General features: G+C 44.2%; 2 protein-coding genes across 8 annotated transcripts in view; one reads left to right on the forward strand and one right to left on the reverse strand.

The window, feature by feature from the left end:
- The window catches only part of TARDBP (TAR DNA binding protein), a 21,346-nt gene extending 5,236 nt beyond the window's left edge, over nucleotides 1-16,110 (forward strand). For all 3 annotated transcript variants that reach the window (XM_029578621.1, XM_029578620.1, XM_029578622.1), the window contains 3 exons: nucleotides 2,832-2,972; nucleotides 12,608-12,778; nucleotides 14,270-16,110. In XM_029578621.1, the coding sequence (XP_029434481.1) occupies nucleotides 2,832-2,972; nucleotides 12,608-12,778; nucleotides 14,270-14,797 (840 nt within the window). In that variant the 3' untranslated portion in view covers nucleotides 14,798-16,110. The remainder of the gene's footprint in view (nucleotides 1-2,831; nucleotides 2,973-12,607; nucleotides 12,779-14,269) is intronic.
- A 34,233-nt stretch (nucleotides 16,111-50,343) lies between these two features.
- MASP2 (mannan binding lectin serine peptidase 2) lies at nucleotides 50,344-120,344 on the reverse strand. Of its 5 annotated transcripts, none has more exons than XM_029577999.1 (11): nucleotides 120,270-120,344; nucleotides 119,437-119,656; nucleotides 118,847-119,024; nucleotides 118,460-118,591; nucleotides 113,975-114,171; nucleotides 111,490-111,637; nucleotides 104,596-104,714; nucleotides 90,791-90,869; nucleotides 78,085-78,219; nucleotides 70,764-70,838; nucleotides 50,344-51,732 (listed from the first exon to the last, which is right to left on the reverse strand). In XM_029577999.1, exons 1-11 carry the CDS (start codon nucleotides 120,272-120,274, stop codon nucleotides 50,960-50,962), a joined length of 2,061 nt encoding a protein of 686 aa, XP_029433859.1. In that variant the 5' UTR covers nucleotides 120,275-120,344; the 3' UTR covers nucleotides 50,344-50,959. The 5 variants fall into 5 exon arrangements, 4 of the variants coding, with proteins under 4 accessions (XP_029433859.1, XP_029433861.1, XP_029433860.1 ...); XM_029578001.1 differs by having other exon boundaries at nucleotides 51,599-51,732; nucleotides 70,777-70,838; XM_029578000.1 differs by lacking the exon at nucleotides 50,344-51,732 and adding an exon at nucleotides 52,597-53,021.
- Nucleotides 120,345-121,896: the final 1,552 nt, after the last annotated feature.

Genomic DNA, 121,896 nt, shown 5'->3' on the forward strand with positions numbered 1-121,896 from the left:
TTACTGAATCGCGTGGGAATAACTAATAGGGCCATGCGGGCACTATTAGTTTCGGGGGGGTGGTTGGCCGCGTGTATTTGACACGCTATTACCCCTTACTAAATAAGCAGCTGGGTGCGATACCGGGGAGCCTGGCTCACTCCACCTGAAGGGACCACTGCTGGGCAAGTTTTATAATTTAAAAAAAAAATGTTTACTTTCGTTTTCTCCTGCGTCGTCTCTCTCTCTCTCAGTGCGATGTTTGCTTTTTGTTTTTTGCTATTTCTTCACAATTTTTGTCGCAATTTCTTGTATTTAATTTTTTCTGTCATAACTCGATGCCGTGTTTGTCGGTTTGCTGTGCGTGTGTGTCGGCCCGTGGACGACTCTCTGGGGGAGGATCTCTGCTCTGATTGTATCCCGGGCGGGTAGGGGTCGTCGGGAGCAGGAAAAAATGTTAATTCTGCAAAACTAGCAAAAGCAAAGTCTGCCCGGGTCCCAATGGGGACCTCTGCTGCAATTCACTCTAAAGCTGATCTGTTCCCTTTCAGTGCGGGAATGGGGGCTCTTTTTCAGTCTTTCAGGGTTGTGACTAGTGCAGCGCTGGGGGAAGGGATTTTACCTCCTTCTTTTTCTCCCCAGCAAGGGGTTCCAACGGACAGGGAACCTTCATACCCTATTTCCCCTGCCATGGAGGATAGCCCCGAGGGGGCCTCTGACTCCTCTTCCTCCTCACAATTTGTGTTGTTGCTCCATAAAGCTTACAAGGCGAGGAAGTTAGGGAAGCTGCAATCTGGCAAAAAGGTCGTTTCTCAGAGTTCTAAGTCCTCTGCTAAGAAAAGGTCTACCCCTAAGGGAGGTGTGGAGCCTACTTATCCATTGGTCAGGGGTTTCCCAGATTACTCCAGATACTTCTAGTCAGGACACTGATCCAGATGACCCAGACCTCCAGCCCAAACCCCCGCAGGGGGTGGACGTAGACTCTGATTTACAGCACCATTGCGCAATTCGTGGGACGCATGCTGCGGAGGGGGATGACCCAAAGGTGGTGCACCTTTTTAGAAAGGAGGAGTTTGCTCCCCATATTCCTGCTATTTTAGCTGAACTGGGCATTGAATATCCCCCTGAGGAATTTAAATTGGATGCTATGGATCCTGTGTTGCTGGGTCTGAGAGGCCCTGCTTCTTTTCCTTTTCATTTCTCGGCTGCAGATTTGCTTTTCCGAGAATGGGATACCCTGGATATGGGTTTGAAAGTAAGGCCATGGACAAGCTATATCCTCTGCCAGAGGATGCTTTAGAGCTGCTTCAAGTAACCAAGGTAGTTGTGGCAGTGTCCGCTGTTACCAAGAAGACCACATTTACGGTCACTGGAGCTACAGCATTCAAGGACTTGTAAGACAGGAAATTGGAAGTGCAACTTAAAAGGATTTTTTTGGGAGTGCGTGCGGCTATTTGCAGCAATTTCGCCTTACGAGCGGGTCTCTGCTGGGTTCAGCAATTGCAAGTTCCCTGTACGTACCAGGATCCGTCCAGGCGGTGGGTTATGTCCCCCCCCGTCCAGCAGGTGGAGTCAGACCAAAACTTCAGAGGTAGGTGCCACCTAAGCCCGCACCCCCTCTATGTCCCTTCAGTAGAGTTCTGACTCCAGCAGAGTGGAGCAGGGGAACATCAGTTCCCCAGTATTTTGGTTTAATTTGCCATTCTAGCTCTTAGGTCTTTTCCTGACTTAATTGTGCTTGTGAGGGATCAAGTTTGCTATTGAAGAAAAAAAAAAAGATTCCTACAGTTTGCTTCGGGGCAAGTGCGGACAGGTCTGTGCTGACTTTCCTGCTCTGTCTTCCTTTCCTATCTATTTTCTACCGTCGCTTTCTCGCCAGGGTGGTAAGTGCCTGCCTGTGTTTATTCTTTTTCTCCTCACAGATTGCTGTTTGCGCTGTTTCAGAACCGGTCTGAAAGACAGACGACCTGTTTGTCCTTCACGGTGGAAGGAAGCAGGGCGAACTAGCTTCGTGGACTACCTTAGCTTGCTGGATTAAGGAGGGGTCACAGGAGCGTATTTAGAGGCAGGAAAGCCATTACTCCAGCAGGTTAAAGCTCATTCTACTAGGGCTCTGACAGTCTCATGGGTGGAAGCTAGACTGCTGTCTCCAGTGGACATCTGTCGAGCGGTGACGTGGTCCTCTTTGCACACCTCTAGGTTCTATCGCTTGGGCATTCAGGTCCGAGAAGACGCAGCCTTTGCAAGGGTGGCGTTAATCGGGCAGCCTTCTGCCCCAATCGGGAGTAGCTTTTGTACATCCTATTGGTCCTGAGTCCATCTGGCTGCACGCTAGGAAATGGAGATGTTACCTGATAATTTTGTTTTCCTTAGTGTAGACAGAGGACTCTGCATCCCACCCTCAGCTGCCTAAGAATGGTGCCAAGGATTCGTCCGTGGAGTGGATATCTATTCCAAGAGATTACGAGTAAGCTGTCATCCAGTCCCTAGATCAGGGCATCTATAATCTTACTGGGGTTCAGTGTTTAGTTTCGTGCAGTTATGGTTATCCGTTTTTAATCAAGTTTTTTCAATAGTAAGTCCACAGTGACTTTTGAAGAGAATACTGAAGGGCTGAGGTCACTGCAGGGGGGTAAGTAGGGTGATGTCACCTTTTGAAACCTGTCTCCATCTCCTGGCAGGGGAGCATAAATCCACTGGTCCTGAGTCCATCTGACTACATTAAGGAAAACTAAATCAAGTAAGTAATTTCTCCATTTTTGTGTTGGAAAAAATTGTTGGGGTGTATATATAACATTGCTAAAACTTTGCAATTTTTACTCCACATATAACTCATTTTTTTCTCTCTTCAGGTTAAGAAAGATGTTAAAACTGGCCACTCAAAAGGTTTTGGTTTTGTTCGCTTTACGGAGTATGAAACTCAAGTGAAAGTGATGTCACAACGACACATGATTGATGGAAGATGGTGTGACTGTAAGCTTCCTAATTCTAAGGTATTGACTATTTTATTACATAAATGGATAATTGATCTTTAGTACCTTGATATCTTTCAATGGTCACAGCTAAGATAATTATATGGTGCATATAAGTGTGTACCTAGTTATGTGCTTGTATACGGTCACAGGGGCTAGTACAATAAGGTGCGTGCAAGAGAACATGCAGTTCCTGTTCGTACCTCAGATCATGCCAGATGAATGGGTTTATGTATCCCTACCAGCAGATGGAGGCAGAGAACAAAACTTTGAGGCACTGCCACATAACAGTGAGTGCCACTTGCAGTCCCTCAGTATTTCTCTGCCTCCAACAGATGGTAGAGGTGCAAACCTGCAGTCTGGAGGTGCTCACCGAGGTGTTAGGTTTCTTCATGGGCCATCCCTTGGATGGAGCAGGGCAAGCAGGATGGTGGCAATTCCTGTCAGGACTCAAGCCCTTTTTGGCATGAGGGATAGATAGCCAGGGGTCCTGGTTCTCTCTCCTCCTCTGAGCCCTTATCTTCCTTGATGGCTTCACTCCTCACTACAGATGCCAGTCTATCCAGCTGGGGGGCAGTTTGTCTCAACAAGTCTGTACAGGGCCAACGGTCTCCGGAGGAATCTCATTGGTCCATCAATCGTTTAGAGACCAGAGCGGTGAGACTAGCTTTACAGGCTTTTCTACCACTTCTTCGGGGGAAGTCAGTCAGTCAGTTCTTTCTGACAATGCGACAGTGGCATATATCAAACCACTAGGGGGGAACCAGGAGCCAACCGGTGGCAATCGAGGCTCAGCTGTTGATAGCATGGGTGGAACAACATCTCGTTCGCATTGCAGCATCTCATTCTGCTTTGTTTCCTCCCTGGCCTCTCAAAAGCAAGGTTCTTCGGTGCATAGAAACTCATCCGTCGGAGGTGATTCTGGTAGCTCCGGAATGGCTGAGAATTCCATGGTTTACAGACCTTGTCAACCTCATAGTGGACGGTCCGCTTCGTTTTTGGGACCTTCTGAATCTTCTCCGCCAAGGTCCCGTTTGTTTGGAAGAGGTAGATCGCTTCTCTCTAGTGGCCTGGCTTTTGAAAGGCATCAATTGAAGGATAAGGGTTATTCTGATGCTGTAGTCTCTACTCTTCTTAGGTCAAGCAAAACCTCTACTTCCCTGGCTTATGTCAGGGTTTGTGGAATTTTCGAATCTTGTGTGTAGGGAATTCCTACTCAGGCTTTGATTCCTGACATTTTGTCATTTTTGCAGGCTGGTCTGGCTAAGGGCTTATCCTGCAGTTCTCTTAGGGTACAGGTAGCGGCTCTAGGTTGCTTCCATGGGAAGATAAAAGGAGTCACCTTGGCTTCTCATCCTGATGTAGCTCATTTTCTTCGGGGAGCAAAACATTCATGATGTCCTTTCAAAAATCCTTGTCCTTCATGGAATTTAAATTTGGTTCTTAAAGCTCTTTGTGCGGCACCCTTTGAGCCTCTGAGTAGGGCTACTCTTAAAGATCTTACGTTAAAGGTGATTTTTCTGGTGGCTATTTCCTTGGCTGTAGGGTTTCCGAGCTTCAGGCTTTATCCTGTAGGGAACCAAAATGATAAGGGGAATGGAACAGCTCCCCTATGAGGAAAGACTAAAGAGGTTAGGACTTTTCAGCTTGGAGAAGAGACGGCTGAGGGGGGATATGAAAGAGGTGTTTAAAATCATGAGAGGTCTAGAACGGGTAGATGTGAATCGGTTATTTACTCTTTCGGATAATAGAAAGACTAGGGGGCACTCCATGAAGTTAGCATGTGGCACATTTAAAACTAATCGGAGAAAGTTCTTTTTTACTCAACGCACAATTAAACTCTGGAATTTGTTGCCAGAGGATGTGGTTAGTGCAGTTAGTATAGCTGTGTTTAAAAAAGGATTGGATAAGTTCTTGGAGGAGAAGTCCATTACCTGCTATTAATTAAGTTGACTTAGAAAATAGCCACTGCTATTACTAGCTCCATGGTGAGACCGCACCTTGAATACTGTGTACAATTCTGGTCACCGCATCTCAAAAAAGATATAATTGCGATGGAGAAGGTACAGAGAAGGGCTACCAAAATGATAAGGGGAATGGAACAACTCCCCTATGAGGAAAGACTAAAGAGGTGTTAGGACTCTTCAGCTTGGAGAAGAGACGACTGAGGGGGGATATGATAGAGGTGTTTAAAATCATGAGAGGTCTAGAACGGGTAGATGTGAATCGGTTATTTACTCTTTTGGATAGTAGAAAGACTAGGGGGCATTCCATGAAGTTAGCATGTGGCACATTTAAAACTAATCGGAGAAAGTTCTTTTTTACTCAACGCACAATTAAACTCTGGAATTTGTTGCCAGAGGATGTGGTTAGTGCAGTTAGTGTAGCTGTGTTTAAAAAAGGATTGGATAAATTCTTGGAGGAGAAGTCCATTACCTGCTATTAAGTTCACTTAGAGAATAGCCACTGCCATTAGCAATGGTAACATGGAATAGACTTAGTTTTTGGGTACTTGCCACAGGTTCTTATGGCCTGGATTGGCCACGGTTGGAAACAGGATGCTGGGCTTGATGGACCCTTGGTCTGACCCAGTATGGCATGTTCTTATGTTCTTAACCATTTTTAAGAATTACAGATACTGGAGTTTCTTTGAGGACTGTTCCGTCTCTTCTTCTGAAAGCGGTTGTTTCTTTTCACTTGAATCAGTCTGTTGACCTGCCATCTTTTCCTGATTCACAGTCTTCAGATCCTCAGTCAAGAGATTTGAGAAAGCTAGATGTTCTTAGTCTGTTGCATTACCTCGAGGTCACAAATAGTTTCCGCATGTCGGACCATCTTTTTGTGCTCTGGAGCAGCCCCAAGAGGGGGCACAAGGCATCTAGGGCTACTATAGCCCGATGGCTAAAAGAAGCTATTGGTTCAGCATACTTACTTCATGGTCTGTCGCTTCCATCCGGTCTTCGTGCTCATTCTACTCGGTCTCAAGCAACTTCCCGGGCAGAGTGTCAGCAAGTTTCACCGCAAGAGATTTGTAGGGCGGCGACTTAGAAATCTTTTCACTTTTGCTAGACATTATCTCCTGGATGTTCATGCCCCAGGATCTGGGGGCTTCGGTGAAGCTGTGATCCGAGCGAGACTCTCAGGGTCCCACCCTGTGTAAAAAAGCTCAGGTACATCCCAGGAATCTGGACTGATCCAGGTACGTACAGGGAAAGGAAAATTGGTTCTTACCTGCTAATTTTCATTCCTGTAGTACGACGGATCAGTCCAGAGTCCCGCCCATATCAGTTTGGGGATAACGGAGAGCTCGCTCGTTTAGTTTTTGTTGGTTATTTGCTTTGCAGATAAGTATTTTTCAAATAAAATGTTTGTTCTATGTTAGGTGCTCTGATGCCGTTTGGGTCACTGAGTCTGGTTCTTATGGAATGTTCTCCCAGTTTTAGCGGTTAGCTACTTAGTTGGGTTTTTCAGTTCTTCTGCTTTGATACATCTAAATACTAACGTACTGTAAGTGCACCTCACGGAAGGGGCGGAGTCAGTTGGAACTTTCTCTACCTCCATCTGCTGGTGAGTGGACAGAACCCAGGAGTCTGGACTGATCTGTGGTACTACAGGAACGAAAATTAGCAGATAAGAACCAATTTTCCTTTAGTGCCCTGGGAGATCCGAGGCAGAACCTGGACCCAGATCCACTGGATGTTTTGGGGGATCCCATGCAGGAGCTGGATGCGGTTCTGGTCGTGGAATGAGAGAACCTGCAGGTGTTCTGTCTGTTCTGGAGAGGGGAACTGGGTCCTTTGGTTCCCCAGGTTCTGGAGGAGCTCGGCATTAAAGCTGTACAGGAAGACTCTGACAAGGAAGGAGTGAACCCACTCCTGGAGGAATTGCGGGGACCCCCTACCACTTTTCCATTACCAAATCAGGTGAAGAAGTTGGGGGATTGGAAGTTGTAATCTCCTGAGGCGGGTCTGAAGATCACGGGAGCTATGGGGAAATTATATCCCTTGCCGGAACAGACCTTAGAGTCATGGAGAATTCCCAAGGTAAATGCAGTCATGTCGGCGGTTATTAAGAAGACTACCATCCCGATGATGGGAGCAGTGGCTCTCAAGGATCTCTAGGATCGGAAGCTGGAGAATCCTGCTCAAGCAGCTTTTTGAAGCCTTAGCTTTGACCCTTCGCACAATGGTGTGCAGACGTCTGATGCAGAGAGTCTGTTTGTCCTGGGTGAAAAGGGCGCATGACAAGCGTTCAAGAATGGCATCTGAAGTGGTTCAGGTGGCCTGTTCAGAGGTGGGGGTGGCCTATGTGGCCATTGCTCTGTATGACATGATCTGGACTTCTGCCAGGAGTATGGTCTCTCTGGTGGCACAAAGGCTCTTGTGCCTTTGAAATTGTTTGGTGGACGTGTAGTCTAAGGCCCAGCCGTTGAACCTCCCCTTCAGGGGGAAGCTTGTTAAGCATTTGGGAGAGTCGAAAGGCAATGTTACCTGAAGACAGGAAGGGTCCTAGGAAGTCCTTTCTGCCGTGAGTAAGTTTTCAAGAGGCTAAGAGATTTCGAGTGAGCAGAGCCCCTGCACTGGCATTGCAGAAATAGCGTTCAGGAAGACAGCAGCCCTTTCAGAACTAGCACAGATCCCCCTAAGGATGGTGAGTCCCGGGGGGGGGGGAGGAGCGGAAGTAAGGTTGAAAAGTGAAGGTGTGGTGGTCCACTCCTCTCTGGAAGCTATCGCAGGGAGACTCTTTTACGAGGCATGGACCAGAATAACATCGGACCAGTGGTCCTAGAGGTGATAAGAGATGGTTACGCCTTAGAATTTTCTCGACCGCTCAGGGGGACGCCTTTGTAGTCTCCCGCTGCATCTGCCAGAGCAAGCAGGAGGCGGTGTGGGACACACTTCAGCGCTTGCAACTTATACACGCCATTGTTCTGGTGCCGCCTTAGGAGAGGGGACAGGGCAGGTATTCCATGTACTTCGTTGTGCCAAAGAAGGAAGGGATCTTACGGCCCATTTTCAATCTGCAGAAGGTAAATGCTGCCTTTTGGGAGCCGTGTTTCTGGATAAAGATGTGCACAGTGATGGTGGTGCACAAAGAGGTGTTTCTAGCATCCTTGGACCTATCAGAGGCCTATCTTCATATCACCATTGGACCCGAACATCAGCGGTTTCTGAGGTTCATAGTTCTGGGAGAACATTTCCAGTTTTGAGCTCTTCCCTTTAGGTTGGCGACAGCGCCATGCACTTTCACAAAGGTGATGTAGGTAGTGGTGGCAGCACTCAGGAAGTAGGGTGTCGTGGTCCACCCGTACCTGGACAATTGGCTGATATGAGCGAAGTCCAGCAGGTACTTCAGCTTCTGGGGGCGTTGGGCTGGGCGACAAACCTCGCAAAGAGTCATCTGAAGTCGACTCAGTCTTTGGAGTATCTGGGCGCGCGCTTTGGTACCTGGCTGGGAAGGTGCTCCTGACTTTGGAGAGAGTCCTCAAGCTGCAGTCAGGTTCTTCAGTTGATGAGCCTGTTGATGCCTGAGGTCTGGTTTTTCCTGCAGGTCCTGGGGTTCATGGCTTCTATGTTGGATTTAGTGCCATGGATCTTGGATTACATGCATCCTTTACAAGGGGCTCTGTTATCCCGGTAGAATCCACTGTCTGAGGAATTTCAGCTTTTTACCATTGCCAGAGGATGCCAGGTCCAGTCTTTCGTGGTGGCTGTCGTGGCACAATCTGGAGAAGGAAATGCATCTGGAAATATCCAACTAGGTACTGATAACCAATGATGCCAGCCTCTCTGGATGGGGTGGGGGGGCGCAATTTGTCAAGGGAAATTGGCCCAGGGTCAGTGGTCGCCAGAGGAGGTGGCTTGGTCGATCAATCGACTGGAAACCAGGGTGGTGCACAAAGCCTTGTTGGCGTTTCTTCTGCTCATTCGGAACAAGTCGGACAATGCAACAACGGTAGCATACATCAATCATCAAGGCGAAACGAAGAGTCTTGTGGTGCTAGAGGCCCAGGAGCTGTTCGTGTGGGTGGAGAAACATCTGGTGAGACTAGCTGCTTCTCATGTGGCCGGAATGGACAACATGCAGGCGGACTTCCTCAGCCGACAGCAACTGGATCCGGGGGAGTGGGAGTTGTTGGCGGAAGCCTTCACCTTGCTGCAAGCAAGGTGGGGCACTGATAGACCTTATGACAACTCCAGCAAATGTGAAAATGGATCGCTTTTTCAGTCACAGACGGGAGATTGGATCGGAGGGCATAAGCATTCCCATGCAACTGTGGCCAACACACCTCTTGCTGTACATGTTTCCTCTGTGGCCATTCGTAGTACTGGTGCTGCAGCACATCGAAATTCATTCGGGCAGAGTGATTCTAGTGGCACCTGAGTGGCCACGTCGGCTGTCATTTGTGGACCTTCTGCATCTGGCAGTAGATGGGTCCGTTCGTTTGGCTCATCTCTCAGGGTTACTTCGACAGGGACCCATGTTTTCATAACAGAATGGTCACTTCTGTCTAGTGGCTTGGCTTTTGAGAGGCAGCGGCTCTGTTTCTCTGTTTGAAGGGATTTTTGGAGCCAATGATTGCAACTTTGCTTCAGGCGAGGAGACTTTCCATTGCAATGGCTTATGTCCGGGTGTGGAGAGTTTTCAAATCCTGGTGTTTGCTGAATATATCGCAGCCCTAACTGTGAACATCCCCACGCATCTTGGCCTTCCTGCAGAATGGGTTGTCTAAGGGGCTAGCATATAATTCCCTTCTGGTCCAGGTAGCTTTTGGTTTCCTGCATAGTAGGATTCAAGGAAGACCGCTGGCATCTCATCCGGATGTGGCTAGTTTCCTGAAAGGGGCAAAGCATCTGCATCCTCTGGTGCGGAAGATCTGTTTGGCATAGAATTTGAATTTGGTTCTTCAGTGCTGTGTGCCCACCCCCCCTTTTTTTTTGCCAATGCGGAGAGCGTCATTGAAAGATTTAACCCCGAAGACTCTCTTCCTGGTGGCCATCTGTTCGTCTAGACAAATTTCTGAGCTGCAAGCGTTGTTGTGAAGGGACCCTTTTCTGCATCTTTTGGACAATGGGGTTTCTTTACGCATTGTTCCTTCCCTTTTGCCGAAGATAGTATCCTCTCCACCTTAATCAGGTGGTTGAGCTTCTGGCTTCTCAGAACTTGACAACCGATTCTTTGGCTAGGTAACTTCACTTATTGGATGTGCGTCATATCCTTTTGCTATATCTCAAGGTGACGATTCCCTTTTGGAGATTGGATCGTTTGTTTGTCCTGTTCAGTGGAGCAAAGAAGGGAAATAAGGCTTCCAAGGGCACTATTGATCGCTGGTTAAAAGAGACAATAGATTCGGCTTACATCTGTAAGGGTCGGCCGGTGCCGAAGGGGTTGCGAGCGCATTCCACTAGGACACAGGCGACACTCCGCCCACAAGGTCAACTGCTTTCTCTGCTGGAGATCTGTTGTGCGGCGACGTGATCTTCTCTTCACGCTTTTACCAAACATTGCCACTTACATGAGTGGGCTCCAGAGGAAGCAACGTTTGGGAAGAGTGTATTGCGCACAGGTCTTTCGGGTTCCTGCTCAGAATAGAGGGGCTTGGATACATCCCACTTAATCTGGACTGATCTGGGGTACGAACAGGGAAGGAACATTGGTTTTTACCTGCTAATTTTTGTTTCTGAACTACCACAGATCAGTCCAGAGACCTATCCTTTTGTCGAAAGACTTCCTCACTTCTGGATATGGCTAAGCTGATTGAGCTGGCATTTGATATGATCAGAGTAATGAAAACTACATAGTTTGGTCTATGTTTGTGTTAAGGGGGCATAGTTTGCAGGGGTTCTAACTTTAAGTCTCTGTTCCCCGAAGGTTTATTGGGGTTTAAGGTGGGCATCTTGGCTTGGGTACAGGGGCAATACTGAGGGACTGTAGGTGGCACTCTTGGTTATGTGGCAGTGCCTCAAAAGTTTGTTCTGTCTCTATCTGCTGGTATGGATGCATAAACCCACTCATCTGGACTGATCCATGGTACTTCAGGAACAAGAATTAGCAGGTAAGAACCAATTTTCCTTTTTACCTTCAGTTGCCACACAATTTTTGTGTGCAAATGTTACTTCCTATGCAGCAAGGAGTTCTGTGTACAAAAAAGTGCGTGCAAAACTGTGCTTCCTGTTTAGCGCTCTTGCATGGAAATCTTATGTAAATTAAGGCATGAACTATTGCCTGCCCTTCCTTCCCTCCCCAATACAGAGAGGGGCGCTGGCTTAACTCAGGTTTTATTAGTGCTGGTTAAAGGTTGAGTAAGGTTTCCAGCACTTCTTAGTCTGTGGGCAGAAGCTGAAATTCAGACACTGGACCCATAAACAGATTTTATGTACTTGCCAGGTACTTTGTATTCTGGATTGGCCACTATTGGAAACAGGATGCCTGGCTTCATGGCTCCTCAATCTAACCCAGGATGGCATATCTTATGTACACACAATGTTTCTGCACAGAAATCAGGGCTGAGAGACTTCCCTACTCCCCTGGGTTTAAAATGTGCATTTAGCCTGTGCTGCTTGCACATTTTAATTCGTTAATATGCACACTTCCCCCTCGGCACACTTTTGTAACTCCTGATGCAATAATGTACAATTAGTTCACTGTATCAGGAGTTTAACAACCAATAGGCTAATTTTTTTTTTTTTAAACCATGCTGAATTTCAGCATATTGTTTTATCCCACACTTAATTGGATTGATTATACAGTAAGTGGAAAAATGAATATAACAAACTTGGGAGTCTTTCACTAAGGGGTAGATTTTATAAAACAGCGCGAGCGCGTACTTTTGTTGGCGCACCAGGCGCCAACAAAAGTACGCTGAATTTTAGTAGATACGCGCGTAGCCGCTAAAATCCTGGATCGGCGCGCGCAAGGCTGCCGATTTTGGGCAGCCGGCGTGCGCCGAGCCGCGCAGCCTGTCTCCGTTCCCTCCGAGGCCCATTCCGAAATCGGAGCGGCCTCGGAGTGAACTCCCTTTCGCCCTCCCCTCACCTTCCCCTCCCTTCCTCTACCTAACCCACCCCCCCTACCTTTATCCCTGGATTTACGCCTCCCGGAGGGAGACATAAATCCACGCGCGCCAGCGGGCTGCTGGCGCGCGGAGACGCAATCCGGGGGCGGTTCCGGAGGGCGTGGCCATGCCCCCGGGCCCGCCCCCGAAACGCCGCGACATGCCCCCCTCGAAAAACCCCGGGACTTACGCGAGTCCCGGGGCTCTGCGCACGCCCCCGGGCCTATGGAAAATAGGCCCGCCGGCGTGCAAGGCCCTGCTCGCGTAAATCCGGGCGGATTTACGCGAGCAGGGCTTTTAAAATCCGCCCCTTAGGCTTCTTTCCTTTTCTGTCTCTCTATGGGGGCGATGGAAAGCTTAGTTAACTCAGGCCCTTTATTATCTGGCACACAAGTTAAAACAAATATGCACATTGAATGCATAAGAAATGAAATATCCAGTGTTAATTTAATGTAAGAATGCTCAGAAATATGAACTACTGTTCTTGGCAACTTTCTCCTAATTAAGCAATGTGCCAACTGTGACTAGATTATGCAATACTAGGAGATCTAATGCATAGTACTGCCTTTCTCATCTATTTTTTGTACATTTTTTTTATTAGCAAAGTCCAGATGAGCCATTGCGTAGTCGAAAGGTGTTTGTGGGTCGCTGCACAGATGACATGAGTGCTGACGAGCTCCGCCAGTTCTTTACTCAATATGGGGAAGTTGTAGATGTCTTCATTCCTAAGCCCTTTAGGGCATTTGCTTTCGTCACATTTGCAGATGATCAGGTACTGCATCTAATTTAAAACTGCATTTAAGGAAACTTGTTTTATATATTCTGAACATTTGCCTTGCTGTGAACTGACTCTCATAAAGTCTGTCTTTTTATTAAAGGAAAGGTCTCAAAATTGAAGCGCAGAAAAAAAAATGTTCACCCTCTTCTAAGCAGCTCATATTTTTAATCTGGTGTCTTGATTGATATTTAATCCGGAGAAGGAGCAGCAAGATAGTGTTTTGTAACTCATTTAAATATGCAGCTTCACAAGCTGACTTTTTTTCACAGCCTTAATATAATTTTAGTGGTGGACTTCGAAGTGGGTATTTTGTGGTGGTAGAGTTTTGAGAACTACTGGTTAAATTGCCATCTATCAGAAAGCTTAAGAGAATGGTGCTGAACCACAACGTGAAGGTGGACTAGATTTCCATAACAAGCTCAGATTCGATAGTTACGAGGAGATGAAAACTGCAGCTCAACTTAAGACTAATCGGAGAAAATTCTTTTTCACTCAACGCACAATTAAACTCTGGAATTTGTTGCCAGAGGAGGTGGTTAGTGCAGTTAGTGTAGCTGAGTTCAAAAAAGGTTTGGATAAGTTCTCTGAGGAGAAGTCCATTAATGGCTATTAATCAATTATACTTAGGGAATAGCCACTGCTATTAATTGCATCAGTAGCATGGGATCTTCTTAGTGTTTGGGTAATTGCCAGGTTCTTGAGGCCTGGTTTGACCTCTGTTGGAAACAGGATGCTGGGCTTGATGGACCCTTGGTCTGACCCAGCGTGGCAATTTCTTATGTTCTTATGGAAACTTGAGGGACTTTAATGCTGCACTGGAGACCTTTCCTTTAGTTCCCCTTAATATTTGAGGTTTTCAAAACTACAATCTATTTCAACTGGTACATTTTCTTATCTGGTCTAGCATGAGAAAAGTTACAGTAGTTTTAAGTGGGTCACATTGGCTGTTCCTATTGGTTGTGGTTTAAATTCAGTCACAGTTCAGCTCTGGGTATATATTAGTTCATATGAGAATAGGCTAGCCATGCTTGCCTGACTTTGTGGAATCTTTTCTCACAGCCTGTGCTTTGATAGATCCTTGCATCTCTCAGCCAGACCCTAGGAATTGGGGGAGGTTTGCCTCCATCCATTTCAAAACGAATAGCCTGGTCAGTAGGAGAGTGACACAAATTATTTTATATCAGTTGTCACCCATCTGCGGTGTGTAACTAGTATATCTAGAAAAGCGTCACCTGGTCTGATGCATGACAGATTTTTGATACAAAAACATTAAGCCCATATAGATTTAACCTTTTATAGATGCTTTGTAATACAGTAGGTGTTAATTATTGGACAGTATGCATGGTAAGTGTCCTGCATCAGTGTAATGATGTAAAGCTAAAGAACTACATGAAGTAAAAGAATTATAGCTTATTTTTCTGTATATGAAATGTTTTAGGAATTTATTCTATTTAAATGAGTTCTTTGCATTTTTTTTTTTTATAGGTTGCCCAGTCTCTTTGTGGCGAGGACTTGATCATTAAAGGAGTCAGTGTTCATATATCCAATGCTGAACCTAAGCACAATAGCAACAGACAGTTAGAAAGAGGTGGAAGATTTGGTGGTGGTCCAGGTGGTTTTGGCAATCAGGGTGGATTTGGTAACAATAGAGGAGGTGGTGGTGGTGGTGGGTTGGGTAACAACCAGGGAGGGAACATGGGTGGTGGAGGGATGAACTTTAGTGCTTTTAGCATTAACCCTGCTATGATGGCAGCAGCTCAGGCAGCACTGCAGAGTAGTTGGGGAATGATGGGTATGTTAGCTAGTCAGCAGAACCAGTCCGGGCCTTCAGGAAATAATCAACCCCAAGGTAATATGCAGCGGGAGCAGAACTTCAGCTCGGCAAATAACTCCTATGGTTCTAACTCTGGTCCAATAGGTTGGGGCTCAGGATCCAATGCAGGGTCAAGTGGTGGGTTTAATGGAGGCTTTGGTTCCAGCATGGAATCTAAATCGTCGGGCTGGGGCATGTAAATAGAGACAACTGTTGTGTTCTAAGGTGGGAATACAAATATTTCTAAGTTCATGGTAAGTATAATGTAAAATACATATACTGAATTTTTCCAAAATGGTTCTTAATGTGCAGCACATTCAACAGTATTTTCGACATTCTTTTTTCTTTGTAAAAGAAATGCAGATAGAATTTTTAGTTTCATGTGAGGGGTTGACCATGAACCAGTGAAGAGGAAAACTATAGCACCACACTGGTGATAGCAATTAATCTCTTGCAGTGTTTTATCACTCTTCTTATCTGACCTTTTTTTTGCATGTTTAAAATAGAAATCATCGGTCAGAAAATAGCTTTTTTTTCCCCTAATTTTATTTTGGTTCCCACCATTGCTTTTCTCCGTGATCTGTTTGGAAAGTGTCACAGAATTGGGTTGCTTTTTTTTTTTAATTTATTTTTTTTAACTCCGTCTTCTCCCCCCATATTAAAGTGTGCACTGTGAAAGCTTCAGTTAATCTCTGCAGTTCATCTCATTTCCAATGTTTCTGGAAGGAGTTTTACTGTAAATATCTGCCCTGGAAAACTTTTGTCTACCATTTCCCATTCAAGAATACGTCGTCATTCTGCACGTGCTGCCTCTTAAGACGGTGGGTTTTCCATTTTTATCCACTACTCTTTATTTGATGGAGTCATACCAGCACTAGAAACGCAAGGCTGTGAGATGGAACCCGAAGGCTGTTTGAACACTGTGGGATTGATGGTGGTGCCAAGGAATGAGAGGCTGGTATGAACGAGAAAAAGCAGAGCGCGTGCAGAGACTTGGTGGTGCATTATGGAATTTCTTTTTGAAACTGCGAGATGTGTCTCTCCATCCTGTGGATATGGTGAGAGTGTGCAGAGAGCTATGGGAGCAAGTAACGTACGAATGTTCCTTGCATTCAAAGGACATCATATCTGTTGGAAGACATAACAGGTTTAGAATACCTGACTAACCAATTTAGTTGAATGTGTTAAGTGAAACGAATTTGTATTTTTTTTCCCCATGTCTACCGCTATGAATGCTGTATGGTGTGTGTTCTCTTCTGTTAATGATTTGTAAGCGTGGCACTGTGAAATGAAGAAGATGGGTTTGGTGATGAGAACACTGACCAAGCTGGTGATGTGCTTTGTAGCAGTTTCCCCAGATTTGTCATTGTCTCGCAGGAGGGTGGAAGTTTCAATGTCTGTAAGAAATCCATAAGAATGTTGTTTGCTGCAGTCATGTGTTCTGTGTTTGAATGCTTTTTACAAGATTTGTCAATGTAGGAAATTCTTAAATAAAACTGGTTTAAGTAATGTGTGTCTCTGTCTTGCAGCCATGAATTTAGTCTTCATAGTTTTTTTTTCTACCTGCTGAGTTATATTTAGCATTTGCTTAAAAGAATTGAACATTCTGACAAGTTCAGTTCTAATTATCAGCAGGAGATTTAAGTCAGATTTTTATCATTTGGGTATGGTTATGTCTCCTGGTGCATCTACTGTGGATGGCAAATGACATGCCTTCACTTAAGTGATCAGTGCAGTTTCTCTGACTAGAAAGCTTCTCTGTGACATTCTTACGAATGGTTGGTTGGAGGTAAGGTATTCACACCCAGATAATGTTCTTACTGTGCTCACAAAAGCTGACCTACAAAAAAAGATTTGACACAGGTGGGTGACAGAATAGAAAAATTCTTCTCTGTTTATATCTTGAGATACCTGTTATGTAAATTTATTACAAATTCAAGTTCATCTTAGCTATTGAAATTTTAGTCATACCTAAAATAACTACTGCAAAGAATGTGCTAGGCCACAAGAAAATATCTATTAGTTATTTCCTTAGGTGACAAGCTCCTATTTTACAAATGAAAATTCTAACATTTGCGCTGTGTACTTTCACCTATATATTACTCTCTATATTCAGAAATTGGCTGCAGAATACTTAGTTTTTTAAGATTTTGCCCCATTTAAAGTGGATATTGATAAATTTAATCCTACTTTGTAGTGTGGAATCTACTTAGGAGCTGTTGGATTATTACATTTTCTGTTTGTAGAAATGTGAAGGTGTTCCCTGTACATACCCAGATCAGTCCAGACTCCTGGGTTTTGCCTCCCTGCCAGCAGATGTACATAACTCAATGTGCCACCTGCAGTCCCTTAGTATTTCTCTGTATCCATGCAGTCTGGAGAAAAAAAATTAAAAAACATTTCTGGATCCTGTCATGGGGTTGTGAGGTTCTGGTAGGGCCGCCCCCCTCCCCGGTTTGAGGTGAATGAGCAGGGGGTTAGTAACCATTGTGATAGCTCAGTCTGGAGGTTGTGGGGTGGACATCTGGTGGTCCAGATTCCTCAACCCCCAAGAGAGAGCGGTGGAATATGCTGGCAGTTCTGCACTGCAAGCCAATGGAGCAGGGAAGTGTCCCTTTTTATGTGGTTTGTCCTGGGCTGGCTCGCTAAACTTTGGCAAAAGACGGATATAGCCAGTGGTCTGGCTCTTTGCTGATCTGCCATGCAGCCTGTGCTCCTAGAACCTGAACCTCTGCACCAAAATATTGGTTTCTATGTATCTTTATTTGTTCTCAGAGAGTAAAAAAAAAAAAAAAAAAAAGGAAACAACGAACTAGATAGACCAATCTGTGCAGCATTGGGGTTACGGGGGAAACTGCTTAGCAATGAGGTTTTTCAGCAGCTTCTCTGTGGAGGAGACCGGGTTTTGGCTCCATGGAGTTGAGGGAGTATTCCCCTGCTTGCCGTTGAGGTGCTGGTGGTGTTGCGGGTTTGGGGAGGAACAGTGTATGCAAGCGACATGGCATTCAGGCATCTGCGGTGAGCATGACCGCATTGTTAGAACAAGCCTTGCGTGTGACCTGTCAGAACGGAAACTGTGGCCATTTTGAATTTCCTGGCAGGGTTGATGGGAGAGGTAGGGGAATCCCTCCTTGTCTGTCGCTGGTGGTTCCCTGTCCCACAAAGGTGTGCAGAGAGGCACTTGCATTGAGGAGAAGTCTCTGGTTCTGGTAGAGGTATTCTGCCAGTTTTAATTTGCTTATGCGCATAGCATGTTTAGCGGGATACTTGCTCTTGGCCCCAGTCTCCATGGATTCTCTGCCAGTCAAGAGGTCTAAGCTGTTGAGAAGCTCTTTAGGCCAATGTTTTTAGTGCCAGATATTAAATGGATCTGGGCCTAAAAGCGCTGAAGTTGCAGGCAGGCTTTGCTTAGCTGTGTGGTAGTCCACGGCACCGGTTCTTTTCCTGTGTGCATAGGCATGTGTGCACATTCTCGCCACATGGTGGTTGCATGCACAGGAACCTGTGTGCATAAGGCAGTGGCCTAGATATAAGCGCATAGATATGCAAAGTAGACTTGCACGCATGTTTGCGCAGGTACTTGTGTGCATAAGACTGCAACCTAAACTTGAGCGTGTATTTGCACAGGTACTTGTGTGTACAACCGCAACCTAGGCCTGAGTGCGTATTTGCGCGCATCTTGGAGGGGTATGCGTGTACGCACAGGAGGCCTAGAGCCCGGAGCTCAGGAGAGCTAGGCGCAGGGGACAAATAGGTCCAAGCGCCTTGCTATCTGTGAGGCTTGCCATCTGATAGTAAATTCGGTCCTCATTTTGTTTCCGTTTGTGTCAGCACTGTTTTAGAAGCTCAAAGTGATTTGACTACTACAGCTTTTGCCCATGTTGGGACAACCCCTTGGCCTGTGGTGTCTCTGGAGGGGGAGGGGAGTGGAGTGGAAGGCGAGGTAATAGTTCTCCTCCCTTGTTCTTTGGAGAGAGAAAGTTTGGAACTCTGAGCTCCGGTGTAGATCCATCCTTCTCCTGGGTGGAATGTTTCCATGGCCTGCAGACCTTTCTGCAGGGGTGCCCAGTAAAGCAACCTGCTACATAGGGATTGCATGCTCAGGCCTCATTTTTGTCAGTCATGGTGGGCAAATGCCGTAGGGAGGTTGTCCCTTGTAATGTTCAAGGGGGTGTGGATCATGAGACATTGGAGGATTCTGATGGGGAATTGGCTTTCTCGGCTCTAGAAGAAGAAATTGCATATGATTAACTGCTTCAGACTCTGCTCATTTTTTCTTTTTTCACAGATGTCTTGCTGAGTTTGTTGGCTCAGATCCTGAACACGCTTAGATTGGCTGAGGTCATTTTAAGTTGGACATCCTGTTTCCCTGTACGTACCCTGATCAGTCCATACCGTGGGTTGAGCCTCCTGTCCAGCAAATGGAGACAGACCAAAACTGAAAGGGTATCCTATATCAGGACAGAGCCTACCCTGCAGCCCTTCAGTATTTGTCTGTCTCCAGCAGATGCCGGCAGCTCACCCTGCAGTTCCCTGGCTTAATTCCTTAGCCTTTTGCCCTGTTGGGTTTCTTTTATTTTATTTCTGTCAGATCAAGTAAGTATTTTTATTCTCTTTAAATAAAAAAAAAAATAATAATAAAAAAGGTGACAGTTTTGTTAGACTGAACAGGCTCTGTCTCTCTCAGGAGACATCGCTGTCTCCTCGCTCTTGGGGGACCTAGGGGGGGGTTTTAACCCCTTGTTCCCTGTACGTACCTGGATCAGTCCAGACAGTGGGTTATATCCTCCGACCAGCAGATGGAGTCAGAACAGAGTTTGAGAGCGTCAGCATATAGAGTAGTGCACCCTCTGCTGGAGCTCAGTATTCTTCTGACTCCAGCAGATGTGAGCAGGGGGATCCACTAGCTCCCCCAGATTGACAGGGTTTCTTCATTTTTGGTATTTCTTTCTTTTTCTCCACAGTATTTCCCTGTCTTATGTTTCTCTTCATTTTGGATCCTTAAAATTAAAAAAAAAAAGTTTTCAATTTTTGAGGCGGCGTGTGTCTGTGGCTCTGCCTTCTCTATTCTGTACTCCTTTCCTCTTCCGTTGGGGTAAGTGGAAGTTTTTTGAGTTTCTTTCTCCACAGGTTTGCTTCTTTTTGGTGGTGCCCCGTGGATGCCGGTGGTTCCGGCCGCTCCACGCGTCGTTTGTGGGTCCCGCGGTTCGCAAGCTCCGCCCGTGGGTGTGTGCTCAACTGAAACGGGGGTTTTCCCCCGCAGTTCCTGGACCCCTTCGGCGGGTTGTTAGGGCCATTCAAGGCCCCCCCCCGCGGCACTAGCTCGTTTTTGGGGGCCCCCCCCCCCCGAGGCTTTTTTCCCGGTGCTGACATGCCGCGGTCCTCGAGGTGTGAGGCCTGCGGTGAACCGGGGAATCAATTTCTGAGGGAGGGGCTTTGTGAGCGGTGCTTCCCCAACGGGGAAGGCACCCTGCAGTCCTCCGGTGCGATTTCGGACCTGCCTCCTCCTCAGCCTGGGCGGCGCGGGCTGGCCACGATGCCGCCTTTGGCGGGAACGGCGGCCATTTTAGGGGGACAGCGTGAGACGGACTCGCTCCCAGATGCAGACAGGATTGGTTGCACTGGCTCTCAACAGGCTTTGCCCCCGGCGGGGGGTTTGCCCGACCGGGGCTCCCAGGACGGTCCCCCCCCCAGGGATTCCAATCAGCTCCCCGTTTTTCTCACCTGATTTTATTCTGGCAATGCACATGGCTTATTTGCAGGGTATGGGAGCGCAGGCGCCGAATCCCCTGGGGGCCCCTCCCCCCAAGGTTCCTAAACTTGCTGTTGGTCTCACCGCCTCACCCGTTACGCCTGGATCCCTGCCGGGTCCCTCTCCCGTGCCACCCCGGCATACCACGGGGGCGGCTTCGCCGGTGAGAGACAACTCCCCGGAACCCCCGGAGGCGCATCCGGATGGACATACGGAGGGGGGCGACCCTCGAGCCCTATGGATTTTTCAAAAAGAAGAGCTGGATGAACTCATCCACCATATTATTCAGGAGCTGGACCTCGATCCACCTCCAGATCCGCCGATCCCTGTGGCTCCTTCCGTCGCCACCTCTTCTCGCAAAGGGGATCCAGTACTTGCCGCCCTCCGTCCTAGGGCAAGGGCTTTCCCTATCCATGAGTCCTTCCTACAGCTTCTCACCAGGGAGTGGGACACTCCCGAGGCATCCTTGAAAGTCACACATGCCATGGAAAAGCTATACCCGCTCCCTGAGGATTTTTTGGATCTTATCAAGGTGCCCAAGGTGGATTCAGCGGTGTCGGCAGTGACCAAGAGGACGACAATCCCGGTCACGGGTGGAACAGCCCTGCGGGATACGCAGGACCGTAAACTAGAAACCTTCCTCAAGAGGGTCTTCGAAGTCTCCGCCCTAGGTATGCGGGCCATGATGTGCAGTTTGCTCGCGCAAAGGGCCAGCTTACTCTGGATACAGCAGCTTTTCACCTCTCAGGAGTTGCCCCCTGAAGAGGCCGCCCAGGCGGACCGTCTGGAATCTGCCATAGCATACGGGGCGGACGCCTTGTATGATCTCTTTCGCGTAATGGCGCGGTCCATGGTTTCGGTTGTAGCAGCCCGACGGCTCTTGTGGCTTCGCAACTGGGCGGCGGATGCTTCCTCCAAGTCGAGCCTTGGCTCCCTCCCCTTTCGGGGGAAGTTTTTATTTGGAGAGGACCTGGATCAGATCATCAAGTCACTGGGGGAAAATTCGGTGCATCGGCTGCCGGAGGATAGACAGCGTTCCTTCAGGTCATTTTGTTCCGGTAGAGCCAGGGCACAGCGACGTTATAGGTCTTACCGGCAGTCCGGTTCCCGGATACAGCCGACAAGATCCCAGCCTTGGTCTTGTTCCTTTTGTGGGCGGAGGCCCGCGAGAGAGGGTCCAGGACAGGGAAATCCGCCCACAAAGTCATCCCAATGATGCCAAAGGAGCCCACTTCTCACCTCCCCGGATCGGAGGCCGCCTCATGGACTTCTACGAGGAGTGGGCAGTTATCTCCACGGACCAGTGGGTGCTGGATACCATAAGAGACGGTTACGCCTTGGAGTTTGTCTGCCCCCCGAGGGACCGGTTCATCTTCTCCCCCTGCGGTTCGGATCTCAAGAGGATAGCGGTTCAACAAACACTAGACCGACTGCAGGAAATAGGGGCCATCGTTCCCGTCCCCTTCGAGGTGGGCTTGGACCACTATTCCATTTACTTCATCGTTCCCAAAAAGGACGGTTCCTTTCGGCCCATCCTGGACTTGGAGGTAAACAAGGCCCTCAGGGTCAGCCGGTTCCGCATGGAGACTCTTCGATCAGTGATTGCCGCAGTGCACAAGGGAGAATTCCTCGCTTCACTGGATCTCTTGGAAGCATACTTGCACATTCCCATCCTGCCGGCTCACCAGCGGTATCTTCGCTTCAAGATTCTCGGTCAACACTTTCAGTTCAAGGCGCTTCCCTTCGGTTTGGCGACCGCACCGCGGACCTTCACAAAGATCATGGTAGTGGTGGCGGCGGCCCTCCGCAAGGAGGGTATCCTAGTACATCCGTACCTAGACGACTGGCTGATTCGAGCGAAGTCCTTCTCACATGGTCAGACCTCAGTGGCCAGAGTAGTACAATTCCTACGTTCTCTGGGCTGGGTGGTGAACTTTCCAAAGAGTTCCCTTGTGCCCTCGCAACACCTGGATTTCTTAGGAGCGAGCTTCGATACCCGGCGGGGTATGGTGTTCCTGCGCCCAGGACAAAGGCGCAAGCCCTGAGGGAGCACATGTCTCGGTTTTCGGCTTTGGAAGAACCAACCGCCTGGAATTATCTGCAGCTCCTGGGAGTAATGGCCTCCACCATCGACATGGTACCCTGGGCGTTTGCACACCTGCGTCCACTGCAAGCGTCCCTGCTATTCCGTTGGAAACCAGTCTCCCAGGAGTATCAGGTGATCCTGCCGCTTCCACCATTAGCCAGGAAAAGCCTGGATTGGTGGCTTGTCCCCTCGCATCTGGCTCGGGGAGTCTCGCTCGAGGTTCCCAATTGGGTGGTGGTGACCACCGATGTCAGCCTCGCGGGATGGGGCGCCGTCTGCGAAAGAAGCGCCACGCAGGGGACTTGGACGCCAGAGGAGGCAAAGTGGCCGATCAATCGCCTGGAAACGAGAGCCGTGCGTTTCGCTCCTCAGGGTTTTCTTCCCCTGGTGCGACACAGAGAGGTGAGGATCCTCTCGGACAACGCCACCACCGTGGCCTACATCAATCGTCAAGGGGGGACAAGAAGCAAGCATGTCTCCCTCGAGTCAACTCCCCTGATGGAGTGGGCGGAGATTAATCTCGTCCGGATAGCGGCCTCTCACATCGCCGGGGTGGACAACGTTCAGGCGGACTTCCTGAGTCGTCAATAGCTAGACCCAGGCGAGTGGGCTCTCTCCGACGAGGCAATGCATCTCATCGTCCGTCGTTGGGGGACTCCACGCCTCGATCTCATGGCGACCTTTCTCAACGCCAAGGCTCCACGCTTCTTCAGCCGCAGAAGAGAGCGCGGCGCGAAGGGGGTGGATGCCCTCGCCCTTCCGTGGCCGTCGGATCAACTGCTCTATGTGTTTCCTCCTTGGCCTCTGGTCGGCAAGGTTCTCCGCAGGTTGGAACATCATCGAGGGACTGTAATTCTCGTAGCCCCAGAATGGCCCCGTCGGCCATGGTTCGGAGATCTACTTCAGATGACAGTGGACGGCCCACTTCGCCTGTCCCATCTTCCTCATCTTCTGCGTCAGGGGCCGGTATTTTTCGAGCAGGCAGAACTCTTCTGTCTTGCGGCCTGGCTTTGAACGGCGCCGTCTCCGCCACAGAGGCTACCCGGAGACAGTGATCTCAACGATGCTTCGTTCCCGCAAGCCTTCGACCTCCGTCGCTTACGTTCGAGTTTGGAAGGTCTTCGAAGCCTGGTGCTCCGACCGCGGGGTCCAAACCATGGAGGCGACTGTCCCGCTGATCCTTCATTTCCTACAGGATGGTCTGGATAAGGGTCTCGCCTATAATTCGCTCCGGGTTCAGGTGGTGGCCTTGAATGTCTTGGTACAGAAGGACTGCTCTCTACCCCTTCAGCCGGATATCGCACGTTTTCTGAAGGGTGCCAAACACCTACGGCCACCGGTCAGGGATCCTTTCCCTTCTTGGAGCCTCAACTTGGTGCTGCGAACGCTATCGGGCCCTCCTTTTGAACCCCTGAGGGGGTCCTCCCTCAAGGACCTGACTCTCAAGACTGTTTTCCTGGTAGCCATCTCTTCTGCTCGCCGGATCTCAGAGCTCCAAGCCTTGTCCTGCCGGGACCCTTATCTGCGTTTCTCCGACTCCGGGGTTTCCCTTCGTACGGTGCCATCCTTCCTACCAAAGGTGGTCTCGGCCTTCCACGTCAATCAAACGGTGGAGCTTCCAGCGTTCGCTCCAGAGGAACCCCGGTCTCTCCGGCTCCTGGACGTCAAGCGTGTGCTGCTCCGTTACCTGGAGGTTACCAATGACTTCCGGGTATCCGATCATTTGTTTGTCCTCTGGTCAGGACCGAGGAGAGGTTCTCAGGCATCCAAGACGACTATTGCGCGCTGGATAAAGGAAGCCATCTCATCGGCTTACATTGCGGTGGGGCGGGTGCCGCCTTGCAGTGTGTCGGCTCATTCCACGCGATCCCAAGCGGCGTCCTGGGCGGAATCTCGCTCCGTTTCCTCCCAGGAAATCTGCCGTGCGGCGACGTGGAAGTTGTTGCACATTTTTCCAGACATTACAGACTACACCTGGCGCCTCAGTACACGGGTTCTTTTGGCGATCAAGTTCTCCGAGCAGGTCTCTCAGGACCCCACCCGGTTTAGGGAAGCTTGGGTACATCCCACTGTCTGGACTGATCCAGGTACGTATAGGGAAAAGAAAATTATTCCTTACCTGCTAATTTTCGTTCCTGTAGTACCATGGATCAGTCCAGACGCCCGCCACTAGGGGTTTCATTAGGTCCTGCTCGGATTCTTCTAGGTAACTTTCATTCTGTTTGTCTCTGATTATTGTTACTGTTCACAGCTCCTCACAAGTTGACTGTTGGTGGTCCTGTTGACCGTTTGTTTACTTATATCTTTCTCTGTTCCTTTTTGGGGACGGATCTGGATCCAAAATGTTGTGTTTTGCTTTTGGGCTTTGCTATGCGTAATACTGAGCTCCAGCAGAGGGTGCACTACTCTATATGCTGACGCTCTCAAACTCTGTTCTGACTCCAACTGCTGGTCGGGGGATATAACCCACTGTCTGGACTGATCCATGGTACTACAGGAACGAAAATTAGCAGGTAAGGAATAATTTTCTTTTTTATGCAGCCTAGGCTCCCTTCCCGGTGAACCTTCTGTTGGGGTGATACTGGTGATCCAATCCCTCCCCCTATTTAGCTGCCATTTGCCTCACTATCTCCCGTGACACTCAATTCCCCAGCTGTGCCAGCAGGGAAGCTCATTCCCCTGCATTTTTAAAGTAAAAAAAAAAGAGGATTGGGGCACTTCAGCTTAAGGGCTGACTGTTTTCACTCGGCAGCTTTTGTTATTTAACTAGGGAGCGAGCAGGGTTCATTCTCCTGCACCCGCTCCTCAGCACCGGACAGCTCAGCTATTTTTAGCTCTCCTCGTGGCTTTTTTTCTCTGCAGTCATGCCGCATTCTAATCAGTGCCTGGCCTGCGGGGAGCCTGCTTTGTGGCTCTCCCGCGAAGGGCTTTGCTCGGGGTGCCTGCCGGGTGGGGAGGGCCCCTCCCCAGCAGCGATCTAGCCGACGACCCGGGGGAGGTCCTCTCACCGCATGGCCAGGCGGTTCCCGAGTCGGTAAACCGCGGGAACAGCGGCCATCTTGGGGATCTCTGCAGCTCCCGATTTGGAGGTGCAGGAGACAGAGGAGCCTGATTTTCAGTTTTCTCCACCCAATTTGAGCCCTGTGCGGGCTCAGGACAAGACCCCCGCCCCCCCCCCCTTTCCAGGAAATCCAGGCCACATTTTTCTTCGGAATTTGTGCTATTAATGCACAAATCTTATTTGACTAGTTTACAAGAGGAACAGGAACCTTCTTCGGGTTCTGCCCCCTGCTAAAATTCCACGGATGCTCTCTCCGCTTGCTCCCGCAGCACAGGGGTCTGTTCGGGTTCGAGTGGTACTGGGGGTTCCTCCACCCCCGGCTCCACCTGTGGCACCAGTTCAGGATGCGGATTTGGAGCTGGGAATTGAGATTCCTACAGAGGATATGATCACGGCCTCGATGCCGTGGACCCGCACTTTCCCCTTCCATCCTATGCACAAGCCGCTGCTCCTCCGGGAATGGGAAGCTCCCGAGAAGGGCCTGCAAGTGGGGAGAGCTATGGACAAGCTCTATCCCCTCCCTGAGGATTGCCTGGAAATGCTTAAAATTCCCAAGGTGGATTCTTCTGTGTCTGCGGTCACCAAGCACACCACTATTCCGGTGGTGGGAGCCACTGCTTTGAAAGACATGCAGGACCGCAAGCTCGAATTCTATCTCAAGCGTATCTTTGAAGTCTTGGCCTTAGGAGTTTGGGCGACGATATGCAGTGGGCAAGCCTTAGGTGGGTTCAGCAATTGCTCAGCACCCAGGATCTCCCGTCTGCAGAGGCGGAGCAGGCTGAACCGTTGGAAGGCGCTGTGGTGTATGGGGGCGGATACTCCTTTACGACTTACTTCGCTTACAGGCCAAGGTGATGGTTTCGGTGGTGTCGGCCAGAAGTCTCCTTTTGGCTACCAATTGGTCGGCGGATTCTTCCTCCAAGTCTCAGTTGGGCACACTTCTTTTCAAGGGAAAGTTGCTTTTTGGCAAGGACCTGCAACGGCTTATTAAGTCCTTGGGGGGGGGGGGGGGGGGGAGAACAAGGTCCATAAGCTGCAGAGGACCGCCCGAAACCCTCGAGGTCCTTTTTCCTTACCCGTTCCCATTTCCGGGGTCAGCAAAGGTATAATAATCAGCGCATGGTGCCTTCTCCAGAGGAAATTCCTCCAGGTCCCAGTCCTGGTCTCACTCCTTTTGGGGTTGTCATGCCTTCCGAGATGGTAATCCACAGCACTCCACCGCAAAGCCCGTCCATTCCTCCGTTCCAAACTTAGGTGGTCGTCTCTCATTGTTCTTAGAGGAATGGGCCAAAATCGCGTCGGACCAGTGGGTTCTCGAAATAATAGAGAGAGGTTACGCATTGGAGTTTGCTCGAGACCTGCCGGATCTGTACCTAGTCTCTCCTTGTTGCCACCGAAAGTGTTCTGCCATATGTCAGACTCTTGCCAGGCTTCAGGAGCTGGGGACCATAGTCCCAGTCCCGGTGGAGGAACAAGGTGCGGGCCAGTATTCAATCTACTTCGTGGTGCCAAAAAAGGACAGTTCCTTCCATCCAATCTTGGACCTCAAGAGTCAACCGGGCCCTCAAGGTACCACACTTTCAAATGGAGACCCTGAGGGTGGTAATAGCGGCTGTTCGCTCCGGCGAATATCTGGCCTCTCTCGACTTGACGGAGGCTTACTTACACATACCGATTCAACGTGAGCATCAGAAGTATCTCCGATTCAACATCCTAGGCCAGCATTTTCAGTTCCGGGCTCTGCCCTTCGGTCTAGCCACTGCGCCGCGCACTTTTACCAAGGTCATGGTGGTGGTGGCGGCCGCTCTCCGGTGAGGAGGAGTCCTAGTCCATCCTTACCTGGACGATTTGGCTCATGCGGGCCAAGTCGGAGACCATCTGCAGGTTGGCAGACGACCAGGTCCTTGCTCTCCTCACCTCTCTCGGGTGGATAGTCAATTTTCCCAAGAGCAATCTGCAGCCTTCCCAGATCTTGGAATTTCTGGGGGCGCACTTCGATACCTGAGTAGGCATGGTATTCCTGCCGGACACTCGGACGTTCAAACTGATGGACCAAGTGCGAAATCTCCTCTCGCTTCCGCTTCCTACGGCGTGGAACTACCTTCAAGTGCTGGAAACCATGGCTTCCACCATATAGACCTGGTCCCCTGGGCTTTTGCACATATGCGACCCTTATAGAAAGCTTTGCTATCCCGCTGGAAGCCGGTGTCGGAAAAATTTCGGACAATCCTCCCACTCTGACTCTACCATTGCCGACATACAATGGTGGCTATTGCTGACACACCTCCTGAGGGGGATGTCCCTACAGACTCCGCAGTGGATTGTAGTCACGACAGATGCCAGTCTCTCAAGGTGGGGAGCAGTCTGCCATTCTCAAGCTATGCAGGGATACTGGTCCCCAGTCAAATCCCGCTGGCACATCAATCGCCTGGAGGCCCGGGCGGTCCACCTGACTCTCCAGTTTTCTGCCTCTGATTCGCCGCAAGGTGGTGCGAGTACTCTTGGACAACTCTACCACGGTGGCCTATATCAATCGACAGGGTCTCGCCTGATGGCCTGGAAGCCAGAAAGCTCTTTGCCTGGGCGGAGCGTCACTTAGAGCGCCTAGCAGCCTCCCAAATAGTGGGCAAGGAGAATGTATAAGCCGATTTCCTGAGTCAACGTCTCAATCCAGGCGAGTGGGAGTTATCAGACGGAGCGATGGATCTGATCGTCAACAGGTGGGATCCGCCTCACCTGGACCTGATGGCTACCTTGAGCAATGCCAAAGCTCCCAGGTTCTTCAGCCGCTGAAGGGAGCACTGTTCGGAAGGAGTGGATGCTCTAGTCCTTCCCTGGCCCCACGACGTCCTTCTATATGTGTTTCCTCCTTGGCCTCTAGTGGGAAAGGTCCTACGAAGAATAGAAATTCATCCTTGTGGTTCCCGAATGGCCCCGCAGACCGTGGTTCGCTGATCTGGTAAACCTGGCGACGGACAGTCCTCTTCACCTCGGCCTTCTGCCTTGCCTGCTCCAGCAGGGTCCCGTATTTTTCAACCAGGCAGATCGCTTCTGTCTAGCGGCCTGGCTTTTGAACGGCGAAGATTAAGAAAGAAGGGATATAAAGAGGAAGTTATATCCACTCTACTTCGAGCCCTTAAGCCAGAGCTTTCCAAACTTTTCATGTTGGTGACACACTTTTTAGACAAACATAATTTCACAACACAGTAATTCAATCTACTAGCAAACCAGAGGGTAAAGGTTAAACGAACGAAATGTATTTTGACAATTTATGTATGTTTCCTTAAATATATACATAAATAAAATGTTTTATGACACAACCTATCTCATGAAAACCTTTCATTTATATAAAAAATATATAATATTCCAAGATTAATGTTATTGTTATAATTTGAGTAACAATAATAAAACAAATTGTCTGTCCCCCACACACTCATCTCTCTCCTCAAGCACACAGTCCCCCACACACTCATTTCTCCCCCCCCCCCCCCCAAGCACGTCTGGCCCCCACACACTCATCTCTCTCCCCCCAAGCACATGTCTGGCCCCCACACACTCATCTCTTTCCCCCCCCCCCCCCCCCCCCCCAAGCATAATGTCTGTCCCCCACACACTCATCTCTCTCCCCAAGCACACAGTCCCCCACACACTCATTTCTTTCCCCCCCAAGCACATGTCTCACCCACACACTCATCTCTCTCCCCCCCAAGCACGTCTGGCCCCCACACACTCATCTCTCCCTCCCCCCCCCCCCCCCCCCCCCCCAAGCACGTCTGGCCCCCACATTCATGTACCTCTTCTTTTTGATTGTTGCCACTGTTCATGAAAAAACAAGCACTATTTAAAAAAAAAAAAAAAAAAGCCCAAGCACATGTCTGTCCCCACATACTCATCTCTCTCCCCCCAAGCACACGTCTGGCCCCCACACTCATGTACCTCTTCTTTTTTATTGTTGCCAGTGTTTCATGAAAAAACAAGCACTATTTTCCAAAAAAACAAGCCCAAGCAGATGTCTGTCCCCCACACACTCATCTTTCTCTACCCCCAACCACATGTCTGGCTCCCACACACTCATCTCTTCCCCCCCCCCCCAGCACATGTCTGGCCCCCCACACTCATGTACCCTTTCTTTTTGATTGTTGCCAGTTAAGTGCTTCACTCCCTTCTGGGTTCAAGCCTGCTGGGGTGCAAAACACCTTCCATGATCACCAAACACTGTTGCTTACAGTCAGTTCTCCGCGTGGCCAGGCCTCAGCAGCAGCCAATGACAGGGACAGCTGGGCTCAAGTCCCACCCACAAAGCCCCAAAAAAACATGATTGACAGCAAAAATCGCCCAATAATAAGCAACTCACGAACTGAAAAAAAATAAGTGACTCGCTGGAGGGGAGCGGCTATGTGGCCCGGGCTTGCGCGACACACCTGCACACTGCAGGCGACACACTAACGTGTCCCGACACACAGTTTGGAAAGCTCTGCCTTAAGCAGTCTACTTCGCTCGCTTACGTCCGCATTTGGAAAGTTTTTCAATATGTCTGCGCGGAATCGGGTGTCTCAGCTCGTTCACCTCTGGTTTCTATGATTCTTTCCTTCCTTCAGAAGGGCCTCTCCAAGGGTCTTTCCTTCAGCTCGTTGCGCGTCCAAGCGTCCGCTCTCGGCTCCCTCTTAGGCACCATTGAGGGCCACGTGGTAGCGTCTCACCCGGATGTTGTCTGTTTCCTCAAGGGTGCCAAGCATGCCCGTCTGGGCCACTTGTCCTTCGTGGAGTCTTAATTTAGTCCGTCGGGCTCTTTGTGAAGCACCTTTTGAACCTCTCTGTTGGGCTACCCTCAAAGATTTGACGCTCAAGACATTCTTCCTGGTTTCTATCTGCTCCGCCAGAAGGGTATCTGAGATTCAAGCGTTGTCCTGGTGGGAGCCTTTTCTGCGGTTTTCTGATTCGGGAGTTTCTCTCAAGACCATACCTTCTTTCTTGCCGAAGGTTGTTTCTTCCATTCATGTCAATCAGTCGGTGGAGCTTCCCATGTTCTCTCCTGAGGATATAGCGGGCCCAGTTGGGAGTGATCTTCACCGCCTTGATGTAAAACGCGTTTTACTGTTACCTTCAGGTTACCAATGACTTCCGGGTCTCAGATCGTCTTTTTGTTCTGTGGAGTGGTCCAAATAGAGGCAACCAAGCTTCTAAGACTACGATCGCTCGGTGGTTGAAGGAGACTATTTCCTCGGCCTATATCTGCCAAGGCCGGGCAGTTCCGGAGGGCCTAAAGGCTCATTCCTTGCGTTCTCAGGCTACTTCTTGGGCAGAGAGTCAATCTAATCTGTCTGTCTCTCCGCAGGAAATATGCAGGGCCGCTACATGGAAATCCCTGCATACCTTTGCTCGACATTACCGCCTTGACGTACAGGCGCCAGTGTTTGGTTCCTTCGGTCGGCAGGTGCTTCGAGTGGGACTGTCTCGGTCCCACCCTTTGTAGGGAAGCTTTGGTACATCCCATGGTCTGGACTTATCCAGGTACGTACAGGGAAAGGAAAATTAGTTCTTACCTGTTCATTTTCGTTCCTGTAGTACCAAGATCAGTCCAGACACTCTCCCCTGGTTTTTCTGTCATCCACTTGAAGCTCTTTTTGCAGGTTACTAGATGTTTTTCATCGGTGATACTCTTTAAAGGCACCGGAAGCATCTGTTATTGATGACAATGGATATGCAAGAGCATTCATATACAGAATCCATTCAATATTGTTGCATTTGTTTAGGTTTTGTGAGTTCTCTGGTTACTTGCTTGATCTCTTACTGTTGTCTTTATTCTTATCTGCTTTGACAATGGTTATACTGAAGGGCTGCAGGGTAGGCTCTGTCCTGATATAGGATACCCTTTCATTTTTGGTCTGTCTCCATCTGCTGGACAGGAGGCTCAACCCACGGTCTGGACTGATCCGTGGTACTACAGGAACGAAAATGAACAGGTAAGAACTCATTTTCCTTTTCCTAGCGTTTAGCCAGATGGACTCAGGACCAATGGGTATTGTGCTCTTCTGCTAGCAGATGGGAGACGGAGTCAGATTTCAAAGCTGACATCACTCTAGATATACCCCTGCAGTAACCTCAGCTCTTCAGTATCTCCGTCTCCTAGCAGATGCGAACACTACCCCACACACTAGAATAGTGTTAAGAATTACAGCAAAGAAGAAACAAAATTTACCTTAAGGAAGATCGAGCCCCGCTCTCCTGCAGTGATACCTAAGGGTCCCTCCCCCAGTCGAGAATTCCTGAGGTTGATCTCAGATATCCCTCAGAGGTGTGCCTTGGTCCGGTAGCCGCTTCCCGGTGTGGACTTAGCGCCCCCAGTATGGCTGAAAGGCAACAGGTGCAGAAACAAGCGCGGCGGTGAAGATAATTCCCTCTCCTCCCCCCCCCCCCCCGCAGCTGGAAACAGTCCAACACTCGATCGGTAAACGCTGAGACCAGGTAAGAAGAAAAAAATTCTCAGATTGCCGTTTCACATCTGTCCCGATGAGACTAGAAGGGAGCACCGATCGGGTTGAGCAGCCTTGGGTGGGCTAGGCCCCGATCCGGTGCATTTGTCCACACACGTGAAAACCTCGGGGGGTGCCATCTTACATGCGGGGGTGGTCTGCGCCGTCTTCCCTTCTCGACCGGTGGGGCAGGCCGGGCGGCCAGTGCACCTAACTTGCACACGTCCAATAAAGATGCACGCACAACTGAGCACACCTGGGCTCATATCTACTCGTACAGCTGCGTTTACAACTGCACATGCGCAAACACATAGAGACAATGGCACTGGCACCCAAGAATGCCAGAAGGTACTCTCTCTGTACAGCCTGCCACATAAGAGCCTCGCAGCCTGAATTGGAGTCCTGCCTGTGTCAACATTGCGAAGAAGCCCAGGGGGAACCAAAGCCTGGCCCCTTACTGCTGGGAGATGGTTCCGGAACTACTGACGATAGCTCCCCGGACCTATGCGTCTCCGAGATGGCTTCTCTACAGGAGGGCACCTCCGGGGCCCCTACTCACTCCCCCTGGGGTTAACATGGACCGAGGGACTTTCTCCTGGTCAAAATTTTTCCAAGGGCTGCAAGCTTTCGTTCAGGCGCAATCAGCTCCAGCTGCGCCCCAGGCTCAACCCCTGCCGGAAGCACAAGATCGGCCCGGCTCGGATGCCTCAAGACATCTCGCCTAACCAAGAACTTCCCTAACAGGACCCAGACACGTCAGACAATGATAGACTTCCTGGAAGAAGGAGAAATCCCTCCAGAAATGGAACCATACTGAGCCATGCTTCGCTTCTTCCACAAGGACGAATTACCAGCCCTTGTTTCCCAGACTCTGGACGCTGGGTATTCCTGGCATGGATCCTATGGCGGAACCAAAGAGGAACCCCATCTTGGAGTCCCTTTGTAAGGCCTCATGCTACTTTCCAATGATAGAAGCCATCCAGGAACTGATTGACCTGGAATGGGATGCCCCGGAGGCCAGCATCAAAGGGGGTCGGGCCTTGGAAGGCCCTATACCTTCTAGAACCAGCGACCAAGGAACACCTGCATTTCCCGAAAGTGGATGCTATGATCTGTGCCATCTCAAAGCAAACAACGATTCCCGTTGAGGGAGGGACGGCATTGAAGGACACTCAGGACAGACGATTGGAATCCATCCTTAAGCAGGCCTTCGCAACAGCAATGACACTGCAGATTGCTTCCTGCTGCGCACTGTTGGCACATTCCTGGTTGCTCCTCTCGAGCACATTCCTGGTTGCTCCTCTCAAGAGAGGCAAACAACTCAGGAACGTATATCAATGAGATGATGGAACCTGCAGCAGCCTTCCTCATGGTCGCAAGCTCAGACCTGGTGCGCACCTCAGCCAGGAGCATTGCCTCGGTAGTGGCAGCCAGAAGACAACTGTGGCTACAAAAGTGGTCTGCGGACGCGACATCTAAAGTGAATCTCCAAGAATGCCTTTTAAAGGATCTCTCTTGTTCGGAAGCGAATTGGAGAAGTTAGCCAGCAAATGGGGAGAATCCCCAGTGCCTCGTTTATTGGAAGGTAGTAAAAGAACTCAGCGTCCCTCACCCAAAAGAACCAAGAGCAGAGGATAACAGCGCTTTAGACCCTACAAGAACTCGCAGTTCCAGGCACCTCATCCTTCTGGAAGGTCCCAGCCCTTTCGGAACAGACAGACCAAGAGGGGAGCAGGCCTGGGGGCAGGCTCCAGCCGGACTCCACGATGAGAATGGGCCAACCCATCCACAGGAAGAGGATATAGGAGGTCGACTTGCCCTACCAAAGATGGGTCGAGATAATGTCGGACAAATGGGTTCTAAACATCATTCGAGAAGGTTATTCTCTGGAGTTCCGCAGCATCCCTTGAGACAAATTTATGATGTCACCTTGCCACTCCCATTCCAAGAGACTGGCAGTAGAAACCACTCTAACAAGACTACTCAGTCTGAAGGCAATAACTCCGGTTCCCACACCCCAACAAAATATGGGGCGCTATTCCATCTATTTTTATCGTTCCCAAGAAGGAAGGATCTTTCCAGCCCATCTTGGACTTCAAGAACGTCAACCGTCATCTGTGGGTTCTACACTTCTGCATGGAAACTCTTTGCTCCGTAACAATGGCAGTACAACTGGGAGAGTTTCTAACCTCCCTGGACCTTTCCGAAGCCTACCTTTACATTCCAGTCCATCAGGATCACCAGCGCTTCCTGCGCTTTGAGATACTGGATCACCATTACCAGTTCTGAGCACTACCCTTCGGCCTAGCACCTGCCCCCAGAACCTTCACCAAAATCATGGTGGTCGTGGTGGCAACACTGAGGAAGGAAGGCATCTTGGGTACACCCTTACCTGGACGATTGGCTAATCAGGGCAAAGTCTTCGGAAGAGAGCCAGCAGGTGACCAGCAGAGTCAAGAGCCTACTGCAGGAACTCGGTTGGGTCATGAACATGGACAAGAGCAGTCTGCAGCCCTCTCAATCACTAGAGTACCTGGGGGCCCGTTTCGACACCAAACAGAACAAAGTCTTCCTCCCTCCCCCAAGGAGAAGGAAACTGATGGAACAATTACGACGATTGATGACCAATGCACGCACCAAGGTATGGGACTATCTTCAAGTCCTTGGCCTCATGGCATCAACCCTGGAAGTCATCCCTTGGGCAAGGGCCCATATGCGAGCGCTCCTTACTGTCACGATGGAACCCACTGTCCCAGGACTACTCAATTCGCCTTCAACTACCAGCAGAGGTACATTCTCAGCTCCGGTGGTGGCTACAGGAAGACCACCTAAGCAGAGGAGTAAGTCTTTTCCCCACTGAACTGGATCTTGCTCACTACGATGCGAGCCTGCGAGGGTGGGGAGCCCACTGTTGGGAACTGATGGCCCAGGGACAATGGAACAAGGAAGAGGCGGAATGGAGTATAAACCTCCTGGAAGTTTGGGCAGTCAGACTAGCATGCCTGCAATTCAGCCACAGACTCCGAGGCAAAGCATTTCGAGTAATGTCAGACAACACGACAACAGTTGCTTACATCATCCGCCAGAGAGGAACCAAGAGCCAGCAGGTGTCTCTGGAGATAGACCCTCTCATGGCATGGGTGGAGATAAACCTACAAGGGATCTCGGCCTCCCACATCACAGGAAAAGACAATGTCTCAGCAGACTTCCTCAGCAGAGAGAGCCTGGACCCGGGTGAATGGACTCTGTCAACCACAGCCTTCCAACTGATAGTAAATCACTGGGGCTTCCCAGCCATGGACCTACTTGGCCACCTGTCTCAGTTCCCAAGTCCCCAGGTTCTTCAGCTGCAGACGAGAGCCGCAATCCCAAGGAATCGATGCTCTCGTCCAGACATGGCCAGAGGAAGACTAACTGTACGCTTCCCTCCCCCTCTCCCCCCCCCCCCATGGCCACTGCTGGGCAGGGTCATCCACAAGATAGAACATCACAGGGGACTAGTTCTATTAGTGGCCCTGGATTGGCCACGATGACCATGGTACGCAGACATGCAAAGACTCCTTGTGGGGAAACCTCTCTACATACATCCACACAGGGATCTTCTCCGGCAGGGCCCGATTCTCCAGAAGATCCGTCTCTATTCTCTCTTATGGTCTGGCCCTTGAGAGGACTCGCCTGAAGAAACACTGTTACTCAAAGGCTGTGATTGACATCCTGCTCCGAGCGCTCAAGTTTTCCACATCCCTGTCATTTATTTATTTGTTTGTTTTTATATACCGAAGTTCGTAGAACAACTATCTAAATTAGAAGGTAGACAGGCCCCTGAGGTTTGGACATTGGTTGACTCTTTTTTTCCACTATGGCCAAATATTTTTGGGGGTAAGACAGCTCACTTCTGACTCATGGCTTTGCTTCTGAGAGAAGTTTGAAATGGAGTGGATATTCCGAAGCTGTTATTTCCACCTTATTGCAAGCTAGGCAATCTTCTACATCCTTGATGTATGTGTGAATTTGGAGGATCTTCGAGTCCTGGACAGCTGTTGGAGTGTAGCCTCAGTCTGTTCAGGCTATGGTGTTGAATGTTTTGGCTTTTCTACAGAAAAGGTTCTGATCAAGGGACTGGCCTTTAACCCTCTGAGAGTCCAGGTAGCGACATTGGGTTGTTTCCAAAGTAAGGTGCAAGGGTATCCTCTGTCCGCATATCCGGATTTTATATGGTTCCTTCAGGGAGCTAAACTTATGTCCTCAGGTGCGGAACATTTGTCCATCTTGGAATCTGAATCTAGTCCTTAGAGGATTGTGTGAAGCTCTGTTTGAACCACTAAAGAGAGCTATGGCTAAGGACTTGACTCTTAAAGTAGTTTGCTTGGCAGCAGTTTGTTCAGCCAGGAGAATTTCAGGGTGCTGGGCACTGTTGTGTTGAGATCCCCTTCCTACAGATGTCTGATTCGGGGGTATCTTTATGCATGGTGCCTTCTTTTCTGCCTGGTGTAATCTTGGTGTTCTACTGTCTAACTAAGATGGAACTTCCAGCTTTTATGGATTTGGATCCCTTTACGCCTCACACGGGGGATTGTAGGCATTCATTATTGAGGTATCTCAAAGTCACTTACGATTTCCGTAGATCGTATTACCTCTTTATAGATCGGATCACCTCTTTGTACTGTGGAGTAGTCCAAAGAAGGGAAATAAGTCTAAAGCTACAATTGTGCGGTGGCCGAAGGAAGCGATTGAGTTAACTTATAGAAATGACGGCAGAAGAAGACCAAACGGCCCATCCAGTCTGCCCAGCAAGCTTCACACATTTTTTCTCTCATACTTATCTGTTTCTCTTAGCTCTTGGTTCTATTTCCCTTCCACCCCCACCATTAACGTAGAGAGCAGTGATGGAGCTGCATCCAAGTGAAATATCTAGCTTGATTAGTTAGGGGTAGTAGGGGTAGTAACCACCGCAATAAGCAAGCTACACCCATGCTTGTTTTACCCAGACTGTTATACAGCCCTTATTGGTTGTTTTTCTTCTCCCCTGCCGTTGAAGCAGGGAGCTATGCTGGATATGCGTGAAGTATCAGGTTGTTTTTTTTTCTCCCCTGCCATTGAAGCAGAGAGCTATGCTGGATATGCGTGAAGAATCACGCATTTCTAAAGGGCACCCACTGCCGAGTGGTTTAGTGGCACACTTGATGCATTCTCAGGTGACTTCCTAGGCTGAGTCATAGCAGGTATCTCTGCATGAAATTTGCTGGGCAACAACTGGGAAGTCATTGCCCACTTTTGCTAGGCATTATTGCTTGAATGTAGGGGCTCCGGCTTCCATGTGAGAGTGTTCTACGAGCGGAACTCTCCAGGTCCCATCTGAGTTAAAGGGAGCTTAGGTACAGCCCAGGAGACTGGACTGATCTGGGTATGTACAGGGAAAGGAAAATTGTTACCTGCTAATTTCCATTCCTGTAATATCACAGATCAGTCCAGAGACCCACCCATTTACTGGGAGGGGGAGTCCACTGCTTGTACTGTTACTTTGTATATAGTGTGAGTTGGAGGTTTTTCAATGCTGATTGCTTATGTTAAATTTGGGAAACGAGTTTTCTATTGTCTTTTTGGGCATAAGAAAATGCCATACTGAGTCAGACCAAGGGTCCATCAAGCCCAGCATCCTGTTTCCAACAGTGGCCAATCCAGGCCATAAGAACCTGGCAAGTACCTAAAAACTAAGTCTATTCCATGTTACCATTGCTAATGGCAGTGGCTATTCTCTAAGTGAACTTAATAGTAGGTAATGGACTTCTCCAAGAACTTATCCAATCCTTTTTTAAACACAGCTATACTAACTGCACTAACCACATCCTCTGGCAACAAATTCCAGAGTTTAATTGTGTGTTGAGTAAAAAAGAACTTTCTCCGATTAGTTTTAAATGTGCCCCATGCTAACTTCATGGAGTGCCCCCTAGTCTTTCTACTATCCGAAAGAGTAAATAACCGATTCACATCTACCCGTTCTAGACCTCTCATGATTTTAAACATCTCTATCATATCCCCCCTCAGTCGTCTCTTCTCCAAGCTGAAAAGTCCTAACCTCTTTAGTCTTTCCTCATAGGGGAGTTGTTCCATTCCCCTTATCATTTTGGTAGCCCTTCTCTGTACCTTCTCCATCACAATTATATCTTTTTTGAGATGCGGCGACCAGAATTGTTCACAGTATTTAAGGTGCGGTCTCACAATGGAGCGATACAGAGGCATTATGACATTTTCCGTTTTATTCACCATTCCCTTTCTAATAATTCCCAACATTGTTTGCTTTTTTGACTGCCGTAGCACACTGAACCGATTTCAATGTGTTATCCACTATGATGCCTAGATCTCTTTCTTGGGTTGTAGCACCTAATATGGAACCCAACATTGTGTAATTATAGCATGGGTTATTTTTCCCTATATGCATCACTTTGCACTTATCCACATTAAATTTCATCTGCCATTTGGATGCCCAATTTTCCAGTCTCACAAGGGCAACTTCACCTTGGAAGGGATTGAGTGATTTTACTTAGAGGTTTGCTGAGAAATTGAAGGTTGTTGCTGTCCTCTAGGCTTTGGGTACTGAGTCAATACTGAGGGACTGCAGGTGGCACACTGGGTTATATACAGTGTGGGTGAAACTTTCTCTGTCTCAATCTGCTGACAAGGAGACAAAACCCAGGAGTCTGGACTGATTGGTGGTACTACAGGAACGATAATTAGGTAAGAACCAATTTTCCTATTTTATAACTTCTTGAAATCCTATTTGATCTTCTGTTTACTAACTCTTTTTGCTACTAAATGAGCATTTTTCTCCCAGTTTGTTTGCACATCAGCTATTATAATAATAATCTTTAGTAGCAAGATAATTTTATGGAACCTGCAAAAATCCAGTTGTCACCCCTGCAAGGACATATACCGGTAAGTTCATTTGCTTGGAATCTGTTAGTATTCAAGGCCAGGCTTGGGTCCTTGAAGATTTGCACATGATTGAGAATGAAAGCCTATATGATTGTATTATTGCTAATTTGAGTCCTCTGTGTTGTACATTGATTTTCAGTTCCATTGAGTCCCATACACTCCAACTGTGTTAATTTTTAACTTGCATTAGACTGTAGGAGAGAGGTTCCTGGCTTTCCTTTAAAGCAGTTGTACTTATCAGTTTTGATAAGTTTGAAAAAGGGGGGGGGTTTCCATGTTCTTTTCTACCTAAATAATCTAGTTCTTCGATTCATTCCTTGGCATTCTTTCAATAATTGAATAAAAGTGTCAGTTTTAGCCATGCCTTTATATCATTCATGAAATAAGTTACTATTTGCAGAGCAGCAACATTGAATAGTAGTCCAGGGTATTTAATTAGCCCAAATCAGAAACAGGGAAGTTGTAGCACCCACCAGACCTTAACAGAACTGATGAGGGAAACATGCTTTAAAATTAAAAAATAGAAAAAATACTGAAATGAATTGGGGTGAGGAAAGATTTTAAATATGTATGTAGGAGGGTCTCCTGCTTTAAAGTAAATTAATTCTGTAATTTAAAAAAAAAAGATGCATCATTTCATGATCCCAAACAGTGCTTCAGTTTTAATAGAAAGCAACAACCTGAAAACCAGGAACCTTTAAGGATTTTCACAGTCTTGTTACTCTGTGTGTTGACTGAAAAAAGAGTTAACATATACTTGGCTAAGCATGTTTTTTTTTTTCAGTTTGACAACAGTATTCTATAAAGTGTACTAGTTAATCAAATTTGTATATGTAAAGCACTTTAATCTAGTTTCCTGAACATTTCCCAGATCAGTCCAGACCCGTGGGTTATGCATCCCTTCCAGCAGATAATCTGAGAACAAAATTTTGAGGCACTACTACTTAACCGAGAGTGCTACCTGCAGACCCTCAGTGCTCTGACTCCAGCAGATGGTAGAGATGCACACCTGCAGGCTGATAGCCATTTTAAAAAAAAAAAAAATCAATGATAGGTAGTTTGTGTTCCTGGACATACCCAGATCAGTCCAGACCAGTTGGTTATGAACTCCCACCAGCAGGTGGAGGAAGAGAAACAAAACCTTGAGGTACTGCTTTATACCAAGTGTGCCACCTACAGCTCCTCAGTATTTCTCTGTCTCCAGCAGATGGTAGTGGTTGGATTTGGATTTGGGAGTTTTGGATTTGCTCCCCGAAGTGCCAGATTCCGTTTTTGGGCCATCCCTCGAGTTGAGCTGGGCGAACGGGGGGGTTGGATTACCCCCTGGCAGTGATAGCCCGAGTGTCCCGGGGCCTCCGATTAGCGAGGGGACTGGGAACCGAAGCCTCCCTCCTGGTTGCTGCTGGCTCAAGGAAGTATCCCCTTTGGGGAATGTTTTATTTTGCTCTTGGCCTGGTTTAAGTTTAAAAAAAAAAATCTAGAAAGGCATTGAGAGCTCAGAGGCACTACCGGGTGAATGTCTGCTCGCCAGTGCTGGGACTGGCAGACCCTGAAGGTACAGGGGTGTGGTACAGGAGGGGAGGACAAGCAGGTATTGTGGCAGGGTCTGATCTGTGGTATTTCAGGAATGAAAGTTAGGTAAGAACCAATGTTCCTATATTTCCCTTAGGGTTGCACGGTAGAAAGATGAGAGCAGGTTTTTTTAGTAAATGATGTAAAGAAGGAAAAACAAACGAGTTGCGTTTTGCTTGACTCTGAAATTGGGGTTAGGCAGGATGGAGAGATGGGAGTCATGATATTAGAATGAGAGAAAATTTATCAGAATTGACTAGATTTGAAGAATTAGGCGTCAGTAGATGCCAAGTAGTTTGAGACAGACCTCTGACAATTGTTTCAGGGTAAAAATCATAACTTAGCGTTTGGGCAGGTCACTCCCAACGAGTAGGTTATGCACCTCTGCCAGCAGTGGAGACGGAGGAAAAGCTGACGTCGCAGCCATATAATCCTGCCCCACCTTCAGCCTACCAGTATTCTCTGTCTCCAGCAGATAGTGGACATGCATTTCCCTTCGGAGGATTGCCTGTGAATAAAAAGAAAAAAGTTGGAAAGGAAATAGAACAAAAGGTCTTTATAGTATCGCTTGCCTCCTGAGGTGATACTGTGTAGTCCCGCCCTCAGAATGCCTCAGTCCTGTAGCCTTGAGTGGTGTGGAGGCTCGGAGGTGAAGGCTTTAACCCTCTCCCCCTGTAGCTGGGACCCGTTCTTCAAAAAAAAAAAAAAAGCACAGAGAAGAATGTAAGCAGGAAAAAGGGGTCTGTAACCTTGGCACTTGGCTGTCCCGCTCACGTCTCTGGGGAGGTCCGTGAGGTGAGGTAGTGCAGGCAAGGCGGGTTGAGTAGCCGTTTTGCTAGGCTCCGCTCTCAAGCTTCTCCCTTTATGGGTGCGAGGTGTGTCTTGTGCTGTGGCTGTTGGTGCGCCATTTGTGCGTCCATTCTTGCCTGTGCGCCCAAGTTGGATGTTCTTTTCTACGCACGTTTTTTGCGTCCTACTTAAGGATCTTTTTTGGTATCCGTATTGGGCGCACAGTATGGGCTCCTAGTTGGAGGTGCAGCTTAAGCACGCATACTTTCGCGCACATTTTTTTTGTGCATCTATTTTTGGATGCAGGTTTTAGGGGCAAAGTGGTAGTCTGGGGTTTTTTGTTGGTTACTAGTACTAACCTTCATTCTTTAGTTCTGTTAACATGGGCTTGGGTACAGGACAATACTGAGGGACTGCAGGTGGCAGTCTTGTATATATGGCAGTGCCCAAAGTTTTTGCTCTCTGACTCCATCTGCTGGTAGGGATACACAACCCACTTCTCTGGACTGATCTGTGGTATTACAGGAATGAAAATCAGCAGGTAAGAACCAATTTTCATTTCCTTGTGGCAATTTGTTCTGCAAGTAGGGTTTCTGAACTGCAGGCCTTGTCTTGCCGGGAGCCATTTCCCAGGTGACTTTAGAGGCCGGGGTACAGCTGCGTACTGTTCCTTCCTTTTTAATGAATGTGTTCACTGATTTTTACTTGAATCAGACCATCTCCCTGCCATCTCTGGACAGAGAGAGAGAGATGTAGAGGAGTATAGTCTGTTGCGACCCTTGGATGTCAAGAGACACAGAGTCAGGTATCTAGAGGTTACTTAGCCTTTGGAAGTAGGATCGCCTGTTTGTCCTTCACAACGGTACTAGATAGGGAGACCCAGCCTTGCGGGCTACAATAGCTCACTGGATTAAGGAGGTAGTCATGGCTGCATACGTGGATACTGGGAAGCCATTATCTAGTCAGGTTAGAGCTCCTTCTACTAGGCTCAGGCAGTGTCAAGGGCAGGTTAGATTGTTGTCTCCCGTCGACATTTGCTGAGCTGTGACGTTTTCCTTATACACCTTTTCCAGGTATTATCGTCTGGATGTTCAGGCCCAGGAGGATGGTGGCCTTTGCACGTGAGGTTTTGAATGGCCCACGGGCAGCCTCCTGCCCTACTTGAGTGTAGCTCGGGTACCTCATATCTTGATGTTTTTCATTGATTTGCTTTTAACAGATTCTGTGTGTGTTATAATTTATTATGGGTGTCTTGTAACCCGCTCCGAACATTGATGGGTGTGGGATATAAATCCCTCTTAAATAAATGCATCCCACTTGTTCTGGATTCATATGATTGCTAAGAAATGAGAAATTACTACTTACCTGATTTCCTTTTCTTTAGGACAGTCAGATGAATCCAGCTTCCTTCCCTTGGCTGCCGAATGATTGCATAATGATCCTCTTGTTTACCTACATGTTACTGGGATTACTGGTTAGTGTCACTCCAGTCCCTAGACTAGTGTTATATTCTTGTCTGAGCTCAGTGTTGGCTGAGTATTGAAATGGTTATCTGTTTTCAATCAAGTTTTTTGCTAGTCTGTCCACAGTTTATTTTGAAGAGAATACTGGCGGGCTGATGTCGTTGCAGGGGTATATATAATGTGACGTCAGTTTGCTCAGTCTCTATCTGCTGGTAGAGATGCATAACCCACTTGTTCTGGATTCATCTGACTGTCCTAAAGAAAAGGAAATTATCAGGTAAGTAGTAATTTCTCAATTGATATTTTGTTCTACCTTTCCATAGGCAGTTTGCTCAGAGCGGAGCATAGAACTTCTTACAATAAACAAAACATCAAAATTATAAATAAGAGACACACAACTTAATTCTCAAAAATAGAATACAGAATAAGAAGAAACCATAAAAATAACTCAAGATCAAGCAAGAAAAACAGCATCTAGAGGCGAATTATACATGTGTAAATGTTTGAATAAAAACCAAGTCTTTAGTTTCCTCCTGAAGATTAACTGGAGCTGAGAGAGAGTGCCTGTTTTATTGGCTGTTAGAAAATGCTTTGGTTCTGAATTTGAAAAAAACAATCATTTGGTTCTCCAGTAAACCATGGCCAGAGGGACTGCCTAGTATTTCTATTGGTGGTGTAACGTCGAACAAATTCGGAACTTAGTCTGTCTTGACCCTTCATTGACTTGGCGGAAGCAACTAAATGGTTCTTTCATCAGGTTATCTTTTATTGATAAATTCAAATTCCGCACTCTGGTTTAGGCATTTGTTCTGACAACTTCTGATTATGGTAACTTTGTATTATGGGATTCCTAAAAATAGTTTTACAGCTTTTGCAAAATTCGGCTGCTAGGTTTGTTTTGAATGCTGCCAGACAAGATCATGTGACCCCTCTGTCTCGGCTTCCCTGGTTGCCTGTAGAACTAAGGGTTAAGTTGAAATTTTAACCCTCATGTTCAAATTGAATCATGGTATGGCTCCTTCATACTTATCAACTAGTTCAAAGAGTATACCCTCAGTAGAGAGTTGCGGACAGTTGATGATAAATTCCTTGAATTGCCTCAGGTACAAAAACTTAGATTGTAAGCCCTCTGGGGATAGAGAAATACCTACAGTACCTGAATGTAAACCGGTGTGATATCTCAATTGAGATGAATGTCGGTATATAAAAAATAATAAATAAATAAATAAAATGTCCATTTTCAGGATACAAGATTAAGAGCTCTCTATTGGGGGCACGGTCCTGTGGAATAGTCAGGATATTAGAGCTTTCTGATTTTAAACTGTTTCAGAAGACTGAAGGTAGCTTTGTTTAGAGAGGCGCTTATGTAATTTTTATGTAATCTTTTTTTGCTTATTTGTTTTATAACATTTTTTTTTTGTAATCTGCTTAGCATGACGTTATAGGCAGAATAGAAATTTTTAAAATAAAATTCTTTCCAGACAAATCTCAAAAGGAAATGTATGAAAGCTTGAGTTGCAAAATAAAAACTGTAAATTTGTTAAATTTCCTCCTGAAGGTTAAATAATCCTTTTCCAGATGAATCTCAGGGGAAATAAATTCCACAGATGCTGTCCACAAGAATGCCCTATTCTGAGACAAACATGACTGCAGAGAAAGACCGTATGGTGCATAGAGTCCACCCATCTATCCAATTAATTTAGCAATATAATTCTCATTGGCAATTCTCAACAGATTGGTAAGACTTGAGCACTGGCACAATTGGATCACCTTAAATTACAGATCTGAAGTCTCCACAAGGAAAACCACAGACCGGTTAGCCTGACCAGTGCCAGGAAAAACAGTGGAAAGTGTTCTAAACATCAAAATCACAGAACATATAGAAAGACATGGTTTAATGGAACAAAGTCAGCATGGCTTTACCCAAGGCATGTCTTTGCCTCACAAATCTTCACTTTTTTGAAGGAGTTAAACGTGGATAAAGGTGAACCTGTAGATGTAGTGTACTTGGATTTTCAGAAGGCATTTGGCAAAGTTCCTCATGAGAGGCTTCTAGGAAAAGTAAAAAGTCATGGGATAGGTGGCGATGTCCTTTCGTGGATTACAAACTGGCTAAAAGACAGGAAACAGAGTAGGATTAAATGGACAATTTTCTCAGTGGAAGGGTGCGGGCAGTGGAGTGCCTCAGGTATCTGTATTGGGACCCTTACTTTTCAATATGTTTATAAATGCTCTGGAAAGAAATACGACAAGTGAGATAATCAAATTTGCAGACGACACAAAATTGTTCAGAGTAGTTAAATCACAAGCAGATTGTGATAAATTGCAGGAAGACCTTGTGAGGCTGGAAAATTGGGCATCAAAATGGCAGATGTAATTTAATGTGGACAAGTGCAAGGTGATGCATATAGGGAAAAATAACCCATGCTATAGTTACACAATGTTAGGTTCCATATTAGGTTCTACTACCCAAGAAAGAGATCTAGGCATCATAGTGGATAACACATTGAAATCGTCAGTTCAGTGTGCTGCGGCAGTCAAAAAAGCAAACAATGTTGGGAATTATTAGAAAGGGAATGGTGAATAAAACGGAAAATGTCGTCATACCTCTGTATCGCTCCATGGTGAAACCGCACCTTGAATACTGTGTACAATTCTGGTCGCCGCATCTCAAAAAAGATATAATTGCGATGGAGAAGGTACGGAGAAGGGTGACCAAAATGATAAAGGGAATGGAACAGCTCCCCTAGGAGGAAAGACTAAAGAGGTTAGGACTTTTCAGCTTGGAGAAGAGACGGCTGAGGGGGGGATATGTTAGAGGTGTTTAAAATCGTGAGAGGTCTAGAACGGGTAGATGTGAAGCGGTTATTTACTCTTTCGGATAGTAGAAAGACTAGGGGGCACTCCATGAAGTTAGCATGTGGCACATTTAAAACTAATCGGAGAAAGTTCTTTTTCACTCAACGCACAATTAAACTCTGGAATTTGTTGCCAGAGGATGTGGTTAGTGCAGTTAGTGTAGCTGTGTTTAAAAAAGGATTGGATAAGTTCTTGGAGGAGAAGTCCATTACCTGCTATTAATTAAGTTGACTTAGATAATAACCGCCGCTATTACTAGCAACGGTAACATGGAATAGACTTAGTTTTTGGGTACTTGCCAGGTTCATATGGCCTGGCTTGGCCTCTGTTGGAAGCAGGATGCTGGGCTTGATGGACCCTTGGTCTGACCCAGTATGGTATGTTCTTATGTTCTTAATAGAGTTGCAAAAAACCAAATAGTCCAGGTCACTACATTGAATAAGCAGGCAACATATAAGTGAATGAATAAATACATAACTTTTAAATTTGAACTTGTCAAATAGGAAGTCAGTGTAGCTTATTTAAAATGGGTGTGATGTGTTTAAAAGTACAAACCATATTGGTCGTCTGCATTTTTAATCAACTGCAGTTTATACATTGATTTCTTTGGTAGATCCATATACAATGAATAAATCAGTAAGAGATAAAATTAAAGCATATGTAATTTTTTTTATCTTTATTAAGCTTTACAAGTTATAAACAAAGTAGTACTTTGAAGAAGTAATAGAGTACAAATTAAGGAAATACAATCCATAGTGAAATAATTTACAAAAAAGACAACATATCAATCACTCATCCATCATAGAGGAAAATGGGGAGGGGGAGTAAAAGAGAACAAAAGTAACATATTAGCAAAAGACATCAAATGCTGGGTAAGAGACCCCATCAATTACAACAGGATCCATAGATATTGTAGCTCTAACATTCAAAAACTCCCGCAGCTGCTCTGGCCTGAAAAAAATTTAGATATTATCCCGCAACTTAATTTATACATTTACAGGGATAAGGCAAGAGGAAACTTGCACCTAACGAAAGAACTTCAGGACACATATTCAAAAAGGCTTTTCGACGTTGCTGAGTAACCCTTGCAAGGTTGGGATATACCCGAACTATATCACCCACTTTGGCATTGGTGTTTTCTAGGTATTCAGTCAAATAAGAAACATTTCCCACATTATTAGACTGTGATGAACTTAGTCTCTGTGGAAGAGACATTATTTTCTTTATTGGAGGAAATCTTTAAGGCTTCAGCCATATATCTTTTAAAGGTAATCAAAGGTAGCTCACCAAGAACCTTAGGGAAATTTAATAAACATAAGTTGAAATGTCTTAGAAAATTTTCCATAGTTTCCAGCCTTCTGGGGGAGGACATATGCTCCCGAATGATTGCAGCATTCGAGGCCTATTTATTTATTTTTATTTATTTAACGCTTTTTATATACCGGCATTCGTAGGACACATCATGTCGGTTCACAAATAACTGAGAAAGGAAATTACAGTGAACGAGGATGGAGGGCTAACTGGGAAATAATTGGATAATATACAAACTGTATAACATATGAAGTACAGGAGAGAGAGTCAACGAGCAGGGATACAACATTGTTGAACGACATGGAAATTACTTATCCATGTTGAAATTAAATGTGCATAAGCAACGATTAAATATGCATAAGCAATGTTAAGGAGACATATGTGTGCACTTATAAACTTAGTATATGAACTTATTTACAGTATAAAGGAGGCCTATACATTTTTAACATCATTCCTCAGTGCCTGAATAGTAGTGGAATGATCTTGAATTTGCTGGTGGTCCCGTGCAACTAAATCCAATTTTTGTGAAAGTTTCCAATCGCCGTGTTTGTTCATTGAAGGAAGAGGACATACCTGCTATTAAGTCCCACAGGGACAAGTGACCACTGCTGGTTTCAAAATCTCCAGCTGAACAACCCTCTCTCCAATTTCTGCAGTGCAAACACTCCTCTCTGATGTAACTGGGGAGGCGGCTCCGCTAACCACACCTCCTGACGCGGAGTCTCCAAACTGCTGGACAGGAGAGGAAGTCTGCACCCAATGAGGCAAACCACAGACAACTCTATCCAACCAAAGAACCCCCAAAGGATCACTTCTCGGTGCCCCAGGACTGTCTGGTGCTTGAGGGAGAGGCCAACAGCAGTGGTCGAGGATCGGGAGTGCTCAATATCTCTCCATGTGCAAGAGCTCCTCTCTCTGCCTCACCAGTGGGGCACAAGGCCCTCGATTTCAAAGTGGGGATTGCATACTCATGAATAAATCGCTGGTCCGTGGGAAAACGGTACAGATGGAAAAACCCTAACTTTCCCCTTCCTCTTAAATGGCATAGTAAAGAGGAAAAAAATTGTTAGAAAATCGTGGAGCAGTGCAGAGTAGCATCCTCTCACATGGGCATCTTGGTTCCACACCCAGAATACATAATTTTTAAATCAGATGCTTCCAGAAATGTATGGAGCAGATTAACTGTCCTAATTTTTGCAAAAGCACATTTTGTTAGTAAGGAAACAGGAGCATTCATATTTAGTTTGCTTGAATTCCATAACTCTGTTCTTAAAGGGAGAGCATATCCTGCTGTTAGGGGCAGTTCTGCTAACCCAGAAGCCTCTGTCTTATTTGAATTTATACTTGGCTTATAACAAAATGGATAAGTATGCATCCTGTATGAGGTGGAATATGGAATTAAACTATTTTTATTTATTTATTTATTTATAACTCTTCTATACCGAAGTTCAAATAACAGAGTTACTTATCACTACGGTTTACATTTCAACCATAAAATAGACTAACAAATAATTGTCTTACAATGAAACAAGGAGGAAATAAACTTGGGTAACTTAAGCAAGGGGAAAAAACAAAGTAACAAAACTAGAAAGAACAGGATTATTGAGGTAGTGGGCCAACTGGGAAAGGGAGGTTGAAAAGTGGGGGTGGGGGGGGGGAGTGAGGGAAGGAAGTTACTGGTGCTTTATAGGAAGACAAATGCATGAATTAAAAGCCTAGGCAGTGAAAAATATGCTTAGGAAAAATATATTTAGGAGGAAAAGCTGGGGAAGAGATGGTCCATGGCGATTGTGGCGGGGACGCGTAGCTTATGGGAAAGCTCTTTATGTGCTCTTAAGTAACTATATATGTTAGTTTAATTATTACATCATCTGTCTCCATAGTTTAGTTAATGCCACAGGCTCAGAGTACATTTATTATCACTTTAAGAATGCACGGAAATAAATTCAACTAAAACAAATGAATATGTGATGTTTTTATTAGACTAAATACATTTCTTGTCTAGTTTTCAAAAGCTAATACTTTCTTCAGGTCAGATTTTAAAATGAGCAAAAGACATCAAAAAGTATAAAATAGTGTGGCTGCAGTAAGTGACTCATAAAAGTCCTAATGATGGCATAAAGGGGAAAGGTTGAGGGAGGTTTGGGTGATCAGAAGGTGACGGGTAATATAATTTTATGATTCATAAAGTGATAGGAAACCTAGGAGTTCTTTGTTGTTTCAACATGTCCATTTTGACTTTAAGTGTTTTGTGTTCCTCTGTTTTTCTTTTGATTATCTTGATCATAAGGTCATTGATATAGTCGTCTGGTTGCAAAAAGTGCTTCCCCACAGTGGTGTTAGCCTAGTCTTCCCTATGGTGTTTGATCTTGTGTTGGTGTGAATTGACTCTTGCCTTTAATATCTGGCATGTTTCATCGATGTAGCATATAGCCAAAACTCTTCAAGAACTGAAAGGCTTTTAAAAAAGGTCATTTATTTTAGCCTATATTCTGAAGGCAAACAGCTGATTCCATGATCTATGTGCTCCCTCCCTTTCTCCACCTTTATTTTGGGATGCGGCAGAAATGTTTTTCAGACCCACATATGCAGCGTCTTGCTTCTCAGCTTGTTTTACATGTTATGTATTCACTCATTTTCCAACAACTCATTGTCAACCACTACTACTAATACTCTCCCTAACAAAGCATTCTTTTTTCCTTTACTTAAAATGTTTGATCTTTTCTTTTAAACAGCATGTGGGTCATCTGGGAATCTTTGTATTCGAGCCATTAGGTTATCAGTGTTGAGGAAAGTAGATTCCTCCTATGTAGCAGGCTGAGTTGGTACTTAATAGGAAGCGTTAACTTTCCATTTCTCCTTTACTGGGTAATGAGTGCTTCAATAAATATAAATCTGTTGTGAATAGCCAAGCTGTGCTTTTAGCTTGATACAGTGTTAGGCATAGGAAGTGGGCCAGAGGTCAGTAATTGTGCAATGTAGAGACTAGCAATTAGTAGCTTGTTGGAAATATCACAGCTATGCAGAAAGGTTTTAATATTAAATATCTGGTAAAGGATAACAGGACGACTATAAGTCATTAGATGTAAATACATGATAAAAGGTGCATCTGCACTAACAGGCCGATACAGTACAGTGCACTCTGGAGCGCACTGTTAACCTGCCATTGGACGCGCGTTTTCCCTTACCCTTATTCAGTAAGGGGCGAAAAGCGCGCGTCCAACCCGCCGAACCTAATAGTGCCCTCAACATGCAAATGCACGTTGATGGCCCTATTAGGTATTTGCGCGCAATTCAGAAAGTAAAATGTGCAGCCAAGCCGCACATTTTACTTTCAGAAATTAGCGCCTACCCAAAGAAAGGCGCTAATTTCTTCCGGCACCGGGAAAGTGCACAGAGAAGCAGTAAAAACTGCTAGTGTCCCTAGCGCCTCCTTTTGCCCGTTTCTACCGCCGGGCCTCATTTAAATACTGTATTGCGCGCACAGGCGAGTGGCCTGTGCGGGCGTTCGCCCACTCTCCCGTGGACTTTACTGAATCGGCCTGTTTTTAAATTCTTGAGGTAGACTTTACATGCCATTTCTGTCTGTTTTATAATTCATTTTTGATAAACAAATACCCAATGATTTTGTGTTTTTATAATTCCATTTTTGTAAATTATTAAAAGGTGTAAATGTGAATTGCGAACTCGGGGGGGGGGGGGGGGGCTATTTTAGAACACTTGTGAGGCTGGTTCATGGGAGAAATTCTCTTGATGTGCACATATCAATAAAGCAGTGATACTTATTGCAATTAACTTGGGTGTAATTTTTATTTTATCTAAGTTAGAAGACCTGGGACCTAGAGGAACCTAACACTCTTTACAGTTCCTGATACAATTTCTTCACTAGATATGCAAGAATTTCACACTGGTGGTAAAGGCAGAGTCTGCTGCACATGTTACAGTTTTATAGGCCTGTGTATGTATCCGTCCAAGCTTGTTTTTTTGAGTCAGAAGTTACCAGCTGTTAATTTATAAAGAGAAGTATTTCAAATCATGAGTTTACTAGAGGTCAGTTTGGCAACTAAGAATTTTTGGAAATGATGTTTTCAATCCAGGAAATGTAGTTTGTTACTCTTGTATAAACACCGTATTGGCCTGCAACACCACATTCCAGTCCCCAGGAGACTATTCCTCCAACAAACCACTTCTTGTGTTTGTTGTGAAAAACCAAAGGTCCACCACTATCCCCAGTACAGGAATCCTTTCCTCCTTCACCACCAGCACATAGCATATTCTTAGTTAGAATAAGTGATTTTCCACTTGCTGATTGCTTGTTCAGATATGAAGCTTTACATTTTTCTTGGTTTGTAACTTCCACCTCCACATACATTAGAGCTTCAGCAGTAGTGTTGTGTTCTGTTGTTCCCCAGCCAGATACAATCCCTATGTCCTCAGCCATCACCTGAAATGTGTTGTCTTTTCCTGGCAAGCAAATTGCCATTATCTTTGTACTTATTGGGACTTTAGCCTTCAGTTTTATTAGTGCAATGTCATTGTTAAAATTGATACCATCATGTATGTATCCCTCATGAATAAAAATTTCTTCTGGCAAGGCTTGAATATAGTTAGTGGCATGTTGCCTCAGTAGACCCATTTTCAGGGTTAGAGAAGAAAGGTCTTGAAAGTCATATATGACATGAGCAGCTGTTAAAACCCAGCTGTCGTATAGAAGAGCACCTCCCCCTAACAAATGTCCACTAATTGTAAGCATAACTTGCCAGGGGAAATCTCCAGGGCTGGCCCTTCTTCCTCCATGGATGCGCTGTATTGGTGTCTTAGTCTTTATGCCGCATTCTAAGGAAATAATTGCAGCAATAAATACAGTTCAGCCAAGTGCAAAAAGTCTGAGTCCAAAAGCATAATAGATTTTCTATCTGTAAAAAGTTGACATTTAAGGAACATTTTTTTGTTCAGACAAGCATTTGATATGTAACGGACTACAGTGCAGAATTATATGGAAATCTATGCCAGTAGTCAGAAAATTTTGAATGTTTGGGGTGTGGTTTTTTTTTGGTCTGCTGGCTCAGAGGTAGTTCAACTGTACCTTTATTTTTACAAATGTAATATTGTACTCTGCTTTGAACATTGGACTAATGCAGGTTATATACTTTTAAAATAAAAATCCTAAAATGATGCTTATATAAAAAGAGAGGATTGTCTCGAATACAAAAATTAACAGGTTAGACAACTGGTAAACTAGCTGTGAACTCTGTTCACTAGCTGCCTTGATTGTTAAAAACAAATCATGCATCAACTGCTACATCCATCCAGTAAGCCTTCATTTGCAGTAGTAAATTGTCTTCTTTTTTCATTTGTATACTGTTCTGTTTTCAATCACAGTGGTTTACTGCACGGTTAAACATAGCTTTCAATAGCTTATATAACATAAAATGCAAAATTAATAAAAGACAATACATATCAAAACATGATTTTTTTTTATGATTCTTTCTCCTTTAGTTACTTAGTTGATTCACTCTCAAATGCTTGGATGAAAAGCCATGTTTGTAGATGGTTTGTTTTTTTTTGTTTTTGTTTTTTTTAATTTAAATTCCTTTTGGACCCAGTTCTATAGGCATGGTGTTACACAGTCTTGGACCTCTTATTGATAATGCTGTCTCTTACCTCAAATGAGTGCTATGCAGTGAGGATAACTCAAACCTTTATTTGCAAACTCACAAGTTGCATTGTGGGACATGAAAGTGCAATGTAGCACTCAGCCAATCTATTTCTTTGGTTCATGATTTTGTAAATTATACATACTTCATAATGGATGTGAAATTTTATTGGTAACCAGTGTAGAGATTTTAGAACTGGGGTAATATGATCATATTCTTTACTTCCTGTGAGTACCCTTGCTGTGGCTTTCTGCAACATCTGCAAGGATCTCATGGTAGAAACAGGAAGTCCTAATAAGAGAATTACAGAAATCCAGGTTTGAGAATATTAACGTTTGTAATGTAGTACAAAAATCCCCTCTGGACAGTAAAGGTTTTAAATGTCTTAACAGCCGTAGTTTATTATAACCATGTATGATCTCATGTTTTCTTTCATTGTTAGGTGCTTCTTCTAAACTTTACAGTTCTCTGTAATGTACAAGTTCAAGCATAAGTGATTTGGGATCTCTTGAAAAGGCACAAGTGAATATTTTTTGCTAAATATTCATTCTTTTCAATTTTTCAGATTACAATTTAAAAAAAATTAAATTATATTCAAGTCTTGTCTTATTGTACTAATTATCTATGCTTAAATCCAAGGGGAAGAGTTGGCAAAGAACTTTTTGCTCAGTTTTTCTCCTGCTTTGGGCCTTAGCTTAATTGGAACTGCTCTCTGGTGGACTCACTGTACTATAAACCTTCATTTGCAACTATTCAGAGTTTATCTATTTTATAATGTATCCCTACCTTCCTCCTCCTATGGTGTAGCCCAGCCCTTACAGTAACATTCAAGACTCTGGTCTTAGGTGCAAAGGTACAATCCACACTTAGTCTGGCCACAAGGTGGTGCTGCTGCCTATACACAATATATGCTCCCTTCAAAACTGGCCTTTGGTAAAGGATCCAGTTCGCTTTCATAAAAGTATACAGCACTATCAGTAAGCTTGGCCCTTTGGAAAATAATATTGAGTGCATTTTCCTCACTGGAATTGATCAATTTGAAATAAAAATAAAATTATGTAAATAGATCACAATAGAATAATTTCCCATTGAAAAGCAGGCTCAATTAGCCATTACTTGTGGGTAACACCATCCAGTAGTACCAAACAGACTCGTTTCTCCAAGCTAGTAAAGCTTTGAACATGAGGGAGTTTCTACATAAGTGTTGCCTCTAGAGTCTCCCAACAAGCACAGCAAAGACACAAGCTCTATTTTCTTTAAAAATTCTAAACTATTTTATTTGATATTTGTATTTGTTTCTTCTAAAGTGCTACAGAAAAAAAAAAGCTTCTAAACAATGAAGTGTGGCCTTCTACCATATCCCGGCAGCAGAAGAAGAAACCACAGTGAGCGATTTTAAGAGTTGTATCTGTGGGAGGATTGTCCCTCATCAATGGCCATGAATTTGTTGATTCCTTAGGCAGGATCATGACCAGAAGAACTGCAGTGCTTGCAGATGGATGGCCTGAGGCTCGCAGAGATCCAAAGCGCTTTAAAATTGAGGAACTGTGCAAATGTTTTCAGTAGTAGGTCTTCATACCGCAGTGCTGTCTAACTGGAAAAGAATTTGAGCAGGAGTTCATCTGACTCCCCCCCCCCCCCCCCCCCCCCCCTGCAAGGTCAAGTTCCGCCAGCAGCCTGGAAGGCGAAGCAGCATCAATTGCTGGAATCATCACAGCCTGTGTCAAAGAATTATAAGCATTCTAAGTATGCACAGTTGATGCAGCCATAATCAATGCCAACTGTTTCTGTGGCGCATTGAGTCACCCAGTGCAATTTCCACAGATGCCAGCAGTGCAATGAGGCTCTCAATGCACAAAATTCTGCACCTATGCATGCAAGCCAGTGGCCTTCAAAAATGATCCTGTGATGCACGGTGCAAGAACCAAAGGTGCAATTCTGATGCTTTGCATTTTGTCTGCCTGTGCCAAACTCCTCGATGCAAGTCCCTAAAGATCCATCTAAGCATGCCAAGGCCCCCAAACATTCTACCCCATTGATGCATCCACCTCAGACTTAGATTTATCAAGCTGCTTTGCCAGCCTTTATACAGGCCATCCTAGATTGGCAGGGGGGGGGGGGTCTGGTTGCCCCTATCACCACCAATAACCAGTGGTGAATGGATTTTAGCTGGAGACTGCAGACCTAGTGACCTCTGTGGTACCACTCACCTACAGGCCGTGCCTACTCATGAAGAAGCATATCCTGTTTTCAGAAAAGGATGTTTCTGCCACTTACACCAGGCCAGCAGACACACAGTGCTGAACCCATTTACCACAGATTCAACTGGAAGTCCAATTGCTTTTCCAACTAGCGATAGAACCAGTTCTACAGTCTTAACATGCCTTGGGGTTCTATTCCCGATACATCCTTATCCCCAAGAAAACTCCCTCAGCACAATCTTACCTTATGTACTGAAGGACAAATGGATGTGTGTCTTTGATCCGAAGGGTGCTCACATACTCGTTTACCCTTTGCATTGGCATTGCCTACGCTTTTAATTGAAAAGTGAATTCTTCCCACTACCAATAGAGTATTCCTGTTTGGCTTCTCATCATCCCTGAGGGTCTTCCCAAAATGTCTCACGGTAGTGGCAGCTCATCTCCATCACCAGGGAATACAAGTCTTCCCATACTTGGAAAACTGGCTCATCAGAGTGAACTCAAGGGACAAAGTATTATATTCTCTGAGCTCAGCTTTAGCTGTGCTACAACACTTAAGTTTTCTGAAACTGTGAAGCCTTCTCAGGCTTAAATTCATTGGGCCTTGCATAAACTCAATTCAGGACAGAACATTCCTGCCTCCTGACTGAGTGAATGCCATGATATTGCTCATCCGCAACATGCTGTCTTCTCACTCGTCTGCAAGGTGGCTTCTAGTAGTTCTTGGATATATAACAGTGGCCATCCATGTGGTTCTGCTGACCCGTCTTCACATCTACCTCCAATGGGGTATATGTTCCCAATGGGATTAGCTAACACAACCTCAATCTCCAGTGCACATCACAACTACAAAATGAGTTGCATTGATTGCTCTTACAAAATAGTTCTTGAGAGATGTCTCCACCAAGGCATAGGGAGTAAATAAACTCTTCAAACACAAGGCTTCTGGACTCTTCAAGATAACTTTAGAAAATTGATCTGATAGAGATATCTGATTACTCAGCTGCTTTCAGCCTTTGCACATCTTCTGGGCAAGAGCATCTTGATTCAAACAGACAACCAAGTTGCCATGCTTTTTGTCACCCAGCAAAGAGGAACAGGACCCATGGCCCTTAAAATCTGGTATTGGATGGAGACAAATTGAGGTGCTTTTCAGGCTATTTATCTGCTGAGCATCTCCCGTACACTGGTAGATCTACTCGGCAAAGTTTTTCAACCGCACAAGTTATTTCTACAGCAGTCAATGGCTAACAAACTGCTCAGCTTAGGTCCACCAATTGTAGATTCCATATTTGCCTAACAGCAAAACACCAAACCTAAATTTTGCTCATTTCTACAAGTGATCATAGGATGGCTCAAGATGTTTTCCTCCTTAACTGGGGACAAAGCCTCATATGCCTTTCCTCCATTACTGCTTTTTGCCAGGACAGTGTAGAGAGTTCTTCAGAACCATATTCTGTTTAATTCTTATAGCCCCTGGCATGGCAAAGGGACAATTGGTATGCATATCTCATAACTTTCCAGCAGTCTTCACATACATATGGGAATTGACCCTGATCTGTTAACACAGGAAGATAGTATATTGTGCCATCCTAACCTTTAGGTCTCAAATTCACAGTTTGGAAGTTGAGCACTCAGTGATAGAGGATCTTCACTTACCTATAGAAATTGTGGACACACTTTCCCTCTTTAGATAACCTTCCACTAAAAGTAATTCCTTCAAATGGCACAAGTATCCCAAATGGTGTCAAAACCCCATGGACCCATTTTCCTGGAGCCTACGCATCTCCTGAAATACCTGCTCCACCTTGCTGGTTTGGGCCTCCCCACCTCATCTGTATGGGTTTAGCTATAGCGGCTTACCATACTCAAGTAGATAGCAAATCAATCTCTACTCATCCATTCTCTTGTCATAAAAGACCTATGGTATGTCACACCCTCAGTACAAAAGCCACCTATTCTGTGGGACTTGAATGTAGTCCTTTTCCAACTAATGAAGCCTTCTTTTTTAACCATTAGAGTCAGTTTTCTAAAATACTTGATATGGAAGTTTAATTCTATTTGCAGTGACTTCAGCTAGAAGTTAGTAAACTCCAAGCTCTCATCTCATCCACTATCATCTGAAATTTCTCCTAAAGATTCTTGGCTCTTCATATCAATCAATCCATCATATTACCTACCTTCTTGCCTAGGCTTCATGGTCTTGAGGGGTAAAAAAAAGCCTTGCATATTCTGGATTGCAAAAGGACCTTAAAGTATTACCAGAAACAAACTCTGCCACATCAGGAAAACTTCCCAACTGTTCATCTCATATGATCCTAATCAACTAAGAATAGTAATTGCCAAACATATATGTTGTCTGGCTGGCTGAGTACATTCATCACTGCTACACCTTAGCAGGACTGCAAATCACAAACTCAGTGAAGGCTCAAATGAGAGCCAGATCTGCTTCTGTTGTGCGTCTTTGGGAATTACCTATTGAAAATATCTGGAAATCTGTAACTTAGTCTTCAGTTCATAACTTTACATCACATCCTGTCATGATAATATCTGACAGTACAGTTGGACAAGCAGTTTTGCAAACTCTGGTCTTGCAGTAGTCCACTCTCCATGATGAAGGCTGGGTTGCTTACTTTAATTCTACACTGCAAATGTGACTTTCCATATGTAATGGCTAATTCAGCTTGCTTATTGATGGAAAAGCAAGGTTATTTATCGTAAATGGTATTTTCCATAGATAGGATGAATTAGGTGTGAAATACCCGCGCGCCTCCCTAGAGAGTAGACTATATAGCTAGATTAACTCTGGTGTGGACTGAGGAGACTCGTGAGGCATCTCCCGCATATGCTGTCAAAGCTCTGTTAGCTTGGAGAGATGAGTACATTCGGTGCCATTGGCTGTCACTCAAATGTAATGGCTAATTCATCCTGCTATCTACAGAAAACAGTTTATGGTGAGCAAACTTGCTATTTTGTCCAGAAAAACATAATAATTATTTATAGGTATGTGATATTCTGCCTTTTCTTAACTTGTGTGGTTATTGGTCTCTTCTGTAACATTTGGAATTTTGCAAAACATTCTTGACAGGAGTAAATTTTAGGGATGTGAATCGGATCCGATATCGGATCCGATTCACATCCGATATCGGATCCGATTCACATCTATAGAGATGTGAATCGGAACCAGAATCGGATCCGATATCGGATCCGATTCACATCCCTAGTAAATTTCTCTATGGTAGTGGTGAAAGCAAAATATCTATTTTGCAGCATGAGAAAATGCTGTGGGCTACATATTTTGTCATTTATGAAGCCAGTGAATTTTGCTGAAATCTTACTGTTGGCTTTTTGATCAAAACAAATTGTGAATTTAGAATACCTAAACATTTTGAAGAGTAATATTAGGAAATAAAAATGACCAAAATTGTCTTAAAAACCAGAGAATTATTATGGTGGTCCTCTTAATTCTAATTCTCTTTCCAGTGGTCTTAATATTTACATGTTTAATAGGGTGTTTTCTACATTTTAAAGAAGAGTTGAATTCTTGTTTCTGAATCAAAATTTAACATGCTCCTTTTGCAAATGGTTTTATAGTGAAAATATGTATAAAGTGGAACATTTCATTCTTTTATTAATGAAACCCAAAAGCACCATCTTTTCAAAAGTGCAAATGAGTGAACATACCCTGCTACCTATCATAAGTTCATATTTTATTTAAATGTTTACCTTGTAAAGCTACTAGAAAAATCCTGTACTAAAATTAGGGTAGGACTTAACCTCTCTTTGAAATTGCAGAAAAAATGGCAGAAAATTGTTCCATTTGATTTTTTTTTTTAAATATATCCAATTTTGCTTAAAGCATATATTAAATATATCAATGCCACATACACAGTGTAAAATAATCAAAAAGGAACCAAAGAAGGTTCACTCACTGTGAAAAACACTTGTGTATATACTAGTGCAAAGCTTTTATATTTTTGGAATATTTTTAAATTTTATGCACCTACACAAACTGTGGAATTCTCTTTATTAAATATAATGAACAAAAAATTTTTGTAGAAGGGTTGGAAGGGTCTCATATAATCGTGTAGGCAACCCTGCCTCATTTGGCATGTTATAATCATAGAACCGCCAACCTCCTCCTTTTTTTTGTTATTTTCTATGCAAATATTGTAAAAAAAACTTCGAAAAATTTCTGTTGTGTTTAAAATTACCCAATGACATCCAGTGCAAAATATACTCAACTGGATACAGAGGATGTGGTTAGTGCAGTTAGTGTAGCTGGGTTCAAAATAGGTTTGGATAAGTTCTTGGAGAAGAAGTCCATTAACGGCTATTAATCAAATTTACTTAGATAATAGCCACTGCTATTAATTGCATCAGTAGCATGGGATCTTCTTAGTGTTTGGGTAATTACCAGGTTCTTGTGGCCTGGTTTGGCCTCTGTTGGAAACAGGATGCTGGGCCTTAAAAACCCTACACTGGCTCCTAACATCCCACCACATATGCTTCAAAATCCTAATCCTACCTTTCAAGACATTCAGGGGTCTTGTGCCACCTGACCTCCTGTATTTTCAAATACCACGGCACCACCGTTGATATTCTGTCAACTATGATCTCTGATCCTTCTCTTGTTGAGAACTAACTCTATTTTTATTACTGTGTATCAGATCTCACAAGTTGTCCATGTCCCAACATGTACATGTTTCGGACGCAAGTGCGTCCTTCCTCAGGGGATGTTCCGGCGAGTGATGTTTGGACCCGCTGTTGAAAACAAAATCAAAATTTTAAATATATAAATATTACTTTCCTTAAGTTGCTTTCCTTAAATGTCTGAAGAGGCTTCTCCGTTGCTTTAGTCGCTTGCCTTCTTGATGCGGTGCCCCGCTCCGATTTCCTGGTATGTCTACTGCATGGTTTGGAGACTTTGCTGATAGCAGTCCTCACTGATGGCAATCCAGATGTCAACTGAACATGGGCTGTGCAGGCTCTTGTTTTATGCAGTGAATTGTATCCTAATGTGGCCAATCAGAATTGCTTTTGTTGTCCTCCTATGGGAAGTGTTTTCATTCGCTAGTCCAACCAATGGTATCGTTTCTCTACGTCTGCTGTGCACGGACTTGATAGAGAACTACCAACCTACTCTCCTTTAAATGTAACTTGTTTGTCGGACCTGGTTGAAAACTACCGGTCCATTTTTACTTAGAGACTAGCTCTTGAATGAATAATACAATCATAAAGCAATTGATGACAAATTCAATTCATCATTCATGCCCTTCGGGTTAGAAGATTTTAAAGTGTAAATCCAAAACAATTCTCGCTGGTTTAATCGAGCTCTTAAATCGCCACCCCGCTGTGGGGTGGGCACTTGTTCAAGCACTGTCCATTTAAGTTCCCGTATGTCATGAGATGCTGATGTTAAATGCTGCACCATGGGGGCTGTCAACTTAGCAGTGGTATACCGGGATTTATGTTCACTCAATCGAATTCGAAGCGGCCGCGTGGTGCGGCTGATGTACAGTTTTGGACAGGGACACACTATTGCATAAATTACATTGTGTGAATTACAGTCTGTGTTGCTCTTACGCCATACTTTATATTGTGTAACTGGATCAATCCATTTTATTCCTATAATACACTGGGAGCACCAACTGCAGTGTCCACATGTTTGATGACCTGTAATAACTTCTGTGGAATTTTCTTGCACTAATTGTGAGTGCACCAGCATGTCTCGGATATTTCTGCCCCTAGCAATGGCAAACATAGGAATTTCTGCAAATTCTTCGTGTAAAGCCAAAACATACCAATGTTTCTTGATAGCTGTTATAATTGCTCCTGTGGCTGTGGATTGTTGCAGGACGCATACCAAGCAGTCAAGTTCCTTTTTCGGTCGATAGACCAACAGTTATTGCCAGTCACTGAACTTGGCTCTTTTGTATGCTTTCTGGATGGTCTTAGACGGGTATCCCCTTGCCTTGAATTTTTCTTTCAGGATATTGGCTTGTACTTCAAATTCTTCATTCGTGGAGCAAATCCTCCTGATCCTGAAAAATTGGCTCACTGGTAAACCCGTTTTAAAATTGTGTGCATGATGGCTGGAGAATCTTAGCAGGTTGTTTCGATCCGTATCCTTCCGATACACAGTGGTGTTTAAAGTGTTCCTAATCTTAGTGATCCTCACGTCCAAAAATGTAATACTGCTTGATGAAACTTGGGCTGTAAATTGTAAATGACTATCAACAGTATTAATCCATGTGAGAAATTTTTGAAGTCGTTGATCTGTACCAATCCAAATGAAGAAAATGTCATCAATAAATCTCAACCAACAGACTATATCTCCCCACCATTCTGATGGTCTTGTATGGCTTTCCTCGAACTCTGCCACATATAGATTGGCTTCAGCAGGTGCTAAGGGTGACCCCATGGGTATGCCATGGATTTGATGGACGAAATCAACCAAACAACCCACACAAATATAGTCTTATTATCTTTAATTAAGAAATGTTTTTAGATATTTTTGAAGTTTTTTAATCACACCTCAGTGTCCCATAATTTAAAATTTTTTTAAAATATTTAACAAGTGTTAGGTGATGCTTCATATAATTTCCAGAACACCAAGCCTTGGTGTCTAGCTCAATTTTTATGGTATAATCATGACCACCACCTTCCACCACTTCAATCTTTTCAAATAATTGTTTAGAAAAAACTTTTTTATATATTTTAAAATTAGTTTCACCTAACCTAATTTCATATTCTATCTTATTGTTAACCCAGTCGATTTTAATAATTTATTAGAAATGGTTAGGAAAAACATATATGAAACACTGTATGTGCAACAAGGAATTCAGGTCGCCAATCGTTTGAAAAACAGAACGTTACTTAGCTTGCGTTTGTATTGCACTCAAAGTCCTTAGAACGGATCTTTTCTGTGGCACTTGCCCCAACGAGGCCCAGTTTCGACAAATCTTCTTCAGGAGAAGCCACTCAAATTATGTCCAAAGTGGTTTAATAGTATAACAATTTCAAGTCCATGACGAGCTCGCCTAGCCGCTGCTCACTCCATTTCCATCTTCAAAAAGATGGCGAACCTGCTCTTTCTTGTCGGCGTCCCTGGTTTAAAGGGACAACCATCACGTGATTATGAACATGGCTAGATGTCAAAAGAACTCCTCCTTCCTGGAACATGCTCATAGGAGGGATGACCAATCAATCAAATCGTTCAGTCCTGTAGGTGCCTCAGTTTTTAATTTAAAAATCCAGTATTGTTCTCTTCGATTCAGAATTGTGCTCAAATCGTCCCATGTAGATTTCATAGTAACCTGTTCGATTATAGTCCTTTTTTTTTTTTTTTTTAATTATATTTATTGCTTTTTAAAGGGGCAACATATACATTTTGCAGGAACACATTATACAGACACACAATGTAATGTCAAAAAGAAAACTTGCAAGATTTACACAAGTATTAACGTTAACATGCTTGACACAAAGAGCAGTGGCTAACAGCCAAGCCTAACAAATACACAGTAACATATCAGAAACCAACTGGCAGCTTCGTTTTATAATAATATGACATCTGTCAACATTACCACCATGCCACTGACCAGGCCAGAACTGCATAGGTAAAAAAGAAGAAAAATAATGGTGCATAGTTATAAATGCATAAATATATACATATACACAGAGCTAAAGACATATTCCCCCAGTCGCCCCCCTCAGCATACTAAATTATTTCGTGTGTGTGTGTGTCAGTGATGATATATAATCAGTCGTAAAAGGTATAGACAATTATATATAGCTATACTAGTTGGCAATATGTACAACTATACAGATTGGCAAGATGAAGTTCTACCCAATCATGTCAAAAGAGAGTAAAAGTAAGGGAGTAAGAGTAAGTTCAAGAGCACGGGCAAGTGACAAATGACAGTGTAACCATGGAATTATGAGGGTAATGGGTTTGCCAGGTGAGATACCAGCTGCATTCTTTAACAGCCCCCCTAGTCCGTCTTAGGTGTCAGATAATCGGCCAATGGCTGCCAAGTTTTATCCATCTCCAGTCTCCTTTTTTCTGAGGACTCTTGACAGCTGGAATATTCGTGTATATAGGCGTACCAACAATTTAAACCAGCGCTCATATCTTGGACCTTCTGTGGATATCCAACATGCTAAAATGGATTTTTTCCCCGTCATGCTCACCTTACTAAGGAACTTTAAACCAGGTTTACTTAGATTAGAAGCCGGTGTCTTGCTTACTCCAAAAAGCCATAACATAGGGTCCATAGGTAATTGTAAAGACATTAACTGATTGCACATAGTGATAATTTGTTCCCAAAAGCTATTGATCACCTCACAGTCCCAAAAATTATGAGTGAATGATCCTACATCCTTTTTGCATTTTAGACACTCTGAGGAGGGCGTTATGCCAGCTTTATGTGCCACATCAGCCGCCAGGTAGAACCGCCTTAAAAACTTGTATTGCAATTCCCTATATAAAATATTTTCAGACCACTCAGATAACTCTGCAAAGCAGTTTCTATATTCTTGATCCGTTAGTTGAAAACTCGACCATTGTTGCCACTTTGAAAATACCTTCCCCGTAATGTCTGGCGCAATAGTGTTATGTAATATTTTACTGTAATTGGCAATCCTGGGTTTCCCAACATTGCTAGCGAACACTATACTGTGTAAGGACCAAAATGACTTACTGAGGCTCAAACCTTTCCCATGCACACGTATAAAGTTCCTCAACTGTGCATAAGCAAAATAATCCGTGGAGGGTAACATATATAGTTTTTGTAGTTCCGGAAAAGTGTAAGGGTTCCCCGTTTCCTTAGAGAGACATTGATAGATCCACACCAGCCCTTTAAGTTTCCATCTATGGAATACGGACCTCGAAGCCGCTGGGGGGAAGAGATCATGGTCACAGATTGACAGAAATGCATTGGGTAGAGTATACATCTGTACCCTCTGACAAAGAAAAGCCCATGCTTTTCGACAGGCCTGTAAAAGAGGTTGTAATCCTACCGATGTCGAAAGAGAAGCCCTCGGCAGCTGGAGTAAAGGATTTAAAGAGCTTGACGGACTGAACCCCCACCAAACCCGCATGTCAGTCTGCGGTGTAAAATAGGAAAGGTCACCAACTATGTCCGTAATATGTCTCAGAAGACATGTCAGATTATACCAACGTATGTTCGGACAACCCAGGCCTCCCTTTGCCTTTGATTGCATTAACACTTGAAGAGAGATGCGTGCCCGCCGTCCGTTCCAAATAAACTTCCGAAACAAGGCATGCACCGCTCTACAGTCCTTTCGGCTAACCCACAAGGCGGACATCTGCAATACATATAACCACCGTGGCAGAATTACCATTTTAAGTATCTGTATTCTGCCTGTTATAGAGAGCGGCAAATTCTGCCATTTCTGAAGTTTATGCGCTGTATCATGCAACAAGGGATCTAGATTGAGTCTGTAAAATCATTGATATCTGGTGGTATCTTGACCCCCAGATACTTCATTGCTGTGGACACCCACCTCAAAGGAAAAGGACCTTGCCATGTCGATTTTACCTTCCCCCCCTATATCTAAGGCTTCGGATTTATCTTTGTTTATACGGAGACCTGCGAATCTTCCATAGGCTTCTTGGATGTCTAACAAGGGTTGTAGTGATTTTTGGGGGTTAGTAAGATATATTAAAATGTCATCCGCAAATGCTGCGATTTTAAATGTATGAGGTTCCTCCCCAAACCCCGTGATTTCCGGCGAGTTTGCTATCTTCCGAAGAAGGGGATCAATGGCTAGTATATACAATAGTGGGGAGAGTGGGCACCCCTGACGAACCCCTCTATGTATATGAAAGCCCTCTGATTTGAAACCATTCGCTACTATATGGGAACAGGGATTTGTGTATAACATATGGATGTAGCTCAGAAAGTTACGTTCCATCCCGTATCTTTGTAAGACTGAGAAAAGATAAGGCCAGGAGACTCGATCAAACGCCTTTTCCGAGTCGAATCCTATCGCCAAGGCACTGATGTTTTGTGCTAGAGACGAAGACATGGCCGATATAAGTTTGATTATGTTAGCACATGCCGGTCTATTTCTAACAAAGCCTACTTGATACTTGGAAATAAGCTGTGGTAGTAAAGTGCTGAGCCTATCTGCTAGTACCTTGGCTAAAAGTTTGAGATCACAATTTAGTAGTGATATCGGCCTGTACGAACTCGGGACCAAAGGGTCCTTCCCTGGTTTTGGAAGAACTGTTATGTATGCCAAATTAAATTGGGGTGGGAGCGCTTGTTTGTGTACCGCCTCATTGAAAAACTGCGTAAGAGTGGGAGTTAACTGATTTTGTAATATTTTGTAAAAGTCAAAGGAGAAACCATCGGGTCCAGGAGCCTTCCTTTCTTTACTAGTTGAAATGGCCGTAAGGACTTCTAGAGGAATAATAGGTCTATTCAAAAAGGAAAGCTGTGTATGGGACAAAGAAGGGAGATCCAAATTCTTAAAAAAAGCTTCCTCCTCTTTGGCGCCCCCTGTGACATCATCCGTATATAGATTTTCATAAAAGATGCGAAAGATTTCACAAATCTCTTTTCTTGTAGTGACTAACTGCCCCAAAGCTGTTTTCATTGAGGGGATAAAGGTCTTTCCTCTATGTATCCGGATAAGATTGGCCATATGCTTCCCCGCTTTATTCCCATATTTAAAAAAATTCCTATCTGCCACTTGAAATGCTTTTTGTGCCCTCTGATGTAAAACATTATTTAAATCTCTTAGAACTGAAATATTCCTTTTGTTGTTGTAGGGATGGACGGGTAACCATCGCCTGTTTGAGCCGTCCCAGCTTTTCTTCTAAATTTAATATCTGTGCATTTATTCTCTTCTTACGAAAAGCGACATATGATATAAGTTCTCCTCTAAGTACAGTCTTAGCAGCCTCCCAATATAATTGAGGGTTGGAAGAGTGTTGGGAATTGTGAGAATCATATTCCTCCCATTTCTGCTGTAAAAATGCCTGGAATGTCTTATCTGTACGTAAATAGCTTGGGAAACGCCAAAACCTTTCCTCCGGTTCCCATTTTTGGAATCTGAGCTCCACCCATATGATGGCATGATCCGAAAGCCCCTGAGTCCCAATAACTGCCTTGGAGAGTGCATGGAACCCAGCTCTAGGAATTAAGATGTAATCGATTCTGGATAAGGATACGTGTGCTCTAGAAATGTGGGTGTAATCTTTCTCTGTCGGGTGCAACGTTCGCCAGGAATCCAAGAGGGAGAACTCAGAACAAAGGAAAGGAACCCCCTTCCCCTCTCTATTTGTCCTTGCTGGTCCTGGAGGTGCCTTATCAACTGTTGGGTCAGCCGGAAAGTTAAAATCTCCCGCCACCACTACATATCCCTTAGCATGTGCAACTAATTGTGAAAGGATGTAAGTATAAAAACTATGCGAGTATGCATTTGGCGCATATAGACAACAAAGTGTGATTTCCCTGCCATTAAGAGAGCCCACTACCATAACCATACGCCCCTCGGGGTCATGTAATATAGTAGATGCGGAGAAGGAGGCATCTTTATGGACTAATATAGCTACACCACCTTTTTTCCCCGCTGCTGGAGTGTAATAGCAAGAGCCCACCCAATCCCTTTTTAATTTTTGGCTTTCCAGTGCATTCAAATGTGTCTCCTGTACACAGACTATCGTGGGATGGTAAGCTTTAAGTTGCTTCAGGATTTTGTATCTTTTAACTGGTGACCCTATTCCATTCACGTTCCAGGATAAAATCTTGAGGTCACTCGCCATGTGCAGAGCAATTTATATTTGTGGTGCAGGACAATGTAAACCTTAAGTACCTTCCTCCCATCTCAAACCCGAGCGAAGAGATGCTCCATTCAATCTCAGACACTTCACCTCCCAATTTAAACTCCTTAGGGAAGGCTGCCATCGTCATAAGTATTGCCATTAACTCTGTGCCACAGTCCCACCCAGAGAGTGTCTTCCCTGTGCTCCCACGTCCACTCCCGTCTGCCTGATACCTACTCACACGCTTTGTACTATTTTCCAACACACACATTCCACATTCATCCGGGTCCCCCATCCCCTCCCATCCAATCCCACCCAAGCATCCCCTGTCCCACTGTATATCCCCTTCCCTCTTTCCCTGTCCCCCCATTCCATCCCACCTCCTCATAACCTCTCTAAAGAGGAAACCTTTAAATTGGCTCCCCTAACCTAGGGGTAGAGATCACGTTGTAATGTGATCAGGTGCTTCGCTCCTCCATCTGTGGAGCTGTATGTCCAACATTTATAGTATCTTAACACTCCTCACATCAGTAATCAACAGAAATATAAACAGATTAACTAACAGGTATCAATTACATTCATAGCCGTATTGCAGACTTAAAGAGAAATAAAGAATAAGGAGAGAAAAGCACCATGTCAGAGTATGATCCCTATCAATATACTTAATACTGCCCACAGTAATTACTCTTCAAGGGACCAAACAGTCCAAAAAGAAAACAAGAGACCCTCCGGTATACAAAAAAAAACAGTCTAGAAAAAAAAACAAATATCAGGAGTCTCCAATGCTAACCACCCGTGTCTGTCTTCCGCATCGAAACAACTGCAATACCTGGTGTCTCTGAAGGTCAAAAGAGCTGCTATATCTTGCGGCTGACCAGTCATTGATCCTCTTCCATCGAAAAAAAAATAAATTTGGAATCCCATTGTCTGCAGCCGCTTATCACCAAACATATAGCCGTAGATATCGCTAACCTTGGTTCTTTGGTGCATGTTCGTCCCCGCCAACTCTCTGCAGCTTGATCGAGGGGGAAAAAAGAAAAACGAGGTCGTGCTGCGCCATTCAAATCTCTGAGAGACACACAAAATGGCCGCCGGTAGCTTCCTCCTTCACCCACTCACCGCACATGTGAGGCCAAAAATTTCTTTGCTGCTTCTGGCTCCTCAAAGACCGATGTTTGGTTGCCATGCCAAATTTTTAGTCGCGCCGGGAATTGCAGGGTAAAACGCACTTGTTTATCATATAATTCAGAACAGATGGGAGAGAAACCCCTTCGAAGCCCAGAAACTTTAGCCGAATAGTCCTGAAATATTCTTATTCTTTTCCCTTCATAGGCAAGGTCTGGCACTTTCCGATACGCTTGCAGAAGTGCTTGCTTGTGAGAAAAGTTTAATATTTTTGCGATTATTAGCCTCGGGCGGTTGTCTCCTTCCTTCCATTGCCCCAGCCTGTGCGCTCGTTCCACATGAAAAACTGGGGAGAGTTCTGGTATGTGCAAGGCATCAGGGAGCCAGGATTCGAGAAAACTGCCTAAATTGGCTTCCGCCAGCGATTCTGGAAATCCCATCAGCCGAATATTAGATCTTCTCGCCCTGTTTTCCAGGTCGTCAATTTTGTCAGTATGCGCTGCGACCTGTTTTTCCAGTGCCAATATTTTCCCTGTGAGGGAGAGATTTTCATCTTCCAGGAGCCCGACTCTGCCCTCTAGCCTTTCGAATCGTGGATTGATGTCCTCCAATGCCGTACGTACCTCCGATATTTGTGTGGATATAGAAGCCAATTTGAGGTCTAAGGTCTCCATTAAGATCGCTTTGAAATTCTCTGCCGCCATGGAGGATAAGGCCAGAGGGTCAGACGCAGTTTCGCTCGCCGCCATCTTGGGGTCTCCCGTTTTCGTTTTTTCCCTCTCCCTTCTTCCAGCTCGGATTGGCATGCCGGGTGAGGAGCGATTCATATAGTTTGTGATGGACATGTACTCTTGTATTCCTCGAATGTTTTTGGAGAAAATTTTGCAGCTAATCTGTCGAGGTAAGTACAAATTCAGAGCGAAGCACCCGGAGCTCTCCTAAACCCGACCTCCTTCGCTCATCACATCACGTGATCTCCTATAGTCCATTTTAAATCATCAATGATTAACCAATGGCGCAGAAAAAACACCATTATTAATGCGCGATCTGTGCTCCATCAACCGGGTTTTAATAACCCTCCTTGTACGTCCCACGTATACCTTTGAACATTTACAAACAATAGCATAGATGACATTTTTTGACATACAGTTAGTGCTTGCTTTACGTTTAACCACATATCCCGTATTTGTGTCAATCCAGGTGCTCCTTCTATGGTGTTAGCACAAATTGAACACGCTCCACATTGCTTGTGTTCTCCCCTATTGTCAAATGGGGGCCGTGTCCTGGTTAAACTTGCATGCACTACTTTGTCCCGTATATTGGACCCCAACTTGTGGCAAACAACGGAAATTCATCAAAAATCTCATGAAGTCCCAACACAGGCCAGTGCCTCTTCACAGAATCAATCAATGCCACAGTAGAGGTGCTTTGCTGGAGGTTAGGTTAGGTGAAACTAATTTTAAAATATATAAAAAAACATTTTTTCTAAAAGATTATTTGAAAAGATTGAAGTGGTGGAAGGTGGTGCTCATGATTATACCATAAAAATTGAGCTAGACACCAAGGCTTGGTGTTCTGGAAATTATATGAAGCATCACCTAACACTTGTTAAATATTTAAAAAAAAAATTTAAATTATGGGACACTGAGGTGTGATTAAAAAACTTCAACAATATTTAAAAGCATTTCTTAATTAAAGATAATAAGACTATATTTGTGTGGGTTGTTTGGTTGATTTGGTATATGGGTTACCCCCACATTTTGTGGATTGATAGTGGTCGATGGATTTGATGGAAGCATTCTTGACCAAACCAGAAAATTTTGGAACAATACAATTTCTGTCAATTCAATCAACAAATTATTTGAAATTCTGTGGGGGATTGTTCGTTGATTGAAGGTTTGTGTGACTGTTTGCAAAGCTTTATGTTGTGGAATGTTGGTATATAAAGAATTGATATCCATGGTCACCATGCTGTAATTGTCTTGATTGATAACCAATGACTGAATTAGAGTCAAAAAATGTGAAGTGTCTTTAACGTAAGACTGTATTTGTATAACATATGGTTGGACTAGCGAATGAAAACACTTCCCATAGGAGGACAACAAAAGCAATTCTGATTGGCCACATTAGGATACAATTCACTGCATAAAACAAGAGCCTGCACAGCCCATGTTCAGTTGACATCTGGATTGCCATCAGTGAGGACTGCTATCAGCAAAGTCTCCCAACCATGCAGTAGACATACCAGGAAATCGGAGCGGGGCACCGCATCAAGAAGGCAAGCGACTAAAGCAACGGAGAAGCCTCTTCAGACATTTAAGGAAAGCAACTTAAGGAAAGTAATATTTATATATTTAAAATTTTGATTTTGTTTTCAACAGCGGGTCCAAACATCACTCGCCGGAACATCCCCTGAGGAAGGACGCACTTGCGTCCGAAACATGTACATGTTGGGACATGGATAACTTGTGAGATCTGCTACACAGTAATAAAAATAGAGTTAGTTCTCAACAAGAGAAGGATCAGAGATCATAGTTGACAGAATATCAACAGTGGTGCCGTGGTATTTGAAAACAACAAAGAAAAATCTGTATCCACTTGAGTATATTTTGCACTGGATGTCATTGGGTAATTTTAAACACAATAGAAATTTTTTGAAGTTTTTTTACAATATTTGCATAGAAAATAAAAAAAGGAGGAGGTTGGTGGTTCTAGGATTATAACATGCCAAATGAGGCAGCGTTGCCTACACGATTATATGAGACCCTTCCAACCCTTCTACAAAAATTTTTTGTTCATTATATTTAATAAAGAGAATTCCACAGTTTGTGTAGGTGCATAAAATTTAAAAATATTCAAAAAATATAAAAGCTTTGCAATAGTATATACACAAGTGTTTTTCACAGTGAGTGAACCTTCTTTGGTTCCTTTTTGATTTTTTTTAAAGCATTTATTAGCCATAATAAAAATGGTGCTGTTGAATTTTGGCCTCATCTTTCACTATAGTTCTTGCTTAGTCAATATATTTAGGGGACAATTTTTTCCATGTCTTATTCTACTGTTCTCTAATCATGAACTGTTCATTACCAGGTTCACACACAGGTAGTGTCTTTTCCCCTTTGAGGCTTTCCCAGACTCCATCAACACCACAACGGTATCTACCTAAAAATCAGAAGTAAAAATACATTTTTAGATTAAAAACATTCTAATGAAATTAATAACATAGTAAATATCTGACAGCAGAAATGATTATTCAACCTGTCCAGTCTGCCCAGTTATACTGTAAATGAAACATAGAAACGATGGCAGAAGACGACCAAATGGCCCATCCAGTCTGCCCAGGAAGCTTCGCACTTTTTTTTTTCTCATACTTATCTGTTTCTCTTGGCTCTTAGTAACCTTTTGGTTCTATTTCCCTTACACCCCCCACCATTAATGTAGAGAGCAGTGTTGGAACTGCATCTAAGTGAAATATCTAGCTTAATTAGTTAGGGGTAGTAACTGCCGCAATAAGCAAGCTACACCCATGCTTATTTGTTTACCCAGACTATGTAATTCAGTCCTTGTTGGTTGTTGTCTGTATATAGATCCACTTTTCTTCATTCTCCCTGCTGTTGAAGCAGAGAGCTATGCTGGATATGCGTGAAGTATCGGTCTTCCTCCCCTGCCGTTGAAGCAGAGAGCTATGCTGGATAGCATAGCTCTCTGCTTCTTAAGGTTGCTTTTCAGCTGCCAGCCGGTGTGTGATCACCTGCATGATTTCTCCATATCCAGGAGAGTGGTTGATCACTTTTTTTTTTTTCAGCCTCATATGAAGATCCTTGATATTAACCTTTTTCAATGTATGGAAAATGTTACCATTTCATTTTTATTAAAATTTATTAATCGCCTTTCACAAATGGTCAAAGCGATTTACAATAAACACACAAAATAATTGAGAAATATAAAACATAACATGAATTTCATATAGAAAATTATTGAGAACATTGAACAGTGTCAACAAAACATTGCCCATATTCAAACATATAAGCAACTGTTGAAAACATTTGTCAATATCCACAATCATCAGTCATATTCCAAATCAACAGAGTTGCACTTACTCTATAAGCCACAATCACAGACTTCTATAAGAAGGAGTAATTAGATTAAGGCAGCTGAGTATATCGTTAACACCTATCATAAGCACCATGGAGCAAGAAGTCTTTCAACAAATGAATTTTTTTTTTTTTTTAATTTATTATTATTATCAATGGCACGGAGCTCAAAAGGAAGGAGATTCCAAACCGCTGGGGCAGCTACTGAAAAGGATATCTCTCTGATAGTAGATAGATGTGTTAAACGGACAGATGGTATGATCTGATGATAACATAAGAAATTGCCATGCTGGGTCAGACCAAGGGTCCATCAAGCCCAGCATCCTGTTTCCAACAGAGGCCAAACCAGGCCACAAGAACCTGGCAATTACCCAAACACTAAGAAGATCCCATGCTATTGATGCAATTAATAGCAGTGGCTATTCTCTAAGTAAATTTGATTAATAGCCGTTAATGGACTTCTTCTCCAAGAACTTATCCAAACCTATTTTGAACCCAGCTACACTAACTGCACTAACCACATCCTCTGGCAACAAATTCCAGAGCTTTATTGTGCATTGAGGGGCGGATTTTCAGAGCCCTGCTCGCCGGTGCGCCTATGTTCAATAGGCCTACCGGCGCGCGCAGACCCTGGGACTCGCATAAGTCCCGGGGTTGGTGTGAGGGGGGCGTGTTGGGGGCGGGCCCGGTCGGCGTGGCGTGTCGGGGGCGGGTTGGCAGCGTTTTGGGGGCGGGTGTGGTTACGGCCTGGGGCGGTCCGGGGGCGTGGCCGCGCCCTCCGTACCCGCCCCCAGGTTGAGTCCCAGCACGCTAGCGGCCCACTCGCGCGGGGATTTACGTCTCCCTCCGGGAGGCGTAAATCCCCCGACAAAGGTAAGGGGGGGGTTTAGACAGGGGCGGGTGGGTTAGGGAGGGGAAGGTGAGGGGAGGGCAAAAGAAAGTTCCCTCCGAGGCCGCTCCAATTTCGGAGCGGCCTCGGAGGGAACGGGGGTAGGCTGCGCGGCTCGACGCGCGCCGGCTATACGGAATCGATAGCCTTGCGCGCGCCGATCCAGGTTTTTAGCAGATACGCGCGTATCTACTAAAATCCCGCGTACTTTTGCTTGCGCCTGATGCGCCAGCAAAAGTACGCCAATTTGCGCGGTTTGAAAATCTACCCCTGAGTGAAAAAGAATTTTCTCCAACTAGTCTTAAATGTGTTACTTGATAACTTCACGGAATGCCCCCTAGTCCTTCTATTAATCAAAAGTGTAAATAACCGATTCATATCTACTCGTTCAAGACCTCTCATGATCTTAAAGACCTCTATCATATACCCCCTCAGCCGTCTCTTCTCCAAGCTGAACAGCCCTAACCTCTTCAGCCTTTCCTCATAGGGGAGCTGTTCCATCCCCTTTATCATTTTGGTTGCCCTTTTCTGTACCTTCTCCATCGTAACTATATCTTTTTTGAGATGTGGCAACCAGAATTGTACACAGTATTCAAGGTTCGGTCTCACAATGGAGCGATATAGAGGCATTATGACCTTTTCCGTTTTATTAACCATTCCCTTCCTAATAATTCCTAACATTGTTTGCCTTTTTGACTGCTGCAGCACACTGAGCCGACGATTTTCAAGTATTATCCACTATGATGCCTAGATCTTTTTCCTGGGTGGTAGTTACTAATATTTATTTATTTATTTGTTGAGTTTTATATACCGTCATTCGGTGGAGCCATCATAACGGTTTACAAAAATATACATTTTTCTTAGCAGTTGTGTAACAGAAAAAACAATGTGAACGTTATACATTTTCTTAGCAAGGGTTATTTTTCCCTATATGCAACACCTTGCACTTGTCCACATTAAATTTCATCTGCCATTTGGATGCCCAATCTTCCAGTCTTGCAAGGTCCTCCTGTAATGTATCACAATCCGCTTGTGATGTAACTATTCTGAATAATTTTGTATCATCTGCAAATTTGATAACTTCACTCGTCGTATTCCTTTTCAAATCATTTATATATATATATATATATATATATATATATATATATATTGAAAAGCACTGGTCCAAGTACAGATCCCTGAGGCACTCCACTGTTTACCCTTTTCCACTAAGAAAATTAACCATTTAATCCTACTCTCTGTTTCCTGACTTTTAACCAGTTTTGTAATCCACGAAAGGACATCGCCTCCTATTCCATGACTTTTTAGTTTTCTTAGAAGCCTCTCATGAGGTACTTTGTCAAATGCCTTCTGAAAATCCAAATACACTACATTTACCGGTTCACCTTTATCCACATGTTTATTAACCCCTTCAAAAAAATGAAGCAGATTTGTTAGGCAAGACTTCCCTTGGGTAAATCCATGTTGACTATGTTCCATTAAACCATGTCTTTCTATATGCTTTATGATTTTGAACTTGAGAATAGTTTCCACTATTTTTCCCAGCACTGAAGTCAGGCTCACTGGTCTATAGTTACCCGGATTGCCCCTGGTGCCTTTTTTAAATATTTGGGTTACATTGGCCGCCCTCCAGTCTTCAGGTACAATGGATGATTTTAATGGTAGTAAAAATTTGTAACCTAATAGGTCTGAAATTTCATTTTTCAGTTCCTTCAGTCCCCTAGGATGCATGCCATCTGGTCCAGGTGATTTGCCACTCTTGTTTGTCGATCTGGTCTACTACATCTTCCAGGTTCACAGTGATTTCGTTGAATTCTTTTGACTCATCACCCACTGAAACCCATCTCAGGAACTGGTCACACCCCAACATCCTCCTTAGTAAACACGGAAGCAAAGAATTCATTTAGTCTTTCTGCAATGGCCTTATCTTCCCTAAGAGCCCCTTTAACTCCTCGGTCATCTAATGGTCCAACTGACTCCCTCACAGGTTTCTTGCTTCGGATATATTTAAAAAAGATTTTAATGAGTTTTTGCCTCTATGGCCAACTTCATTTCAAATTCTCTCTTCGCCTGTCTTATCAATGTTTTACACTTAACTTGGCAATGCTTATGTTTTATCCTATTTTCATCAGATGGATCCTTCTTCCAATTTTCGAAGGATGTTTTTTTGGCTAAAATAGCCTCCTTCACCTCACCTTTTAACCATGATGGTAATTGTTTTGCCTTCCTTCCACCTTTCTTAATGTGTGGAATACATGTGGACTGTGCCTCTAGGTTTGTATTTTTAAACAACTGTTGTATTTTAAACAACTGTTGAACACTTTTAACCTTTGCAGCAGCACCTTTCAGTTTTTTTCTAACTATTTTCCTCATTTTATCAAAGTTTCCCTTTTGAAAGTTAGAGCTGCAGATTTACTTATTGTCCCCCTTCCACTTATTAGTTTAAATTTGATCATGTTATGATCACTTGCCAAGTAGGTCCACCACCGTTATCTCTCTCACCAAATCCTGCGTTCCACTAAGAATTAAAACTAAAATAGCTCCCTCTCTTGTTGGTTCCTGAACCAATTGCTCAATGAAGCAGTCATTTATTACATCCAGGAACTTTGTCTCTAGCAAGTCGTGATGTTACATTTACCCAGTCAATATTGGGGTAATTGAAATATCCCATTATTATTGCACTGCCAAATTGGTTAGCTTCCCTGATTTCTCTTAGCATTTCATCATCTGTCTGACCATTTTGTCCAGGAAGACAGTCTTATGCTCCTTTCACTATACTCTCACCCAACACACATGGGATTTCTACCCATATAGATTCTACTAAGCATTTAGTCTCTTGTATGATTTTTATCCTGTTGGACTTGCCCACATTAAATTTCATCTGCCATTTAGATGTGCAATCTCCCAGTCTCACTAGCTGCTCTTGCAGTTTCTCACAGTTGGCTTGTGCTTCAACTGAATAGTTTTGTGACATCTGCAAATTTGATAACCTCTCCCATCACTCCCTTTTCTAGATCATTTATAAATACAGGTTCCTGAGAGTAATGACCATTCAGTCCTAATCTGTTTCCTATCTTTTACCTAGTTCCCAAGCCACAGTTTTGGGAAACATGATTACAGTATAACTGTTGCTAAAGTAGGGAGATTAAACATGCTAAAAATAAATACATAGGTCCATCCTCATTAAAAGTTTATGATAAAAGGCCATTTGCATGTCCCCACTGATCTCAGTTATGCTGGTAACTCACTGGGAGAGTTGGAAAGTATGTGAGGTTGGAGATGCCACAGGATGGACAGGCTCATGTATTAAATTTGGGAACATAATCAAGCCATATTTGTTTTGACTAAAAGTGCAGGAAAAATGCTGTTTGAAATATGTCTATTAATAATTATAGAAAGTAAGGTGGCTCTCTTGTTCCTTTCAGTCACCACATCTGAAAGCTTGTCTTCATATTGGATTCCAAACTTGCTACTGCGGCTCAAATACTGTACACTAAAATCTTTCAACTATGCCATTTTTCTTTGAAGTCTGGCCTTTGCAACAGCCATCCAGGCCTATGATCTCGTACATGGACTACTACTATTCCCTATACATTGATCTACCAAACAAAACCTAAATCATTGCCTGCAGCTCATATAACATGCAGCAGGCTAGAGTCTTAACACCAGTAAATCTGACTGGATCACTCCACTCCTTAAAAACCCTACACTGGCTCCTAACATCCCACCACATATGCTTCAAAATCCTAATCCTACCTTTCAAGACATTCAGGGGTCTTGTGCCACCTGACCTCCTGTATGCATCCTCTCACCCATTGTACTCATTGCCACATACTCACCTGGTTGTATCAGCCCCTAAGGAAATGTGACTATCTACCCCAAGAAAAAGAAACTTTTCAAGATGTGGATAAAGGTGAACCGGTAGATATAGTATACTTGTATTTTCAGAAGGCATTTGACAAAGTTCCTCATGAGAGGGTTCTAGGAAAAGTAAAAAGTCATGGGATAGGTGGCGATGTCCTTTCGTGGATTACAAACTGGCTAAAAGACAGGAAACAGAGAGTAGGATTAAATGGACAATTTTTTCAGTGGATGGGAGTGGGCAGTGGAATGCCTCAGGGATCTGTATTGGGACCCTTTTCAATATATTTATAAACAATCTGGAAAGAAATATGACAAGTGAGGTAATCAAATTTGCAGATGATACAAAATTGTTCAGAGTAGTTAAATCATAAGCAGATTGTGATAAATTGTAGGAAGACCTTGTGAGACTGGAAAACTGGACATCACAATGGCAGATGAAATTTAATGTGGATAAGTGCAAGGTGATGCATATAGGGAAAATTAACCCATGCTATAGTTACACAGTTAGGTTCCATATTAGGTGCTACTACCCAAGAAAGAGATCTAGGCGACATAGTGGATAACACATTGAAATCATCTGTTCAGTGTGCTGCAGCTGTCAAAAAAGCAAACAGAATGTTGTGAATTATTAGAAAGGGAATGGTGAATAAAACAGAAAATGTCAATGCCTCTGTATCGCTCCATGGTGAGACCGCACCTTAAATACTGTGTACAATTCTGGTCTCCGCATCTCAAAAAAGATATAATTGCAATGGAGAAGGTACAGAGAAGGGCTACCAAAATGAGGGGGATGGAACAGCTCCCCTATGAGGAAAGACTAAAGAGGTTAGGACTTTTCAGCTTGGAGAATAGAAGGCTGAGAGGGGATATGATAGAGGTGTTTAAAATCATGAGAGGTCTAGAATGGGTAGATGTGAATCGGTTATTTACGCTTTCGGATAATAGAAAGACTAGGTGGCATTCCATGAAGTTAGCATGTGGCACATTTAAAACTAAGCGGAGAAAGTTCTTTTTCACTCAATGCACAATTAAACTCCGGAATTTGTTGCCAGAGGATGTGGTTAGTGCAGTTAGTATAGCTGTGTTTAAAAAAGGATTGGATAAGTTCTTGGAGGAGAAGTCCATAACCTTCTATTAATTAAGTTGACTTAGAACTTAGCCACTGCTATTACTAGCAACGGTAACATGGAATAGACTTAATTTTTGGGTACTTGCCAGGTTCTTATGGCCTGGAAACAGGATGCTGGGTTTGATGGACCCTTGGTCTGACCCAGTATGGCATGTTCTTAGGATCTCCCCCCCCCCGAACTCTGCCTCTGGAAATCATGCTTGTGCCTGATCTGTTCACCTTCAGAAAGAAACTGAAAACCTGGTTATTTGAAGAAACCTTTGGCTCACTGCCCGAACTCTAATATCCCTCCCTCCTGCCTTCCTCTGCTTAAACCTCACTGTACTCTGCCCTAGTTCCACAATATCGGTGCCCTAAGTCTACCTCAACAGTTATATTTGATTAAAAATAATTGGATTGCATTTTCAGGTCTGGTCTTTTTATCATTCTTACCATCATTGTTTGCCTTCATCATGTAGTATGGTCCATCACATTGATATTGAATCAAAGCATTGTATGTTGTCATTGTAGATCCCAAATATGTAAATGTGCCATTGGATATGTCATCAGGCTCACCACAGTCCATAACTGATGTGAGAGAAAAGCAGTTTTTATTGAAAAGTATCAACATTATAGTGTATGATGAGATAAATACAAACCTGAAGAAAATAAGACATCATAAATATTTTGATCTCTTGTAGTACAGCAGTGAAAAGTTTTTAGATGACACTTTTCAATAAGTTTTGCAGGTGTGTATTTGATTTTGTTTGCCTAGCAGCCACCTTCTGTTTCTTAACGTGGCCTAGTAGACTGACTGTGTGACGGTAAATGGAACTTACTCTGAAGAGAGAGCAGTGTTAAGTGGAGTGCCGCAAGCATCAGTGTTGGGACCGGTCCTGTTCAATATCTTTGTGAGCGACATTGTGGACGGGCTAGAAGGTAAGGTTTGTCTTTTTGTGGATGACACTAAGATCTGCAACAGAGAGGTCATGCCAGAAGGAATGGAGAGAATGAGATGGGATTTAAGGAAGCTGGAAGAGTGGTTGAAGATGTGGCAGCTGAGATTCAATGCCAAGAAGTGCAGAGTCATGCACATGGGGTATGGAAATCCGAAAGAACAGTCTTCGATTGGGGGGGGGGGGGGGGGGGCTGGTGTGCACGGAGCAGGAGAGAGACTTTGGGGTGATAGTGTCTACCGCTCTGAAGTCAGCGAAACAGTGTGACAAGGTAATAGCTAAAGCCAGAAGGATGCTGGGCTGTATAGAGAGAAGAATATCGAGCAAGAAAAGGGAAGTGATTATCCCCTTGTACAGGTCCTTGGTGAAGCCTCACCTAGAGTACTGTGCTCAGTGCTGGAGACCGTATCTCCAAAGGGCCAGAGACAGGATGGAAGCAGTCCAGAGAAGGGAGACCAAAAAGGTGGAGGGTCTTCGTCGAATGACTTATGAGGAGAGATTGATATCATTGATGAATGTTGGTATATAAAACCTTTAAATTAAATAAATAAATAAATAAATTGAAGAATCTAAATATGTATACCTTGGAGGAAAGGAGGAGCAGAAGTGATATGATACAGACTTTCAGATACTTGAAAGGTTTTAATGATCTAAAGACAATGACAAACCTTTTCCATTGGAAAAAAATCAGCAGAACCAGGTGTCACGATTTGAAACTCCAGGGAGGAAGACTCAGAACCAATGTCAGGAAGTATTTCTTCACGGAGAGGGTGATGGATGCCTGGAACGCCCTTCCGGAGGAAGTGGTGAAGACCAAACCTGTGAAGGACTTCAAAGGGGCATGGGATAAATTCTGTGGATCTATAAAGTCTAAAGGATGTGAATGAAGAGAAGTGGCATGGGGGTAGTTTGCGGGAATTATGGCTACTACCTGGAGATTAATACCCTATTTCAATAAACATACTGTCAATGCAACTCCAGCATTGCTCTATGCTTCAACGGCAAGAGGAAATGTGGAAAAAAAGGATTTGCATTAAAAAAACAAACAAACCAGGGAGTAGCTTGCTTGTTGCGGCGGTTACTACCCCAACCCAAATAAGTCTGATACTTCAATGCATATCCAGCATAGCTCTCTGCTTCAATGGCAGGGGGGAAAGAGGAAAAGAGGATTTATATTCAGGCAACAACCAACAAGGAATGAATTACATAGTCTGGGCAAACAATTATGGGAGTAGCTTGCTTGTTATGGTGGTTACTACCCTGAATCAATTAAGCCTGATACTTCACTGGGCATACATATCCAGCGCAACACACTGCTTCAACGGCAGGGGGAATAAAGAAAAGAGGAATTATATTCAGTCACCAACTAACAAGGACTGAATGGCACAGGCTGGGTAAACAAATAAGCATGGGAGTAACTTGCTTATTGCAGCATTTGCTATCCCTGACCAATTAAGCTGGCTGCTTCGCTTGGATGCAGCTCCAGTGCTGCTCTCTACATTGATGGCGGGGGTGGAGGAAAACTGGAACCAGGGGGTTGCTGATGGGGGTCAAGAGTAACATAAGTATGAGAAAAAAAAAGTGAAAGCTTGCTGGGCAGACTAAATGGGCCCGTTTGGTCATCTTCTGCCGTCATTTCTATGTTTCTAATAGATTGGAAACCAGGAGAATTTAGTTCAAATTTACTTCTGCCACTGATGCTTGTTGTGTCCTTAGGCTTGGACTGAAAGCCCTCTGCAATAGGGAATCCTTTTGTTTCTGTGTAATTTGTTATAAAACATCCTGGTTTAAGGCACTAAAATTATTCATTGGAGATTTTTTCACATTTTTATACCCTCATCCTCCTCCCCTCTATATCTTAGGCATCGCAGTGATAGAATAAAACCTAGTACTTATGCACCTTGCATCCCAAGTACAATGCTTGCAGTTCTCGCCCCATAGGGATTGTGAATGCTGTTTCTGCAGCATGTATAGGTTTATCTATTTATATGCCACCTATGCATAAGCCATTGGCAGCTAACAGGAAAACATACCTAATATGGAAAACAAAGAATATATGATCTCTCAATACCTTTAAAACAGTTACCTCACTAAAAAGTATCTTAAGAATAGGCATTAATAAAAGGAAAGGTATTTAATTTTTTTTTTTTTTAAGTTTTGGTGCATGAAATAGATTTCTTATCGGGGGCAGGCTGTTCCAAAAATCAGAGGCTATCACTGAAAAAGTGCCCTGATGAGTCTTTGTGAGATGTACTTGGCGTAAAGAAGGTACTTCTAAAAGCACCCTCTGTGAAGAATGTAATGACCTTGAAGGAATATATGGCTTCAATAAGACATTGATCCATGGAAAAGACTCTAACTCTAACAAATTATGAATTAGGAGGGTGACCTTATATTTAATTCTGGATTTAACTGGAAGCCAGTGGAGATTTGAAAGAACTGGGGTAATGTGATCCTGATGTGAGCAACCTGAAACGAGCCTAGTGGTTGTGTTCTGTAGTAATCGCAATGATTTGATTGTAATATACAGAATACCACAATACAAATTATTACAGTAGTCAAGGAGAGGCATAACCAAGAGCCTGAACTACTGATATAAAGTCATTAGGCTGTAGCAGTGGAACAAGTAAACATAACAGATGCAGTTTATGGAAGCCGGCTGTTACCACGGATTTCACTTGTGATGTAAATAATAGTTTAGAGTCAATATTGTGTTGAAAAATTACTATCTTGCAGGTTGATACAGTAAGGCCGCGTTAGAGTGCGGCAGGGCCGGGCGCACCCTCGTTCACCGCACGCACAGTCCTGCTCACATACCTCTCAATACTCTCTTTAAATTGCTTGCAAATGCAAGCCGCGTCTGCAAAGCGTTAGGTGAAGCGTTAGACCCGCGCAACCCATTTTACTCTGTAGGCGCTTAATACAGCACCTATACAGTATCCTGGGTGCGCTGGTACCTGTCATTTCAACTGACATTTGAAATGACAGGTACCAGGAAGTAGATGGTTCCCCCCCTCTCGAAGCAAGGCGCAGGGCGAAAATTAAAACAAAAGGGAATAAAGTGTAAAAAAAAGTAAACTTACTGGCAGGAGCGCGTTCGAGGCGGGAGCGAGTTCATCGAGGCGGGAGCCGGCGGGCGGGTGGGCGCGCGTTCATCCAGGTGCGGGCGCGCGTTTATCCAGGCGGCGGCGGTGGGAGCTGGCAGGCACGTGTTTATCCAGGCAGCGGCGGGAGCCGGCGGCGAAAGCCTCCAGCAGCCCCCGCCAGCAGTGAATGAATGCACACCTGTGTACGCCCGTGCAATTTCGGCGTGACGTCACGACATTTGACGTCACGGCACGTGACCGGCGTTCTCTAATGCCCTGCCTTGAGCGCCGAAATTGCACGGGCGTACACAGCCATGCATTCATTCACTGCCGGCGGGAGCTGCTGGAGGCCGCTTTCGCCGCCGGCTCCCTCCGCCTGGATGAACGCGCGCCCGCCAGCTCCCACCACCGCCGCCTGGATAAACGCGCGCCCGCCGGCTTGTTTTGGGATAGCCATTAATTACTGCTATGCAACCTGAAACAGCCAAATAGTTTCATCCCAAGAATTTTCTAATGGGATGTAAAACAATGTCAACCATGTAAATTTGGATGCCCTGGCAAAGGTCAGTCAGCAAATCGCAAATCAGAGTTAGGTAGATATTAAACAGCAACGCTGAAAGGGGTGACCCCTGCAGGACTCCCGACTGCATGTCATGCAATTTAGAGTAGGTTCCATTACAACAAACCTGTTGCTTCTTATCAGTCATGTAGGAATGAAACTAATTCAACATGGATCCACTCATACCAAGATTTTTTAGAAGGTATATTAAAATTACATGATCAACCATATCAAAGGCAGTGGTTTGCTGTCTTAATTCAATAAAAATAAAAAAAAAGCAGTTAAGTTCAGCAGGGTGAGAATATATCTATGACCTTTGTCAAGGGCTCTCCTCAAGTTGTCAATAAGGGAGATCAATAAGATCTCTGTGTTTTAATGACTTACTAAAGCCATATTGGAATTGGTGCAAAATCTGATTTGTGTCAACAAAATCTTCCAAGTGCTTCAGCACCAAAGATTCCAGGATCTTTGCCATGAATGACAGAGATATTGGCATATTATTAGAGGACTAAATATCAAGCCTGCATTTTTTTTTATAGTGGACTGCAGCTAATTTAAGTATCACTGGCACATGGCCTGTAGCTAGAGAAAAGTTGACCACATTGGTAATAAATGAAATGATAGCCTCTTTTACCAGTTTTAGAATGGGAACCTTATAGATATTTAAAGAACTTGTTGAAATGTTCATACCAGAGATAATATTGGAGAATGTGAGAGTCTAAGCTAGTTTAAATAACTCCCATCAATTATCTATATGAGAAACACAAACGATGCAGCAAGTTTAACTAGTTTCAAACCTCCAAATGGCAGAAAACCATCACCATTAATAATTTTGACATTAGTAGCTGAGTTCAGTAGATACAACTCCATTTATACAATGCCGAATAAAACTTTGGGGTTATTCTCAGCACTCTGAATTAGAGAGGAATAGTAATTGTTGTTGGCTTCATTTGTTAATCTTTGATAGTTAAGTGCAGGTCTAGATTTGCAGGTAATGGTTCCTTATGCCTTTTTTTTCATATTTTTTCAGTTTTACGAGACTGAGATCAGTGGCCATCCATTGTTGGGAATTACCAGATTGAATCTTAATGGAACAAGGGGTAGCAATAGAATCAAGGGTGAACAGTAAAGATTCATAATGAGTCTGCGGTGTTAGTTTGTATAGGTAGATGGAACCAGCTTACGTTCAAGGAGTAAACTCAAGGCTATGTTATCAGTCGAGCATCTCTGAACTTGACAATGCCCTGTAGGGACTCTTCATCCAGACAAAAATGACAGATCTAATAAAAAGTGATCAGACCGTGGTATCTGTTTTAAGGCAATATTGAAAGATTGATGTATGTAACAACTGAAGAGTTCATAAACACCAGATCTAAGGTATTTTCATTGCTATGAGTGGATGTTAAGGACACTTGGTCCCAGCCAAGCGTTCTCATAATATTAAGAAAAGTATCACATCCAGGAGGAAGAGGGATCATGTAGATTGAAATCTCCCACAACGACTGTGTTGTTTAAATTGACTTTGAATTTTAGGACATGTTCAAAGCAGTTTTCCATAATTGTAGGAGCACATACACTAAACAAATTTTAAAGATTTAGATGCTAAAAGCTTCATCTCATATACAGAATCTGAATTTAAATTTTCATATGAAAAATTCCAATAGGTTTTGTGTATAATCAACAGCCCCCCTTCCCCTTTGTTGTTTTTTTTTAAATGAGGCGGTTAAATGGCAACATAACCAGCCCGGGTATATTTGATTGACCACACCTAAATTTGAATCAAGAAGCAAGGATTCTACAATGCGTAAAAAGTCAGGAGCATAGAGGATAACAGTTTTCTTTTTAACAAACTGGGCATTAATAGGTAAGATGTATACTGAGTGAGGGGTCAAGTTAAATGGGGCCTTAAATACTGAGATAGATACCGAGCAAGATTTCCAGCCCTTGCCAGGTTGATGAATAGAAACTAGGTTTAGGAATCAAATCCAAGTCATCCACGTGATAGCAGTGCTGTACTCTACTAGGCTATTAGAGCAATGTTTGCCGATATGACCTTCAAGTTACTGTTTGGTGAAATCTTTTAAGAAAGTAGCTGTGTTGAGAAATTATCTGGACTATCATAATTAATGTAATTTATGATACCAATAGGAGAACCTATGTAAAAAGCATTTGTTTAACATGTCATATGCTTATTCAAAAGGGTGTGGCTTCTTCAAATTCTTTTTTTTTTAAACTCGATTAGAGCATTTCTGGGTCATACTGTGTGACTGGGTGTTGGGGCAACTACTTTTAAACTAAAGGTTTACGAACATTTTATAATTTCTTTGAGGGAAAGTACAGGTAAACACTGGAGCGCTGGTGCACTCTGCACTGTAAATTATCAACATCAAAAGTGCACATAAACTTCACTTGGTCAAAGTTCTCATGCAACAATTTTTTATTATTTATTTTATTTTATTTATTTATTTATTTATTTTATATGCCGACATTCAATCGAGATATCACATAAAAGAATAAGATGAGATTTGTACATTGCACTCTTGACCTAGCTTGATAGCAGCTAGGTAGAGAGTACCTTATACAAATCTCAGCTTTGTGTACCTTTCATCACTCCAAATCACACAAAATCTTTACTAATGTTAACTGTATTGTTCAAACCTCTGAACATGTAAAACTACCCCCCAAAACCTAGCACATCACTAAAACCTCACCCTGAGTTCAGAATGCCCCCTCTTACAGTGGTATAAAAAGTTGACTAATATGTGTGCCTCCCCTGAGGCTCTCTCTCTGCCATAACGCATAGCAATCGCACGCAATGTTAAGCATCCCTCATTTTCATTTACTCTGCACAAACTCCTCCCACTTGATTACATTTTTTCAAATCTGCATACACATCTTGCACTGTGTTATTTATCGCATGCATTCTGGCATTGTAGGCGTTAGGGCTCTAATACCCACAATAAGGCCCTAATCTGATTTGAAAAATGACCCCCTAAGATTTTTTTTTTATTTTAGTTATTACTATATAAGTTGCACTCGATAAGAGTACTAAATAAATGTTAAAATTATATCTTTTAAACATCCTTTTTCTAAAGTTAATAGCTCCAGTTTGGACACTTTGCATATATGTCTCTGTATCCCCATTATTTTAATGAGTCTTTTTTGCATCTTTACTAATGTTTAAATAACTTATTGAGGGTAGGTGGCCAAAACTCATTCCCTGTACGTACCCAGATCAGTCCAGACTCCTGGGTTTTGCTTCCCCTCTAGCAGATGGAGACAGAAGTTTTAACGGACTCCGTCCTATACCCCTGAGGTGCCACCTAGAGTCTGTCAGTATTTCTCTGTCTCTAGCAGATGGTGGAGGTGCAAAACCTTTAGCCTGGGTTTAGTGTTAGGCTTTTAGTTTTGTTGGTATTCGTTCCTTAGGGAATCTTAAAAAAAGAAAGGACAAGGATCTCTTCCTCAGAGGAGGAATGGGGGAAGGACTCTGATGAATCTTCTTCCTCGTTCTCCGATTTTGTTTTGTTGCTGTTAAAGCCTTCAAAGCACGAATAGCAGCAAAGAGCCCAGGGTACTAAGGTACCCCGTGAGGTCCCGCCGTCGCTGGGGGCTGGGGCAGGAGCTTCATCACTCCACAAGCGTACCAAGTCACACAGTGGCATAGAAGCCCCCAAGGCCAAACGCCCTCTCGGGTCCTTTTCCTCTCAGGTGGACAGTTCATATACGGATGGGGTGGATGAGGGCTAGTCTCCGCAAGCCCCTGGTGAGGGACCGGATGCGGATCAGGATCACCAGCTCCAGCTGGCCAAGCCAGTAGATGTGCCTTTAGTGGAGGGTGATGATCCCAAAATGGTCCCTGTTCAGAAGGGATGAGCTCGGTCCACTTATCCTGGCCGTTCTGGAGGAGCTGGGCATTGAGGTTCCTCCAGAGGACTCACAGTTTGGGGCTATGGATCTGCTGATGGTGGGCCTCAGGTGTCTAGCTCAATCTTTTCTGTTTCATATGTCAGTTACGGATCTTTTGTTTAAGGAGTGGGACACTCCGGACCTTGGTTTGAAGGTAAGTCGAGCTATGGACAAGTTGTACCCGCATCTGGAGGAAGCGCTGGACCTCCTTAAGGTCCCTAAGGCGGATGCCGCGGTCTCAGCAGTGACCAAGAAAACCACCATCCCGGTAACAAGAGCCACTGCTCTGAAGGATTTGCAGGATCGCAAATTGGCATTGCAGCTTAAAAAGATTTTTGAGGTTTCGGCCCTAGGAGTCCGGGCAGCTATGTGCAGCAGTTTCACGCTGCGAGCCAGTCTCCGCTGGGTTTAGGATTTGCAAGCCGCAGTATCCCTTTCTGCGAGTGAGGCTGTGCAAGTAGGGCGCCTGGAAGCACCGGTAACTCAGTGCTGAAGTGCTTTATGATCTGTTGCGGACTTCTGGCAGGACTATGGTCTCGGCTGTGTCAGCCCGCAGGCTCCTCTGGCTTAGACACTGGGCTGCAGATGTTTCCTCTAAGGATCAACTGAGTTCCTTACCCTTCAAGGGTAAGCTACTTTTCAGGCAACAATTGGAGGACATGATAAAATCTTTGGTGGAGAATAAAGTCCATAGGCTGCCAGAGGATAGACCCAGGACGAGAGGATCCTTTCCTCAATGGGTGAGATTTCAGGGAAATCGCTGGGTTCGCTCTTCATGTTCCGCCGGTTTGTCCTTTCGACAGGGCCCCGACCGCCAATCTTCTTGGAATCAATCCTTTCTAGGGCACCGGTCTGCCAGAGATGGAGCACCACAATCTCATGGAGGTCCCAAGTCAGCACAATGAAGTGAGGCCTGTCCACTCTTCCGTCCCAAGAATAGGGGGGAGGTTATCCCTTTTTCTAGAAGAGTGGACCAATTTAACCTCAGATCAGTGGGTCCTCTGTATAGTAGAATACGGTTACGCGTTAGATTTTGCTCTGCCAATTCATGAGTGGTACATGATTTCCCCATGCTGGTACCACCAAAACGCCGGGCGGTACAGGACACTGTGGCGGTTACAGGACCTAGGTGCCATAGTTCCGGTACCCGCAGGAGAGCTCAGGCAAGGGCGCTACTCCTTCTACTTCATGGTGCCCAAGAAGGAGGGCACCTTCCGACCCATCCTAGACTTAAAGAGAGTCAATCGGACTTTAAAGGTGCCTCATTTTCGGATGGAAACTCTTCGCTCGGTGATGGCGTCTGTACACAAAGGGGAATTCCTAGCATCTCTATATCGGACAGAAGCTTACTTGCATATTCCTATACGCCCAGATCATCAGAAATATCTGCAGTTTGTGATCCTGGGGCATTATTTTCAATTTTGTGTGCTACCGTTTGGTTTGGCGACGGTGCCCAGAGTCTTCACCAGGATGATGGTGGTTGTGGCAGCGGCCCTGCGAAAGGAGGGGATTTTGGTACACCCCTACCTGGACGATTGGCTGATCCAAGCAAAGTCAGAACACCTTTGCAGGGCAGCGGTGCAGAGGGTGCTACAGATGTTGAGCTCGTTGGGTTGGGTGGTCAACCCCGACAAATCACCTGGTTCCCTCCCAGTCCTTGGTGTTTTTGGGAGCTCGGTTCGACACGATCTTGGGAAAGGTTTTCCTTACTGAGGAAAGATTGTCCAAGCTTCTCACTCAGGTGGAGTCCTTGCGATCCATGTCTCATCCCAGGAGATTATTTGCAGTTCCTTGGTTCGATGGCTTCCACTCTCGAACTGGTGCCCGCATATGGGCCTTTGCGCATATGCATCCTCTCCAGTTAGCCTTGCTCTCCCGGTGGAATCCACTCTCTGAACAGTTTCATCTTCTCCTCCCATTGACGGATTCGTCACGGTCCAGTCTTCTTTGGTGGCTGTGTCCAGACAATTTACGTCGGTGTAGATTTGGAAATTCCCTCCTGGATAGTGGTAACTGCTGATGCCAGCCTCTCCAGGTGGGGAGCGGTTTGTCAAGGAATGGCAGTGCAAGGTCAGTGTTTGAGGTCGGAGTCTTCTCGGTCGATCAATCGGTTGGAGACCAGAGCGGTTCGGTTGGCGCTACAGGCCCTCCTTCCCTTAGTAGAGGGGAGATCAGTGCGGATTCTCTCCCACAATGCGACGACGGTGGCTTACATCAATCGTCAGGGCAGAACTCTGAGTCGTCCAGTGGCGATGGAAGCTCAACTTTTAATCAGCTGGGCAGAACAGCACCTGTACAGGATAGAAACCTCTCACATTGCCGGAGTGGACAATGTGCAGGCCGATTTTCTCAGCTGCCACCAGTTGGCTCCGGGAGAGTGGGAACTCTCTGAGGCTTTCAGTCTCCTGTGCAACCGATGGTCCAGGCCCGCGATGGACCTGATGACAACGTATCACAATGCCAAAGCGCCTCGATTTTTCACTCGTTGAAGAGAGCCAGGAGCAGAAGATGTAGACGTTCCGGTGCTTCCCTGGCCAAAGGACATTCTGTTGTACGTCTTTCCGCCAAGGCCATTGGTTGGCAAGCTACTACGCCGCATCAAGGCTCATTCGGGCAAGGTGATACTTGTCACGCCAGAGTGGCCAAGGCACCCGTGGTTTGCGGTCCTTCTCAATCTGTCGGTAGATGGCCCACTGAGATTTCATCCATCCCCGAATCTGCTGCGACAAGGTCCCGTTTATTTCACAGAGGTAGATCGCTTTTGTCTAGCGGCATGGCTTTTGAAAGGCGGAGATTGAGAAATAAGGGTTACTCGGAGGAGGTGATTACTACACTTTTGCAGTCCCATAAAACTTCTACCTCCATAGCCTACATCAGAGTTTGGGGTACTTTCGAGGACTGGTGCCTGAACCACATGGTAAAGCCGTCCAGGGCTACTATTCCGGATGTTCTGGCCTTTCTGCAGGCAGGTCTAGTCAAAGGTCTAGCCTTCAATTCCCTACGAGTTCAGGTAGCAGCTCTTGGTAATTTTTGGGGAAAGGTACAGGGCCTCGCTCTAGCGTCTCATCCGGATGTGGTTCATTTTCTGTGTGGCGTTAAAACATCTGTGTCCTCCGATTCGGAACTTCTGTCCTTCGTGGAAGCTTAACCTGGTTCTCCGTGCCCTTTGTAATGCGCCTTTCGAGCCGCTGAAGTGGACGACCTTGAAAGATCTGACATTGAAGGTCATTTTCCTCGTGGCTATCGTATCGGCGTGGCGTGTTTCGGATTTACAGGCCTTATCTTGTCAGGAGCCCTTCTTAAGGATTTCTAACGAAGGAGTTCCTTTACAAACTGTTCCCTCCTTTCTTCCGAAAGTAGTGTCCTCTTTTCATTTGAATCAGACAGTGGAGCTCCCGTCCTTGCTGGGCCTAGATCTTTCTACTTCCGAGTCTAGGGAGTTAAGATAGTTGGACGTCAGACGCGTGCTGATACGTTATTTGGAGGTCACGAACGGTTTCCGTCTTTCGGACCATCTGTTTGTCCTATGGAGTGGTCCCAGGAAGGGTCAGAAAGCTTCAAGGGCCACCATTGCATGCTGGCTGAAGGAAACTATTGCTTTGGCTTACCTAGTTCAGCACCGTCCGATTCCGGTCTGTCTCTGGGCTCATTCTACTAGATCACAGGTGACTTTGTGGGCGGAATGTCAGCAGATGTCACCGCAGGAGATTTGTTGAGCAGCTACGTGGAAATCTCTGCACACGTTTGCTAGGCATTACCATCTAGAGGTCCGGGCCCCAAAACCCGGTTCCTTCAGGGCCAGTGTTCTCCGAGCGGGACTCTCTCAGTCCCACCGTGGGGTTAGGGAAGCTTTGGTACATCCCAGGAGTCTGGACTGATCCGGGTACGTACAGGGAAAGGAAAATTGGTCCTTACCTGCTAATTTTCGTTCGTGTAGTACCACAGATCAGGCCAGAGTCCCACCCATGGGGAAATGGAGAGTCCGCTCGGCCGGTTGATGTTCATATTCTGTAGATTTATTCAATGCATTTTGATATTGTGCGCCCACCTTCAAAGGATAGGAGAATGGGCATGTTTTCATTCATGTTACCAGTTTTCATTCCCTCTGCTGTATGGGGGGCGGGGGGGGGGATTTTGGTTGTACTAGTTTACTTTTCTCTGCTTGGATACAGTGTAATACTGACAGACTCTAGATGGCACCTCAGGGGTATAGGATGAAGTCTGTTAAAACTTCTCTGTCTCTATCTGCTGGAGAGGAGGCAAAACCCAGGAGACTGGACTAATCCGTGGTACTACAGGAACGAAAATTAGCAGGTAAGGACCAATTTTCCTATCTGGTACTTCAAATTTGGCCTGACAAATGCTTTATGTAGTGGTAGGACAATATTTTCATTCTTTGCCTCAACCTCCCTGATTCCAATATGTGGCCAGCTTTGCCTGTTGCTTCTTGGCCATGCACACTTGTTCCTATTTTGTTATCAACTAACATACATTAAGGGATTTTTATTATATATTTAAAAAAATGGATAATTTTTGTTCAAAACAAAAAAATTCTGTGTCCAGAGGGAGAGGCTTTTGCATGCTTAAGGTTATTCATCAGGACAAATATGCTGTGGCATGCAAGACTCAAGATCTGAATGTAAACTCACTGACACAGTCTGGCATTGGCTTGTTCCACGAGCCATCCTGCTGACACACAGCTGTAAACGATGACAAAACCCTTTCATTCTGCAGAGGAAAGGAAAAGACTGATTAAAGAAGAGATGTCCATATCTTCTTCTACTGTAGTAGTATAAAACCTTACAAGGATCTGCCTGCACTTATTCTCCCACTTGATGTTCATTGCAACTTGCAACTATTTTAACCCCAGACTTCTACATCTTCATTTCCCCTTCTTTTCTCCCTCCACTGTTCTCATTCCAGATTTTAAATTGCGCCATTCACATTATAATTAAATTGTTTCCACAAAAACAATGTACACAATATAAAATCAATGCAAAAGTATAATAAAATAATAAACACACTCTAAAACCAAAATTATCACTCCCACATACCATCCATTAATCCCAATCAAAAACAAAAATTAATGAAATACCTTAGCCATCAAAATAAGCAATAGGATTCCAGCACCTCACTTACTGGGTCATTCATCAAAATGTGTTAGGGCGTTATCATGGGTGCTAGGGCCTTAAGGCCCGTGATAATGCCATAATGCATGTGTTATTTTTCGCATTGTGAGATGCATATGCAAATTTTGAAAATGTAGTCAAAGGGGAGGGAGTTTGGGTGGGGTTTATGAAAATTATGGGCATTTAACGTTGTGTGCGATAGCATAATGCATATTATCGCATGTTTTAATGCCCTAAATAACTAAACCTTTTTTCCTGGCATTAAGCTGCGTGATATGCCCAAACTGGGCTTCGCAATATTTGTCGTGAATCCCGTTTCGGGCAGGAGAGGGGAGAGGGAGAGCCTCTGGGGTGGGCACACATTTGTCATCTATTTATACCACTGTAGGAGTGTGGTGGTCTAGGGTTTGTGGGCCAGTTTTATATGCACAGTCAGAGGTACGAACAGCATAGCACCCATCAGTAAAGAGATGATGTGATTTAGAATGAGGAAAGGTACACAAAGATGAGATTTCTACGATGTACTCTTGCCCTAGCTTGATGCACTCTGGGTACCTTTCCTCATTCCAAATCATATGAAATCTTTACCGATAGGTACTGTGCTGTTCGTACCTCTGACTGTGTATATAAAACTGGCCCACAAACCCTAGACCACCACCAAAACCTCACTTCAAGTTACTAGTTCACCCTCCTACAGTGGTATAAATAGTTTTTATAAGGCTATCATATAAGAAGAGTCTCTCTTTTGGGTGTGATAAATAGCTATTGTGGGTGCTGCACATGCAAAATTTTATAGCAAAATGATGAATCTAGGCCTTAACCCAAAAATTACAACACCTACTTGCCTGAAAAAGCCAACATTTGACATTTTGCAAAGGTGAGCTGAAGACTGGAACTAAATGCCTTCTGATGAGTACAAACCAGGTGGGGACTAGATCAGAGCAGGTATTACTATTAGTTTGCTCTGTAAGATTGAAAAGTAGTGCCTGGTTTATAAGGAAGCAATCAGGCAAATATTTTGGAAAAATATATAAATGTTACTACCCAAATTTGCATCAAAATAACATTTTTACTAAACCAAGGGAGATGCAAAAATTCACTTTAAATCATATAATTAAAAATAATCTACTTTAGTACAATATGATCTCATATAACATCAAAATAATCACATACTCAAATTTATAAATATGACCCTTGCTTTTATCTTCACATACAAATTTAGACCAAGCATAAAGTGACATAATATAAATCAACAATTACTTTATCAGGGAATACGGGAGTTATTTATTGTTTGTAGTGTGTTTTATTTCTTTTTAGTGATGAACATTTGTTAACAGGGTATGCCTGCTAAGAGCCTCTGAAGAAGCTATTCTACAGCAAAATAGGCAAATTCATATAGGTATGACCCCTGATATGTGTTTTGCATGTTGTGCTGCATCAGGAGGGATAGGTCACTAAAATAAAAACAAAGAAAACAAGTTACATAGAGTGTAAATCATAAAGCAGAGGCTACCAAAGACCTGAACCAGGATACATAAATAAACAGATGCATGTCTTATAACCATAAAGATCAGGGTTTAAACAGCACTTCAGCAATAAAGAATGATGCAGAAGATGGAACACTTCTGATGCAGGAAAGATAATTACTGCAAAAACGGTCACATGACCCCGATCAACCAATCATATATACAGACAACAGCTAATCAGAAAGAACTACCATAGCAATCAAAACAGAACTGGGACTCTGTAGTAGATAATTGCCAAAATCACCACCCCTAGTATGGTGAGGCACCTTGTCTATCATGAAAAAACGGAAGTCATGGATGTCATGTTTAAATTCCACCCGGTGAGATACCAACAGAGCCTCCATGCGTAGAAACGGATATAGCTGCAATGTTCCAAAATCCTGGTCTTACTGGCCCATAATGTTTTCCCTATATATGAGGTCTTTTAGTAACCTCCACTGTATGTAACTTTGTTTTCTTTGTTTTTATTTTTAGTGTCCTGTCCCTCCCGATGCAGCACAACATACAAAACATGTACATATCGGGGGACATACCTATATGAATTTGCATATTTTAAAACTCCATGATTAGAATGATAGATGTGATGAAATAAATTTCTGTTGTTTCACTGGATTCATCTTCGGATGCAATTACTTAAATACGTTTTCCCCGTTGGGGCCTTTAACTCTAATCATATCTCCTTCTTTGAATTTATTATCCATTAATTGAGAGCTTGGTCTTTTTCCACCTTGACTGGCGATTTTGGGTATGGATGCTGTACAGCATATTTAAGTGGATGGATTTGTGTTGGAAATCCTGGCTGCAGGCAGCCGCGGCTGGGTCCTCCCTTACCTCTGGGCTGGAGTCCTGCAGGTAGGCCGGTCTTGTTTTGCCCCGGGCCACATCAGGGCCTTCTGCGGGCGTCCTCCCCATGAGGGAAACGCCTTCTGCTTCCTTGGGCTGCCCTGCCCCTTAGGCGCGCAAGCCTGCACCTCAGCCACATTTAAAGGGGCCGCGGTGGGAAACCTCGGCCCGGCCCTGATCTGCACGTCATCAGCTGGGGACTATATAAGAGTCCCAGAGACCTGTATGCCTTGCCGTGGCAACAGGTCTACTCTGCGAGTCCTAGTTGTTGCTGTTCCTGCTTCGTGTTTGTTCCAACTCCGTTCCTGTCTTCGCCGGCTCCGCTTCTGCTCCTTGATCCTTGACTCCTTGGTTTGACCTTGGCCTGGCTTCCGATATCCTTCGTCTGCCTCCCATCCTGATCTCTGCTTGTCTTCTGGCTCTGTCTGTCCTCCACCTGCCCTGACTTCTGGCCTGCAGTCTCAGATTGCATCTCAGCTGCTTGCCCGGACCTCTGGCTCGTTCTCGACTTCTCCAGTCTTCAGCCTGCCTCGACTTGGACTGTCTTACGGTTTCCTCTTGGCAGGAGACCCTCGCCTAAGTCCTGCCGGCCCCAGCATCCAAGGGCTCAGCCTGCGGGGAACGTGGGTTGGTAAAGGTGAAAGTCCTGTCCGGTCTCCTGGTTCAGTACTGCCTCCTGGCTACGTGCATCACTGCCTTCCTTCAGTGAATCCACCATACACGCTAGCCAGCCTAAGGGTCCACTTGCATAACAATTTGTTTTTCCAGCAATTTAGTGAATTCATGGATTGTATTTAACAGCCATCAGAGGAGGATGTCTTATTAATCATCGGCAATAATTTGTGGTTTGAACTGAATACTGATGTTTTTCAAACACAGCATATTCTCCCATGAGTGCCTGATGTAAGAACATAAGAAAATGCCATACTGGGTCAGACCAAGGGTCCATCAAGCCCAGCATCCTGTTTCCAACAGTGGCCAATCCAGGCCATAAGAACCTGGCAAGTACCCAAAAACGAAGTCTATTCCGTGTAACCATTGCTAATGGCAGTGGCTATTCTCTAAGGGGTAGATTTTCAAACCGCGCGATTTGGCGTACTTTTGCTGGCGCATCAGGCGCCAGCAAAAGTACGCGGGATTTTAGTAGATACGCGCGTAGCCGCTAAAATCCTGGATCGGCGCGCGCAAGGCTATCAATTCCGTATAGCCGGCGTGCGCCGAGCCGCGCAGCCTACCCCCGATCCCTCAGAGGCCGCTCCGAAATCGGAGCGGCTTCGGAGGGAACTTTCTTTTGCCCTCCCCTCACCTTCCCCTCCCTTCCCCTACCTAACCCACCCGCCCGGCCCTGTCTAAACCCCCCCCTTACCTTTGTCGGGGGATTTACGCCTCCCGGAGGGAGACGTAAATCCCCGTGCGCCAGCGGGCCGCTAGCGCGCCGGGACGCGACCTGGGGGCGGGTCCGGAGGGCGTGGCCACGCCCCCGGGCCCGCCCCCGGAACGCTCCCGACACGCCCCGAAAACACCGCGCGGTTCGGGCCCGCCCCCGACACGCCCCCCTCAGAAAACCCTGGGACTTATGCGAGTCCCGAGGCTCTGCGCGCGCCAGTAGGCCTATGTAAAATAGGCTCACCGGCGCGCAGGGCCCTGCTCGCCTAAATCCGCCCGGATTTGGGCGGATTTAGGCGAGCAGGGCTCTTAAAATCCGCCCCTAAGTGAACTTAATAGCAGGTAATGGACTTCTCCAAGAACGTATCCAATCCTTTTTTAAACACAGCTATACTAACTGCACTAACCACATCCTCTGGCAACAAATTCCAGAGTTTAATTGTGCGTTGAGTAAAAAAGAACTTTCTCCGATTAGTTTTAAATGTGCCCCATGCTAACTTCATGGAGTGCCCCCTAGTCTTTCTACTATCCGAAAGAGTAAATAACCAATTCACATCTACCCGTTCTAGACCTCTCATGATTTTAAACACCTCTATCATATCCCCCCTCAGCCGTCTCTTCTCCAAGCTGAAAAGTCCTAACCTCTTTAGTCTTTCCTCATAGGGGAGTTGTTCCATTCCCCTTATCATTTTGGTAGCCCTTCTCTGTACCTTCTCCATCGCAATTATATCTTTTTTGAGATGTGGCGACCAGAATTGTACACAATATTCAAGGTGCGGTCTGACCATGGAGCGATACAGAGGCATTATGACATTTTCCGTTTTATTCACCATTCCCTTTCTAATAATTCCCAACATTCTGTTTGCTTTTTTGACTGCCGCAGCACACTGTACCGACGATTTCAATGTGTTATCCACTATGACACCTAGATCTCTTTCTTGGGTTGTAGCACCTAATATGGAACCCAACATTGTGTAATTATAGCATGGGTTATTTTTCCCTATATGCATCACCTTGCACTTATCCACATTAAATTTCATCTGCCATTTGGATGCCCAATTTTCCAGTCTCACAAGGTCTTCCTGCAATTTATCACAATCTGCTTGTGATTTAACTACTCTGAACAATTTTGTGTCATCTGCAAATTTGATTATCTCACTCGTCGTATTTCTTTCCAGATCATTTATGAATATATTGAAAAGTAAGGGTCCCAATACAGATCCCTGAGGCACTCCACTGTCCACTCCCTTCCACTGAGAAAATTGCCCATTTAATCCTACTCTCTGTTTCCTGTCTTTTAGCCAGTTTGCAATCCACGAAAGGACATCGCCACCTATCCCATGACTTTTTACTTTTCCTAGAAGCCTCTCATGAGGAACTTTGTCAAACGCCTTCTGAAAATCCAAGTATACTATATGTGGACTTTGTTACAAGTCTCTGCCTCTTTAGAAGAAAATCATCTGTCATGTTTTAATGATTTATATATTATCTTTTACATTATGTGGGAATAGGGTGTTCATGAGGAGATTTTAAATTTTTTTTGTTATGTATTGTATAAGATTTTTTTTTTTTTTTTTTTTTTGCTGGATTTGCATAGTTTTTATGTTTAATGAGTAGATTCATGTCTGTCTTGTATTGTTGTGGGCCCTATTATGTTGATTTCTGTTATGTGACTTTATGTTAATTTATAGTTGGTTTAAATTTGTAGATGAAGATAAATGTAAAATTCATATTTATAAATATGATTGTGATATATTTTGATGTTGGAGGAGATATTGTAATAAAAGATTATTTTTAGTTATTTGATTTATGTTTAATGGTTTTTATTGCATTTTCCAAAATAACACATATAACATTAAATTATGTTGAGCACAGTGTTCCTTAGATGCTCAACACACTGAGGCAATAATATTATTAAGTAAAGAACAACCTATCCCAAAAACTCCCTACCCTCCCCCCCCCCCCCCCCCCCCCAGTAAACCATGTCGTGGTCACGAGTGCCAGAGAAGCAAATACAGGTCTCTAAAATGACCAGGAAAGTCAAGCATGCCAGTCATTCAGAATCTGACTCTGTGCTTTATGGGGAAGAGCTTGAATATAGAGATTCCAAATCTGCAGGAACTTGTGCCGAAATCGAGGAGAGGTGTGAGCCGTCAAGTTCTCCATTTGCATCAGTCGGTGTAAGTGATTTCTCCAAGCCCAAAAGGAAGGTGCAGTCGATTCTGTCCAGTTAAGGAGTATTAACTTTTTCCCCACAAAACAGGCTTTCATAAACAGCAGGCGAGACCCTGCTTCGCGGATGCGCAAGAGGGGAATACATTCAAAAAGCAACAATAGAGGCGTCGCTTGCAAAGCAACTCCCAGTAAATTGGCCATATAAGCAACAATGCGTCTCCAGAACCGCTTGATTACGAAACAACCCCAGAACAAATGAGAGGGTTCCAACCTCTCGGTTACATTTATTTATTTATTTAGAATTTTTATATACCGACATTCTTGAAAGACGATCAAATCATATCGGTTTCCATTACAACAGAACATTCGCGGCTAAGGCGTTACATTAAACAAGGCATCTGATAAATAGAAAGTAATTAATAATAAATCATAAATGGAACAGCGAACATTTCCCACATGTAGCCACCGGTACCAAGGTAGTGTGGAATGCCACCTGTGTGGAGATATACACTCTCCAGAGAAATTTGTATTGCATTTCTCTATAATAGGAGTTTGAGGAGATCCCTGCAGGGCACCTAAAACAGGCACCTAATTGGACTTCTGTTACCCGAAATACTCTATCCTTGTTCCAGCGCTCCGCTAACAGAGTACGGGGCTTGATAAGCAACCTCCCTAATTTCTTATAGTAATATGAGAGCAATGGCACTGGTACTTTCTCCAGTCGGAAAAAATCCACCACAGTGTGAAACACAGTAGGCATTACACTTCCCCTGGTATCGATTTAATGTAGGGGGCAATTTGCAGATATTAAAACACAGAGAGATTCCGCAGATCATAAAGTTCCAACATCCTGTGTGGAGTAAGCAATTGCCCTGTGTCATCTAAGACATGGCCCAATTGAGTAATACCTTTAACCGCCTATCTTCTAAATATTGCAGAAGAGGAGCCCGGGAGAAATCCAAGTTACCTCCCAGAGGTAGCAAGTAGGCACACACTTTAGGGATCCACCTTAATTTAACAAACTCAAGCCATGCATGTCGAAGCAGAGAGATCAAGCCAAGCAAGGGCTCAGGTAAATTCAACTTGTCTACTGTGTTCTGCAAGGTATATCGCAAGTCTAGAGAGCCAAGAAGAGTGCGCTCAGCCTGGAGGTTGGAATAGAAGGCTTTCCCTACTAGCCTTTCCCGCAGCACCCGCAAATTACCAGTCAAATTGTAGAGATGAAGGTCTGGGACACTAAGACCCCCGGCACCCCATTTCCCCTGTAGCCGCCGTAGTGCTATTGTAGATTTTTTCCCCTTCCAAAAGAAACTCCGCATCCCCCGCTCTACTTTGTTAACATAAGAACATAAGAAAATGCCATACTGGGTCAGACCAAGGGTCCATCAAGCCCAGCATCCTGTTTCCAACAGTGGCCAATCCAGGCCATAAGAACCTGGCAAGTACCCAAAAACTAAGTCTATTCTGTGTAACCATTGCTAATGGCAGTGGCTAATCTCTAAGTGAACTTAATAGCAGGTAATGGACTTCTCCCCCAAGAACTCATCCAATCCTTTTTTAAACACAGCTATACTAACTGCACTAACCACATCTGGCAACAAATTCCAGAGTTTAATTGTGCGTTGAGTAAAAAAGAACTTTCTCCGATTATTTTTAAATGTGCCCCATGCTAACTTCATGGAGTGCCCCCTAGTCTTTCTACTATCCAAAAGAGTAAATAACTGATTCACATCTACCCGTTCTAGACCTCTCATGATTTTAAACACCTCTATCATATCCCCCCTCAGTCGTCTCTTCTCCAAGCTGAAAAGTCCTAACCTCTTTAGTCTTTCCTCATAGTCCTTAGTTTTCAGGGTAAACAGTAAATTTTGGAAAACAGAGCCATTGAGGCAAAATGGTCATTTTGAAAAGATGTATACGATCTCCCAGGGATAGCGGGAGAGACCGCTATCCCTGGGAGGTCATATACATCTAAAATCGTTCCAAGGTGGAGGCCACCAAAGGGAGCACATTCAAATCATAAAGTTGGGAGGGCTTAGTGGACAAGTTAATACCTAAATACCAAAACTGGTCAGCGGCCCATTGTAAGGGAAAAGGGCCCTCCCACCTATCTCGCAACGCAGCGCATTTAAAGCCAGAGAAGGATCCAAACTCCCAGAATAGGGACAACAAACTGGGCAGAGATTGTTTGGGATTGGTTATGAAGACTACAATGTCGGCGAAGGCCGCATATTTAAAGGTGTTGGTTTGGAATCGAACACCCTTAACCTGTCGAGCTGCCTGTATAGCCAAAAGAAGGGGTTCGAGTTGTAATATGAACAGTAAAGGGGATAAAGGACAGCCCTGCCTAGTCCCCTGGTGACTGGAGAAGCTCTCAGACTTGGATTGGTTAGCCACAATTAATGCCGTGGGGTCCCGGTACAAGAGGTGAATCGCCTCGGAAAACCAGCCCGTAATATTCATGGCTTCTAAAATATGATATAGGTAAGACCATTCCACCCAATTGAAGGCCTTTTCCGCATCAAAACTAATGGCCAGAAAGGGCTCCTCCACCTGCGTGCATAGAGCCATCGCGGCGGCTACTACTCTCCTTATGTTGGCCAGCGCGTAACATTTCTGTACGAATCCCACCTGATCAGGTCGAATCAAGGAAGGTATGATTGAGGCCAGCCGATCAGCAAGAATCTTGGCTAACAATTTCTGGTCAACATTTAACAGGGAAATAGGTCTATAGGATCTCGGGGATTGTGGATCCTTCCCAGGCTTAGGGATGAGAGTTATATGGGCTTCATTACAATGACTAGGGTAGGAGCCTGCATCAATCAGGGCATTGAAAGTGTTAGTAAGCGGACCAATCAAGGCATCAAACAGAATCTTATAGTATTCAGCGGTAAAACCATTGGGACCCGGGGCCTTATAATGCTTCGCCTGCCAAATAGCGTGCCTGGTCTCCACCTCCGAAATCGGCTGATTTAATTGGAGTTGCTGTTCAAGGGTGATTTGGGGTACATCAATCCTATCACAGAACTGAAGACAACTCTGTGTCCCAGTGTTCTGCCATATAGAGAGTGGCATAGTACTCCCTGAAAGTTTTTAAGATTGTGGGGGTGTCCGTTACCAAATGGCCCGTTGAGGACTTCAGCGCTGCCACATAATGAGATGCCCGCCGTGCTCTGATTAAGTTGGCCAGTATTCTACCAGATTTATTCCCCATTTGAAAAAGCTTATATTGATAGTACAACATGCTTTTTTTCGCTCATTGATGTTATAATAAATTTAAAGCGCTTTGGACAGATAAGAAGGTGTTCCTCTGTGCCGGAGAATTATCATGGAGCAATTTCTGTTTAGCTCGCCACAGCTGAGTATTCAGACTAAAGATCCATTTATCTATCATTTTCCTCCTGTGGGCTACATAGGAAATGATCTCCCCACGCATAACTGCTTTGGAAGTGTACCAGTATAGCACCGGGTCACCCACGTGTGGTTCATTATTAAGAGTGTTCTTCCATTTAGCCTGGAGATACTCGTGGAATCCCAAATCCCCATCAAGATAATATGGGTATTGCCACTGCCGGGGGACAGAATTCGCTGCCGACCAAGTCAATTCTACCCAGTCAGGTGCATGGTCTGATATTACCATATCATCCATTCCCGCATCTACAAGTCTGGAAACAGGCCAGTACTCAGCAGGATATAGTCCAGGCGAGAGTAAGTGGCATGCGCCCGCGAGAGGTGAGTAAAATCTCTCACCGTAGGATTCAGGGTACGTCAGGCATCTGCTAATCCCAATTCGTGTTCAAAAAGTGAAAAGTGTTTACCCCTGGAACCGCGACTCCGACTAATTGGCCCCTCCCCTGTCTAATTGAGGGTCATTGATAGTGTTGAAATCACCCCCCACTATCAAGTGAGAATCCATATAAGGTACCAGCTGGTCAAGAACTTTCTGGAAAAAGCCTGTACTCGGGTTATTGGGGGCATATAGATTACACAACACCATAGTAGTTTGAAAAAGTTCAAATACTAATATGATGTACCTACCAAGGGGATCCTTGAGTTCATGTTTAATAGAAATGGGCAGTCTCTTATTTATCAAAATGGTGACGCCTGCAGATTTGGTAGTAGCGGAGGCAAAACGTACAGAACCCACCCAATTATGGCATGTTCCAGATCAGTAAGGTGTGTTTTCTGGAAGAATACCAGGTCAGCCTATTTCTTTCTGAGTTGTGTGAGAATTTTCGTTTGCTTGATGGGGGAATTAATACCACATATATTTCAGGATATCAACCGTACCTTTGGATTAGCCATCTATCGCAGCACCCCTGTATTTAAGAAAGGATTTGAAAATTAAATGTGGAACGGGGACCCTCCCAGCCAAGATCCCCGTCATAGCCCGCCCATTTCCCCCTGGAGTCAGTCGTACACAGACAACTCACATTTGCACTCCAAACACAACATATAAACCACAAAAAATCAGCAGCAAACCCCCATCCCCACCTTCCCCCCCCCCCCCCCCCCCCCCCCCCCCGTCCTCCCAACCTCCCTCCCCTCCCCTCCTTCCACCTCTGGCCCCCTTCTAACCCAGAAGCTCATTCCTTGAACTAATGGAGATCACTTTTACGCAGATGACGTCTCCACCCCCACCCAAACACCTCCCCCCCCCCCCCCCGCCGCCACTGTGAATAGGAATCAATTGCAATATCAACTTAACACCCAGTTTAAGGAGCCTAGCAAGAACACAATCCAAATACCTCGGGAGTGTAAATAACCCAGACAGAACAAAACAGTCCCTCTGTCGAGGTTCCCAACTACTACAGTTTACTGTAATAAGAACTGTGACCGAGTAATGTCTCTTCAGCCTGAAACAGGCTTAGAAAAAAGAAGAAGGTCTGACACAATTGTAAATAGATCTCCATGCATAAGGGAATACAAAAAAGGTGAAGTAGGGCCCACGCACAGTCTCCCCACGCGGGCCACACTATGGCCTGAAAATTGTAAGTCCTGCGGCAGGGAGCAGCCCGGCATGCTGGGGGGGGGGGGCATTCATCCCCCTAGCGTGCGAGGCCATGGCAAATCCAGGCTCTGCCATGTGAGATCAGGTCTGAACAGAAGGAACCCGATATCCTCGAGCAGGGAAAATAGCAGTAGGAGCCATGAAAAGGAAATTAAAATAAAATATAGAGAGGATCCATTTTCCGTATCTCCCTCCGCAGATCTCAGTCAGGCCGTGGTATCAGAAGGCATGTACTCTCGGCAAGCCCCATGATCAGAGAGGACAGTTTCCCTCGTAATGTGCCAGGTCGCTCAGGGAGTTCCCGATGGAGGTGGGGAAGATGTATCATACGCTTTAAGAAATTCCTGAGCCTCTGCAGGGTTGGTGAGCCAGCAAACGCCATCGGGAGTCGGTACTCGGATACGCGCTGGGTAGACAAGTGCTGCCTTTATATTTAATGCATATAGCTGATTGCAAAATGGTGCCAAAGCCCTCCGTTGTTGACTTAAACCAGCCGAAAAATCTTGGAAGATGAGTATCTTACAGTTTTCAAATTCAATCCCCTTCCCGGCTCGCGTAGCCCGAATAATTGCGTTTTTATGCTAGTAAATTCAAAATTTTCACGATCGCGACCCTTGGCCTCGCTGCCGCATCCCATCTAGGACCAAGTCTATGGGCACGTTCTACCCGTAGCAGGCCATGTGACAAGGGAAGCTCCAACACTCGCGGCAGCCATTCCTCCAGAAAGGCAGCCAGGTCACGTTCTGCTACCATTTCTAGCAAACCCACAAAATGCAGATTTGATCTGCGGTATCTATTTTCAAGGTCTTCCAGGCGATTGGATTGTTTCAGGAGCGTGGCTTTGATGAGGTCAGTCTCTTTTTGTGTGGCTTGTTGGTCGTCTTGCACATCTGAGACCCGCTGTTCTATAGCAGAACAACGCGATTCAAAGCCGGTTTTGAAGGCAGTCAACTCGGTCAGCTTGTTTGAAATCGTGAGTAACTCAGGCCCTAAGGCCTCTTTGACCGCCGAATGGATCTGTGCCAATGCCACAGCCAAATTTGCATCCGGTACGCCAGTCTCCTCTCCTCCAGGGCCTGCTCAGCCAGCCGGGTCTTCTCTTTTTCTCTCTCTTTCTTTACATTCCTGGAGGCCATTCTGCTGCAATCAGCCTAGCAATGATATCCCGAGATTGAAGAATTATTTTGCACAGTTTATTTCGTGGCTGGGTGTTTCAGATGGGGTAGGATGGCGGTGGAGAGGCCAAGAAGGGAGATCCCACGTCTGATCCCCTTCACTGCATCACGTGATCTCTAGTTATTTGATTTAAAGTAAATATATTAGAGGAAGTTTGCTATTTGATGTAAGGCTAAGGAACTAGACCTTCTTTTCTTTTTTTTTGAGCTACACACAAACTGCTTGAACACCTTCTGCATCTTTTAGTGTCCAGTTCCGAGACTAACTCTTTCAGGGTTCATTTTAGTGCAATCGGTGCTTACCACCACCAATAGCCTTTTGTGGTTTGATTTAGACTAGACTTGTTTCAGTTGAAGTCTCCCAGTTAAGCCACTGTCGGTGACATGGGTCCTCAAGGTGGTGCTTAGTTCATGAAAGCCCTCTTTTAAATTCAAGTACATGACTTGGAAGATTGTATTTTTGGTGGCAGTCACTTTAACCTGTGGATTCAGTGAGCTCCAGGCCCTAGTGACTTATTCACCTTATGCTAAATTTCATCACAATAGGGAGGTGGTGTAGATGCATCCCAAGTTCTACCTAAGGTGGTGTCGGATTTATACCTTAACCAGTCAGTCATTCTAACATTGTTTTTCCAGGCTCCATGATCATAAAATTTAACAAACCCTGTACAATCTGGATTGCAAAAGAGCCATCACCTTTTACCTGGAGCAGAACAAGGCCCATAGAATGTCCAACCAACTAATTCATTAATGAGACAGAACTTGCTGTTACCAAATGTGCTATTTCTAATTGAATAGCACATTACATTTCCTTTTAGTACTTTTTTTTTTATCCCTATGGTTATTGCCACATTCGCTTTGAATCTGAGCAAAGTTTAATATATATCTTCTGATAACACTTCAGCTTGATTCAGGACATGCCGATGCCTGTTGGGATCTTAGTGCTGAGAGATGCCAGATCAGTAGTTCACTGCCTAGCAGAGTCAACTACTGTGCATGAGAATATTTTTGTGATCATGGCATCTCTCTTTGGAAGCCTGTGAGTAGTTTGATTACTAGTGTAATCACAATGTAATGACTCCAGCCAGATGCACTTTGCTCTGTATGTGCTAGAAAGGAAGCTTTTTTTAATTTGCTATTTGCTGCCTGCTTTTTTGACGTGATTGACATAACCTCTTTCCAATTCATGGCTTTATACGGGTAACATACCTGCATCAGCACATGCCCTGTGCTGCAGGACAGTGAGAATTGCTCCTTAACTACATATTTAGGTTGCAGAGGTGAAATTCGGCCTTGGGGTGGCACTGTGGGATTAGGACATGGCACCGCTGGATAGGAGGAAAAAAACTGTTACCAAGGGTTCAGTTGTAAGCAGTCTGAATCACCTTGCAACCCCCAAATGCCTGCAATTTCAGGAAAATCCTACATTCATACTCCCAAACCTGATAATGACTATCACAAAAATGCTCTAATTTTAAAAATAATAATATATAGAGAGAGGTAGACCTTCATATAGAGAGAGAGAGAGAGTGTTATAGTTGTGGAAAAAAAATGAAGATTATTAGTAACAAACTCTACATACTGAACCAATCATGTGCAGCCTAACTGCTGTGTGCCTCCGGCTTTTATTTACATCCATTTCCCGTCGATAGCAGGGCTGAATTAGCCATGCTGTCTGGGAGCATCGACGTGACCGGAGTAGGCGGAGCTTCCCTCAGATAGTGTCAGAGTTTTCAACTCTGTGTGACTGCGCGGTCGTCTTCCTGCACGAATCAGTTTCTCTCCTCAGTCTCTTTTTTTCCGCGAGCTAATAGCACGCGTGGTTCCCCCTCTCTCTCTATCCTCGTCGGATTTTTTGCACTTTTTCAGAGATTTTTCTTCTTTTTTTTCTCAGGATATTTTGCGGGCAGTATGGCGCCTAAACCCTCCGGGTTTAAATACTGCCAATGTGGCAAAATTATGTCCATCACAGATGGGCATAATTATTGCTATATTTGTTTGGGCCCGGAGCACGACCAGTCCTCTTGTAGGGACTGTGGTCGGATGTCTCCCAGGGCCAGAAGACAAAGCAGAGATTGGATCGCGCATCTGAGAGCACCCTTTACAGAATCTTCTCCGGGACCGGAGAAGTCTACAAAAAGCCGAGGAAAAAGGCCTGCGACGGCGGAACCGGGAGATTCGGCAAGGTCAGCCAAATACTTAGTGCCGAACATAGGGGTCAAGGTCCTTCCTCCTAAAACCCCTCAAACAGCTACCGGGAATCAGGGCTCTGTTCCCACTGCCTCCCGTGCGTCACAGATAAATTCGACGCAATCGGCATTCAAGCGCCGGAGCCACGAAGATAGATGCTCGGAGCACGGTACATCGAAGCGTTATGACGCGGCGAAAGACCATAGCGCACGGTGATGCATCAATGGGTATGTCTTCAGACCCACCAGAAGGGCTTCCAGAACCCTATTCCCCCCCAGAAGACTTAACGTACGCGAAATTCATTGAGAAGGTGGGGAATCTCTTGACAATACAAACAGCAACAATTCCGGATCCTAGATCAGAGGTTCTTGGAATTTTAAAAATCTTCAATACTCCACCAGAACCAACAGCTTTACCTCCACATGATGTGTTAAACTCTGTTCTATACAAAATGTGGAAAAAACCATACTCAACAGGACCTGCGTCCAGGAAGATTGATTTGAAATATAGAATGCGAAATTCCACTATATATGATTCAGTACAATTACCTCATAACTCTATTGTAGTAGAGTCCGCTTTATCTAAGTCTAAGCGCTCTAAATTACATGCTAACTCCCCTCCAGGAAAAGAGCATAAATCCATGGATGATTTTGGTCGCAAGGTCTACCATTCCGCCATGCTTTCTACAAGGATTCAGCACCACTAGTTCTATATGATCCAGTATTTGTTTGAAACTCTGCAGAACATACGCCCCCTTTGCATAGCTCCTGATGACTCTTTACCTCAGCCATTTACTTTTATGGAGGAGGGGCTACGACATTTACTGCAATCAGTATATGAATCTTTCGAATATTTCTCGCATTCCTCTGCAACAGCCATCGCAGCCCGCAGAATGGTCTGGTTAAGAGCTAGCTCAATAAGAGAAGACGTGCACGACAGATTGGCTGACATTCCCTGTATGGGAGACAACTTATTTGGTGAGAAGTTCTCAGAAAAGGTTGCACACCTTAAGGAACAGAAAACTGCAGTGCTAGCACTTACAACACTTGCAGATTCTCAGTCATCCTACAGAAAATATTTCCCTAACTTCCGGAAAAGGTCGTTCCCGAGACCTGCTTTCAGACCATACAAGTCCTATCGCGCACAAGGTTACTTGCAACAACGGTATCAAGCTCCAACTCAACAACCACGTGGACGTCCTCGCCAACAACACCCCCATAAACAACCAACTCCAGCACCTCAAAAGCAGGCACCGGCTTTTTGAGCACACCCGAGCCACCCCCACTGCTTTTCATCGGAGGTCGCCTGTTGCACTTCTATACCAATTGGACAACCATCACTACGGATCGTTGGGTATTAGACATCATAAAAGAAGGATATTGCCTAAATTTAATTATTCCTCCAAAGATTCCATACGTTCCTTCTCCTCTGGGGTAATCATCCCAATCCACATTTCTTCAAGCGGAGTTACACATTCTCAGCACCCAAAACTCCATTCACAAACTTCCCCCAATGCAAAAGAACCAAGGGTTCTATTCCCACTATTTTCTCATTCCAAAAAAATCCAGAGGACTTCATCCAATCCTAGATCTTTGAAATCTCAATACCTTCAAAGAGAAAAATTCAAAATGACCTCTCTAAAAAAATATTCTTCCTCTCCTGCAACCATCGACTGGCTATGTTCAATAGACCTCAAGGATGCATACTCCCATATACCTATGCACCCTTCATCCTGGCGTTACCTTTGTTTTACGGCTCTGAATGAACATTACCAATACAGAGTCCTACCCTCTGGCCTCTCTTCAGCCCCGAGGGTCTTCACCAAATGTTTAGCGGTGGTGGTGGCTCACCTATGACAACAATCGATCCAAATTTTTCCCTATTTGGACGATTGGCTACTGGTAGCTTCGGATCAGGATACCCTTTGAGCTCACACCAGTCAGACGATAACTTGCCTACAGTCATGGGGATTCCTGATAAATTATGAAAAATTGAGTCTGCAACCGACCCAAATGCTACAGTTTATTGGAGCATTCCTCAACACTTCAGTGGTGAGAGTCTACCTTCCGGAGGACAGGAGGTTCACACTCACCTCCCTAGCTCAGAAGTTGTACAAGCAACAACAAACGTCTGCGCGTCAAGTCCTTCAGCTCTTAGGACATATGGTGGCAGCTATCCACATGGTCCCTTACACAAGACTCCATATGAGAAGTCTTCAATGGGGTCTAAAGAGTCAATGGTCGCAGTTCCAACAACCTCTTTCCTCCCATGTATGAATTACAAATCAAATGAAAACGGACATTCAGTGGTGGATGACACCAATCAACTTGTCAGGAGGAGCACTCTTCTGCCTACCTCCTCATCAATTCAACCTTAAAACGGATGCATCCCGGAAAGGTTGGGGAGCCCACCTTCTCCACTTAAAAACTCAGGGCCGCTGATCGGCTTGGGAAAGTATACTCCAAATCAACCTCCTGGAACTTTGAGCAATTTGGAGAGCTCTACAAACCTTCTCCTCACACCTCACGGGAAAAAGTCTGATGATCTACACAGACAACCAGGTCACGATGTTCTATATAAACAAAGAAGGAGAGGGAACTGTATTGCACCACTCTGGACACAATTGGAAGCATTCTTGGCTACCGTGCTATTCACCACGGTAAAACTATCCATTGCCGGTGCACTACTACACAGCATAAGTGAGGAGGGAACGCAAACAGTACATCCTTTTTGTATAAAGGCCTGTAGAGCAATCAGGATGGAGGTAGCGACAGCGTGGAAAACAAAAGCGGGTCCTACTTTCGCAGCTGTTCTCAGATGACTGGACCACGTTTGCACGATGAACAATCTGACAGCAGAAAGGCGCTGGACAGTACAAGCCTTTCATCGCATTTGGGACCCATACTTACAATGGCGTGACTCTTGGGACATGTAAAGACCTAATACATGCCTCGTAATGAACTTGTGCTAAACAACACACAGGGAATATATTTTCAAAAAATTCTCTACCTATTAAATGCGGTGAAGTTGGAGATTATTGGAAACTTTATGAAGAAAAGTATTTCTGTATTATAAATATTTGAGATGTACTATCTTTGCACTTTAATCTGATGTACTGTAAGAAGTATTACATTGTGTCATTAGGTTTCAGATTTTAATGTGTGAATGTTTGGTATGACTGGTATCTATAAATTTTAATTGTGTATATGTTTACATGTTTGGTATGTTAATAAAAATTATTGCACAATAGCGTATTGAAATTCAAGAGAATTCTCTGAGTGTATGGTCGTAATGAACTTGGACAGTTCATTACGAGGCAGGGAGTGTGGTTTAGATGGGATGAGGGTCATCATTTGGACTCAACTGCAGGCAATGTGTATCATGTTTACTGGGAGGGATACTCATGGTAAAATGGATTATCTCATTGATGTATGGATGGACAAGGGTGAGGGGAGGGATGGGAGGGTTTCTGGGGGCAATAATTGACCTAAAATGGTGATTTGATTGTGCCTTATATTGTTTATTTACAGTGTTAACCTGTTCTCACCAATAAAAAACGTTTACACAAAAAAAAAAAAAACAAAGAATGAGGGTTAGGTTCATGGATGCTTTGTCAGGAAGCACTTCGCATCCTCCATTGGGCAACTGCGAAGGGAATTACGCTTCAAGCTACTTACCTGCCGGGCCTAGACAATGTCACAGCGGATTGCTTAAGCAGGGTATTCCATCCACACAAATGGACTCTAAATCGGGAAGTAGCCCTCACCATCTTCCAACAATGGGGTTTCCCAATGATCGACCTCTTTGCCACGCAAACGAATTGTCAAACGGAAAGCTTTTGCTCAATCTACCCCAGCAGTCTCCGGAACGCTCCAGATGCCATCCTCATTCCGTGGACGGGGAGCCTTCTGTACGCCTACCCTCCCATTCCGCTCATCTCCAGGACAATCCAAAAATGCATTCAGGACGTAGTGGACTTAATCCTCATAGCCCCGGCGTGGCCAAGACAGCCTTGGTATGCATATCTCATGTGTCTCTCCATATGCCCTCCGAATCCACTAGGAAATCACCCACGCCTATTGACTCAGGAAGGAGGCACACTCCTCCACCCGATGCACCACTCCCTCCATCTCTCAGCATGGAGATTGAAAGGACTGTATTAACCCACTTGGGCCTCCCTTCGTATCTAGAAGATATTTTAATTGCTTCTAGGAAACCATCTACTAGACGTAATTATACAGGAAAATGGCGCCGCTATACAGACTGGTGTACACCTCGACAACTAGATCCCTTTACATCAACAGCAGCCCAGCTGCTAGAATACCTCCATATGCTTTACCTTTCTGGTTTGGCATATGCTTCACTTAGAGTTCATATCAGCGCCATTGCAGCTTTTCATCAATATCATAACGGGCTTCCGATTTCTCATCATCCCCTCATCTCCAGATTTATGAAGGGCATACTACATTTAAAACCTCCAACGACAAAACCTCCAATACCATGGGATCTCAATGTGGTGCTAGATCAACTTATGGCTCCACCCTTTGAGCCTTTGGATTCCTGTCACATCAAGTACCTCACCTGGACGACCGTTTTTCTGGTCACTATTACATCTGCACGACGGGTTAGCGAACTACAAGCTCTAGTTCATTATTCTCCTTACTTAGAATATTTTCATGACAAGGTCACTATGCGACCTCATCCATCATTCCAACCTAAGGTAGTTACTCCATTTCATCTCAATCAAACAATCACCTTACCTATTTTTAAACCAAAGCCTCATCTAAATGAACAGGAAAAACTCCTCCATTCATTGGACTGCAAGAGAGCTTTGGCTTATTACAAGCGAAGAACTCACTCTCCATCAAGACCATCTCAATTGTTCCTCTCTTTCAATCCAAACAACCCAGGTCAGCCAGTTTCTAAACGAACCATAGCGAACTGGTTATGCTATTGCATTGAATTTTGTTACAACAAGCATTCCACCAAACTCATAACCAAACCGAAGGCTCATCAAATTCGTGCGACAGCAACCTCAATTGCTCACCTTAAACAAGTACCATTCTTGGAGATTTGCAAAACAGCAACTTGGTCCTCTCTTCATACTTTCACGTCACACTATTGTATTGACAAACAGGCTGCTGCAGACGCTGCTCTGGGAACTGCAGCCTTGTCAACCATTACCAAGCCTTAGAACTGTCTACTTTACAAGGGTTGTGATCTTACTTCTTTAACTACAACCTAGACGGACACAACCCAGGAGCTTGGGACTCCCAGACAGCATGGCTAATTCAGCCCTGCTATAGATGGGAAAAAGCAAGTTTGCTTACTGTAAATGGTGTTTCCGTAGATAGCAGGATGAATTAGCCATGCGAGCCCTCCCACCTCCGTAGACAGTTCCCTTATTTTTCTTTTTCCTACTATGCACCATGTGGCCATAACACCTTGCTTGGCTACAAAGAGACTAAAGAGAGAAACTGATACACGCGGGAAGACGACCATGCAGTCGCACACAGTTGAAAACTCTGACACTATTGAGGGAAGCTCCGCCTACTCCGGTCACGTCGACGCTCCCAGACAGCATGGCTAATTCATCCTGCTATCTACGGAAACACCGTTTACGGTAAGCAAACTTGCTTTTCTTTTCTTATCTCATTCTGTAGTGTATACCATCTGCCCCATGGCCCTAACCCACTTGCCAGAACAATATTCAGAGGTCAAGTGCATCAGAGAATATGGGCCAGCATGCTCCAGCCATCCCACTGTTTAAATTTTGCAGTGCTGGTGGTTTCTGTAGATTACGGGGCCCCACAAGATTTAAATTGTGGGATGGCTGGAGCATATCTATCAGAGAAATATGTCTGCAATCTCCCATGCACCTTAGAAGAAATACTGAGTTCCTGATCATCCCACCTGTTGTTGTATATTGGATCTTCCAGCCACTGTGGATCCCAGAGATATCTGTCGTGAAACTTATATCCACATTGTTGCTGCCAGTCTCAATTTTTTGAGGCAAAGTCTCTCCGCAGAATGGGCCATACTTTTTTTTGCTTGTGTTAATCTGAACAATGAGAAAAATAGTTAGCACCTCACTCCAGATTTACCCATACACCCTCCAGTAAAGATAATACCCAGGGACATAACTTATGAATCACATGGGCCAAAGTTAGCTTAAGCTACAGCGTGAATTGTTCTGGTGATGGAAAATAGTATAAACCAAAATCTAAATTCACCACTAAAGAAGGTTTACTAATAAATACAACTAATTCACACAAAATTTTCTGAAATGAACAGATAATGTAAACATGTTAATTCTGTTTGTCTATATAAACATTAAATTGTTAAAAATTGTTAGTGAAGAGATTGGTGGTTTCATATATGATTAAGACTGTTATGACCAGTAATCAGTACCATTCTGTTTGTATAATCATTAACCACCTTGTTCATATTGTTCATATTTTTTTAAACAATTTTTTCTTTAACAAACAAAGAACAGTTCTTATAAAATATATTGTTATATAGATGATTTTTTTTTTTTAGTTTGGACATTGTCTGAGGACCGTCTAAGAGAATTTAGTAGATGGATTAATTTGTTATTTATTTATTTGTTGAGTTTTATATACCGTCATTCGGTAAAGCCATCATAACGTTAGATGACAACTTACAATTTACAGCACAATGGGCCACTCAGTCTATGTCATTTTTGGATGCATTGGTGTCTTTTTATGGTGGACAATTTATGACAACATTATATAGTAAACCGACTGACAAAAAAAATGTAGTCCGTTTCCATAGCCATCATGTGTGGTCATTCAAGATGGGTTTATCTGTCAACCAGTTTTTTCACATTAGAACAATTTTCTCTGAGCTGGAAGAGTTTGAACGCCAAGCTAATATACTAGTGGCTAAGTTTCGAGCCTGAAGGTATCCCCATAAAGCCATTTCAAGGGCTTATAAATGTACTAAATTCACCGATCGTCAATCATTATTACAATACAAACTCGTCAAAGAACAGTCACGCCTGGTTTGCGTGTTGAAGCAAACAACAGAGACGGCCACTATTGCGGCAACCATAAGAAAACACTGGCATGTTTTAGCCTTACATGATGTCTTTCTGGATCTTCCACTGATAGCTACATTGCGTGTACAAACATCAGAGATAGGGTAGTTCATTCCCAATTATTGGATTTACAACCTTGTGTCACTACAGTTGGCCATTTTAAATGTGGTTCGTGCAGCTGTTGTAGTAACACTATAGAGGGCAATGGCTGGCAGGACTCCGTTATGGGTTATATGATCAAAAAGAGATCATATAATGATTGTCGTTCCATTAATATGTTTTATGTGATATGTCCATGCCCTAAGGTTTATATAAGGTGCACCTCGTGGGCTATTAAAGTACGATTGACAGAACATAAATCCTGTTTAAAAACAATAAAAACGTCTGCCCCCATGGTACAACATTGTGTCGAGTCAGAATATGTTTTTGACAACTTACAATGGATCATAATTGAACAGATATCCAATATTAATTGGGGAGGGGATATAGAATCATATTTAAATTACCATGAGGCATTTTGGATTTATACACGTAAGGCCTCCTATGCATGTAAATCCACTGGATTTACGCGCATAGGCCTTTTAAAATCTGGGCCTATATGAACAAATGCTTAAAATAGAACAATTAATTGGAATAAAATGATAAAAAAATAAGGCAAGATCAGATCCCAGCAATGCCCATAATTTTGTTGAAAGAACTTGGCCTTTACTTTCTTCCTAAATTTTAAATAATCAACCTCTCTTCTTAGCTCATTTTCTAAAGAATTCAATAGCATGGCCACTGCAATAGAAAATGCTCTGCTCCTTGTTTCTTGCAATTTATGTTGTTTAAAAGATGGTATAGCCATTAAGTTTATAGTTGAGGAACATAGGCTCAACCATATTAAAATAAAATCCATGGCTATAAATAGCTTTGTGTAGGAATGTTAAGTTTTTAAATTATGTTGTCTCCTGAATAAGCAGACTTGGGATAAATCTCGCATTATAACCTACGCCTGTTATCCTTCCTGCTATTCTGAACCAACTGCAACATTCATATCAAACATTTGGTATCCCCAAATATAGTGTGTTGCAGTAGTCTGATTTGCATAATACTAGAGCTTGTGCTACCGTCCTCAAGTCTGTAAGATAAATATTATTTAAATGCTGTATCATTCTGAGCTTAAAAATATGCTGATTTAGCAATTATTCTGATGTGAGATGGTCGATTTAATCTAGAATCAAGGTTCACAATTAGATCTCAAGCTTCAGTGACTATAGGAATTCTAACATTTTCAATATGCAAATGAGATATATTCCCTGTGATTCCTGCCCACAGTTTCCAGGAGATCCCACCAACCTTTAGGATGTCGTATGGACACAAAGTTTCTGGATGAGTTTCCACGCTGAAGGATTCCAGGAATTGCAGGTTGATGCTGAAACCTTCCTCTACTCGGATATTGTAGTTACATGTGGAGAGTTTGGCATAAGGCTGAGGATAATTAGGGCTTGTAATTTCACCCGAAGTTCCTGTGAAGACCTGTTCTTCACAGTTGGCTAAAGGGTAAAAACTCACTTTAGAAATAGTTTTCCATTAGAAGGTGTAAATAGCACAGCATAACTGAGGTGTATAACAGCAGGGGGTGCTGCAGGGCATGAGTGGGGTGCATTGGCAGAGCTGTGTATGTGTCTTAGTACTGGAATAGCGAGAGCTGGAGGGCAGGAGTGAGGTGCATTGGCAGAGCTGTGTATGTGTCTTAGTACTGGAATAGCGAGTGCTGGAGGGCAGGAGTGAGGTGCATTGGCAGAGCTGTGTATGTGTCTTAGTACTGGAATAGCGAGTGCTGCAGGGCACGAGTGAGGTGCATTGGCAGAGCTGTGTATGTGTCTTAGTACTGGAATAGCGAGTGCTGGAGGGCAGGAGTGAGGTGCATTGGCAGAGCTGTGTATGTGTCTTAGTACTGGAATAGCGAGAGCTGGAGGGCAGGAGTGAGGTGCATTGGCAGAGCTGTGTATGTGTCTTAGTACTGGAATAGTGAGAGCTGGAGGGCAGGAGTGAGGTGCATTGGCAGAGCTGTGTGTGAGGGTCTCAGTACTAGAATAGCGAGTGCTGGAGGGCACGAGTGGGGTGCATTGGCAGAGCTGTGTATGTGTCTTAGTACTGGAATAGCGAGAGCTGGAGGGCAGGAGTGAGGTGCATTGGCAGAGCTGTGTGTGTGTGGGTCTCAGTATTGGAATAGCAGGGGTGCAGCAGAGCAGGAGTGAGGTGCATTGGCAGAGCTGTGTGTGTAGTCTTGATCCTGGAATAATTGAATACTAAAGTGTAAAATGTTAAGAGGAGTATGAAGGAAAAGGATGTAGGTGAGGCAAATATCCCAATATGGAAATTTGTTTAGTGTTTAATGTAATTATTTGTTTTATGAGTGTCATTTTTGCTTACAAAATTTCTGATTTTTTTATTAACTTGTTTGCAATAAAAAATAAAATTCTATAAATAATAAAATACAATTATGCAGGTTCATTGTTAGGGAGGAAGGGTGTCAATATTGGAATAGAAGAGGGTGCTGCAGCCAGTATTCATGTACGAGAGGAAACTTGGATTGTAAGTGTGACTCTTCTTGCTGAGAACAGCTGCACACTCCCCTTCTAATAGTGATGGAGAGCCTTTACTACCTTTCAGCCCAGCTCTAAAAGATTTTCTTTCATGGGACAATTTTGGTTTCTTTTAGTATATATTGACAGGAGGCTTTCTGGTCAGCTGACACTAGAAAATAATTTGGAATTCATTCCCTTGCTTTTTTCCTGCCATTTTACCTCTTCCAATGTCCTTTAAACTGTAGTATGCGACAGCCTATTCGCTGTCTCACAGTATGATGAGGCCTTGCTTGGCTATTAAATAAAATGTTTTTTGTAACTTCTGTGCTTTTAGCCTTCTCTGAAACACTTCCAATCCATCAGTATGTTATATACCATATCTGTAGTTTATGGTCACCTTACTTGACCCTTACAGTAACTTGGTGGTTTCCTTCTTTTGAGCCCTGATATGAAATCCTGGACAGAGCTCAAAAGCTTTATTGCTTGGAGGAAATGGGAGTTAGCAGAGCAGAAACATTCTGTTAAAGATAAGTAGGAAGGAGCTCATAGAACAGCAAATGGACCATTGTCTTAAGTATCTCAGGGCCACCAGTTAAAGTCCCATGAAGGGAAGAAAAAAGTCTGTACCAGTAGAAAATAGCCTTTTATTTTTTGCAGAAGATTCTCAGGGCCTTTGTTTGTGGATCAATGAAACTTAAAAACCATATGCCAAAAGTTGCTGTTTCACTACAGCAATAAATTACATCTGTTGCTTGATTGGAATTTGAAATGTAAGCTTTTCAAGGCACATACATTGACTGTTACTAATACTTTGATCAAATTTAATATTTTTTTCTATGTATATTATTTCACAGTAAGTAGTATTGCAATTACAAAATAAACAGTGAATTCAACCAAACAGTGCTACTAATCTTGATCCTACTGCCAGTCTAGGACAAGGCCTGTACGCTATAAATAACCAATATTTTTAACTCCTATATTGTGTATGTAGCTAAAAGTTCTGGTGTTTCTAGTAGCATCTCTGCCTCTTATTTGTCCATGGTCAAACATGAGTTCCGAGTGATGAGCTGAGGATAGCCCATTGGCTTTTTGGCTAAGACTGAGAACATGTACATTACATATTAATGGCCTGTTATCTGACTAATTTAGTAGCTTGTTAATTGAGTATATATATGAGTATCCAGCAAAAATAGCAGTAGGTCTGAAACATAATTCCTGGAAAGAGCTCAGCTTGATCACTGAGTGTGACACAATTTATTTATTTATTTATTTAACATTTTTTTATATACCGAAATTCTAGCAACAATGTTGCTAATCATTTCGGTTTACATATAACATTGGAGTGACTTAACATGTGAGTCTTACATGGAACAGGAAAATGAACTTGGAGAAAATTGAATAAATACTAATAACCAATAACATTAAAACAGCAACAAGTGAGACTCTAGTACTAGGGAAGGCTCATCCTCAGTGGCAGTGAGTGGGACCAGTAAAGCTATGGTACTGGGAGGCCTCTGCTCATTGGAAGTGAGTACTGGGAGGACTCAGTATAAGTAAGTGTGGCACCAGTGAGGCTATTGAAATGATAGAGCTCAGCTTGATGAGTGTGGGGCCCTCTAGACTGTAGAGTTGGGGGTGGCTCAGTTCAGTGAGGCACCCATGAGCCTATAGCACTGGAGGAGCTCAGTGGCAATATGGATGGCATCACTGAGACTACTGTAATTGTGGAAGGGATCAGCTTAATGGCAATGAGAGTGGAATTTCGTGTCTGTAATACCAGGGTGTGTTTGTAAGTGTTAACATTTATTTCTAAGTACTCAAATATATTTGTTATCCTGTTCATTTCACTTCCAGCTTTAAAGGAAGGGTCTCATATACTACAAAGCATAAGTAAGTCTTATATCTGTTAAGGGTTTCAGATATTTTGATGAGTTTCTGGTGCCTAGTGTGAGAAATTAATTCTGATTTAAAAAGAAGTGAATTGGCGACAGTAGTGTAACATACACAAGGGATTATCCTGATGTCCTACAGCATGGTATTTAGGGAAGATGAACTATGCATATTATACTGAAAAAGATTACAAATTTTTGTACAGTAATTGAGCTAGAGCAGGGGCAGTCTACAAAGCTGAGAAATACTGTTATAGTGTAAAAATGTCTCTCTCTGCCTCAGGATAATAGTAAATGGGTCTGAACACTCTGCTAGAGATAGTATCATCAAATGGATCAAATTACTATCAATTCTACCTGAAATGAAGTGAACTATGAATTGGGAAAATAATCAAAACATCAGGCAATAACCAGGAAAAAAAGAAATGGTGCTTCCCTTAAAATGTTGCCTACAATAGGTGAAGTAAGAAAAAACAATAGCGGCTCTTCCCTTGAAACATTTATACAGTTAATTCTACCCCACAAGACTATACAACAAGGCCTTTTAATTTCTCTCTTCCTTTTAATAGGATTCCATTTATATCTTTCTCTCCCTTTGTGGCTCTGAAACGGGTTGTCTTCTACTGCCTTTCCCCCCACCACTGAGGCTTTCATCAACAGTCTACTTTATTTTGTCTTTTGTTCAAAGATTTTATTAGCACCCTTCAGCAAAGAACATTTTATTATCAGAATATCAGAAATGCATCGGCAAAGGGAATAAGGTTAATGTTGAAATAACTAAGACGCAGATCTGCCTGGTGGAGGCTCAGAAAGGTGTGAATAAAATCTTCCCAGTACATCTGTCATAAGAGAAGTTTAAATGCCTTGTACTGGAAAAGAAATGGAAGAAAAAGGACAGTGAATATCAGCATATGAGAGCTAGAGCTCTTGTAAAACGACGATGCAGACTTTATACTGTGAGTGATCAGTCTCTGGGAATTGGGGGTGGCTCACTATTCATTGGTCAGAATAGGGCTGAGTATCTAATCTCCTGACAGCCACTCTGAGCTTCTGCTAATCCATTTCACAATTTTAGCATGTAAAATTTAAGACTGCATAGATACATATACAAATGTATTTTTCCTGGTCAGTGGTATTAAAAATTCCAGCCTACTGCATTAGCCTCTGTTTTGTTCTCAATTATCCAATGTTAATTTAAGAGCCTTTGCAGGTTGTGATACTTTTATTAATTATATACTTGAGTTTTAGAGACTACATAGGTCTGTTTTTCAGATGAAAGATAGATGAAGGTTTTTCACCTATGCAGTGATAGGGTGATACAGAAATGGTAGTGGAAGATGAATACAGGTTGCAGGTCTCACCTGTGCATGTCATCTTGTCCTTGTGGAGAGAGAAGCCAACTCTGCAGCTGCAGTAAAAGCCTCCTAAATAGTTGTGACAATGATGATCGCAAATACTTTCTCCTTCAATGTATTTGTCACACTCATTAATATCTAATGAAGTAAAAATATAATAATCTGCAATGAACACAAACACACCCTCATAAAGTCCTTAAAGAACTAAGAAGCAGGAAAAGAGGGTAAGGGGGATGCAGAGAAAAGGAGCAGAAAGGAATTAATATGACCAGGAGCTCTTTGCTAAGTAATTTCTTCTCCATTCTTCTCTTCCTTTTTGCATCACCTCCCCCCCAGTTTTACTCATGCTGCTTCTCTCCAGTACCATTCTCAAAAAGACATTTCCTTTTGTACCTTTTGCTGCATAGAAAGCCTCAAAGCCAGTAACTTTCTTTTCATTGGAGTAATCTGATCTAAATGTGAGTGTCAGAGTATTGTCAATGGAGTAGAATATCTTCGTCCCAGGAGCTTCCTCTGTGTCGGTGCTCTCCCGTCCACAGAAAGTAGCAATTTCTGTGTTCCCAGAGCTGATCTGCAGATATGGAAAATTCATATGAATCATTTGTTATCCTGGCACTGAAGCCTATTATAGACAGAACTGAGAAAACATGAGCAGGAGTGTCAAAAAGCCACTTGAATCCACAGATGGGGTAGAAAATACACAAATCAAAATAGGAACCAGAAACTACAGAGAGAACAACTGGAAATAAGGAATACCGCAGCAGAATCCAGACTACTAGGTGAAGGAGTTACAAAGAAGCACCCAAAACTGAGCAGACTGGATGGACCAAGAGGTCTTTATTTTCTGACACTATGTTTGTTAAATGAATATTCCTTGAGAGCCAGCACCCAGAAACCTATATATACACGTGCACATGCATTCTGCAGAACCACACACACTAAAGGCAGCAAATAAGACATCCAGTCCCCTCTGTAAGCATCACCTTTACATAGTCGTATTCACATAAATATGACAGCTCAATGTCAAAGTAGGTGAAATAGATTTTGATGATGTATCCTTCAGGCACAGTAATGTTCCAATTTCTCTTTATTTCATTTGGATAAGAGTCTGGAAAACCAGGGGAGACAATCCTACCAGACATTTCCTTTAACTTAATGTCTGTACCAGAGCAGATGGCAAAGAGGAGAAGGCACAGCCAGGACCTGTTCACAAGAGAGAGGATTCAGCAAACGGTACCTTTCATCAACATAGAAACATATGATGGCAGATAAGAATTGTAAGAGCCATCTATTGTGCTCATATTGTTTTCTTTTGTAGTACTGGACTATGGGTTACCAGCTTTTTTTGAGTGTGCAGACCCCTTTTTCAACCTCCAAACGTTTTGAGGATCCCCACTAGTCTCTCTTCCCCAGCCCCTCCTAATGTTTATCTTCCCATCAGCCACTCCTCAACAATCTCCCCTCAGCTCCACTAATGCCTCTCTCACTCAACTTAGCCCCATTAATCTCCCTGCTTACGCCACTTTCACAAGTCCCTCAGCCCATTCCCACCAGTCTCCCTTCCCAGTCCAGTCCTTCTCTATCTTCCAGTTTTTCTCCACCAGTCTTTCATGCCAGACCCACCAGTATCTCCCTTTATGTCCTGTCCTGTCCTTAATATTAGACAAAGCAAGACAGTCAAAAAGTCTACCTCCTTGTTGCTATCTTGTATTTATTTTTTCTCTCATACTCTTCTTTTTTTGTTTTTCTGCTATTTTTATTTTCACTCTTCTGAAACTGGAAAATTCAGATATTTAAATCTGTAAATACCTCTCACCTCATCGTTCTTGCAGTGACCTCTCTCCTGTCGCCCACACCACACCACTTCGATTTTGTGTGCTTCAAGGCACATTGTTTGCTTTTGAGTCACCTGGATACAAGTTTTGTTGGTTTGCCTAAAGATTAAAGATTAAATGAAGAGCTCAAGGCCTCAACCTCTGGCTGGTGAAGTATAGCGTAATGACCTGTTTACAGCACAGGAGGGAAAGAAGCATAGATCCTTCCCTCCATAACTTTATTCACATCTTTCAGCACTCTGCCTCTCTGTTTTTCCTTTCATCTCTCTTCCTATTCCTTCACTTCCACATCACCCCTCATTCATTTAGGGGGCCATTTTTAATCTATGCATTTTGGGATAAATTTTGCAAGTACTTGTTACCTGCAGACTGCACAATTTGCAAAATACCTTTACTTTGAAACTTAACATGGGTACAAAGTACCTACAACTATTTGCACCTGCTGTTTGTGTGGGTACTTTGAGGTTCAGGGTACATTAGTAGATGGAGTGAGTTATGGTATGGTAATGTGTAAGAGAAGAAAATAGATTAAGGATATGAGTTATTTGTTTAATTAAATAGAGAAAAAAAAGAAATCAATTCTAAAGTATTTGTTAATTAAATATTATGTCATCCTAATAACAGATATATCCCAGTTTTGCCTTTACCCAATGAGATTCCAATTCAAAAATTCAGGACAATCTTCATATCTTAGGCTGTGTTTACAGATGCCCCTGCAATGACATTCTAGCCTGAGGTTCTGACCGTTGCCTTCTGCTCTTGTGACCCTTTAATTAGGCATCACAAATTGTCACCAGCTTCAAATGCTGTCCAGATGTCCTTGGAATTCCTCCAGGTCAGGCTCAGTAGGGCATTTAAAGTTCACATAGCCAGAAAGGCTAAGATAGGGGGAGAAGTCAAGATGGCCGTGGCTTGAGGAAGCCAAGTCAAACTGCTCCACTCTCCGATTTCCTTGATTTTGTATTTCCTGCAAATCCTTTTCGAGAATGCCTCACAAGCAGAAGGGTAAGGTGAGAGTCTACCCACCAGACTCACCCGGCCCTGTGGGACAGCGTTACATCACTGATTTTGTGACTTCTGGCTCTGTAGTGGGGGCTTTGAGCGCCACTGTGGAAGAACCGAGAGGAGCGGTTCTCTCACCTGGCAAGATCACCTTAAGCCACCAGATCCTCGAGGGCTGCTGTGCAGCTCTCCGTTACGCATTCTCGATGGAGCTGGGCTTCCCGACGCAAATGCAGCCGGACTAGCACAGCGTGGTGGTTCCGTCAACCAGGCGGTAGCTGGGACAGTCCCGCCATTCCTGATAGCTGGTCGAGAAACTCCTGTAGAAGGGGCTGTTGGAGCAGGAGCTGAATCTCTGGAAACAGCGAGAGAAAGACCACAACAGGAGGAGGTAGGAGAAAACATCGTGGACCCCTTGGAGTTTGAGAAACCGGCGGAGATTACATTAGAATCTATTTGGGATCTAATGGCAGTTATGGCACGTAAGAACAGTCTCAACAATTGGGCAATTTTGAGAAGAAATTAGATTCAGTGAATAAAGAGCATTCACAGAAATTGCAAGATCATGCTAACATTATACAAGATATATCTGGCAAACTAAACCAG

This window comes from Rhinatrema bivittatum, chromosome 15 (genome assembly GCF_901001135.1).
Source record: "Rhinatrema bivittatum chromosome 15, aRhiBiv1.1, whole genome shotgun sequence".
Taxonomy (NCBI): Eukaryota; Metazoa; Chordata; class Amphibia; order Gymnophiona; family Rhinatrematidae; genus Rhinatrema; species Rhinatrema bivittatum.

What these genes read in the sequence shown, in the direction of transcription:
- MASP2 (XM_029577999.1), bottom strand. An exon ending in GGCTTTCTATGCAGCAAAAG is followed by an intron (nt 118,592 to 118,846) that starts GTACAAAAGGAA and finishes TTACTTCATTAG; the next exon opens with ATATTAATGAGTGTGACAAA. An exon ending in GATCCAATATACAACAACAG is followed by an intron (nt 104,715 to 111,489) that starts GTGGGATGATCA and finishes CCTCCTATCCAG; the next exon opens with CGGTGCCATGTCCTAATCCC.